At 38.1% G+C, this 102,595-nt stretch overlaps 1 protein-coding gene across 1 annotated transcript; it reads left to right on the top strand.

The window, feature by feature from the left end:
* The first annotated feature begins 26,900 nt into the window (after positions 1 to 26,900).
* C6 (complement C6) lies at positions 26,901 to 84,392 on the top strand. Its single transcript, XM_087443038.1, has 18 exons — positions 26,901 to 26,940; positions 31,003 to 31,165; positions 32,612 to 32,768; positions 34,042 to 34,186; positions 38,669 to 38,810; positions 44,169 to 44,307; positions 46,851 to 47,051; positions 51,549 to 51,789; positions 58,645 to 58,767; positions 62,767 to 62,933; positions 64,367 to 64,592; positions 65,482 to 65,653; positions 65,932 to 66,043; positions 69,285 to 69,417; positions 70,339 to 70,527; positions 75,347 to 75,437; positions 78,248 to 78,489; positions 84,217 to 84,392. Exons 1-18 carry the CDS (start codon positions 26,901 to 26,903, stop codon positions 84,390 to 84,392), a joined length of 2,859 nt encoding a protein of 952 aa, XP_087299164.1.
* Positions 84,393 to 102,595: the final 18,203 nt, after the last annotated feature.

Raw genomic sequence — 102,595 nt, 5'->3', positions numbered from 1 at the left:
TAGTATATTTTGAAATCAGGGAGTGTGATACCTCCAGCTTTGTTCTTTTTTCTCAGGATTCCTTTACCTATTCAGGGTCTTTTGTTGTTCCATATAAATTTTAGGATTCTTTTTTCTATTTCTGTGAAAAATGTTGTTGGAACTTTGATAGGGATTGCATTGAATCTATAGTTGGCTTTAGGAAGTATGGACATCTTAACTGTGTTAATTCTTCCAATCCAAGAGCAGGGAATATCTTTCCATTTCTTTGTGTCTTCTTCAATTTCTTTCAGAAATGTTTTATAGTTTTCCGTGTACAGCTCTTTCACCTCTTTGCTTAAGTTTATTCCTAGGTATTTTATTCTTTTTGTTGCCATTGTAAATGGGATTGTATTCTTAATTTCTCTTTCTGCTACTTAGTTGTTAGTGTATAGAAATACAACTGATTTTTGTATGTTGATTTTGTATCCTGCAACTTTACCATATTTGTTTATTACTTCTAAAAGTTTTCTGGTGGATTCTTTAGGGTTTTCTATATATAAAATCATGTCATCTGCAAATAGTGACAGTTTCACTTCTTCCTTTCCAATTTGGATCCCTTTTATTTCTTTCTCTTGCCTGATTGCTCTGGCTAGGACTTCCAGTACTATGTTAAATAGGAGTGGTGACAGTGGGCATCCTTGTCTGGTTCCTGTTCTTAGAGGGATAGCTTTCAGTTTTTCACCATTGAGGATGATAGTAGCTGTGGGTTTCTGATATATGGTCTTTATTATGTTGAGGTACTTTCCTTCTATACCCATTTTATTCACAGTTTTTATCATAAACAGATGCTGTATCTTGTCAAATGTTTTCTCTGCATCTATTGAGATGATCATGTGATTTTTATTCTTCATTTTATTAATGTGGTGTATCATGTTGATTGATTTGTGAATGTTAAACTATCCCTGCATACCTGGAATAAATCCCGCTTGATCACAGTGTATAATCTTTTTAATGTATTGTTGTATGCGATTTGCTAGTATTTTGTTGAGGATTTTTGCATCGATGTTCATCAGTGATATTGGCCTGTAATTTTCTTTTTTTGTGTTGTCCTTGTCTGGTTTTGGTATCAGGGTAATGTTGGCTTCGTAGAATGAGTTAGGGAGCTTCCCCCCTCTCCTCAATTTTTTGGAAGAGTTTGAGAAGGATAGGTATTAAGTCTTCTTTGAATGTTTGGTAGAATTCACCAGGGAAGCCGTCTGGTCCTGGATTTTTATTTTTTGGGAGGTTTTTGATTACTGTTTCAATCTCCTTACTGGTGATTGGTCTATTCAAATTCTCTACCTCTTCTTGATCCAGTTTTGGAAGGTTGTATGATTCTAAGAATTTATCCATTTCTTTCAGATTGTCGAATTGGTTGGCATATAGCTTTTCATAGTATTCTCTTATAATCTTTTGTATTTCTGAGGTGTCTGTTGTAACCTCTCCTCTTTCATTTCTGATTTTACTTATTTGTGCCTTGTCTCTTTTTTTCTTGGTGAGTCTAGCTAAAGGTTTGTCAATTTTGTTGATCTTTTCAAAGAACCAGCTCTTGGTTGTATTAATTTTTTCTATTGTTTTTTTGGTCTCTATTTCATTTATTTCTGCTCTGATTTTTATTATTTCCCTTCTTCTACTGATTTTGGGCTTTGTTTGTTCTTCTTTTTCCAGTTCCTTTAGGTGCATTGTTAGATTGTTTATTTGAGATTTTTCTTGTTTGTTGAGATAGGCCCGTATTGCTATAAACTTCCCTCTTAGAACCGCTTTTGCTGTATCCCATAAATTCTGGCATGTCATATTTTCATTTTCATTTGTCTCCAGGTATTTTTTTATTTCTTCTTTGATTTCTTTGGTGACCCAGTCGTTGTACAGTAGCATTTTGTTTAATCTCCATGTATTTGTGGCTTTTCTGATTTTCTTCCCATAGTTGATTTCTAGTTTCATGCCATTGTGGTCAGAAAAGATGCTTGGTATTATTTCAATCTTCTTAAATTTATGGAGACTTTTTTTGTGGCCTAATATGTGATCAATCCTAGAGAATGTTCCATGTGCATTTGAAAAGAACGTGTATTCTTCGGTTTTTGGATGGAATGCTCTGTATATATCTACTAGGTCCATCTGTTCTAGTGTGTCATTTTAGGCCAATGTTTCCTTATTGATTTTCTGTTTGGATGATCTATCCATTGGTGTAACTGGAGTGTTAAAGTCCCCTACTATTATTATGTTACTGTCTATTTCTGTTTTTATGTCTATTAATAATTGCTTTATATATTTAGGTACACCTACATTGGGTGCATAGATATTTCCAGGTGTTATATCCTCTTGTTGGATTGTTCCCTTGATCATTATGTAATGCCCTTCTTTGTCTCTTTTTACAGTTTTTGTTTTAAAGTCTGTTTTGTCTGATATGAGTACTGCTACCCCAGCTTTCTTTTCATTGCCATTTGCATGGAGTATCTTTTTCCATCCCTTCACTTTCAGTTTGTGAGTGTCTTTAGGTCTGAAGTGTGTCTCTTGTATGCAGTATATATATGGGTCTTGTTTTTTTATCCAATCAGCCACCCTATGCCTTTCAATTGGAGCATTTATTCCATTGACGTTTAAAGTAGCTATTGATAAGTATGTACTTAGTGCCATTTTTTAACATTTTTTTTTCTCAGTGTTTTAGTAGTCCTTCTCTGTTCCTTTCTTCTTCTATACAGAATGGATGGTCTCTTTAGTTTGACCTCTGTCTGAAAGCTCTACTCTTAAACTCCCCTCCTCCCTCCTTTTATGTTTTTGATATCATATCTAACCTCTTTTTTGTGCATTTGTATCCATTACCCTCTTATCATGGAAATAGATCATTTTTCCTATTTGTGGTCTTCTCTTTTCCCCTTAAATCAGTCCCTTTAACATTTCTTGTAGCACTGGTTTCTTGGTGACAAACTCCTTTAATTTTTGCTTGTCTGGGAAATTTTTGATCTCTCCTTCCATTTTGAATGATAACCTTGCTGGGTAGAGTATTCTTGGCTGTAAATTTTTTCCTTTTAGCACTTTAAATATATCATGCCATTCTCTTCTAGCCTGTAAGGTTTCTGCTGAGAAGTCAGCTGATAGCCTTCTGGGGTTTCCTTTGTATGTAACTTGACTTTCTCTTGCGGCTTTTAGGATTCTCTCTTTATCTTTAATTGTGGACATTTTGTTTATGATGTGTCTTGGTGTGGGCCTCTTTGGATTTATCTTGTTTGGGGCTCTCTGTGCTTCCTGTACCTGGATGTCTGTTTCCTTCCTTAGGTTAGGGAAGTTTTCATCTATTATTTCTTGAAATAGATTCTCTGCCCCTTTGTCTCGCTCTTCTCCTTCCAGGACACCTATCCCACGGACGTTAGTGCGCTTGATGTTGTCCCAAGGTCCCTTAGACTGTCCTCACTCTTTTTAATTCTTTTCTCTTTTACCTGTTCAGCTTGGGTAATTTCTTCTAGTGTTTCTTCCAGCTCACAGATCTGTTCTTCTGTATCCTCTACTCTGCTTTTGAGTCCCTCTAGTGAATTTTTCATTTCCAGTATTGTATTCTTCATTTCTGATTGGTTCTTTTTTATATCTTCCATTTCTTTGTTGACATTCTCACTGAGTTCATCTATTCTTCTCCCCAGATCAGTGAGCATCCTTAACACTCTTAGTTTGAACACTCTGTCAGGTAGGTTGCTCATTTCTGTTTCACTTAGTTCCTTTTCTAGGGTTTTGTCCTGTTCCTTTACTAGTGTATTCCTTTGCCTCCTCATTTTGCCTCTTTCCCTGTGCTTGTATCTACGTATTAGGTAGGTCAGCTACGTCTCCTGCTCTTGGATAGGTGACCTTATGTAAGTGATGGCTTAGGAGGCCTGCAGTGTGCTTCTCTCAGTTCTCAATGTTCCAGGGGTGACCCCTATGTGGGCTACATGTGTCCTTCTGTTGTGGCCTGTTTGCTCTCCCTGTAGGCGCCCAGGGAGGCCAAGTTATGCTCCTGGCCAGCTGTTGTAATGCTCAGCTGCTTGTAGTAGTTGTGGGCCCTTCAGTCTCTTTATCAGGTGTGGGGAGCCCCAGCACAGTTGGCTGCAAGTTCTAATACCACATTTGTGTTGCAGTATTTCTTTTAAGTGAGTAGGCCCCCAGCATGGCAGGTTGTTAGGCTCAGGGCCTTACAATTGCTGTAAGCCTCTAGCCTATTAGGTCTCTTGTCAGCTCTCTGAGGATTGCAGCTAGGTGGGGCTGGCCTTAGGCACGGGAGCACCCAATTGTTTCAGGCTTTGGAAGGTGGGGCAAACCCCCTATGTGGGTCTTTGAGAAGCACAAGTCTTCTGCAGCTGACAAGCCCTGCCGCCCTCAGGTCCACACACAGTCAACACAGTCCTGTCCCGTGTGCATGCCCTGACCTCCCGAAGCAGACCCAGTCTCTCCATGGCAGGAGCCCCACACACTCCACCACCGCCCCACACTCTCCACCCGCTCCTTGTGCACACCCTGCCCCGCTGACATCGGCTCAGTTGCCAGGCTGCAGAGAATCTGTTCACCAATCTATGCAAGCCCACAAATTGCCTGAGGGCTTGTTGTTGGGTGGGGCCAGTCTCTAGGGTGAGCTGCCTGCCCTGTCTGAGCTGAATTAAATCAGTGCTCTAGTGGGTGGGGCAGACCTGGGCTAGCAGGCCTCAAGGAGATCTCCAATGGCATCTGTGTCAGCACGCCCACACCAGGCCACAATAATGGCCGCCTCCAATGTCCCAGTCCCTGGAGAGGTCTCACCTCTCACCGAGATGCACACAGGGCCTATTAGATGAGTCTCTTTTCACCAAAGCACCGTGCACTTTTCTTTCTGGTGATTTTAGGATGCTTTCTGAAATGGGTGAGTTTGTGAGTGGGCCCTTTAAGAGTCGGTTTTAATTTCTTTGTGAGCCAGCTTTTCTGGGGGTACTCCCCAATGTTTTAGTAGCAGGCAAAGTCAGATATTATGCCACCCGTCTCGATTGTCCACAAAATGCCCCCAGTGGGGGCGCTCCCCGGCTCAGGGCCTCGCACCTCCAGGGAGGGCTGCGGACCTTTGGGCTGCTCCCGGGTGGCCGTGAGGTGCTGCGGCTGGTGAAGGCGGCATTTTTCTCTCCAGAAGGGAGTTTCTGCCTCTTCTACCTCAGTTAGGATTGTCCATTGTTGCAGGAGTTCCTGTTATCCAGTTTTCAGTTCTGTCTCAGGGGTAATTTTTCCACAAGTAGTTGTAAATTCGCTGTGTCTGCGGGAGGAGGTGAGTTCAGAGTCTGCGTACGCCGCCATCTTGACTTCCTCTCTGGGTCGGTAGTTTTATTTTCCTATGATAAAATGAAGCATATTGACTAAAATAGAATCACAAAAATAAACTACATAGTACTAACCCATAGCATATTATACTTTTAGGTTTTTTTTAAAAAAAGCCCATTTGCATGTAAACGTCTCAATTTAGACTGGTTTCACTTAATGAAATATCCTTAAAGGAATTAAAATTTTATTCCTTAAATGTATATTGCAACAAACCAAGGCAATAAGATTTACTTAATGAATATTACTTGATTATTGTAATTAGCTTTTCAAATAAATTTTTTAAAATATTGCTACATATGCCCAAGATTATGCTAAGTGTTACGGAGAATATAAAAGAAGGAAATCTAAAATTTGTTCTCAAGTACTTTACAATCTATTTTGAAATGTGAAAGAAATAATGGTCAGAACAAAAAATGTCTAACGTTGTAATGTTATAGATATTCTGAGCTGGAACTTCTTCCTGTGGGCTGGCGAAGTCAGGAAAGTTTAGGGGAGGAAGCAGACTTTAGCTGAGAGAATACAGGCTTTTCATGAGTGGAGATGAGGGAATTTTAGGAGAAGTGCAGGGAAGGAGAGAGAAATGAGCCAACAAGTGGGGAGTTAGCGAATAGAACAAAAAGGTTAAGTTGCTTGCCAATAAATACAGTTGGTAGTAGGAAAAACTTGCAATGCTCTGTTACAAACAACAAACTGGCTGACGGTGATTGCCAAGCTGAGCATTTAGACTCAATGATAGAGCTAATAGCGAGCCACTGTGGGTTAAGAGCAGAGTGTCCATATGATGAAAGAAGGCTACTAGGAAGATAACACCAACATCATTTTTAGAGCGATGAAAGAGGAGCAGAGAGATAGTAGCGAGGAGTAGAGAGATCAGCTCAGAGGCTACCCTAGTTATTTAAACATGAGATAAAAGGGACTAGGATTATCATTCAGATAGAAGGAATTAGAAGGAATAAAGAGATGTAAGAGACACCATGAAGACAGAATTGAAAGGGCTTGTTGACTGACTGGGAATACAGGTCTAGGGAAAGGAAGAAATAAACGGTTACACCAAAGTCATAAGTTAGGAGAACTGGAACGATTGTGGCACCACTATCAGATACAGAAGAGTTAGTTGTGGAATCAGTTGGTGGGGTAAAGGAGAATAAGAAGTTCAGATTTAGACACACTGCTCTGGAGGTGACTGAAAGCACAAACATGGGAGTTCTTAAGACTTTTGCAAATGTGAGACAGAAATTTAAAGGAAAATCTTGACCAGAAATCTATTTGGGAATGACACATAATTTACAAATTATTGTTTTAAATAAATAATAACTTATAGAGAGATTTTTGAAAAATTTCTTTTCTTAAGTAAGGAAACATTCTCCTTACAAGTGTGTGCTAACTATAGGGGAATTGAAATTCACCTGCTAGAACTCAGATGTACCCCAAAAATGTCACTTTATTTTCTGAGTTCTTCTTGCCTTCTTGCCCCTAACTCAATGATCGAAGAGAAACATCTTTAAATTTTCAATTAATATTATTGTTCAAGGTAAATATTCAGTCAGCTCAAAATTTAAAGTTTCTATCAAGATTTTTTTTGCCCTGTCCTAGGGTTTCTATTCTACCTTCTCCATTTCAGGATTCATCCAAATACTCATAGAGGTGGTGGGATGGGGCCACTGATCCACAGACTGTCATTTCACACCATGCTCGTCGTCATTGTGATGTGCTTTGTCCTACTTAGTTACTAAGCATCCACAACTGGTATTCATCTTGAACCAGTCTCTCCATCTGGTCTTTTAAGGTTTTATGCTAGCACCCACTATGAAACACGTGTTCCCTGTCATAGCATCTAATAAAGAAGAACAGCAGAGAACCTGAACTTTCAAAAATATTACCCTCAGTGCTTGACTACTAACTTGCTTTTCAAACCCCGTATTCATAATGAATAAAAGGACAAATCTCAGCCAAGACTCCACATCATCCCAAACTCCAATTAATAGGGTCCCATTAGTGAGGATTTATTATAGCCACAAGTAGCAATAAATGGTCTATCTTGAGTTCTGAATAATTCACAATTGCAAATGTGCCTCCATATTTTACCACCTTGGCATTCTTTGTTCCTCATAACTTTCTTAGTTTTCATGGTAATAAAGTTGATTTGATTTAACTAGTAATTAATGAACATGAGTAATTGTGCTCCCTTGACATCTTTAACAAATGGAATCACCTTAGTACAGCAATCTCAAAGTAGAGGATTCTCTGCACTTCTATTTCCACAAATGATATGGAGGAGGTAGGAGATTGCTTCATTAGTCACTAATAATCATTTTTAAAATTGGAGAAATGAATATTTTCAAGTATTCAGACTAATGAATATTTCAGCTTTTTCCAGCTCCTACACTCAGTCCTACTCCAATTAAGCTCTAGACTAAATCTCTATTTTCTCATCTGTTGATTGAATGGCCACTTTGCCAGATAGAATTGAAAAGAACAAGCATTGGGGAAATATACTTATTGCCAAATTCTCTGATAAAATGAGTCTAATTCCCTGAGTGATGCAACATTTTCCAAGCAAAAGAAACTTAGAATAACAAAGTTTCACTCATGGGAAAATGCTAGAATTTTTCCCTGAACATTATGGGAAAGTAGAATTTCTATGACTGAGACAAAGAATCTAATTACTCTGGAGGGTATCAATATGGATACCTTGCAGTTGCAGTGTTCTACTTTTATCCTTCAAAAGAAATAATGTGAAGTTCACCTGGGAAGAAAGATGCTTGTGGGAAAGCATCCCATAGGTGACACTGTTCACCTAGTTTCGCAAACTCTGGCTACCAAATCTTGACTCTAATGGTTAAGTGAAGTCTACTCATCTAGATATCAGGTATATATAGCAATACTTGAAGGTTTTAATTTAATCTCAGGGATTTATCAAGGAAGCAGAAATATTTGTGGAAATTACTGAAGTAATATTCAATAGTGATAATGCTGCCATGTGTGTATTATAACCAAAAGAGAATAAGAAATCAATTTAATGAAAGAATTAACTAAACTGTAAATGTGTACACAGATGAGGTTCTCATATCACCTGACGATAATCCAGCATAGTTAGAAAAAATGATCTGGTCTCATGTGGATTTTGTTGTTTGTCTCACAGTGCTCTTCTTTCAAATATTCTAAGATGGGAGAGCTGTTTTTCCTTCTCATCCCTTATTAATAACTGCAATTATTTCTTTTTGCTCATGCACTTACTTAGAAGCAACTGAATGTTTATTACATTTCTGCAGATGTGTTTGCCTCCCTCTAAAGTGCTCTACAAAAAGCTAATTGCCTACTTTTCTGTAATAGGAATAGCTGCATCTTGTTTTAGCTCTATGTTGTTTTCTTACCGAATTGCTCTATGACACTCATCCCTCAGCCATGATATAAATATTCTGTGTGTAAAGAGCTTCTCCATCTATGATGTCGATAGAAAGAATTACACCTTCCTTAGAGATCTGACGTGAACATGGATCTCTCACATCATATAGCCCAATTACACTTTTTCTAGACCATCCATCAAGCAACAATGGTAGCAACAGTTTAGGGCATCATCGTTGAACTATTTCATGTTCAATATCTTTTGTGCCACAATTTCCTTGCAGATCAGTGGTCTCATTTACTTTCAATGATTATCAGAATGAGTTGTTGGAGCAACTGTCATTTCCGTATTTTACAGATAAGGAAACTGAGCCCTAAAAATATTAATTAACATTCCCAAGGTCAAATAATTGGTGACTGAGCTGGTATTAGAAGAAAATCTTCATGTGGATAAATGTTTGTATGTTGTCAGATGAATTTTAAAAATACAGAAAGTATAGATAAAAAGTGCAGATAAAGATTATATGCATAACAGAATATTAATTAAAAATATACACATATACACATAGAAGAAATACTGGTAGAAGTGTACATTTTATAAATATAAAATATCAGCTATATTCTAGGCTGTGATAGATACTGTGTTTACAGAGAGGAACATACATGATTCTTGCCATACTAGAACTAATAATCTAATGAGAGAGACAAATGCTAATCAAGTAAATATAAAAATAAATATATAATAACAATTGTGAAAAGTGTAAACAAAAAAACAAGGTGCTATGAATAGCATCTAATTTAATATAAATGAGGGTTGATTAGACTCTCTGAAGAAATTAATTGAGGCTGAAAACAGAAAGATGACTAGGAATCAACGAAGTGAAGATGCTGGATGATTTTTTAGTTTTTCTTTTTACTTTTCTGACTTCCCATATTTCTATAAAACTTGGGTATTACTTTACCAATCCGAAACTATGCGTGTTTGACTTTTAATTCTCTCTCTGGCAGAGTTCTTCCTTTCAGACCAGAACCCCTAGAAAAGCAACTCTAAAAGCTAAAATTAAAAGGAGAATAACCAGGTGCCAGCCCGGTGGCATAGTGGTTAAGTTTACGTGCGCTGCTTCAGCTGCCAAGGGTTCGTGGGTTTGGATCCTGGGTGCAGACCTACGCACCACTTCTCAAGTCGTGCTGTGGCAGGAGTCCCCCATACAAAGTAGAGGAAGATGGGCACGGATGTTAGCCCAGGGCCAGTCTTCCTCAGCAAAAAGAGGAGGATTGGCAACAGATGTTAGCTCAGGGCTAATCTTCCTCACCAAAAAAAAAGAGAGAGAGAGAGAGAGAATAACCAAGGCAAGAACTACTTTAGCAACCAAGAAATCTGAGAAAAGGAAAATCCATTGCAGTAAGACAAATTCTCTGCCGCTTTTCCTTTTAAGGAATTTTCTGACATATGAGTGAAGTGAGCCAGAGTCCTAACAAAAGGCAGCACATTAGAGCTTTCTGCTGTCTCAGGCACAGTTTCATTCAACCATCTAGTCCTTCTAGAATAAAGAAATCATCACAGTTTTGTCACTAATTCTCTGCTGCTCTCTTTGTTTTCCTGCCGCCTCTGATATACAGCTCCCCAGTACCCAGCAGGGTAACAATATCTGTTAATCCCTAAATGTCAGCTATAGGAGAAACCATAAAAACCAAAGCATTGTTTATTACAATGGTACCCGACGTAAGTTCAGCTTCAGGCTGAATGCAAATATTTCCTTCACATTCTCATAAATTATATTCTTTATATCTGTGATCAAAACAGTTTGGAAAGCTTAATTGACAATAAAAATTCAAAAGAATTTATGTATGTTAGTTTCTTAAGATGGGGAGGGAGAATGGAGAAAGTATCTGGTTAAATGAATGTGGTTAACAGATTAAATTTATTCTCATTTAAAAGGCTACTCGAGTTTCTATTGAACATACAATTGACCATGTAGACTTATTTCATCAATCTCCCATTAGAATATGAAAGAAATAAAATGTTGTAAACCCAAGAGGACAAGGAGAATAGAGGCAATCTCAGTAGACATAATATTTCAACAACTTTTGGAAAGTAGAAAGCAGATGGAAGAATAGTACCTGGCTTGGGCAGAGAAAGCTATATGCTAAAAGGCACTCAGAGGGGACTATTAGAGAGAAGAGAGTCAGTTTTCACCTGCAAACAAAGCACTTGGAGGCACCAGGTTATCTCACTCAAGATAAACAACCACCTTCCCATCTTCCCCCAGCAGGAGACCCTAGGCTTGGAAAAACAGATCTTACAGGTGGAATGAAGAACATCAGAAAAGATAAATATGTGGATATACATAAAAATAAACTATTTTTTCCACTTAATTTCTTTAAAATACATATAATAGTTTAAATCAGTTTCCCAACCTTTTTTTCATTATCACTCCCTAGGAGCCTGTTTAGACGTTTTTTCCTAATTACTCACCAACACTCCAATAAAATTTTACTACCTAAGATATATTGTATACCTGTTTATATGTTATAGTTCTGTGCTTTATATATAAAAATAAAAAATATAAAGTTTATTCTTTTTGTTTAATGCAGTGTTCAGAATGACTAAATATTTTTAAATTATTTTATTGTGGTCATATAGGCTTATAATATTGTGTAAATTTCAGGTATACATTATTATATTTCTGTTTCTGTATAGACTGCATATGTTCACCACCAATAGTCTAGCTTTTATCTGTCACTATACGTATGTGCCCCTTTACCCCTTTCACCATCCCCCTGACCCTCTTCCCTTCTGGTAACCACTAATCTGTTCTCCTTATCTGGGTATTTGTTTATCTTCCACATACACATGGAAGGTCCATCCATGTTGTTCCAAATGGCACGATTTTGTCTTTTTTATGGCTGAGTAGTATTCCATTGTAGACATATACCACATCTTCTTCATCCATTCATCTGTTGATGGGCACTTGGGTTGCTTCCATGGCTTGGCTATTGCGAATAATGCTGCCATGAACATAGGGGAATTATTGACTTCAAGTTCTTTTGACAAATACCCAGTAGTAGAATAGCTAGATCATATGGTATTTCTATTTTTAATTTTTTGAGGAATCTCCATACTGTTTTCCATAGTGGCTGTACCAGTTCGTATTCCCACCAGCCCTGTATGAGTGTTCCCTTTTCTCCACATCCTATCTAACACTTGCTGTTTCTTGTCTTGTTAATTATAGCCATTCTGATGGGTATGATGTGATATCTCATTGCAGTTTTGATTTGCATTTCCCCAATAATTAGTGATGTTGAACATCTTTTCATGTGCCTGTTGGCCATCTGTATATCTTCTTTGGAAAAATGTCTGTTCAGATCTTCTGCCCATTTTTTGATCAGGTTGTTCATTTTTTTGTTATTGAGATATATGAGTTCTTTATATATTTTGGAAATTAACCCCTTGTCAGATATATGACTTGCAAATATTCTCTCCCATTTGGTGGGCTGTCTTTCTGTTTTGTTGATGATTTCCTTTGCCATGCAGAAGCTTTTTAGTCCAATGTAGTCCCGTTTGTTTGTTTTGTTTTCTTTCCCTTGCCTGAGTGGACATGGTATTCAAAAAATTACTGCTAAGACCGATGTGAAAGAGCATACTTCTTATGTTTTATTCTAGAAGTTTTATGGTTTCAGGTCTTACATTCAAGTCTTTAATCTATTTTGAGTTAATTTTTGTGTATGGTGTAGGATAATGGTCTACTTTCATTCCTTTGCACGACTGTCCAATTTTCCCAACACCGTTTATTGATGAGACTTTCCTTTCTCCATTATATGTTCTTGGCTCCTTTAATTTTTGTTTGATATGAGAAAATAATTTTTTTTTTTTTCTGAGGAAGATGCACCCTGAGCTAACATCTGTGCCAATCTTCCTCTATTTTGTATGTGGGTCACAGCCACAACATGGCCACTGACAAGTGGTGTAGGTCTGCACCCAGGAACCAAATCCAGGCCACCAAAGCAGAGCATGCCAAACTTAACCACTAGTCTATGGGGCCAGCCCCAAGAAAATAATTTTTAAATAACTGCTAGATATTCATTTGGATATCATCATTTTTTTCTTTTCAGCACTTGGCATGATGGGTTGAATAACTTTTACAGAACTGAATAATAAAATATGAACAATTTTTCTTTAACTCTGAAAGCCCAAGTCACACACAAAAACACTGAAAAGCCCAAGTCACACACACATAAACAACATCTAGAAAGCAATCAATGGCAGCCAATAGACATAAGAAGGCCACTCCTTGCAATATGCTCAAGATAGAGCAAACAATCGAAGAAAGGAAGCCATCTACTCACCGTAGTTTGTTTTTTAGCACTGATCTTGTATACATTTTGTGTATCTTCCATGAACTCAATGTTATGCTCATGTGATACCCAGGAAAACCCAAAACGAAAAATTAAATTCTAAGGAAAAAGATTCTGTTAGGTAGGGTTAAGCATTACAGTGCCACAGACTATTGTAATATCTAAGAATTTTTCACTGCCCCCACCAATTTTCATCCCCTTCAGGGCAATGTCATCTCTGTTGTGAAAGCATAATTTAAAGCAAAAATTATAACAGTGTATTATGGAGTTTACATGAAAACTACAGCATAAAGACCTGGGATCAGGATAAATGCAGTTATATAGAGTTTGACGTTTTTTAATAAACTCTTATGCTGTACTATATACTAGTACTAAGAAATATAGAGATTAAAAAATAAAAAATTTAAAAAAAAACAGCTCTAATTTGAAAGTGACTGGCACTGGAGAGAAGACTGAAGACGTGGGAAAGGGTGAAGTTTGGTTTGCTGCCTTAAGACTTTTGTTTCTATTTTTTTAACTATATGAATAGATTGCTTTAATAAAACAAAGAAAATGTTTTAATGAAATATTAAAATTAAACTGCCAAGAATGCTTATTAGATCCTTGCCCCTTTTTTCAAACTAGTTTATAAAAAGAACTTTTTTCTGATTACACTCAAAACACTAGTAAGTTTATTAAAGGAAAATAAGCATAACAGAATGATTGGGGATGGCCATGGGAGTACTGAAAGATAGTAAGGAACAAAGTGAAACAAGTTCCACTACAGAGCAGAAGACCCCTAATTCTCTTTTTACCATTTATTTGTTGCATTAACTTGGCTAATCACTAAAGTTACCCAGGGCCTTAGATTCTCCTTTACTAATAATACTTTACCTGCATAAAAATGGGAGTACAAATGGCCAACAGGTACATGAAAAGGTGCTTGACATCACCAATCATCAGGGAAATGCAAATCAAAACAACAATGAGATATCACCTCACACTGGTTAGAACGGCTAATGTCAAAAAGAGATAAATGTTGAGGATGATGTGGAGAAAAGGGCACCCTTGTGCACTGTTGGCAAAAATGTAAATTGGTGCAGCCATTATGGAAAAACAGTATAGAGTTTCCTCAAAAAATTAAAGATAGAACCACCATATGATCCAGCAATCCCACTTCTGGGTATATATCCAAAGGAAATGAAAACAGGATATCCAAGAGCTATCTGCATTCCCATTTTCACTGCAACATTATTCACAGTATTCCAAGATATGGAAACAACCTGTGTCCATCATGGATGAATAGATAAAGATGATGTGGCATATATATACATATATATACACACATACAATGGAATGTTGTTTAGCCATGAGAAAGAAGGAAATCTTGCCATTTGTGACAACATGGATGAACATTGAAGTCATTATGCAAGTGAAAGAAGCCGGATAGAGAAAGATAAATACTGCATAATATCACTTATATGTGGAACCTTAAAAAAAAAAAAAGTGAAACTCTTAGAAACAGAGAGTAGAAAGCAGTTGCCAGGAGTGCGGGGGTGCGAGAAATAGAGAGTTTGGTAAAAGGGTACAAACTTTCAGCTATAAGAAGAGTAAGATCTGAGTATTTAATGTAAAATATGGTGACCATAGTTGACAACACTGTATTATATACTTGAAATTTGCTAAGAGAGTAGAACTTGAATGTTCTCACCAAAATATATGAGGTGATGGATGTGTTAATTAACTAGATGGTGCAAATTGTTTTACAATGTAAACTTATATCAGCAAATAACCACAATGAACACTTAAAATATCTTATGATTTTATTTGTCAATTATACCACAATAAAGCTGAAAAAAAAATGAGGGCTGTCGCAGTGAAGCTTTCAATGTCCTTTCTAGATTGAAGAAAATAATTCTATAGCTCCTACTCTTTATCTGTCTCCCTCCACTCAACTTACTAAACTCTTTTTCATCTAATAAACTTCAGCTCAAATGTTTGTCTTCCATCCTTTCCAAATCTAAATTCCACATCCTTCATACTTTCTCACAGCACTCTATTATTTTATGGCACTTGTCATATCTTATTATATACCATTAAAATTACTTAAAAATATTATATACTTTAAGTTGTATATTGTATACTTTTTGTGTGCATTTGGTTAATATCGGTTTTACCCAGTGCACTATAAGTAAGCTCATGAGAACAAGGATTATATCTGTTTTATTCACAATTATATTTAGGGTGTAATCCATTTCCTAATATATAGGAGGCACTCTACGAATGTTTCCAAAATGAACCCGGAAAACAGGCTTTTTAAAATACTTCCAAATTGAGGGTGGGTTGGGAAATAGTTTGAGTTCATTATCAACTCTCTTAAGATTGAACTTTGATAAATTGGTAAGAAAAAGTGGCTTTTTATCAGATCATAGAAAGAATAAACAACACAGCTAAACCATTAGTCTCATTTTTGCAAGTGTTTGAAAAACATATCAAGAAATTAGGAAACTCTTTGTCTTTGCACACACACTATCCCATGTCAACAGAAGTGGAGGTTTTGTCACTGTAAGACTCTTGTCATCATTTATAGAAAATACAACTATTCATCAGAGTTTGTTATCTTAAAAAGCGACCTCCCTAAACACTTTTCAGTTTGTTCCATTGCTTTCATTTTCCTTGCTACTTTGGCTGCAGACCTAGTAATATGTAGCAGGGCAATTGGGAGCTGCTGTCTTCCACTGCTGGGCTAAATACACTGTACGTGTGCTGTTAATGGGCTTGTTAAACTTCCAAGCCCTTGATTGAAACAACTCCTCCGTTGGAGAACTTGAAAAAAATTGATATTTATTTGTGCGAGCCAACTCTCAAAGAGAGGATGTGTTCTATCTCTGCCTTTTATTCTTAGACTGTTGTTAAAACTTGGCTTTGTTTACAATACCCAACACAGCATTTCTTCCTTAGCCTCATAGCCACAAAACTAGCCGAGACCCCGGTGATCTCTGACTCGGACTTATTTCTTCCTTTGTTCATGCTTCAGGTGCTGCTCTATGCCCAGAGGGTGACATTGCTGCTATCGTTAACTTCTCAGTAGTTTTCCACAGCCGCAGAATTCAGAATAAAAATTTCCCGTCAAAGCCCTTTGTCAGAACTATCTCAAAGACCTCACATCTCCCTTCATTGCTTTTATTGCCTCATTTATTAGCTACTCACAACCCAGAGGATAAGCAGTGTCCAATACAGCCCGGTCCAAGCTCTCTCAACAGCCACATCTGAACTTCAGATGGTTTTTCTTTCTCAGCCCCTTCCCTTCCATGTTATAGATGGATCCTAGATGACCCTACCTCAAGGAAGCAGTCTTGATTTGAAAGCACAATTTCTAGCTTCCTCTTTCCACACTACCCTAAGAGGTAGAGTAAATCATTTTTAGTAAATATTTAACTAATTTCTACAATTGCTGGTGGCTGTATGACACTCACAGAAAGCAGGCAATATGCAACACTGACTTGACTGTGGACAGGGCTCAGGGCTGACATCAGCTGGGATACATGGCTTGGATGAACTGGACAGGGTTCATTCTGATTGAGCAGTGTCATATCATACAGTTGTGAAAGTCTTTCAATATCTCTCTTGAAACTGTTTGAAATTGCAGTTGTTTGAAAATTGCAAAATTTGTCTTAAACATCACTTGTTTGTAAGTAACAAAAATATATTCAAAGTTTCATAACCATAACATGTAATTTATTGAAAGGAAGAGGTGTACCTTACGAAATTCAAGGAAAGAGAGTGCAGCTGGGCACCATTAGGGACATCGTTTACACTCTCTGGGCACATTTCTTCAAGTTCCCACTTCATTCTTCCTTCTCTCTGCAGAAAGGCATTCTCTGCTTCTCCTTGCATATGACTTAAGTAAGCTTTCCATTATGTCTAAGGTTGGAACCTTAGCACATGGAATGAATTGACTTGTGCTCAATCCTGGCCCACGAGCCTTGTCCAAGAGGCGGAATCGTGAGACCTGCAGCCAACTCAGCAGGTCCTATAGGATGAGATTTTCCGAGACAAGACTGGATAGATTTTCTCTAAAAAAACACAGGGGCAGGAGAAAATAGAGGCACAAAGAATGACCTGCATTTTTAGAAATACAATATTTTAATAAATATTAAATAAATGCTTCTAAAAAGCTGTATAATTTGCATATTTATTTTGGTTTTTTCCTCTCTTCTCTGCCCAATAGATTGTAAATTCCATGAAGGCAGGATATTCTTTTTTGGTTTTGTTAACTGTTTCAGTGCAGTAAATCTTTACTGAATGAGTGAATAAAGACTTTGGATAATGATAATAATTATAGTGAATATGACCTAACAGACAAGAGAATAAACGACTGCATGCATGAGGGAGGTTGTAATTCCTGTGATTGATTTCTTATAATTTTTGGTACTTCTCACATTCATTTTTTCTATCCAACTATCATTATCTTTTAACTAAAGTTCTTGAAAGAACTAACCAAACTTAATCATTTTTTTATCTTCAAGTCTCAACATAATGTCTGGTGCATAATGGGTGCTCAGTGATTATTTATGGATTGATCAGAAAAGGTGAATAGATACTATTGGTTCCATGGCACTTTGAAAAGGACTTTGCAAGCCATAAAATGCTACCCAAGTATTCGATTATTTTCATCATAGTGGAGCTTTAGGAAAATGCTATAGATTGAATGTTTGTGTCCCCGTAAAATTCATATGTTGAAACCTAATCCCCAATGTGATGGCATTTGGAGGCAGAGCATTTGGGAAGTGACTAGCTTATGAGAGTGGAGCCCTCATGAATGGAATTAGCGCCTTTGCAAAAGAGACCTCAGAGAGCTCCCTCACCCTTTCCACTATGTGAGATTAGAGAGAGACGATGGCCACCTATGAACAAGGAAGTGGGCTCTCAACAGACACTGAATCTGCCAGCACCTTGATCTTGGACTTCTCAGCCTCCAGAACTGTAAGGAATAAAGTTTTGTTTTGATAAGCCACTCAGTCTATGGTATTTTTGTTTCAGTAGTCCAAACAAAATAAGACAGAAAATTACCTTGGTAACAGTGGTCGAGATGCATGGGGTAACTGGAGGTCAAGAAGCAAACTAGGAAGCTGACCCAAGAGGTTAGGCAAGACTTATTTGACCTCAATTGGCATTTTTTGTTGCCTTTTCCCAGAAGGCCCTGAATTAAAATCTAATCCAGGTTTCTCTATAATCCTAGAAGAGACAAGAATTTGCAGAAGTTTGCCTTTTTTAACCTTAATTTAGATTTCTATTACATAGATGTCTATGTTAAACTGGTTTAGGTTAGGAGCCTAAATAGCAGTTCACTTTCTTTTCATTCCAAAGAATCGCCAAAGGGCTTATTCAATTTCTTATGGTAATTATGCATCACTCAACAATTTAGCAAATACGTAAATAAAAACAATTCTTGGAGCATTTTGCTACAGGAAAAATCATTGCCTCTTATGCCAAATGAGTGAGAATTTACTTAGTGTAGTTTTAGCTAAGGGCATGTATATAAAGGTATAATGTAAAATTCAGCAATTTTCTTGCAAATTCATTGTGTGTAGACAACTCAACTCAATCAGCATTTATTTTACTTCTAAGTTAATTAATTATAAATATGAATACTGTTCAGGTCCTGTCATTAAGGAACTTAATGGAACATATATTAAATGGAGTAATAGAGAGTAGGTGATAATGCAGCATACAAATAATCATAATACCTGGCAATATCAGGTGAGTTCTACATAAGAGATAAAAAGAACTATGTAAGCTTAAAGGATGGAGGAATCATACAGGATCTGATCTTTTTTTTTTTTTTTTTTTTTTAAAGATTTTATTTATTTATTTTTCCCCCAAAGCCCCAGTACATAGTTGTCTGTCATAGCTGCACATCCTTCTAGTTGCTGTATGTGGGACGCGGCCTCAGCATGGCTGGAGGAGTGGTGCCTCAGTGCGCACCCGGGATCCGAACCCGGGCCGCTGGCAGCGGAGCGCACGCACTTAACCGCTAAGCCACGGGGCCGGCCCCCTACAGGATCTGATCTTAAGGGTCAAGGTGTTTACTGGAACAGACCTTGAAGAACAGATACACAATACACTAAGATTTCAGAATGTGGAATTGGGGAAGAAAAAGTTTCAAGAAATACAATGGCAGGAGAAACTGTAGCCCATTTTGAAGAACAGCAAGTTATCCAATTTGGCTGGATGATGGAGTATACTAAAGGAAAGAGAATAAATAAATCTACAGAGGTTATGTAGGATCAAATTGCTTGGGTTACAAATATTAGGTATTAGGGCTCTTTTCCTAATTCAGTGGTCTTCTGAAAAGAACAACATTAAGATTTTGAGTAGAATTATGCCGCTGGGAGGCGAGCTCTGGAATGACTAACCTGGCAGAGTCATTTCGAAGAATTACAGGAGGAGTCCTAAGGCTCAGAGACCAGTTAAGCCATGGATGCAATCTTCAAGGTGTGAGTTCATTGGGTCTGGAAGTGGAGTTGTAGCCATAGACATGGTGTAGAGGTAGAAAAGATGTGAAATTATCTTCAGAGATAACTGCTACAAGTTTAGCATCTAGTAGAATAGAGGAGGTGGGGGAGAGACGATGCTGGCACTGTGATATGGTGTTCTATTTGGATACTATTAGTGGACATTAGAATACAGAGATTGGTGGTCTAGGAAGCAATCAACACAAAGGTGATGAATAAAGCCAGGCAAGCAGACAAACTATCTGATGAAGGGTAAGAGGCTGAGGATAGAATTCCAGATGGGAGTAGGAAGAGAATCATAGAGGGAGGAAAGAGAGCAATTTCCTATGAAAAACGTGCATTGGACCATGTCCAGGAAGCCAATAGTGGATTGAGAAGTGGTCACTCAGTTTGGCAATTAGGAGATTACTAGTGGTCATTCAGAGAATAGTTCATGTAGGTTGGTAGTATGTATAACCCAGAGTGCAAAGAGTGAAGTTAATGAGAAGTAGATGGTAATAGATTAAATGTAGTCAATTTAGACTATCCTAATAATCTTAGTAACAAAGGAAAAGAGAAAAAGAACATGATAGCCTGAGGTCCAAAGCAAACTTCTGTTTCCTCCTTTTGAGAGTTTTAATCTATGATTGTCCAAGTGAAATAATTCAGTTTGCAATTTCACTTTATCTACTCTTACACTGACTGACAAAGTACACTCTAAAAGGTTTGTGAAATAGAATGGGGTCATTAGCCTTGGCTCTAATGAGAAATTATAGTATTTTTGCTGTAATGATAAGTTGGCGTGTGAATACTTAGCATATGAAAAAGCCTTTAGATAGTCAGCAGCCTCCACTGTTCATTATCTAATGTTTGGAGTTATTTTCTTAGCTGAAAATACCATTTGGCTGTGAATCTATCATCATTAGGAAGGGAATAAAGACTTTTCACAGAACATGTATTCTCCTTCTGGAAAAATGATAATTGCTCCATCTTAGCTTTTCACATCCTGGCTCTAACTTCCTCTTACACTCTTCTGTTCCTTTACAATTAAAGGTCTTTTCTACTGGTCAGTCCACATTTAAGGTCACTAGCAACTTTCTACATTATGAAAATATGGAGCATTTTGTGTGAAATAGTATTCCATGTCACCAGCCAACACTTTAGAAAGCCTGTGGTTGCTTAAATGGTTCAGCTGGCGAACTTCATAGTATGCTTTGTTTCTCAGCAGCACACATCCAAATATTGTTTAGAGAGCGCTCATATTCTTGCACAGAGGTTGACCTAAACATAATTGCACAGGAACATTCAATTCCTAGCTCTGGAACAATCACCCATTCATCAGTCTCTTGTAACACTACTTCTACTCCCCAAAACCAACTGGACACTGTGGTTGTATCAATCAGACCAGAAATCTCTCCCCCTGGGTTGCAGCGCTCAGAAAACTTTTTCTGTAAAGGACCAGATAGTTAGTATTTTAGCCTTTGCAGGCTACACAATCTCTGTTGCAGCTACTCAACTCTACTGTTGTAGTGCGAAAGCAGCCACAGCCAATGACTAATTGTGTGACTTGACTCTAATAAAACTTTATTTACAAAATAGGCATCAGGCTAGATTTGCCTCACTGGCTGTAGTTTGTCAATCCCTGCTCTAGAAAAGGACCCTGAGTGGGATATGTCATTTAACCATTCATGAGGACCAGGATGGGGAACTCAAATACATCACTGAAAAGATGCTAGATTCCCTGTTGATGCCCAGTTAGCTCTAGTATTTGGATCACAGACATTTGTTTGTACTCTATCTCAGAATTCCTCCATACCACATTCAACTCTCTCTATCTGTGTTTTTCTCGTGCCCTGGCACACAACCTTCTCACTCTCTGTCCTCCTCAGAGCCCACATTGCTTAACAACCCTACGTAGGCTCATTCTATTGGCTTCTGACTTTCATCTCTCTAGGTTATGTCTTCTAGCATTTGCTCTTAGCTGCAAGCACCATGACCTTAGGAAAAATGTATTTAATTTTACAGCCTCAAATAACTAACTAGAAAAAGAAGTGAACATACTTAAAGGAAATATTTTCTTGTCCAGTCACCAAGTATTTTCTCTCCTGTTTATCTTCTCAGATACTCAAGGGTGAAACTGCTACACCAGCCCCAAAGGGTCTTCAACACTGGTCTGCAGCACACCACTCTGCTTTCCTGCTTCACGTGAAATTCCAGTCTCTAAACTCTCAGTACAGTATAGGAGAAAGAAAACAGATTGTAGATCAGATACTGACTTACTCTGGTCGTGGGCAAGTAACTACCACACGTGTTAAAGCATGTTACCTTGGAGTAGTGGTTTCCCAGCTGTGCCTCAAAGAATCTTTAGACTTGCTGAGATAATCATTCCCCACCACATGGTGAAAATTTAAGTTGTCTGAGAAATTTTTTTTAGCTGTTTTCCATATTGAGAACATAATTAATATTTTGAAAAGAAGTTTTCTACTGTTTTGAGAAAAATGTGAAAGGCAGTTATTTTACCAACGAGGAAACAGTTTCACTGAAGTAAAGTGACTTGCTGAAGATTACACTGTTGTTGCAGAATCAAGAGTAACATATAGGTCTCCACATTCTCAATCCATTTAGTTCTTTTTTTTTTTTTTTTTGGTGAGGAAGATTGGCCCTGAGCTAACATCTGTTGCTAATCTCCCTCTTTTTGCTTGAGGAAGATCTGTGCCATTCTTCCTCTATTTTGTATGTGGGATGCCTCCACAGCGTGGCTTGATGAGCAGTGTGTAGGTCCACACCTGGGATCCAAAACTGCAAACCTGGGGCTGCGAAAGTGGAGCATGTGAACCCAACCACTACACCACCAGGCTGACCCCTCTATTTTTTTTCTGTTGCACTGTTTCGTTCTGCTTCACCTTAGCATGATATCTATACTAGCCAATCTCAAGCTATATTGTGAACCTTCCATAGAAGCATAATTGTCATTAGAAATAAAGAACCTGGGCTGGCCCCTTGGCTTAGCGGGTAAGTGCACGCGCTCCGCTGCTGGCGGCCCGGGTTCGGATCCCGGGCGTGCACCGACGCACCGCTTCTCCGGCCATGCTGAGGCCGCGTCCCACATACAGCAACTAGAAGGATGTGCAGCTATGACATACAACTATCTACTGGGGCTTTGGGGTAAAAAAGTAAATAAATAAAATTAAAAAATATATATATAAAAAAAAAAGAAATAAAGAACCTGCTTGACCCTTGCTACTTTAAATCTTTCCAGATTAAATATTCTATTTGGTTTTGCTGGTATATAGAAACATTTTTTTCTATAATAAACGTGTATCCAGCAATTTTACTAAATTCAATTATTAATTCTGATATGTGTCTGTAGATTATTTTGGGCTTTCTACATACACAATCATGTTGTCGACAAGTAATACCATTTTCTTTACTTTCTTTTCAATGTTATATCTTTTGTTTCTTTTCTTTCCTTATGGCACTGATAGGAGTTCCAGTACAGTGCTGAATAAAAGTGGTGATGACAGGCATCCTTATCTCTTTTCTGATCTTAGGAAGAAAAGGTTCAATATTTTCCTGATATTAGCTGCAAGTTTTTTGTAGATAACTCTTTGTCAGATTATGAAAGTTATTTTCTGTTCCTAATTTGATGAAAGTTTTTTATCATGAATAAGTGTTGAGTTTTACTAAATGCTTTTATGCATCTATTAAATGATAAGTTTTTTGGTTTTTGTTTTTTGGTTTTTGTTTCATTTACTTTATTCCACCTCACACCATTTATAAAAATACAGTGTAAATGCAGAGGATTAAAGAACTCCCTATGAAATATGAAACTATAATACTAACTGAAGAAAATTTAGGAATGTATCTGTGACTTCAGATTTTTTAAAGAAAGTGATTTCTTAAGCAAAAGAAAAACTATCCAAAGCAAAAACTATTGGGGGAAAATATACGAATTGGATTACATTACAATTAAGATTCTCTGTTCAATCAAAGACGTCTAACTAACACATAGACGATAGACTGAGAGAAGAGATAAGCAAAATCCAAAACTTACAAGGCATTAACATCTAGAATGTATGGGGCACACCTGAAAATCGGGCAACAAAAGTCAGTAAAGAAGCACAATAGAAAAATAAACAGAAAATATGAATTTCTATTTCACAGATAGGAAATCACAGTGTCTGGCGAGAATACAGAGATGCTAAAGTTCACTATTGATCAGTCATGCTCCTTAAACAACCACGAGATACCACTTTACATATATCAGACGTAACATCAGTAGATTGGCTAACAACAAATGCTAATAAGCACTCACTAGTGAGAAGCCCTCATAGGCTGCTGGTGAGAGTGTAAACGTGTATAGTTTTTCTAAAAGCAACCTGGAAGTCTTTAGGAATTTTCTCACAGGTTCACAAGGAAAGAGTACATTGTGTTTACAGCTGCAGGGAGTTAAAAGCAACAAAAGTGCACACTAAGAGTAAGTAAGTAAGGGTAAGTAAAACGTGGTTGATAGCACGGAATGTCTATGCTCCTGCAGATTTACACTGAATAAGGCTCAGAAGCATAATGTTAAATGAAGAAAGTAAGAAATCAAATAAAACTTCTAGCAAAATACAATTTGTGTAAATTACAAAAATACACATGGAAAATGAGACTTTGTATTTTTGAAGGATACACATATATCTAAATAATCATATGTAAGGACAAACATCAAATACATTAACACATGTAACTAATCTGGGAAAAGAAATGAAACAAGGTCTTGGAGTGAAATAGTGAAACAAAGTAAAAGAAGATCTTGCACAGACCAATGATAATATGGTTCTGTAAACTATGGAATGTGATCAGTTCTGTGCATTTAAATCTTTTTAAAAAATCTGTGAGGGGCTGGCCCTGTGGCATAGTGGTTTAGGTTCACGGGCTCTGCTTTGGTGGCCTGGGGTTTATGGGTTCAGATCCCAGGTGCAGACCTTACACTGCTCATCAAGCCATTCTGAGGCAGCATCCCACATTACAAAACAGAGGAAGACTGGCACAGATATTAGCTCAGGGATAATCTTCCTCAAGTAAAAAGAGGAAGATTGGCAAGAGATGTTAGCTCAGGGCCCAATATTCCTCACCAAAAAAAAATGCGTGATGTCACTTAAAAAATTATGTAAATATGTATGTGCACGTGTACTTACACAGAGAGACACATACACATACATATTATATGACTGGAAGTACTTGCTCCAAATGTTAATAGCAGTTCTGTCTGGTTATGAAAAACGATTTTAATTTTCCTTTTCACACTTTTCCGTATTTTCTAAATCTTCCTCAATAAATATTCTAGAATCAGAAAAAAAATAAAAATCTGTACAGATTTTAATTAAATGATCACATTCCTAAAGTGGAAGGCAATTTTAAGCAATTTATGCTAAAGTGTTTTTTAAAATAGAGTCAGAGATTTCTTTTCTCTGCAATAGCGATACCTACTACAATATCCCTTAAATGAGAACATCATTGAAAATTCAGGCCTCTGTGTAAAGTCTTACTCTTAGAGTTTCAGGATTACTGCTGATTAAAGAATCATTTGCAAAGTCCAGAGTTTCCACAGAATGTTTATTTTGACAAGACTCCAGGTGGTGTTAGGTCTCTGGGATATGATGGCATGATCTTGTGTTAGCTAGCAATAGGGAAAGAAAGCTTGTTTGGATTATCATATAAACTCTTTTCGTTGTGAGTACCTATTGTTTCTGCAGCCATTTGTAGATTACCTCCCTGGACACCACAAACTCTGTTTAAAGGTGGGTGGCATAATGATTTCATTTGTAATCTTAATATTTCAGAATTGTAGATCATGTTTCCAACAAACTTACTCTGTCATGCATGAAAATACATAACTCAGATTATAGCCATTTCTTTGTCTTTCTTTTAAAATAAAAAATAACTACTCTGCTTAAATCTCAAAAGAACCAAAGGTTCATGTTTCTTAAAGAAATGTCCTTCCAGAGAGCTACGCTGTTAAGTTTTCCTATGAGCTAAACTACAGTTAAAAGTAAAGCAAACATAACCTTTAGCCAAAAGGCCAGTCATGTGCCTGGGCTCCCCAGCCAGCCCTAACAATGGTAAATATCATTTCTTGAGCCTCTGGGGCATGCACAGAAGAAAACAATAAGAAATAAGATATTCAAGATATTTACAAGGAAATGAAAAGGAAGAACCTGCAGCTGGGGGCACACTAGCGCATCCTCTGAACCTGTCGGGTAAGATGTGCTGAACTGCTTTATGGATAGATCTTTCATGTGAGTCAAGTACATCAGAAGGTGACAGGTCAGAATAAGATGGACTTCACTCTACGCTCGAGTTCTCTAAATGCTCACAAAGCCGTCTTCAATGGGATCACTGATTTTTAGAGTTCAAGAGGGGATGGTAATTATGAAAAAGCTGCAGAATTGCTGTTCTCCTACCATGGCACTGCAGTGGAAGATTTTTCCTAACTCTTCCTCTATTCACTGAACATTCTTTTGTTCCATGTGTATATGAAAATTGTATAGTAATTGGTAAAATGCCCACATGTGATTTTAGATATCTCCAAAATGCCTAGAGATGTTGGAAATTAATAAATAATGAACCATTTGATATTATACGCTGGGCCATGGAAATAAAAAAATTAGAGAAATAATTATCTTTAGTTGAGTGAAAATTATCCTTTTAACATAAAACAATTTTTCCTCATAACAATAAATGCTATAAAAGGAGAAGCTACTAATTAGCTTTTATTAGCATCTCCTCAAATAAGAAGCTTTGACATTATCATCTTAATTTATAGCATTTTCCAAATTGCCTCAGAACAGTTTATAGCCAAAGAAAACATCAGAATATTTTACAAGAATTCTGTTCTGGAAGTTTTTGTTGATAATTGGAGTAAAGCCACATATACTTTTCAAGCTTTTGGAAGTTAAAACAGATAGTGTCTGCTGAGAACTGAGAACTAGTAATCTCTTATAATTCAACTTCTCCCAATCATTTACATGCTGATTCCACAAAATACTTTAAGAATCTATTTTGGCTAGAGTTCAAGGAATTATTCTAGAAGATAGCTATCTCTTCAAAATCTAATAAGAAAAAATAAATAAGCAACAACAACAAAGCCTCTTGGTAGGTCTCTTTGTTGAAGTGGTTTGTGTATAAGAAGATCTCAAGTTTCCTTGTTGAAGTGGTTTGTGTATAAGAAGATCTCAGTTTAGGGGTAGAGGGGATGGGGTGGTGGTCTGTCTAGGTGTTAATAGGAAAACTTCACCTTGTTTAGGAGTCTCAGCTCCCAAGGGCCCCAAAGTGAGTGAAAAACCACCCAATCCCGAGCTTGTGTCTGATGATTAGGGCTCACACTATTCTGTCTGATCGCAGCTTAAACTCTGTCTGGACACTCTAGTCTCAATGTCCCGTGGTTCTGTGCTGTTGAGGAAAAGCAGGAAAGGTAAGTTACTCACCAGTGACCTAAAATCAGCAGACAAGCTCAGCGACCTTTAAAAGAGCTTCTCGTGTTCATGATTGAAAGAGCCGAGAGCTGTAGCAGCTTATGTATGAGTGGAATAAAAAAGCTTGGAAGAAAAGCATGAGAAGCATCTTCAGTTTCTGTCCACCCTCTACAGACAGTGATAATGGATTCTATTTCTTTGTATCTCACTCAATGCCTAGCAGCACACAATGGATACTCAAATTTGTGTTTATTCCATTTTAAACTGAAGCACATATTCAGCCATATGTCAATGGATTGGGTCACTTTTTTTTTTATTGATGTTTTAATAGTTTTTAAAATTGTGAAATTTTGGGTTGTACATTTTTGTTTGTCCATGACCATATATATGACTCCCTTCACCCCTTGTGCCCACCCCCCACCCCCATTGCCCCTGGTAACCACAATACAGTTTTCTCTGTCCATGTGTTGGTTTATATTCCACATATGAGTGAGATCATACAGTGTTTGTCTTTCTCCTTCTGGCTTACTTCACTTAACATAATACGCTCCAGGCCCATCCATGTTGTTGCGAATGGGACGATTTTGTCTTTTTTATGGCTGAGTAGTATTCCACTGTATATATATATATATACCACATTTTCTTGATTGGATTGGGTCACTTTTGTTCCAGAATTTTTCTCTGAGCTTGTAGGAGAGTTCAAAAAGCTTACTGATCTATTAAGAAGAAATATACTAATTTCTAAGCATGTTGGAGAAACAATTCATATATCTGATCTCAAACTCTTGGCTTGAGTGAAGATTTATAAAATGATGAATCCCATTTTTTGTAACTAAATTATCCTTTCATCACAACTAAGAAACATAAAATGACCACATTAAAATATAATTAGAAACTCACCCTCTGAGACATTTGAGGAAGCCATATTTCAGTAGGGCAATTTGGCAATATCTATCAATATTTTAAATATCATATCATTTGACTGAGCCATTCTATTGCTAGGAATACATCATTGGTCCCATAAATATACTACAAAAGTATGCTAAGACATAACACAAAGATGTTTATTGTGGTGTGTGTGTATACTAAATGTCTACAAATAGGCTAATGGTTAAATCTAATATAATACATCCATATGGTATAAAATTATGCAGCCATTAAAAACAATAAAGTAGGGGCCGGCCCCCTGGCTTGGCGGTTGGGTGCAGGCGCTCTGCTACTGGCGGCCCGTGTTTGGATCCCGGGCGCGCACCAACGCGCCGCTTCTCTGGCCATGCTGAGGCCACGTCCCACATACAGCAACTAGAAGGATGTGCAACTATGACATACAACTACCTACTGGGGCTTTGGGGGAAAAAAGGAGGAGGATTGGCGATAGATGTTAACTCAGAGCAGGTCTTCCTCAGCAGAAAGAGGAGGATTAGCATGGATGTTAGCTCAGGGCTGACCTTCCTCACAAAAAAAAAGTAGATATGCATCTATTAGTATGGAAAGATCTTCAATGTATATTATGAAGTGAAAAAAGCGAAGTACAGAGTAGTATACATCATATGTCCTCTTTTTTGTGTATGTATTTAAAGCACATGCATAATGTATAGGTGTAAGGTGATGTATGGAAGAATTTTCCCTCCGTTGGTTACCTATAAAAAGAGAAAATAGTGACTATGTGTGGAGAGAGGCTCTGGTTACAGGTAGAAGAGAACTCAGGCCTTTTATTTTTCTTTCTGTTCTGTGTAAAATTTTCAAATATAGGCATATATTATTTGTATTTTTTGAATGTCAGTAGAAGTTTTCCCGTTGGTTATATTATAAACCATCTTAATTTTCTTCATACATTTCCTTAGAATATGATAAATGTTATCAAATAAATAAGAAGTGGACTGACTAAATAAATTATAAGTGTTTTAAAAATAGATCTGAATCGGGGCCAGCCCCATGGCATAGCGGTTAAGTGCATGGGCTCCGCTGCTGGTGGCCTGGGTTCAGATCCTGGGTGCCCACCCGACATACCGCTTGTCCGGCCATGCTGAGGTGGCGTCCCATATACAGCAACTAGAGAAATGTGCAACTATGACATACAACTATCTACTGGGGCTTTGGGCTAAAAAGGGGAAAACGGGAGGAGGATTGGCAATAGATGTTAGTTCAGGGCTGGTCTTCCTCAGCAAAAAGAGAAAGATTGGCATGGATGTTAGCTCAGGGCTGATCTTCCTCACCAAAAAAAAAAAAAATTCTGAATCTCAAGAGGTCTAGTTTTTTACTTCAATCAACTATCACAACAAAGTAGCGATAAACCAATTACAATACAAACTACCACTCTTGCTAAAATCATGGATGACAATTGAACAGATGAGTTCATTTCTAAAAAGTCTAGGAAATATCCTTAATCTGACAGAAATTTTAAGAATAGTATTATAGAAGTGGCTGTAGTTATGGACTCAAATTACATTATTCAGGTTTCATTAAAACCCGTTCCTAAACTGTTTCCTAGACTCAATCAATTCAACAATATTTATTCATTATATACTATGCTTTGCTCTCATTCTTTTAAATGCTGAAATGAATAAAACAGACAAAAAAGATTAACCACCATGGTGTTTACATTCTAGTGAAGAAGGAGAATGGAGAGAGGAGATATTTATTTAAACTTATGTATTAGGTGGGGATACATAGAGAAAAATAAAGCAGTGAAGGGAGATAGGAAACACTGGTGGCAACTGCAATTTCAAATAAGATGGTCAGAGATCCTACCTTATTTGTAAGATGAAAAGCCACTGAAGACATATTTCTAAATGATTTTGAATATGAATAGCCTTATTTAACATCAAAACATATTTTGTATCTTCACGTGATGCTTGCTATAATTTGAAGAGCCCCTAATTTTGAAAAATGTTTGTCCCACAGCTACAATTAAATTTGTAACACTTTTAAGTGTTATGACGAATTTGAAAAGCTAATATTTATTGAGGAACAATTTTACGCCAAGGACTATTCTAAGCACTTTACATGAATTTTCTTACCGAATCCTAACAAAAACCTTATGAAGAAGGTAAAAGTATTATTCCTATTTTATAGAGAATGACATAGAGAAATTAGATGAATGGCATTTTACTTCTTTAAATAAAATATATATATATTAATTATAGCAGCATTTTCTATATATATTTAGTCATGTTGCATATTTTGTTAGAGATATAAAGATGAAAATAACAATATTCCGAGGCAGAGATGGTTTTGCAAATTCCTTTCAATAATTCACAGATCCTCCAGGCCCCACAGCACAGTCGGGAACTATTGGTCAGTTTTCTCTGGCATTCAGCCACGTCAGGATAAACCCTCTTGTGGCCTGGGTGGTGGAGCTCCAGGCATCCAGAGGCACCAGTAACACAGTTATCGGTGTTATTAGAAATTCAATGAAGCAATGCACCTTATCCAAGAATGAGGAGTCTTGGGCTCTTACTTGTCATGTAGCCTCAATATTATTGCACCTCTGTAAGCCTCAGTTTCATCATCCATAAAATGAGGTAGTTTAACCTGGAAGTTTCAAAGATCCATTCCAGCTCTAATTTCTAGGACTTTTTATGTAGAGACAGTTGGACAGTGACCTCTTTCTTTAGCAAGTTTCCAGGATGCCAGGAAACTAAATAGAGCTTCCAGAGGAATGGTCCAAATTCTTTCCCCAGTCCCAGAAATGTATGAAAAATTAAGAGGTACTTGAGGGTACTACCCACAGAAAATGAGCACTTGTTTTGAAAAGTATAAGAATTTCCATTTTGGAATGAAATAGCATACAAATATGTACTACATATTTTGTCTTATAGTCTATCACTAACTTACTAGTAGTAGTACTAGGGCTTGTAACTATGGGAATATCCACCCTACAAATCTTTAGAAATGGGATTTGTACTCATGAGCATGTGAATTTATAGGTGTTAACTTGCCTTAAGGAAGGCAGGGAGATGCAGACGTTTTCTAAGATCATATTTGTTTGTAACTGAGAATGACTTGTAAAGTGTTACCCCCAACAAGTGTTTGATATGTATTATATCATTTCTTGGCAGGGCCTGGAGGCTCTCAAGGCATGGCCAGACGCTCCATCCTGTATTTCATCCTGCTGAGCACTCTGATTGACAAGAGCCAAGCCTGTTTCTGCGACCATTACCCGTGGACTCAGTGGTCTAGCTGCTCAAAAACCTGCAATTCCGGAACCCAGAGCAGACGGAGGTGGGTGTGAGGTCTGTAGCTTTTCTTTGTGCCCTGGGTAACCTGGAGGACAGAGTTAGCGATATCAAAAGTACAGCACTAAGCAATGGGAAAAAACAGTATATCTCAAAGTAAGAACTCGTGAATTTGGATGGAATTTGAGGTCTTTTCCACATGAGGTTAAAATGAAGTCTACTTTTGTTCTCTCCATAAAACCGAGGAGTTTCCAAAAAAATTTAATTAAGAATCTGTGCAATATTTTCAGTTGACTATTTGACTGACTTAGAATCACCACTCAAGCTTTTTTCAATCAGCATATAACTCTGCTTGCCTGCAGTTAGTGAGTTAATTATAGAGAATTTTCTACTCATTAAACTGAGTCTAACAGGACCTCAATTGAGCAGCACCGCTAGCTATTAGCTTGATTGTTGGCATGTACAAGAAGGCGAGAAAACTGTGTTTACTTGATAACATTTAATAATTCAGTCTTTTCACCAATTCAGACTACTCATCCCCCACAATTTCTTTAAATCGGTTTCTTTAAATCTGTTAGATGTTTATGGTCCATGGAGATGCTCACATGACTTGGGGGAGAAGGCATATACTTAAAGTGTTTTAACTATTATAACACTTTTTAGAAATCTGTTTTAGAAAATTGTTTTTGCATATGTAGTGTGAGTCTCATTAAAATCACCAATTGACTTGCCCAATAAACCATCCACTAAGTATGTAAAAACAGATTTGTTTATAATACTTCTCTACTCAAGAGGCCCTCAGTAGCTCTCTACTGCACACCAAATAAAGTACAACAATATATCCCATCCCTCTCAACCATGCACTTCTCAGGCCCATCCCACAAGCTCCTGCACGGACATGTCACGCTACTCCACCTCCAATCTTTGCATATGCTGTTCCCTCCACATGACCTTCCCTTTGTTGCCTGGAGAATTCATATAAATTTTTCAATATGTATCTCTCATGTCATTTTCTCTTTGAATCTTTGGCCCCAAAGCACTCTGACTCTATCTCAATCATTGTACTTATCACATTGTGTTAACATCTTTTAAGCAATTTGCAAGAACTTTCTTCTTTCTTTTCTTTCCCATTCAGTACCTTCCAGGAATCCCATCAGGGCCAGCTTTATGGATGTGTGACCCGTGCAGTAGCTCAGGACACCACACTTAGAAGGGCTGCATGCTCAGCTTAATGCTCTGCCATCACTGTCTTGAAATTCTTAATAATTTTTGAACAAGAGGCCCTCCATTTTCATTTTGCACTGGGCCCCACAAATTATGTACCTGGTTCCAATAAGTGGTAAGAACTGCACATATGCCAACTTGCCTGATTTTCTACAAAAACCTTCTTTCCTTTTATTCCCTGTAGTTAATGCTCAATGATATTTTTCTTATGGGGCTGGCGCCACAGTGAAGACACTCATTCTAAGCAGTTTTTTCCTCACTGTTACAGACAAATAGTAGAAAATCAGTACTATCTGGAGAACTTTTGTGACCAGCTTTGCACCAAGCAGGAGACCAGAGAATGTAACTGGCAAACTTGTCCCATCAACTGCCTCCTGGGAGATTATGGGCCATGGTCAGACTGTGATCCTTGTGTTGAAAAACAGGTAGGTGACACATGGGCATATTCAGGAAATCTGAATCAACATAAAATGGCTCAGGTTCCCTGACAGTCTCAATAATCACAGAAATGCTGCATTTCTTCAACTTTTGAAAATAAACTGTCCCAGATTCCATTGAGAGAAAATTCCATTTAGCAATTTTGGGGAGTTGGATGGAGGGGGTAAAACGTTTTACATGTTTTACTGTCCTATGACCAATGAAAGGAAATTCTGCCCCCATTGTTGGTATTGCACCTGCCCAGCTCTGAATTCCACTGCCTGTGCTCTCTGAGAGCTCAGAAAGCAAAAGCAAGTGCTAGAAAATGGAGATTTCAGTCCAAGGTTTAAACTCAGACAGAAATGAGGGACGTTAATCAAAAGCCTGACTCCTTGCTCTTCCTCTAATTTCCCTCTTGTCATGTGAAAGTCCTTCAATTTGTTTACTGTTCACAGCTGCAATATTTACCCACCTCCTGCTCCTCCCTGTAAGGGCGTTGTCCCACGTGAACCTCAGTCAGGGTGGGGGCTGAGCATTCACACATCAGGGAAGAAAAAGAAACTCATCTGTGGAGCACTCACTCTCTGAGGGAAACTGCTCTAGGCCCTTTACATACATCACCTTATTCAAACTTCGCATCACATTGTGTTTTTCTACCCATTTTACAAATGAGGATGTTATAGCGCATTAGGGACTAAGTAATTTGCCCAAGAACACACCACTAAGAGGAGCTACATTTTGAACTTGGATTCTTCTGACTTCAAAGTCAGCGCTTTTTAATCCCATCATATTTCTATCATTCCCTGACTGTTTTACTACTCATCGTTTTAAAGCGTGGAGAATGTGTCAACCTTGGTTTCCATGGTGACTTCCTTATGCAAAAGAACCCCCACATCCTTTTACGTTTATCACTTCACACTGTCTTTGAGATATAGAAGGGCTATTGTCATTATCTGGAAGAATTTACCGCACTAGGGAGACTCTCAGCAAATATTTCTGCATTTAATTTTGATTTTATTTATTTTCATATGATTTCAGAGTTAGAAGTCGTAGAAATCCTTTTGCTCCACTTCCTCATTTTACAGTTTGGAAAACAGAGGCCCAGAGAAGTGACAGCTTCCCTTAGCACACACAATGATGGAATTGGAAAAATCGTTACTTGATTTAGGAAATACCACTTAGGAAAAATCACTACTGTGATTGAGAAGCCCAGTTTTCTTAGATACATTTTGGCTTTGACCCTGCCTTAGAGTTACTCACCTTTCTCTCCTTTCCTTTCAGTTTAAGGTTAGATCCATCTTGCAGCCCAGTCAGTTTGGAGGACAACCATGTACCGAGCCCCTGACGACCTTTCAACCATGCATTCCATCTAAGCTCTGCAAAATTGAAGAGGTTGACTGCAAGAATAAATTCCGCTGTGACAGTGGTAATGTACTTATGGAAAACGTTCAATCTCCACTAAAAATTACTTGACTAAATAAAGTTATTCTAATTGACTACCAGTAAAATCTGTGACAGAGAAGTCCCACCATATTTTAAGCATGGGGAGACGGGGGTGTTATGCTACCAATTACCATGCTATTTATGTGTGAAATTATACGTTTCAAGCTATAATCATCTTGACCACTTACCTGATTCATTTGCTCATCAAGTACCTCTGCCCAAGTCCCTACACTGTTATGAAGCGGGGGGAAGAGTGGGGAGGAGGAGGAAAAGGAGGAGTAGGCACTTTTAGAAATTGGCTATTAATAAGCATAAACCTATAATCAGAATAAGCAATTGAAAAGGAGTGACAGATTAAAAAGATTTTCAATATAATTTATTAAAAAAATGTTAAGATACTGGGCCGGCCCCATGGCTTAGCAGTTAAGTGCACACGCTCCACTGCTGGCGGCCCGGGTTCGGATTCCGGGTTCCCACTGACGCACCACTTCTCCGGCCATGCTGAGGCCACGTCCCACATACAGCAACTAGAAGAATGTGCAACTATGACATACAACTATCAACTGGGGCTTTGGGGGAAATAAATAAATAAATTAATTAATTATTAAAAAAAAATGTTAAGATACTATGTCAGGGGGATGGCAAGATGACTAACACATTTTCTTGGGTGGTCCATCGAATGGTTCCAAAGGTAATTTCAAAAGAGAAGATTGAAAATGCTTTAAACAATGGCAACGTTCCCTTCAAGTTCAATACTCATTCAGATTTGTAAATTTTGATATTTAAGTTTAATTAGATTATGATCAAATCTTGAATATACTACTTAATCATCTGTATTCTTTTGCCTCTTAATAGCTCTTCAACGCTACCATTTTGAGCAGTCTAAATCAGATTTCTGTAAATCTTTTCAGTAAAGGTCCAGATGGTAAATATTTTAGGCTTTGTAGGTCATACGGTCTATGTTGCAACTACTCAACTCTGGCGTTGTAGCATCAAAGCTGCCAGAGACAGAGTATAAACAAAGGAGCATGGCTGTGTTCCAATGGAATTTTATTTACAAAAATAGGCAGCAGGTCATAGTTCACCGGCCCATCGGCCAAAGTTCACCAACCTCTTATCTAAATAGTCAATTTGAAGTTAAAATAAAATTAGAGTTCGGATGAATAAAATCCATGTCATTTCTATGCACTCCGGAATACACTGAAAAGTAAAGTATTTATAACTAGGTAGGAGATCTCAGATCCCATAAAAAACTGACCCCAGACCTTGGATCTAATGTTTTTCTCCTCTTACTCCTTCCTTCCTGCCTTCAGCTTCGCCAGTCTTTTCTGAATGCCAGACAGGAATGCTCACGTCAGGGTTTTCCCCTCTGTGCCCCTCCAAACCTGAGATATTAGTGTGGGACGTGGGTAGGGAGATATACATCATGCCTACATGAGTAATGTCATGTCACAAGTTGACAAAAGAGGGAATATGAGAAAAATCTTGAAGGCAATAGCTGAGGGGAATTACAGACCTAAGCAATACATCTAGAATGTTAATATAAAGATTTAGAACTGAAACGCAGCTATTTGAAGCTTGAAGGATAGTTTTTAGAACAAATTACCAGGAAGAACTCCTTTTTTCAATAAATAAATAATCTATAAAATTTATTACAAAAGAGCTTTGTTTAGGCCAAAAATATACTTAAGTTTGAGAAGGCTTTAGATACATCCATGGGCCACCAATTCATAATGAGTGATTTCAGGAAAGTTAGCGGAGTAAGCACAGCTGATCTCTAGTTCATCAGCAATATGTCCACAGCAAGTGATAAAAAAAACTGAACCACTGAAATGCATCAGTAATGGTTGGTAAGCAGTGGCTACCCTGAGCTCTCTTAGTGACCCCTACCCTGCTGTCCAGATGCCTTCACCAGGAATCCCTAGATCTTACCAGGATCCAGCCACTAACTAGTTAATCCCAGGCACAGTGGTTGGCATCCATTCTCTTGGGTGGTGGCCTATGGCCATGGCCTATTGATTGTTAAGTGTTCCAATGAAGATGATATACTACTGTGCTCTCCTAAAAACAACCACTAACGTCACTCTCAAAGGGAACAAAAGGTTGGATGGATCATTGTTTGTCTTACTTAGGATGATGTTTGGCCTTCAATTAACAAAAAGCTCTCTATCCTAAAGTGTTTCCCTCTTCCATTTCCTCCCTCATGATTGTTGTTCAGGGTCCCCCAAGATTAAATATATTATTTTAATGTATACACAGATCTTTGAGAATTACTCATGAGATTAATCCTCATGCACTATGCCAACTGCTCTCTCAAAGTCTTAATTTTAAGCATAAAGACTAGAGAATTTGCCTCTGGTAATAAAAATAATATACCATTGCAGTAACACAAATCAGTTCAAATAAATAGGAAAACTCTGTACAGTTTCTAAATGGTTACATAGCTCCAGGTGTAAGTGTACATACGCATGTGCTGGCTGAAGAATGCTGCCTTCTGCAAATCCTGTACTATCCAAACTGCCCTTCCACTTCCCCATTCTTTCTTTGGTATAGGATATAATTATGGCTTACAATCTCTCTCCCCTGTACTTCCTATTCCATTGAGTTTCCATTAGCGTGGAAGCATTCTCAACTGTGTCCCTTTAGACCTATATCACTCCTGCCACACATTCATAAACATCACTCAAGAGATGTCCTCTTGCTTTTATCCCCATCCTTGCTAACAGGTCCTCTCCAACACCCCTAGAAGTACCAAATGGATATAATTTCTTGTATTCTAACATATCTAGTACCCTGCTCACAAAGCTAGGCTATTGAGAACTGCACCCTGCATGTGTATTCCTACCTCTACTGAAAATGGGATTTTTTTTTTTATGTAACCATATCAAAAATTAGCTTTTGCTCAAATTTGTAAGTGCCAGGTTCAAAACTTTTTAAAAATGTAATATTTGTTCTTTTTTATTCTTTATGAAAAGCATCTCTATTTCAAACTAAGTTACCCGTTCTGTTCTGCCCCCAAAAAAGCAAGCAAACAAAAAACTAGGAATGTGCGTTTTAAAACAGAGCATCTTTCACGTTATATCTTGGGACTGACAGAAATTCAATTCCCTCTGTATTTTCAGTCTTGTATGATTATGGTGCTCATAACTATAATTATTTATAATAATGGTCTGGATACAATGCAAGGTTTTAAATAATCAAAGGAGGACTTAATTACTTTCATTACAGTCTACTTACTTAGTGAAGATTGTTAACTAAAAGATATGAAACTAAGTGCTTTCTGGGGAATTCTCTATTAATAAAAACATTTTAATTCAACAGAATACCCAATTTCCCCAAGCACTTCAGTTGGTCAAAACAGTCATGCATAGCTGTAGTGAGATGCTGATCACAACTTAGAATAGTTAACCAGATAATCTTGAATAAAATATTTAATCATTGTCAGTGAGACCTGTACAAAATGGTACAGATGCCAGCACCCCTGTTTATAGGCAAGAAGCTGAGGGACAGGAAAGGGGCTGTCACTGTACATAATACATAAGGCATTTCAATTTCTGTAATGTATAGGTTTGCACTGATTCCACGAATCCTTATGAAATTCAGCAAGCTTAAAAAGGATGGGAATTATCTGAGTACATGGAGTTTGTTCTATTTTCTAAATTCACTCACTTAACCTGCTACCTAATGCTGTAGTACCAAGGCATTTAACTTGTCCAAAAAAAAAATTAAATACAGTAAATTCTACGTAGTAAAACAATTATTAACAGTAATTATATATAGTGAATATATACAATAAAAGATGTAGGAACTACGTATATTATACACAGATAAGCATGCGGTTTGATTTTGACAAATGGATATACCCATGTAAACAACCCCAAATATAGAAAATTTCCATAAAGCCAAAAAGTTCCTTCTTTCCTCTTTCCAGTTAATCCCTCTTCTTGCTCTTGAACATCAGATAAACGAATCACATGGCATGATTCTTATGTGTCTGGCTTCTTTCACTCAACGTAAAATTTTAGAGTCAGCCGTGGTATTATGTGTACCAGTGGCTGTGTGTGTGTGTGTCAAATTATAGTTTTTTGAATAAAAACAGTGACCTTGAGTCTGCTATCCTGGATCAAAGCAAAATTCTAAACCTACTGTTAGTTTTCTCCCCCAAAACATGATTTCTGCAGCAGGCTCACTGTAATGGGAATGGGATTCTAGAATTACTTCTCTTATTTAAGACAATCAGCCCAATGGGGACTAAATAATTCAATGGTGACTCTTGTAATCCTAAAAAATAAGGGAAAATATCAGTTTATCAGTGCATTTCCATATTTCCTAAATCTTTATCATAAATAATGAAAACTTGCCCCCAAGTTTCCTTTGAAATTTAAAGCACTCATATTTCAAATCAATAAATACTTTCCTAAGTGATCATTTACTGTCAATGTTGTTGTTTGCTTTTCTTGACTAGGCCGCTGCATTGCCAGAAAATTAGAATGCAATGGAGAAAATGACTGTGGAGACAATTCAGATGAAAGGAATTGTGGGAGACCAAAAGCGGTGTGCTCACGGAAGTATAATCCCATCCCTAGTGTACAGTTGATGGGCACTGGGTACGTAACATCTTTTTATCGTTTTGGGGAGTAAAGGCATCTCAGAACTAATGAGTTGGAAGCAGCGATGAAGCAATGAGACACGTCTTTGTCCATCTTCCTCATTATCCTCTTACTACACCCTCCAGCCCTGTCTCTGACACATGGCTACCAGGCTCAGGCAGCACGTGGCCAGGATCCTCACTCCTAGGGAATAAAAGAACTCAGCGTTTTCACACTTAGTTCATACAAGCAATGTTATAGGCCCTTCATGAATAGTGTCTCTTTTAATTCTCATATATCCTTCTGACAGCTCTGGAGTGGATCAGGGTAAACTGGTGGGATGCCAGCCAAGCTGGGAGGTGCCAGGGTGGATTCTTGGGACTAGGTCTTGAATGGGTGAGTAACCACTCAGAAATGTGCAGTTTCTCAGTGATAATGGAGGAAGAGGGTGTCAGAAAAGTATGCTTGTGAGTGTATTAAAAGTCAAAACAGGGCCAGCCCCATGGCTCAGCGGTTAAGTGTGCGTGCTCCGCTACTGGCGGCCCGGGTTCGGATCCTGGGCGCGCACCAACACACCACTTCTCCGGCCACGCTGAGGCCGCGTCCCACATACAGCAACTAGAAGGATGTGCAACTATGACATACAACTGTCTACTGGGGCTTTGGGGAAAAAAGGAGGAGGATTGGCAATAGATGTTAGCTCAGAGCCAGTCTTCCTCAGCAAAAAGAGGAGGATTAGCATGCGTGCTAGCTCGGGGCTGATCTTCCTCACACACACACAAAAACAGTCAAAACGCTAAAGAAGCAGAACCAGTATTCAGGTGTGACAGGCAAGCTCTGAGTTAGTAAAGGGAGACAAAGCCAGAAGGAAAGGAGTTAGAAACAGAAAAAAGAGGGCAATAAAAACCAATGGTGTGAAAAGGTAAGAGGGTAAGAGGTGACATGAACATGGCTAGTGTGTCCAAGCTTCCTCTCACATGCCTGTGTGATGCATGGGTACATCAGTACAGTTTAAAGGCAGAAGGTCAGCCCTGCATTGCCATCTGGTTCTACTCACTCAACTTACAAACCAGGAAACTGAGCCTCAGATAGCTTAATTAACCTGTCCAAGTCTACCAACCAGTAAATGGTAGAACCAAGATTCAAATCCAGACGTCAAAACCCAGGTTATTTCCACCATTTCATTATGGTTCACAACTATATCCACTTTAGAAATGGGAATATACTGGAAGAAACCTCGGTAGACCATGCAACCCTCTCAATCTTCAAATAGTGCTCAAAAGTTCTAATGCTCCTATTTTAGGTCATGAGGATATTGGAGATTTGGCAAAGGATTCTAAATTCATTAGACTGAGCCAATGTCTTAGGAAATTTTAGGAAATATAAGAGAAGTCACTGAACACAGGAGAACTAAGCCTTAGTTGGAAGCATAAAAAAAACATCAGTAAAGATAATTTCCTGTACTCTCCTGTTCCTGTGATAAAGAATTCTCTCTTCAATTTTTGGCCAGAAAGCAAATTGTTTGCTATAGGCTTTTATTGCTTTGTATTGGACTTAAATTTTTAAGTCTTTGCTTATGCTGCCACACTTGCATAATATGAAACCTTGAGGCACCGGAGACAAACAGCAGCAGTTGCAAACACAACCTCGTTGGATTAAAATAAAAACCAGAAGCTATTGAACCAAACTCAAGGACAGCAGTAAAATGGAACAGCCATTAGTCTGGAAGGAAGGGGAGCCAGATTCTAGACCTAGTTCTACATTAACTCACTACATCATAACCACGTTATTGAACGTCTCCGGGCTACAGTTTCCTTATTTGTATGTTGGATAACTACGAACTGATTTTAAGTTCTGCCCTAAGAATTCCTAATTAGAGTTGATTTCAATGAGAATGTTTCAAAAGCATCTTCTTATCAATGTGCAGAAGTGGTTTCCTTCTTTTTCTTCCTCCGAAAGAAAACCTCAGCCAAAAACTCCCACTGATAATCACGTTTTCTAATGTTCTGATTGATGAGGGGTGACGTTACAAACTCACCTCTTGCTCAGTTGGTCTAGACTCTAGAGTCGCAGATGGGGAAGACCACATGCTATGTGTACTTTGGCAGAAGGACCGTGTGGCCCTCTGCCAACCAGAGCTGTTGTCCCAAAGATTCTCAGAAATGAGCAAAACCTGCTGGTTCGAGGACAGCCAGTCCTCTGCTTGCCTCCCCAAGGACTGAGAGTTTTGAGAGCTGCTTACTGGAATCTCTTTCTAATCTGCTGGCCTTAGAATCTCTACCCCCTCTCCTACACATGTCTACCCACAAAAGATAGCCTCCTCGGTGGCTGTACCTCTTTTTAAATGGCATTTCTCCAAGAAAGAATTTAACAAGACATACCAACATCCCTACATTGCCAACATCAGTCACCAGGTCTTAAACCCGAAGCAAGAATCAGGCAATAATAGCATGCTCTTTGTTTTTTCTCAGGCTCAGCTAAGGTGCAAATGCATACACACACACACACACACACACACACACACACACAGATGTATACCTACATGCACACAAACACATATTTAGAAACATAATTTTTTGTTAAATTTGGAAAGTTACAAAATATGAAACATAATGTCAAATTAGATAAAAGCACTTTAGATACCTAAAATATTAAAGGCCATGATGTACTTGAAACACCAAAATATTTAAAGTCAATTTAAATATCACAGAGAGGAGGATAAAGAATAGAGCTGAAAGTTGCTGCATAGTTTACTTAACATCTAAAAGATTCCTCAAGCGTGCTCTGATAGGGCCACTTCCACGAAAATCCCATCTTCAGGCTCTCTGCAAGCAGCTGCTACCTTCACAGATTCCTTATGACCTGGGAGCCATTTCTCTCAAGCCTTTTCTTGTTTGTGGCAGACTCATAAGTACACAGCATAAGGCAGCATAAGGTCAACAGTTCTTTTTTTCCTCATTTATCCCTCTTAACTCAGAAAACAAAAATGAATGAGTCTTAAACACTTATGTCTATCATGCTAACTTAAGCAGTTGAGAAAGTTCTTCCCAGACCAGCTTCTCATACTTTTTCTCTCAAATACCCATTGATACAAATTCAAATATGGATGACAACATGGGGGCAAGCCCGGTGGTGTAGCGATTAAGTTCGCACACTCCTCTTTGGCAGCACGGGGTTTACAGGCCCAGCTGCCGGGCGTGGACTGACGCACCACTCATCAAGCCATGCTGTGGCGGCGTCCCATATACAAAATAGAGGAAGATGGGCACAGATGTTAGCTCGGGGTGAATCTTCCTCAGCAGAAAGAGGAGGATTGGCATTGGATGTTAGCTCAGAGCCAGTCTGCCTCACAAAAAAACAAAGAACAAAAAAACAAACATGGATGAGAACAAACCTTGATTTGTGCTTGCAGCCATCTGAGTATGAGACACATCTTACAGAACCCACAGGAGTCACTTCCTTTTATTAACAGCTTCATGGAGATACAATTCACACACCAGTTCTCCTCCCAGGCACCTCTTTCGCTCTCACACTACTATCACACTCGTGACACTTCCGGTACCAGATGTGTGGGGGTTTCCCCCACCAAGTGATTCCCTGTGACACCAGCTGCAGGTCCTACAATTTAACTCCAGGTAGATAGTGCCAGCCAGATCCCACAGGTTAAGGGCCCAGTCCCACAAGACTTCAGATGCCACTGTCAAGTCCAGGTTGTCACCTGTGCTTCTGACACGCCAGAGGTTCCCACAAACCCCTCCTTGGGTTTAATTTGCTAGAGTGGCTCACAGAACTCATTAAAACAGTTTCCTTACTGTTCACGTGTTTATTATAAAAGGATATGATAAAAGATACAGATGAATATCCTGATAGAAGAGATGAGTGGGGCAAAATATGCGGGAAGGGGCACGAAGCTTCCATGCCCTCTCCCGGAGCACTACTCTCCCAGCGCCTCCATGTATTCACCAACCCAGAAGCTCTCTGAACCCAGTACATTTGGGGTTTTTATGGAGGCTTCATCATGTAGGCCTGATAGATACTTTACTCCATTAAACCCCCTTCTCTGGAGAAGGGAGGGTGGGGCTGAAAAATCTAAGCTTCAGGGCCTGACCTGGTGGCATAGTGGTTAAATTCATGTGTTCCACTTCTGTGGCCCGGGGTTCACGGGTTCAGATCCCAGGCATGGACCTACACAATGCTCCTCAAGCCATGCTGTGGTGGTGTCCCATACACAAAATAGACGAAAATTGGCACAGATTTTAGCTTAGGGCCAATCTTCCTCACCAAAAAAAAAAAAAAGTCCAAGCTTCAGTCAAGGCTTAGTCTTTCTGGTGACCCACCCCCATCCAGGGGCCCACCAAGAGTCACCTCATTAGAACAAAAGACGCTGCTTTCACCCAGGAAATTCCAAGGGATTTAGGTGCCCTGTGTCAGGAACCAGGGTCAAAGACCAAATATTACAACAGAAGATGCTCCTAGTGCTCTTCTCACTTAGGAAATCAAAAGAATTTTAGGAGCTCTGTGCCAGGAACTGGAGGCAAAAACCAATATATATATTTTCTATTATCTCATCATATGTAATCCAGTATTACCAAACTTTTTGACACAAAACTTCCTTTTTTCACAGAATAAAAGTTAATATCTATAAGAATTTGGAAAACTATTTGCACCCTGGATAAATTTTTCATCTACCACAAAACAATCTCTTAAATACTTGATTGGTGCTCAACTAATTAATCTCTACGTGCTTCAACTTCCTTATTTGTAAAAAGGTGTAATAATTATATCTATATCACAAGGATATAATGAATATTAAATAAATATAATATAAATATTAAATATAGGCCAAACAGTGCTTGACTTATAGTAACTAGTATATAAGCATCTGCTAAATAAATTTTAAATATTATTACAGTTACTAATGAAACAATAATAATATTATTACAATTCTATTAAAATATTGCTATTACTATTTCATTATTAGCTCTCTATAAGAATTCCTTTATTGTATCATACTGAAGGAAGTGGACTCGGAATGGCATTAATTATGTAATAATTTATTTCATAATCTGCTTCCAGAGTTTGCACTGGTTTTGTAAGTCATGAAATAATTATAAACCCAAATTTTATTTCATGTTGAAAGCCCACAACAATTTAGTCAGTGGCATAAGGAGAACCTAACAGAGCCAGAAGAGCTGAGTTTTGGCTTCCAGCCCTTTCTGGATGCTTCACTATAGCCTAGAAAAAAAATGAGCTTTCCTTCAAGTCATTTGTCATGAGTCAAAAATGTCTGAAAGAAGAATTTCTTTCATATAAGTAAGGTAAATTTTAAAGATTGCTCTACATCTATTGAATTCTTGAAAATTACTTTGTTTCTAGGTTTCATTTTCTGGCAGGAGAGCCCAGAGGAGAAGTCCTTGATAACTCTTTCACTGGAGGAATATGTAAAACTGTCAAAAGCAGTAAAGCAAGTAATCCATACCGAGTTCCGGCCAATCTGGAAAATGTCAACTTCGAGGTATGACAGCCTATCATGGCAGCACTCCAATGCCAATGGTGATTATAAGCTAAATTTCCAATGAAAACTTAGTGATAAATGAAGGGGCAGAAAAAAAACATAACGAAGATGTTCTATCACCTATTATGTGTTGGTGTTTAATCCTTCCACAACCCAATGAGGTGAGTGTTATTATCATCAATTTACAGATGAAAAAACTACAGTCACTAAATTGCCCAAAGTCAAATAGCTGGTGGTGAGTAGTGGATTAGAGATTCAAGTCCAGGTTTCCCAAACTCCAGAGTCCATGCCTTCTTCAGTGAACATACAGCTGTAACATATCCCCACAGATAAATGGTTTGATTTATTCAGAATTTTCTCCCACCATAGCTAGTTCTTTCAGGTAACCAGAAAATTTAGACAGAAAAGAGTGCGTGGCTTCTAAAAAAATCAAGATGAATCTAAGTATAATGGGGGTAGCTCTGCATAACTTCTTTCCCATTTTATTAGTTGGTTTGGTTTTCTGTTTGTTTGCATAAGTGGCAACGAGCAGCATCCCACCTACTCCCAGAATCTAGCCCAGTGCCTTACACATGATGAGTGCTCCATACTTGTTGAACTAAGTAAACAATCTATTTCATTTAATTTATGGTGAGAGAAACAGGCAAGACATGATTTTAATGATAACATACATGCATAAAAATCTGACATGCTGGAGAGGATTTCAGAATGTCTAATCATTTCTGAGACCATTTTTATGGATAGTATAGGTTCAGAAAAAGTCATTTAATATTTCGTTTAAAAAACTTTTATACATATAAACTACAGGCATTTTCCAATTTGATAAACTCAATCTAAAGCCATCTCACATGTATCTTAATGAGTGTGGGGAATGTCCTTGGGGTCCAACTGCCAAATTCAAACACCTTTTGGAAGACTTACCCTGAGAAATCCCATCTCAGCCTGGAGGTAGAATTGACAAGCGTCACAAGGGACTTCTGACCAGGTAAAGAAACTACCCTCTATCTCCCCACAGATCCAGAAGATTCTGACCCCAGGGGCCACCAACACCTAGAGAGGTGGAAGAGGTCTTGCTGGTGTCCTGAATAGGAACTCAGAAGATACTTTTATCCAAAGAAACAATAAAATCGGAAATTCTGTCAATGATGGAACTACTCTTAAGATGTATTGTATTGAATAGGCTTTGTGGACAGAGCTAAAACCCAAACATTTACATATAATATTGTAATGTTGGAGGATGCGTTCTAGCTCCTAAACAACCAATTGATAAGCTTACTTTCAAAATACAATAATTTCCAAAAAAATATGCTGCCTATCTTCTCAGCAAGCATCTACTTCTTACAGTTTTACAAGTAACAGATTTTCTCTGAATTTCTGCCCGGGATACTCAAGTCCCTTTCCTTACATGGTAATATGTTTTTCTTTAGACTGACATAGTTTCTCATGTAAGAGCTAATTTATAAAACAAAGTATTTGTAGTCTGACTTCTGTAGAGAAATGCCAGCGACTATATTTAAACACGATTGTATTGCTTCGTTGTCAACTGAAGAGCTTCGTTTGTGGACATTTTAAACACTAACTAGCATGCACTGCAATATCTGAAGGTAACATTGAACTTCGGGCCATATTTTACCGTTGAGCCACACTCTTTTGCAGCTGGGTTATTTTGTCTTTCCTTGACTGATTGTGCAAGCTATTTCATTGTGATGTGTGGTTTGCCTCACAGTGTATTTTAATACTGAATATTTTAAAACAAGAAGAGATTTTTCCATTGCAAACCAGACAAGTATCTTTAACATAAAGAAATACTCTTCGGTCAATCCACTTTGTGACTTAAAAATCATCCATTGTTCTCTTCTTTCCAATATAACCATAACAGGGATTTAACTTGTACTTGGAAAATACCCTGCTCCACTCACAGCTCAAGTCAAGTCCCACTGGCTTTTTCTCTTCTTCCCAGACCAAGTCAGTGAAGACTGATAACCCCCCACCAGGCAGAACCAATCTATTATTTGTCCTCTGCCTTGCAGACATGGCGAGTAGAGTGCTGATGCCCAACACTGAATAAGGCTAAGGGGATGGGGATAGAACCAGAGCAGGGTAGACATGATTTGCCCTCCCCTTTTCTAGGCCTCAATTTTCTGAAAGATACGTTAAGCTAAACTGCAAACTGCATTAAATTCATAGGCAGACTGAAAATAGTCCTCATTGCTTATCACCTCATTAACTCACAGTTTAGAAGTCATTTCCTTGAGCAAGCCTTTCCTGGTATTGCCTCTCTGGGTTTTATATATTTGTGGCAATCCCATTGGCAGCACAACACTGTCCACATTGAATTAAGTGTCTGTGATTGTTTTTCTTCCTAATTAAACTATTGACTCCCCGAAGTCAAGAACTAACATTATTCCTTGTTCTCTAGCAAGATGAGTCCTCAGCAAATATTTATTGAATGCATAAAAGAAAGAATGGTCATGGCATTAGATCTTCACAGTAGCTCTAGTATTCTCTAAGTTATGTTTTATTTCATATGGATTTTTCTCCAGGTACAAACTGAAGAAGATGATTTGGAAACAGATTTCTACAAGGATCTAATTCCTCCTGGAAAGAATGAAAATCAACAAGGCTTAGCTTTGGGCGTACAGGACAGCAATAGTTATGCACCAATTTTTTATTCCTCAAACAAAAGTCAAATCTCCACCCATAATTCTGCCTTCAAGCAAGCTATTCAAGCCTCCCACAAAAAGGTAACAAAATGGTTCTTGATCTTTTTATTCTTTCCTGGAAATTAATACCAATACCAGCAATCATGCAATGAGAAGAGGAGAGTTTTCATATCAACTCAGTAAGATTTCTAAAAACAGATTTAAATAGTATTACTTTTTTTTGTTGTTATATCCCACTTCAGAAGTTATAGAGGATACATGTATGATGATGCATCCTTTTTGCATGTGTTTCGCTCTGTTTATGATTGTGTTTTCTTTACAGTAACTTTTTGTTGTCTTATTCCTTTAACTGTATTTCTTATAAACTACATGTAACAGAATTTTGCTTTTTTAGTGTAACAGTCTCGGGCCTTTGCTGGGGAAATTCAGCCAACTTACATTTAGTATACTCACTGAAATACTTGATCGTATGTCTTCCACCTTTAATTTTTCTTACTCATTTCACTTTGTTGCTATTTCTTGTTTCTTTAGTTTTGCCACCTTTGTCACCTCCTTTTTATCTTTTTGGTCATTTTGGAAGTTTCTACTAAACTTTAAAATTCCGCTTGTAGTAACCTTTCTCTAGTTAACAAGCATAATTAAACTTACGTTTTTGTTCTGTCACATGAAGTTATACCTATAGCCCCTGAAAAGTTGTTTTACTTACCTATTCCCCACCTCCCATCCTCACTGTCTCCTTAAGAACACATTTACTTCTCTACTCCCTATCATCACAGGCCTCCAAAACCTCAGTTTTATTGAGATAGTTCAAAACCTTTGTGTTCCAAGCTATGTGTAGGGATTGTTTTGTATTTATATTTATGTTATATATGTTCATTTGTATTTTATTATGACTCTTGTCTTCATTTAAAGATTCTTCATATAACGTACAAATTTGACGTACATAACCTGTATTTTATATTTGTGCTATATTTTATATATATATTTATGTGTGTGTGCAGATATATGTATATCCCATTTACTCCTCACCATTTCCTCTTCTCTCATCTTCCCTTTTTTGATATCCTTGTTCTCATTCAATTGTCATATTTTTAGTATTTTCCTCAGGTAGGGTACATGCAACATATATTTCCTAAATCTTTATATATCTAAAAATGCCTACCTTTTCCCTGAGCAAGGAAGATAAAGAATATCTTGGTTGGATGTAGGAATCTTGGACCATAGTCTTCTTCTCTTGATAGTGGGTAGATGTTATTCCACTGTCTTCTAATTTCCATTGTTGCATAGGAAAAATCACATGCTGAGCTTATTTTCTTTATTTTGTTCTCTCTGTCTGGAAATTTATAATTTTTTATGCTTAGAATTTAGGTTATATCTAAGTATTGGACTTTTCCTATTAATCTTGCCAGGAACTTATGAAATGCTTTCAATATGTAAAGATACGTCTTCATCCATTAATCTTTCTTCATCTTTTCCTTTTTCTCCTATTCTTTGCATGTTAAACCTTCTGGATATGTCTTCCAACTCTTAAATGGTTTAGAGGATAGACTTCTATTTGACATTTTTAACCATTTACAAGTGTCTTTTAAAATAGTATCTGTTCCTCACTAGAAGCACCACTCTAAGTAGTATTTGTTAGTTCCAAAGAGACGAATGGGGAGAGTGAGCCACAAATCATAGAACCTGAGGAGGGAGGTGAAAAGAATAGACAGAGGTACCAACACTCACACCAATAGGACCAGCTCCTGGAGGCCACCAATTTATGCTCCTCCTGCCTTAACTATAGTGCCCCTCAGATCTTTATTAATCTATTCATACACTTATATGAATATAAGCCCTTATTGCACTTTATAGATAAATTTCCTGAGCATTTCATTTATCTTCAAAAGAACACTACAAGGTAATCAGAGTAGATATTTTTAACGCCATTTTGCAGATGAATAAATTGAAGTCCATATATTTGTTTTGATTCATTTATCAAATACCAAGCATGTGTCAGACACTACACTAAAGTTGAAGAAGCTAAGTGGCTTCCGTGATTTTACAGTGAGTAAATGCCAGAGTTGGGAATTGAAATCAGTATGTCTGATTTTTGTCCACTATTCTTATTTACATTTTATTCTATTTGCTTATTCATTCATACATTTATTCATAATTTCAACAAACTGTGGAAAGAGTACAGCTCTGGTGATAGGAACGTGTAAAAAAAAGAGAGAATAAAAGAAATTCCTTTTATAACATAGATTGTTAGTTCAGTTTTAAATGGGCCATATAGTGTACCTCAAATTTACCAAATTATATTCTTAAGACAAGTTAGTGTCAGAATTACTAGGAAGTAAAAATACACACCCCAGGCCCTTCCCTTACTTTACTGAATCAGAATATGTGGGGTTGGGCATGTGATTCTGGCTTTTATTTTTAAGTCCCCCAGCTCACTCTGATGTCATATCCAGGATTGGAAATAAATGCCTAAAAATATAGTCAAAGATGGGGAGGGAAATGGAGATGTTGAAAGAGACATATATATCAGTCTCGACATTAAGATTTGCTTCACAGAATTGGTTTATAAATGTTTCAAACATGTTAGAGAACATCTGTAAAACCTTTATCTGTAGGTAAACAGCTGTTATTTGATCCTCTAATGGTCTGCCCTAAGGTGGAAATATTTCGGGCTATTCACAGTATCAGGTTGGACCCTATGAAACTGCTGATAGTCAACAATTTTTGACTTACAAAATTGTCAACTTCATACGGTTCAACCCAAGATCTTTGATTAGATCTGAACAGAATAAGGAAATCTCAGGTTAAATAGAAAATGCTACTGCAACCTTAAGTCTTCAAATAGTGAAAACAAGGTACCACAAATTTGAAAATTAATCCAAGGCCTTCAGTGGAGCTTAATGCTTTATTTATTTATTTTGTCAGTCATAGATCTGATTAAACATTTGTTGGAGAAAATGCCAGTTATTGCAGTAAGATGCAGTGCCTTTCTGAATTACTTTCCAAAACTGAACCCACAAAAAGATGGTGAAAATAAAGCAAGATCTCAAAAAATGTTGAAATAGATCATACGTGGTTAATAATCTACTGTCACATAATTTTTTAGTCTAAAATAGCCACTTTCAGCCATCAGGCGCTGGCAAGTGGAACACTGTGGAGGGGTTATGCTAAGTTGAGTTACCCAAATTTCACTTGTATTTTTCCACAATTTAGTTTTTAAAGCAACCTGGAAATTTTGAACTGCCCGTTTTAACATCCATATCTGAACAGGTATTTCAGATACTCAGGGAGTGAGTGTGATTCTTACTAAAAGTACAACACCCCTCCAACTTTTGAAAGACATGGTTCTATAAAAAAAAATTGAAGTATTAAACTTAAAAATAGAATTAATGGACATTTACTAAAATGTAAGCTGGGCAAAGACACGAACTTTGCGTTGTTCACGTCTGCGTCCACAGCATCTGAGATAGCGGAGCAGTAAATGTATTGAAGGCAAGAAGGTAGGAAGGAGGGAAGGAGTGGGAGGAGGAAGAAAGAAAGGAAAAGAGAGAGGGCAGAGGATAAATTATGACTTTTTCAAATCTGTGATTATTTTTTTCTTTTGTGTTAGCAGTCATTTTGTGCCATCATTAAAACATACAGGAAGATGGCTGTTTAACAATTTACTGCTACAATAAAATTCTTTTGCTAAAATATGCTCCTCTCTCTGTTACTATTACTCAAACACTACAATTTGCAAAAATTGAGATATCAGATAAAGTATATAGAATTTAAAAAAAAGAATAGTATACATGAATGCACTCATAAAACTCAGTGGCTAGGTAGAAGGGCAATCAAGGGAATGAGATTTTCAGCATGATACCAACCACCTAATCCTAAATTAACCTGACATAACAAGAAACGATTAATAAAAAAAAAAATTTTAAACAAATATTTCTGCTTATGAGTGGAAGAGAGAATATAAATAATTTTGGTTAATTTTACCCCCTAAGTAATTTAGAATCATAACATTTTGGAATTGAAGGGGTTTGAAACATCACCTGGTGCACAGACCTCGTCTGTGCATCAGGAGACACTTCACAGACAACAGAGGCCTTGAGAATTTAAACGCTGTTTCCCAGTTAGTGACAAAGTTGTGACTTGAAACTCAGTTGCACAACTTCCCACTGAAAAATTACACAATTGTTTTTCAATTAATTGCATTAGCAAGGCCTTCTAAATAAAAATTCAGTAAGAATGCAGCCATGATTGACAATCAAGAGAGAAAGATGTACTTTTCTGACAATTGATCTCTTTCCCATAGAATAACCTATGCCTCAGTCACAGTTTACGTTGTCGACATAATCTTGTCTAACACTTTGAAAGAACATCTCAGGGAAAGGTACTGGAAAATAAAATGAAAATTATAATTTTGTATGCGAGAACATGCTATTGAGAGTTAACATTGTTGTAATACTGTAGTTGGAAGGAAGCTAATGATAAATAGATGACATTTAAACGCTTGATACCTCAAGCTTTCATTACCTTGAATCATCTTGTTTTTTTTTTTTTTTTACTGTTTTTTCCTTTTCCATTTAGGATTCTAATTTTATTAGGATCCATAAAGTGATGAAAGTCTCAAACTTCACAATGAAAACTAAAGATCTGCAGCTTTCTGATGTCTTTTTGAAAGCACTTAACCATCTGCCTCTAGAATACAACTCTGCTTTGTATGGCCGGGTATTTGATGACTTCGGGACTCACTATTTCACCTTTGGCTCCCTGGGGGGCGTGTATGACCTCCTCTATCAGTATAGCAGTGAGGAACTAAGGAACTCAGGTATGCTTTCTTCTGCCCTCATTGATTTTAACTGATATGATAGCATGCAATATGTTTTTCACTTACCCTATCATTTTAATTCTTCTTCTTTATTGGCTTTCTTTTGACTCTGCTTTATTTCCAGAATAATATGAAGAACAACCAAAAAGTACACACTCAAGTAAATAAAATAAAAATAGAAAATTAGGACCAAAAATAAGGGAAAATAAGTATGCTTAACCTCTTTGACTGGGCATCAGATTTGGTCTCTGAATTTCCTGACATCTAAGAACATCATAAGCTACACAGCAGTGGTAACTGAAAAAGAGAAATGCATGCCATTAGCTAAAGAAAAACAAAATCTGTCCTGGAACTGAATTCTAAAAGATAATTTACTTATAGTATTTTTATAAGAGATAATCATTTTCTAGAACAATAATTATAGCAAATTCACTAGCATTCTTTTTCTTTTAATGAGTTTAACTAAAAGCCAGGGGCATAAGATGAAAGAACAATTAAGGACTTGAGACTAAGTTAATGTCGGCCAGATATACACCTACGTTGATAAAACTTGAAACCAGATGAGAAGCACTTTTATTTGAGGAAAGGTTGCAACTTTATATCTTGGGATATAATCAGTGATATTTTTCTCCTTACATATAAAATAATATAAACCTTGGTTTATAAATAAATCTTGGTTTCTTAAGTATTATCTTAAATTGCCAATATTAATGGTTATTGCAGCTTAAGCAACTTTGGATAAATTTGTTTTCAGATTCTTGTGTGAAATGACACAGGGTCTTTGTGATGATTCTATTGTGTCTCTTGAGAACATGGTTAGGAAACCATATGGTAACCAGAAGTCAACTGGCCAATTCCCCCAAATAAATCAGATTTCTTGATCATGTAAGTTTCATACAAAAGAAACCAGGAATTTATTTAAAAAGACAACATTAGGCCAACCCTGGGGTCAGTGGAGTGTCAGTCCCTCTGCTCTTAAATCTCATTATGGCGATTAGTAATGCTTAATGTGGCTGCCCTGAGTCCATCCAAACATTAAGTGATCAGAAGTCCCTCATGATCTGCTTCCTAAGGGGGGAAATGGGATAAATGTCTTTGAGAAGGACTGCCAGTAAGAGGGTGACTATTAAAAAAATTTTACCTGAAAGAGTTACTGAAATCTGAAAGATTTGTGCTGTGGTAGGCTTTCCACGCTCCTGTTACTTATGTTTCATTTCAGTTGCCTTTTCCACTGGAGCAACATTTACCTGGTGAACTTGATGTCTTCTGCCACTGAGAGTAGCTTAACTATTAATGCTGAGCAAAAATGGTTGAGGGAAGTCTCTGGCCCTTGACTTGGTTTCATCTCACCCTTGGGATGAAATTATTTTGGTCACTGCTGCTATAGCCCAGAGAATAATTTCTCACTTGATGAGCTATACTCATCATGCATTCAAAGCAAAGCTTCTAAAGGCTTAGAAGTCAGGTCAGTTAAATAACTATGTGAATCTTTAATCAACCATCCAGCATTTTAATAGTTGAAGCCCCATAAGCAAAATGAAAAAGGATGAGCTATACTTTCCTACTGAAACATTCTTACCTTCCATCTCTTTCTCCATAAATAGAGGTAGACACTGACAAACAGATATTCATAAGAAGAGAAAGAAAGGGAGTTTGAGATGTGATAGGAAACTGGAAATATATAACCATGCATAGCTAGGTACACATGCATACACTCATGCACACACACTATATATAGTATTTGTAGTGCATATATATATATGTATATTCAATATATTCAATAAAACGTATTCTTACATTCAATATTCTTATATGTAATATATATTCTTATATATGTATGATCTAATATATATATATTCCTCTGAGTCACAATAATAATATTGGTACATAATTTTAGTTGTGGTTGAGATGAAGCATACTCACACAGAAACAAATCTTAATAAACTGGAATTCTCCAGTGGGTATGCTTACCTGTTTTTGCCCACTCTCTAGATGAAGACACATTCTGGCCTCCTCCCTTTTCTCTTTCTATTCCTTCTCCCTTTACCTAGCCATAACATGGAACTAGAGTACAGGTTTAGTTTTTGTTCACTTCATTCAATAAGAATTATTATCCCTTATCATTAATTTCAAAAAACAATGACTTGAATATTTCATAATACTTTTTCTCCCTCAAGAAGAATGAAACAAAATTAAATTGCATTTTATTTGCATCTCTTGATTTCGTCCTTTGTTGTTCAGTGTACCATAGTCAATTTAAAACATTGAATAAAAGTTGACATTGCTTCAGTGTGCAAGGTGAAAAGAATTTTGGGAATACAGGGAAAAGATTAAACAATTAAAATAGCATAATATGCAACATGATAATTTTCAACTCCTTTTGTTGGGAAGTCATTTTCTGCTCTGAATTGGAGAAGAAAAATTATTCACCCATTATTTATCAGTATGACATTTTTGACTCACGCTGTTGACCTTTGCACAGTCAGAGTAGCTGAGGAAATTTCCAAAATACTCATCCGTGTGCTGCATCAGAGGGACACTCAGGTTTGAGAGGCCAAGTGCTTCAGCATCAAGCAACTCCTTCATCAACATGGATAGAGGTCAGTCAGCAAGCTACAGGACATACAGTATTGCAGGGAATAACAGGCTTGTACAGAAATTCACTGACAAAGCCGTGACATTTTATTTATTTATTTATTTATTTATTTATTTATTTATTTATTTATTTTTAAAGAAAAAAATCAATGCTTTTTATTTTCATCAAAGTTGTTGATGGCTTGATCAAACAAGTAAACTAAAACATAATTTCAATTCATAATAGCATTTACTAAACAACTAGAAATATATGTCGTCATCATTCATCAACTGTATTGCATTTAGGATCCCATTATTGTTACTTAATTGGAAGTACTATAGGTCAACTTGCAGAAGAGAAATAAAAATAATATCAGCTCTTTCCCATGTGGCAACCTTCACAGTTCTTTGCCACTTGTTATGAATATTTAAAATCAAGTTCAATAGTTTATTAGATTATCCATGAAAAACAAAAGTGTGCCTTGAGGGGTGGTTCTAATTCTATTTTGCTAGCATTAGCTCTTCTCATCTCTTCCAATGAGCAGTTCCAATTTTATGCTTTCCAGGCATACTCATAGAGTCATCTAATCCAATATCTCTCCAACATAGGAATACCACCCACAATATCACAATATGTCTGATCTTGGCTTGAACAAACCCAGTGATAGAGAGCTAACTACTGCACAAGAAAGGCCACTCCATTTTTGGAAATTTATAATGTTTAGAAATATTATTGGATTATAAGACCACCTTTGTATTCTCAAGATTGAACTATCTATCTATCTATCTATCTATCTATCGATCTATCGATCTATCGATCTATAAAATAAATGAGTTGAAATCATAGGGAGGCAGATTTTGGTCTCATTCACTCACTCACTAAATTAATATATATATATAAAACACACATATATTATTATATATAGTCTAATTGATTGATTGATTAATAATTGTTAATTAATATTAATATACGTAATTATAATTTTGAAAGTGAATGAATGAATAGATGAATGAGACCAAAATCTGTCTCCCTATGATGTCAACCCGTTTAGTTTTTTTTTTTTCCCATTCTGGAGCTATATAACTAATTCTCTTTCTCCTATTTGACGATGATTTAAATATTTGAAGATAATTACAGTTAGTCCTAAGTCTTCTCTTCGCCAAGTAAAAGTTGACAGTTCCAATGGGGAAGAATGAATTATGTTCCTCTCCTCTCTGGGGTAGAGATAAAAGTGTAAAATAGTAATCAAATTATCAGCCATTGTTAATCTGTTAATGTATTGCTGTGGAGAATACAGCTTGGACCTGTGGCTAAAATGCTTTTTGACTTTTTTCCTCTCATATATAGGCCTTGGGATCCACATGTCAGACTGCTTGGATCTGCAGAGCATCCAGCTAGCCATATCTTGGCCTATATTCCAACAAACCTAATATTGATTTGGGCAGCCACATTAACACAGTGCCGTACATAAATGAGGCTAGTGAAAGCCATACGCTCCTTGTCTCACCAATGAAATAAGCTACTTCCCATCCCATGGAAAAGATCTAGTGAAAGGTGGCGGGATGGCAACAAAAGCCTCCTACTAAAAGTTTCTAATATGACATGTTTTTTAGATCTTTCGCTATCTGAATTACCTTCTCTAGAAATTCTACTTAGTTAACATCTTTTTTTAAATGTAGCTTCCAAATTTGAGCACAATTTTCCAGATATGATTCAATTGTTAAGAAATAGAGAGGTATTACTTCTTCTGGTGAAAAGACTATATTTCCCTTCATTCCATCTAAATTTGTATTAGCACTTTTGTTAGTTATTAAAAATCTTTTACTCATAAAGATTAAAGCCAATAAAGCCTATTCTCTATAAGAACAGGTCATAAACCAGTTCTCCAACATATTATTTCATCTTGTGGTAAAAAAACACAACATAAAATTTACCGTCTTAACCATTTTTAAGTGTACAATACAGTAGTGTTAATTATATGCACATTGTTGAGCAACAGACCTCTAGACCTTTTTCATCTTGCAAAACTGAAACCCTGAACCCACTGAACAACTCCTCCTTTCCTCCTCCCCCAGCCCCTGGCAACCACCATTCTACTTTCTTTTTTTTATTATTATTTATTTATTTTTTTTTTTGTTTGTTTATTGCAGTAACATTGGTTTATAACATTGTGTAAATTTCAGGTGTACATCCTTATACTTCTATTTCTGCCTAGATTACATCATGTTCACCACCCAAATACTAATTACAACCCATCACCACACACATGTGCCACGTTATCCCTTTCACCGTCCTCCCTCCCCCCTTCCCCTCTGGTAACCACCAATCCAATCTCTGTCTCTATGTGTTTGTTTATTGTTGTTATTATCTACTACTTAATGAAGGAAATCATACGGTATTTGACCTTCTCCCTCTGACTTATTTCACTTTGCATAATACCCTCAGTGTCCATCCATGTTGAGCCGTGACATTTTAATCACTGCATGACCAATGCCATGGCTCAAAAGAGGGATTCATCATTCAAATCATCAAGGAATTTTATACAACCCTCAGAAAATGAAATTAACTAAGTTTATAGTTAATTAATTATGTTATAGTTATTGGACAAATAAAATTTAATTTTCACTTATAAATAATAAAAGTCTAATAAAAGAATAAGAAAAGGATAGGAATTGTGCACTATAGATGCATTAAATTCCAAACATGGCCTAAACATTTGACTTATCCATTTATAAGAAGAATACTACCAGAAAAATAATGACTCATAGTTATTCAGCCTGATCAAGTTAAAGATGCAGAGTAAACATGAGGGCTTCAAATCAAGAATTTTTTACTCCCGACTTACAATGCATCTCTTCAAATGTGTCAAACTATTGGAAAAACTGAAGTAGGCAGACCCCGTCCCCATCTATTCAGTCTCATTTCTCAGTGATCTGTGCCTTTAAGTTTCAATTCAGCATCACACCTAAACTATGCCTCAAGCTCTAAAAACGCTCTTCCCTGCCTGCTGTAACCTGCAACCCTAAATATCAGTTTTTGATAAACAACTTTGCTTTAAGGTGCTTAAAAGCTGATATTAACAGCTCTGTCTCTCGTGTGCTTGTGTTTTGCAAGGCAGCTTTTAACTAAACACCAGAAAAACTGGATTCTAATTTTGGTGTTTAAGGTAGCAGGTCAGTTGGCTTGGGAAGCTGTTAAGAAAAAGGAAACACTGATTCTTCTCAAATTACCCCAAATAGACTGTCCCAACTCAGCCTGCAAAAAGCCAGACCTGTGTCCCTGCTCTGTCCTACTCAATCCCTGACATCCACATAGATTTTGAAGTCATTGAGAATAATGGCAAGCATTGAGGTGAGTGAGAGTGATTCAGATGTCAAAATCTTCAACAAATGATGCTTGCAAGTTTGGTAAAAGACGAGAACTAAAGACATTAGAACTGGATGGCCCAAGCCTTTTTACATGACTTATAAATCTGTGGAGAGTCATGCTATGGCAGCAGCAATGGAAAACTAGAAAGATATCAACCCCAGATTCTACACCTGAAGGAGCTGGTAATGAGGCAGTATCAACCTCCCTTGGAGACAACAGAGGAAACATATCAAGTACAGGCTTGAATTCAGATAAGGAAATAGAACAGCCAGTGAGGACGTTGAAAAGACGAGTTCATAGGTCAGGAAGTGAGAATTTCTGAGGGCAAAGCAAAAGAGTTTTGGAGGTAGAGATGGAGTGAGCAGCTGAGCCAAGGAGAGGAAGCGCAGAGAAGAATGAGAATGAGTGTTCAGGGAAGGGGAGATGACCAACAAGATTTACATTTTAGGTGATGCACAGGGAAAAATGTGAAGTGGACTCAGGTCTCACAGCATCGGCTGTGTCCCAGAAAGAAGGCCTGACAGTGGGGCACGAAACAGAGCATGTGTTCATCTCTTGATTCGCAGGGCTATGCAGTGGCAGTGGCCAGTAGGACAGGCAGGCTTGGAAGTGCGTTGTGTGTAGGCAACAGGGAGAGGCCAACATGATCCCCATGGGATGGGCCACAGTGACCCCATATGTGCTTCTAAAGGGCCAGCGTTGAAGGGGGAGATGGCAGAGACTCGCAGGTACCTCTTCTGTTCAGGATCATCTCAGGGCCTGTGAAGGACAGAATCTGTAGGTAAAAGCTGTCAATCACTCAAGCTTGCAGAGTACCTGTAACTCCCAAGGTGCCCAGAGCCTCATGCGCCTCTTCTCTGAATTTTCAATAGTGCATCCTTAGGGTTTTTTGTTTGTTCTCCACTTCCCAGGTTTAACAGAGGAAGAGGCCCAACATTGTATCCGGATTGAAACAAAGAAACGTTTTGGTTTTCTGAAGAAAACAAAAGTGGAACACCGGTGCACCACTAACAAGCTGTCAGAGAAATATGAAGGTAACAGTACTCTCTCTTAGCAGCCTACCCTGTGTGTCCTAAGGCTGGCAGTAATTTAAGTACGTATTGCACATGACTGTGCCTTTTTTAACTTTTCATTTATCTACCTCAGAGCCCTATGTGTGGTAGGCAGAGGGTGCAAATAAAATATCATTAGCACTACTTACAAGAGGAAATGGTTAAGGTTTTATTTATCTTATACTTAGGTTTAATTTAATGGACATTTATTGATTCTTTCCATGGGCTGAACTCAATATTAGGCATTGTGAAGTAAAGACGGGGGTGAACCAGGCCTTCCTATCAAGGATCTTACAAAGTAAGGATACATATAAACAACCATTATAAGTAGAGTGACAAGGGTCCAAGCGAGGTATGTAAAAAAGCCTCAGGCAACCAATCCAGAAACCTGAGTGCTATTTTTGATTTCTGCCTCTTTCTAGCCTCCACATCCAATAAGTAATCATTCTACCCTGTTAATACTTCTCGCAGTTTTATCCCCATCTCTTCATTTCCACAGGCATGCCCTCATTCATTATTTCCAATCTGGATGACCACAGACCTCCTAACTAATCCCTTTGCCTCTAGTCTTGCTTCTTCCAATCTGTTATACACACTTCTTATGAGAGGCATCTTCTCCAAGGCAAATTTTATCATGAAACTCTCATACCTTAAACATGTCATGGTTCCTTAAACATAGTGTGATTTCTCATGGCCTTAAAGATAAGTCCTGCCTCTCTCTCTCTGCCTAGCTAAACTTTATGTATTCTCTTAAATGTCATGCATGCTCTATCCTGTGCCTTGCTATTATAAGTAACTCCTTCCTCTGTGTAAAAATTCTCTTATTCACTTACTCTACCTGACCGACTGCTACTCATTCTGCTCACAACAAAGGGAAGCAGAATCACAGAAACTCACCACATAGGAAGCTTATATTCTCAGGGTGAGACAGATAAAGAACAAATAAAAATATAATATTAACTATAATAATAAATAGATAATTTTAAATATCAGAACATATTCTGTTCTGATGTTCTATATGTAGGTACCCATGTTAGCCATAATCAAAATGAGAAGAACTGGTTTGACAACTATACACATATTATAGCAGAAAAAGAGAAAGAAGGAAAAAGAGAACAGTATACAAAGCAGACAAATAGCCTAGTAATGTAAACCAAAGAATGGATACAGATTCTAAACCAGTTTTTCATGCAATAGAATAATTTAATAAGAATGTGAATTCAATAAATCAAGAGCTCAGAGACAAACATATTAAATATAAGAATTAATTGAAAAGGAAGATTTTAAAGCTAGGGTACAAAGACAAACAAATATTGAAAAATATCACCATTATAGTTAAAAATAAATTAGACACTGCAATAAAATATAATTGTCTAAAAATAAAATTAGGGGCCAGCCCAGTGGCACAAGCAGTTAAGTGCACATGCTCCGCTGCGGCGGCCCAGGGTTAGCCAGTTCGGATCCCAGGCATGCACAGACACACCGCTTGCTAAGCCATGCTGTGGCGGCATCCCATATAAAGTGGAGGAAGAGGGGCACGGATGTTAGCCCAGGGCCAATCTTCCTCAGCAAAAAAAAAGGAGGATTGGCAGATGTTAGCTCAGGGCCGATCAAAAAAAATAAATAAAAATAAAATTAATAAAGTTAATCATATATAGGAAAGATCTAAAGTAATTCATAATGAATACAGAGAAAAAATTCAAATATTAACAGCTATTAAAGAAAATCTAATGGACATTTCTAAAATTTAATGGAATGACAAATATAATTTAATATATGGGAAATGGTGTCCCTGAAATAGAGATCCCGAGAAATGAAACAGAAAAACTATTAAAAAAAAAACTATATAAGAACATGTCCCTGAAATGAAGGGAGAAATTTGTCTTGATTATATGTATCAGAAGTATTGTTCAAATATACAACTTCAAGACAAATTCTAATTCATTTGCTAAATACAAAGATTTTAAAAATGAATTCTTCAAGTATCTTGGTTGAAAGAACAAGTCTCCTACAGAGCAACAACAACAACAAAATCCAGCTGGCCTCAGACCTCTCTGTAACAAAATTTCATGCTACAAGGCGATAGAGGAATGTCCACAAATTTCTGAAAGAGAAAAAAAATGTAGTCATATGTAAATGTAACATAAAAATATTTCAAAACAGGAGAGAATTCTGGAAATATACCTTCTTGAGTACTTACTAAAAAAAAACTACTCAATTATAAAATCCATCCAACAATGAGATGAGAAAATGTCCAATGTAGACCCATAGTTTTTAGCCTGTAAGAATAAGAGGAGGACATTGCAAAATCAGAGACTATTGCAATAGTCTCCAAACTAGTATATCAACTCTCATTTGCTACCCAGTTGACACATTGCTAATATTCTTGAATTGTGTCAACTCCGCAACTCAAACCCTTCAATGTTTCTAGAGAATGCAGTTGTTTCTAAACCTAGAGAATGAAGTCCAGTTTTCTTGGCTTTACATCTAGATCCTCTTTATTCTGTTATTCTTCCCCACCTGAACCTTCAACTTCAACTCAAACTGATGCCCATATGCATTGTCTCCAGAACATGGCACATTGCCACTGGTTCCAGGTCTTCGCCCACTCTGGAATGGCAACATCTCCCTAATACATCTTACCTTGGCTTCAAGGTCCAAGTCAGTCCTTCTTTTACAGTCATCATCCCTCATTGCCAAAGATCGGAGAATTCTTGCACTTTCCTAACTCAGGAATCATTAATTGTTGTACCACTCAGTAACACGCAGCAAAAACTTTTTGTTTTATTGGTGTTTTTGTTTTCCTTTCTTTTCATTCTCCTTGCTCCCTCCCTCCCTTCCTTTTCATGCTTCCTTTTTATTTCTCCATAGCTTTGTTAGTATTTTTGTGTACCTATTCCGTCTCTTCATTGAGAGTCTAAGCCCTTCAAATACAAAAAGCATATTTTATATTTCTCTCAGTCTTCGGTGCCTGGCGTATAGCAGATTCTCAATAAATGTTTATTAATCATGATAGCCATTTGCCTAAAATCGAAGACACATTTAAGAGCAAAGCACACTCAGAAACATAGATTTGTCTATTTCTAACCCTGAGCTAGTTCAATTAAATCATTGGAGATGTATTTCACTCACTAGGGACATGGCTAATCCTTACTGGCATTGCAGAATAGACACCAAATTAATGCCGTTAACTATCACCCATATCACCAGCCTCCTTTTCATTTGATTTCATTTCTCACTACAACTTCCTGTTACTCAGTTCCTACCCATATTAGTTAAAGACACTTTAGTTAATAGGAATCGTTTTGAAAATTTGTATGAAATATCTGTACCGTGTACATTAAATGTCATTGCCTCTAAAGAAACATTGTGCCAACTTTTGTTTAATTTTTCTTTCCTTTGATTGGTTTTGTTTTTACTCCTGTCTTTAAGTTTAAAAGGATTCTATCAACTTTTTTTCTGTAATTGGAGTCTCCAGCATGGCAGTCAACCAATTGGATATCAGAACCATGTGGTTTATGTTATTCCGGGGACCAAAAACATATGCTGATATAAATCAAAAGTGGGAGGTTTGGCATCAAAGAGAAGGGAGCAGAGTAGTCAGGACCTGGGCTGCGTTTGCGTCACAGGCCCCCCTCTTAGTAACCACGTGTTCCAGGCCAAATTATTTCTAGCTTTAATGTCCATGTTCGTAATAATTCCTACTTCTCAGGATTCTTCTGAGAATTACATAAGATAATGTGTGCAGAGTGCTTGGCACATACAAGCTGCTCAATAAATGGTAGGTGTTTGCACTGTTACTAGCATTTCTATTATTAAACTCCCTGTAGGGACCAGGAGGAGCGTTCACTTGTTTTTCGTTTAGCTTACTTAGTGGAGCAACATGACTGTACCCTCTACTTCCCCCTCCTGTGCAAATAGGCTGTTCTTTGAAGTTTGAATTTGCAATAAAATGAGTAATTTTCTTGAAACACCTTGCAGGTTCGTTTATGCAGGGAGCAGAGAAATCCATATCTCTGGTTCGAGGTGGGAGGAGTGAGTATGTGGCAGCTTTGGTGTGGGAGAAAGGGAGCTCTGGTCCCGACGAGAAAGTGTTTTCTGAGTGGTTAGAATCAGTGAAGGAAAATCCTGCTGTGATTGACTTTAAGGTAAGATTAAAAAGTATTGTGGGGAAGAGAGCTAAAGTGGTTCTCTACCAGCTCAAATGGTACATCACACAATTTCTTTTCCATTTTCCTCTCAGATGATAAAGGAAATGTCTTTCTTTAGGGTGCACGCACAATGTACCTTTTTAAAAAATATTGAATTACACATCTGTTGCTTTTGCTACTCCAACAAGCATTCTCAAGTACAGTATTTAGAATTCCTTGTATCCATAAAATATCGGGAAAGGGAATTTAGTGAATAAAACTGCTCAAACTTGCCTTGAGTAGTACTCTTCATCTCCCCATGTAAACAATACATCTGATTTCTGTATTTTTCTTACAACTCTTTATTGGATGAGCCCTCCTAAATCTTCATTTATAGCTCTGTGGGATAAAGGGGATTTTTAGATCCATTTGGGTTTCTGTTTCTATCACCGTTGATTAAATTTTGCTAGTCTTATATTTCTTATAATTACATAAAAAGATGATTTTTATTATTTATGCAATACTTTGCCCACATATCAGTCATGTGCCATTTAGAACCAGTTTTTCCTAAAACATAAGCACATTTTAACAAGCCCCCAAAGAAGCGATTCTGCTCATTTCATTTAAATGAAGATAAAGGAGTTCAATCATTATGAAAGTAGAGTAATTTACATGCAGAATGAAGATAACATTGAGCTCTACAGGTTATGGTAGGAAAATGAGATCCAGCCGCCCATCTGGGTACTTGTGAGTCATACACTGTGCTAGATAGTCGTTCCTTTGGGGTTTTAAAATGTTAATAAAATGAGCCTTGATTTTGTGTTAGCTCCATTATTTGTTACCGTAATTCTTCCATTCATCCTACCGGCAAGTTCATGTCTCCATTTTCTCCCACCTCACATTTTCTCATCTGGTTCCACCAAAAGTCAAAGCGTTGTCTCTGGAAAAAACAAAGAACACAGAAAGCATCTCTGGGTTTTTCAGTGTGAGTCAAACTGAATGAGGTTTCAGCAGAGCATTCCTGAGCTGCCTACCTCTTTCTGGTCACCTGTCTCAGGACTTTGATGCACGCATTTGATGCTTAATAAGTAACATGATGTAAGTGCAAGTAAGTGACACCTCACGTGAGGCTTCCTTCATAGTAGAACTCCAGGGAAAGTGAGCTCCAGATACATCACAGCTGCCATACTTTAGGGACAACAGAAGCCAGGTAATCTTGCAGAGAGCTGCTCTACCCACATTATAGAAGGGAAAGAAACTGCCCTGCCCTCATGCAGAGGGCTTTTCTCCACTGGGTCAACAGGCAGATGTACTATATTCTACAATAATCCCTTTGAAGTGTGGGATTTTCCAGGCCTTGCCTCTCATCCCTTGAGAATTGAGCAGTGATGGCAACATATGCCAAAGGGATGGGACTGTGACTGGACCTCTTCTCTACCATCTGCTCTTAGCTTGCTCCCATCACAGAGTTGGTAAGAAACATCCCTTGTGCAGTGACAAGACGGAACAACCTCAGGAAAGCTTTTCGAGAATATGCAGCCAGGTTTGACCCTTGCCAGTGTGCTCCATGCTCTAACAACGGCCGCCCCACACTCTCGGGGACCGAATGTCTGTGTGTGTGCCAGAGCGGGACCTATGGCGAGAACTGTGAGAGACGCTCCCCGGATTATAAATCTAGTAAGTACCAGTAACTTACTGAGAAGTGGGTGCCTTTTCCCCTTCAAAAGATATTCTGTATTGGTCAATTAAAACAAAACAAAACTTCTATGAACAATTTCCACCTTATGCAAAGTCACAAGGAAAAGAAGCCTGTAAAAAGTTAGACTTTAAAGTCAACCAGCCCAGAGTGAGTCTCAGCTGTAACCTACCAGCTATGTGACCTTAGGAAGGTCGCCTAACTTCTCTCTGCCTCAATCTGTTCATCCATAATATGAGGCTAATACCAGTATGCACCCAAAGATTAATATATATATATATATATATATATATAAAGAAAACACATCACAATGCCTGTAATGTAAAATAAATATAATAAAACATACTATAAAATAAAATACGTGATGCTGTTGGTATAAGCCTCGTATGTATTGTAATGTAGAATGAGGAAGGCTTTGTAATAAAGGATAAATTAAGCCACAACCAAAGGTTTCGTACAGGACTGAGTAATATTCATGGTTACCTCCAATCCTTCTTAGAAAGGGAATATGTCATGGGAATGAAAATATATTCTACTTTAAAAATGTAATTTGATATATATTCTATTCAGAAGAAGTTCACATTTTTACATATCTGTGTGCATATACATATGTGTATACTATGTTGTAGATAATTGAAAATGATTCATAATTGTTGCCATTTCACTCAGGCTGTGGGAACAGAAAAGGGATATCAGGCAATGGGCCAAGTCCTTCCCACAGGTAATTTCTTTTAATCCTCACAATAACTCTATGATATTCCACCAAGGAAGTCACACAGCTATAAAGTGAGGAAACAAAGTTGGCCTGGCTTCAAGGCCCATGGTATCTTAGATGCACCGTGACCAGTGGGTGGTCTTCATGTGTTTCAGCTGCGGTGGATGGGCACTGGGGTTGTTGGTCTTCCTGGAGCACATGCGATGCTACTTATAAGAGATCAAGAACCCGACAGTGCAACAACCCTGCCCCGCAGCGAGGAGGGAAGCCCTGTAAGGGGGAGAGGCGGCAAGAGGAGCACTGCACATTTTCAATAATGGAGAACAAGTAAGGCTGGGTAACGGGAAAGAATGGGTCATTTTCCCCACTAACACAGAGAGTTAATATATTTATTATCCTACTGCTAAGTAAAGAAATAATTAGAATTTTACAGACTCCAACACAGCATATTAATGAGGTATTGGGTCTGCTGCTATTCCTTTCTCTCTAATGTTTTCTCTCATATCTACATATCTACATATATGTGTGCATGTGTATATATGTATATACAGACGTGCATATACGTATGCATGTAAAATACACACATATTTATTTTTCCCTTTTAGTGGACAACCATGTATCAGTGATGATGAAGACATGAAGGAAATAGATCTTCCTGAGATAGAATCAGATTCAGGGTGTCCTCAGCCAGTTCCTCCGGAAAATGGATTTATCTGGGTAAGCATCCTGACCCTCACTTTAGGTTTGGAGTTCAAAAAATAGAACTTAAAAAGTATGCATTTTCTTTTACTTAAAGTTATTGTTTTCCTAGATTAATAATCTTCTGTTGACTTAAAAAGTAAAAAGTATTTAGAAACACTCTGCCCCTCTTCTATCTTGAATTCCTTGGAAATGTCTTCATACCTGGTTGTTAGACGAAAGGGTTGCAGGTTCCTTGACATTACTAATTCATATTCTAATGGTACATTTATGTGAATGGAGAATGGAACTTGAGCATAATATAGGTTTGGATGACTTGTAAAAATCTGCAACTAAGATCTGATTGTTTATTTCTGAGTTTGAGCAAATCCCCTAACTAAGGCATGTCATCAGAGGCAAACTTGTTCATAATCATAGGAGGTGTTGAGACTATAATAGACTGTTCTAGTCTTATTAGATTAGAAACTTGTATAACTCTTAAGCAGTCAACACAGTTTTAATACCTTTTAATTTTATCTTTTTTTTCATTAAGCCACAATATGTTTCTATGATTAAAAACAAATATTTTTTGTCACATAGGTCTGTGGCTTTAGAGATAAATTTTCAGGAGACACATAATATTTAAAATAAAATTTTCAGGAGACACATAATATTTAAAATTGATCACAGAAGGCATGCTCCCTAATCAATTTTACCTTTCTTTTTGTTTTTCGTTTTACCTTAATCTCAGTAACGCCTTCAAATTAATCTTTTTCCAACTGTATCATATTTATGTTCAAAGATCAATAACCCTTGATTCGCCAAGGGCTGCAAATACATATCCCCCCAGCATAGACTGGACTAATGTATCTTCCCTGTTCATTTGCCTTCTGCCCATGTAAAAGGTACCATGCCTAGGGTTTTAAGGAGAGGATATATTTTAGAGTGAGGTAATGTCAATTGGTCTTTACTCTAGAACGCAGATTCTCAAACTCTATAATGCACTGGAGGGCTTGTTAAAACACAGATTCCTGGGTCTCACTCCCAGAGTTTCTGATTCAACAGGTCTTGGGCAGGGCCCAGAAACTTCCATATCTGACAAGTTCCCAGGTAATACTGATGCTGTTAGTTCAGGAGCCATACTTTGGGAACAAATCCTTCAGAACAGGGGTCAGCAAACAATGACCCACAGACCAAATATGGCCTGCCATCTGTTTTCTTTTCCATTTTTTTAATGATTTATTATTGGGACGCAACCACACACGTGTCTTTACATATTTTCTATGGCTGCTTCCTGCAACAATGGCAGAGGTGAGTAGTTGCGGCAGACACCATATGGCCTGCAATTGACTATCCGGGGCCCTTTATAGAAAAAATTTGTCAGCCTCTGACCTAGAACATGATCCTCAAAATCACATTGTGTCAGATCCAGATCCGTAAATAATTTATAATCTATTTATGCCAGCTGCTTACAAAAACGGTTAAAATTATCGACATTCTAATTTTAAAAACAAAGGGTTTAAACAGTGGTTCATTATTCTAATGACTCTTTTTACACAATTAGATTATATGTTTCCATTTTCATGAAGAAATTCACTCCTTGTTTTATTTTGCTCTTTTTTAAAGCCTGATCTCCATCTGACAATAGTTTTTACTCAAAAGGAATACAATTTTAATTTTCTTAATGAGCACCTACTAGAATTTCTAGTAGCAAAATGTCCCTTTTATGGAATCAATCAGAGGCAGTTATGCGTAATTCTAGGTTAGAACAATTGTGTTATTGCACATGAAGATATTTGTTCAATGACCAAGACAAAGTCCTACTCCTATAAGCAAGTGACCATGACTTTAGGTAAGGTTTCCTTGTTTAGTCAGTCTAGCAGAAGTGTTGGTCCAAGCTCAATGGTTGCAACATTCACTAATACGTTATAGCTTCATAAAAGAAATGGAAGCAGAAGCTTAGGGCAGTTATTTATTTCAAGAGGAATGCAAGAAACATGTGCAGCCTTTAACTAGAACATCCAAATCATTACTACTACTCATCTCTCCATTTCTCTTGGAAACAAAGCCACACTCATAACCAATAGTAGAATACTATTTTGTATTCAGGAAATTAAGAACTTTCTAGGAGACAGGTTGAATCATGCAGCCAAGTAATAACAGAAGTTGATGATTGAGCTTTCACCTCCCTCAAAATTCCCAGCTTCAGTTCTCAGAGAATAACTTCCTGGTTAATTCTTTGTACTTTTCTCTCACTCAGTGAGGAAAAAGAGTGTTAAATTACTGTCTCTCTAAGAAGGATAATTTTTTGCAATATTTCAGCAAAGAGTTATTAAGCCCTGCATAAAGATTAGTGAGACAGAGATCTGGCAGTGGAGTTCCCACTCAAGTGTCAGAGGTGGGGCTGATAAATGTGACAAACACTATAAAAACAGAGTATAAGTTGCCCCCAGGACTGAAAGGAGAGTGCCCCTCATGAGGCTGAGGAAATGAAGGAAGTTTTGACAGAAGTTCTTTTTGAGTTGAGTCTTGAGAGAAGGTATTGAGGAAAGAGGGAGCATCCAGGTAAAAACATGCAGGTGTGAAAGAGAATATGGTGTTCAAAGAATGGCAGATGGTTTTGTTTTGCTACTGCATAGGTTTTGTGGGAGGAAATGGCATGGGAATGGTAATGTTGGTTAAAGCTCATATTCCAAGCTAAGAATATAGGACCCATTTTGTCTTGAAATTTTAGTGAACCCCACATGACAGTAGTTATACTTTAATTACCCATTAATTGGGAAAATATATAATGACCAATGGGTTATTAGGAATTGAGTAACACTTTAAAATGATTTGTAGTCAATTTGTTACCTTAGCAACTGCATATGTTTGCTGCGTATGTAGGATACATTATTTATTCAATTTATAGCCACTACAGGGTACATATATGATGTTTTTTTATTCTTGCAATAGTAGGCCATCCCATATACAGTGGGGAGCAAGCTTTTAAGTAAAAAAACATTTTAATCAATTTCGAGCAGAAATATGAAAGGTGGATTAGAAGAAGGACCAGTTAGAAAGTTGTCCTGGTGAGAGACAATAAACGCTGTGAGCAAAGGCAGTCGTGATGGCAAAGGAAAGGAGAGAAATGAGAGGTATTTAGAAGTAGACATTGAGAGGAGTCTGTGACTGAGAAGATATAGGAGTGAGGGAACTGAAGGAATTCATGATGGCCCCAGGATGTTCAGAGATATTATTCATAGCATTAATAATTTACTGGTTTCTGTTTTAATTCTAGAATGAAAAGAAACTGTACTCAGTTGGGGAAGAAGTTGAAATTTCATGCTTCACTGGATTCCAAACTGTTGGATACCAGTACTTCAGATGCTTACCAGACAGGACCTGGAGGCAAGGAGATGTGGAATGCCAACGTGAGAACTGGGCAAACGTTTTGATGACTACTCTAAAGAATGAATGTGCCCAATATAAACAGAGCCAGATCACTCCCTTAGATCAGTACATTTTACTATTTTTTAGTAACTCTGGTGAAAAGGTTTAGTGAAGCAGAAAATAGGATTCATCTGCTAAAATTAGATTTCAAAACATCTTCATATTTTGGTTCTCCTGCCCCTGCATATTAGCCTCAGACACACAGGACTGCAAAGCATGTGCTTAAAAAGAAATCCAGGAAGTCTGCTAACTGCACCTAACCACAGACATCTGCTTTGCCTGATGTACAAACTGATGCAAATTGATGAGTCCTAGGAAGATGATACTTATACTCTATGTATCAGAAATGCGATTTTGTGTGAAATGCAGTTTTCTCCTTGGGGCACATTCACATCCTGTGCTGAGGAAGAGAGGACGAGTTTGTAGGCTCCACACATACCCGGGTTACAGTGAAGTCAAAAGAAGATTCAAACAAACCTCAAATGGGGACTCCAAAGAGTTCCTATGGGACACCACAGAGCAGAGTTGAGACCAGTGTCAATGAGAATGTCCTGCCTCTGTGTCACCCACAATGTGGTGATTTTCTTTTCGGGAAAACCCAGCAGGGAGAAAAGGGAACAAGATTATTTCTTCAAAAGGAAAGGTCCTAATAACGTAACGAAAGTTGAAGTGTCTAGAGCCAGTTCCTTAGCAAGGGAACCTCAGATGATGGGTCTAAAGGGAGTTTCTCAGTGGAAACCTAGGATCCTCAACCCCCAGGTTTTCTGATCAAAAGGTGGCATCAGAGCTGAACCAATGCAGTAAATTGTATTAAAATTGCTTCTTGGGTTGCATAAAATCTGCCTACATTGGTTGAGTATTCTGCTCCAGTAAGTACATCTGACATGTTTCTCTGCCTGCAGGGACAGAGTGCCTCAAGCCGGTTGTGCAGGAGGTCTTGAGGCTCTCCCCATTTAAGAGATTATATAAAATTGGTGAATCCATTGAGCTAACCTGCCCCAAAGGCTTTGTCATTGCTGGGCCCACGAGGTACACATGCAGTGGCGATTCCTGGACACCGCCCATTTCAGACTCACTCACCTGTGAAAAAGGTGAGTAGCAGCTCAGCATTCTGGGGTCTGCTAAGGTGGCGCCCCCCAAGATTGGTAGTATAGCATCTACAGTGGTGCTATTTCTTAAGTGGGGGGAGAAAACAGAAGATTCCACTGACGAGCTAGGTTGTATTTCCCACTGTGTAGACCATGAGATCAGGCAGCAAATAAGTTATCAGTCAACGGGATAGCTTCAAATTTTAGAGAGCAAGGTCAATTTTGTTTTCTAATATAATACTTCAGAATTTTGAGGGAGTGCAAGCTCTCTCATCTAACAAAATCAGAATTGACTAAAATCAGAATTAACTAAAAATTTGGTTAAAGTGGAGAACCATAAAAAAGTAGTACACACATAATTAAGCATTTTATTTTAACGTAGAACATAGAAATACACATTTGTTCACCAATTTTCTCAGGTAAGAACAAGGTCTTTTATTTCCTACAGGGTCTCTTGATTAGAGTTTCAAGATTTCTTCCTCAAACAAAACAAATACATATTTCATCCCATACCAGTTTCTCTAAAACAATGATTTTTTAACTCCAGGTCGGGCACTTTTTTAAAAAACACCTCTTCCCAGGTCCCATTCCCTGATTCTGATGTCATTCAGCTGGGGAAGGCCCACTATTTGGAGTTAGCTTAAAATCTCTCCGAGCTAATCCACATGTGTGCAGAGTTGAGAACTACTGTTTTGAAGAGAGGTGAAAACTTAAGGGCACTTTTGAAGCAAACTGACTAGAGAATGCTTTAAAATTCTTATATGTATTTTTCCTTACTCTTTTCCAGTAGTCTCATCCACAATTAATTCAAAACAAAATTTTTGCGAATTACTTTTAGTTGTTCAAAATTTTCAACTTAGTTTTTGTAAAAGGAACTCCCTTTTTCCTTCTTTATTTTATCAGCTGATAGTGTTTAATCAACTTACACTGTTACAATAACGACTGGTATAAATAGATTTGGAAACAAAACTGATTCTCGGGTGGTGAGAGCAGAAGTGTGAAGCTGTAAAGGAGAGGAGCCCATAAACCTTGCAGTTCAGGCCAGACAGGCAGCTGGCATAGAAGGACTGGAGAACATCGGTTACTCTGGCAAGTTAGTTACTTGGAGCACAGTTAAGGCAGCTTCCGCTAATTCATATCTTCCAAATTTCTCAACATGCTTGTTCAAATGATGTCTCATTTTTAATCAGAGAGCCCTTGAGGATGTATCTTGAGCTCAGATATGATTAGGCCTATTTTGCTTATGAAAAAAACCAAAGGCACAGAGAAGCTAAATTAGACCCAAGCTCAGACAGTTTGAGTTAACAGGAACTGTGCGATAGCTCTGCTGCTTTCCCAAGCTCTTTGCCATCTTGCCTCCTTTTTTCTTTTCTGGGCTTTTATAATGTGTGAAGGGAAGAGGGGAAGTTAACCTATTAAATAACCTTAAAACTATTGATAAAGAGACAAACGGAAATTTGTGAGAACTTTAGTTTAACATTGTGTCTTGGTTTCACTTGACTCCTGATCATCTGTCAGGGATGGATGTGTTTGGAAACCACAGGCTTCAGAAAATTAAGATCCTCTGGGCATGTTAGGTAGCATCCTCTTCTCTGTACCAATAGCAGCACATGTCCACACATACACACACACACAAATAAACACACACACGCACAAAACTCTGTGTTTGGAAAAGAAATTGAAATTATAATCCAAACTGAGAGATAATGAAATGTTCTACATCTAGATAAAGGAAATAAATATCCTATCTCAATATACTTTCTCTCCAACGACAGCAGAAGAAGGATTAACTAGGGGAGTCACAGAAAGAGAAAGAAAATCATCAATAAATCTGAACACTCTTTCCTCTCAGTTTGGGGGGAAATGTGATATTAGAGACTTTCAGGCCATTGGTTGGTCAGGGAAGGACTTTTAATTCTTTCAACATGAAAAAGGATTTTATTTCCTGAAGAAATGCTGCACTTCCTGAAGAGGATGCTGTACTCCTTCACAGTTACTGTTTTCCTTCCTCGGAGAAATCGGCGCCTCCAGAGGATCCCCTTGCCCCCGGCACTTCAAAGATCACAATGTTCTCATTTCCATGTTGCTCACAAACTGTGCAGGGCGAGCAACGTGGACAGCTAAGGGCCAGTTCCAGCTTCAACCTGACACTTAGTCGGGGAGCAGAGACTACTTGCACGTGATCATTGACATTTTCAAATCGGTAGTGACAGAGCAATGCTCTGTGCCTCTTGAAAGTTGATTCTCTTTGGAAACAATGTATAGCTTGGGGGTACCCCTTGACCTAAGTGTGGATTTATTTACAAAGGGCAAAGAGGCATAGTTATACAAGAAACCAAAGAAAAACAATCCCATGTCAGTGGAAATCTTAGTATCTGAAGCCTTACCAGCAACTATAGGTCTCCATGTTTGTGAAAGTTCTGAGCCAAATTTCACCAGATGCAATGAGATTCCTAACAGAGGATAATAGTAGGCAATGGAAATCGCAGCAAAAAACAAAACCTATCAATTTTTTAAATCTTTACTTTTGCCTCTAACATAAACCTCCTTCCCTTATCAAACTTTCTACCTGATAAAAGGAGAAACCATGAGCTGGGTGATCTGTTCTGGCATCTAGTGTGTCAGAATGTCTACATATAGCTGCCTGTTGCCTTCCTTTGACAATTACTTGCTTACAGAGGCCACTGTGGTTCTATGGATGCTCGATTAGTCAGATTCCAACCAGGGACGTTTCGTCCAACAGGCTCTGGAGGTCAGCTCCAGGTCTAATTCAGACAGTTTAAAGGTTCTCTGGATGGGCCTTAACGCAAGCAAAGATAACCAAGATTTCTCTTTTCCTATAATATGCCCAAGTATTATGCCATCTACTTTCATCTCCCGTCCTCACACGCACACTATTCAATTGTTCATCTTGGCTCAAGCATCATTTCCTTATGGATCTTTCCTTACATTTCTCAATTGGGGTCTTTTTGTTATATGGTCTCCTGGAACCATGTTCCCTTTATTCAAAGTACCTATCTGAGCCTTTAATTATAAACCCATTACTGTGATTATTTGATTAATGTCTGTTTTCCCACTATCCTTTAGATGCATGAAAAAAAGGACACCACTGTTTTTGTTCTTTCTTCTTTTTTTCACCATAATATTCTAATGCCTAGAACATCATGCAAGGATAAATAGCTACATTTGGGGTTGCATTTCTCCATTGCTTCTTCTTGTGAGAAAATCTGACTTTCAAGCCATTACCCACAAAAAAAACCATTTGCGTGATTGTTGTCACTGACATCCGCATTGCTAAATACAATGGACATAGTTTTGGTCCTCGTTTCCTTTTGACCTCTCAGCAACATTCAATAATGTTGACCTTCTGCTGCACTTTCTTTCCATGGCTTCCAATATGCAACATCATCTTGTTTAGCTTCTACCTCTCTGGCTATTACCCTCTATTTTTGGCAGGGTCCTGCCTGTGCTTGGACATTAAATATTGGAGTTCCTCAAGGCTCAGATCTGTCACCTCACCTGATGCTACACTCTCCTGCTGGGGAATCTCATCCACACCCATAGCTTCAACAATCCATCGTAGACTAATAACAAAGTTAAACCTTTAGCAGAGACTTCTCCACTGAGCTTAGACCTGAATATCCAATTCCTATATATCTGTTTTGTTTGGATGTCTTAAAGATATTATACATTCAACATATGCAGAGAGGAACTCCTGAGTCATCACTCTCCCCTCCCTAAAACTAAGCATCTTCTAGTATTTTCTATTTCAGTTAAGGAAGGCACCAATATCTATTCTCTTATGCAAACCAGAAACCTAAGAATCATACTTTACAACAGCTCTCATAACTTTGCCACAATATGCAATATCATCCATTTTTACCTGTTAAATATGTCTCAAGTTTATCCATTTTCTTTCCATTTTTACCTCTGGCACTTTGGTTCAAATTACCATCCTCTTTCACCTTAAGTATTATAATAACCTCATAGTTTGTCTACCCATAGCCCTCTTGACCACTATGCCTCTCCAAACTCATTCTCCATACAGAAGCCAGAATTAATTTCTTTTTCAAAATCCAAACCTGATTTTGTCACACCACCGACTGCTTAAAATCTATCAAAGACTTTCCACTGCTTACAAAATAAAGACAAAAATCATTCAAAAGCCCTTAAGACCCTGTGCAGCCTGCCACACACCCACCTCTCTGGCCAGAGTGCTTTTGTTTTCCTGTACTTCAACCACACTGGCTTTCTTTCAGCTCCAGAAAAGTTGCATGCTACCTCTCTTTAAGGACTATAATGCCTGATGTTTCTTTTGCTTCAAACACTCTCTCTTTTCTCTTCCCATTTTATCATTCCTAACCTTCCCGGCTACATCGTCTTGATTATATGCTTTCTCTTTAATAGCACTAAAAATGACAGCACTTCTCTTTGTATTAATATTGCAGACTATAAGTTCTGTGAGCACAAGATCTGGGTCAAATTTTGCTCAAGCCACTATCCCCAGAACTACTGAAGTGCTGGGAATATCATAGTTGTTCAATAAATATTTGAAAAACAAATAAAAATTTCATCAATTCCATTTTCTTTAGTTCTCTGAACTTAACCGCAATTTTACGTTGGAAAATGACAACTCATGAGACCTAGAAAGGACCTTTCAGATGGAATATTTCATGACAGCATATTTGGAAAAGCCAAACGAATGCACTAACTCCAGGAGATAAATGAGAACATTTCACCATTGCTTTTTCTCCTAAATTCAAGCTTATCACTTGGAATCTATACTATGCACTGTTCTTTACTCCCTTTTCTTTTGTTTCAGATATTCTGACAAAATTAAAGGGCCATTGTCAACCAGGACAAAAACAAATGGGATCTGAATGCGTTTGCATGTCTCCAGAAGAAGACTGTAGGTAAGAGATACTCTATGGACTTTATTTGGAAATTGGGAAAACCAGTCTAGTGTAACTAGCTTGATGGGGAAGCTGAGCTTCTTGAAGCACAAACACAAAACGTATTAATTTTTCACATAACTGATATGCCCTGTGCTCTGTAGAATTCCTCCTTCCCCACCGGGGAGCAAGCTTTCTTAATTATCTCTCATCCCAGTTCCTAAGTTTGCATGGCTTTTGTTTATTAAAACAGTCTCTGTTTGGTTATAAAGACTTGTTCTTGTTCATTTGAAAACTTCAGACAATTATCTTCCCCCTAAGTTTAGAGCAAGGTTGTGATTCCAAAAGCTTGGAGTAGAGAAAGGGGTGTGAGCATGGACTTCACATACACACACACACACACACACACCTTTGTCAGTTTATTCTTTCATGCTGGGGTAGAGAGCATGAAGGAGGAAAATGATATATCCTCATGTGACTGCTATGACTAGGTGGCTATCTCCTCTTTATTGTTATAACTGCCCCTTCTTTCCATAAATAAACCCAGGAGTGTCAAGGGTGCTTATTAATTTAAGGGCTACTTTCAGCTGAATTTAATCCAAATTAGCATTAGCTAAAGAAAAAATTTTGTTTCTCTATCTCACAAAATAAATGCAGAGGTAGGCAGCTAGGGTCAGTATGGCGATTCTCTCACTGCAGGTAGAACTGAGGCTCCTTCCTGCTCTCTATTCTGCCATCCTTGAAGTTATTTCATGGTCCAAGATTGCCCTGCTGGAGCAGGAAGGAAGGAAGACTAAAAATGGACATATTCTGTCTTTTTAAGAAGAGTTCTTGGAAGACCCATCACTTGCTTTCATCTTATTAACCTTCGCTTATTCACATGGCTACACGTACCTGCAAGGGAGGCTATGAAATGCAGTTCTTTGGCTGAATACACAGGCATTTTAAATAAAATTAGAGTTAAATTACTGAGGATGAGAAAGCATGAACGCTGGGTTAGGAAGCTGTAGAAGAGGAAAAGTTTTCTCTTCTTCCCTTTTAGGTTCTTTGGCTGGTCTAGTAATTAATTTGACATAAGACAGATTAACAGGAGAAAAAAAAATTTAATTTCATATGCACAGGAGCCTCAAAGATATGAGACTCAAAGAAGTGACCAAAGCAGGCAGCTTTTATACCTTGTAGACACAGAAACAATTATTTGTGAAGATTTGACAAAATAAAGGATTTGGGGCTTGGGGTAGCAAATTAATGAAGAAGTAACAAAGTTTGTTTATACAGCCGTCTTGGCCTTGAATTCTCTATCTCTGGCAATAAGGGTGCCTTCTACCCTTCTGGATACGTTCACATAGGAGATTTATTTCCTGCTTTTAGGGAAACGAAGGAGGGTCAGAGTGTCCTTCTGGCACTGGCTGTTCCTTAAGTAACTTTAATTCAAAATAATCAGTATGCCAAAGTGGCACATTTGGGGGTGCCTTATTCTGCCCTCCTTCAAAGCCAAAGGACTGTACCCAGTAGTTATATATCACTTTTAACACTGATTAGCTATCGTGTTCCTCTGTGCTACAGGTGAACAATTGCTTGTAGGCATGCATTTATTTATTTTGGAGAACACCACAGGGTGTTTTTCTGCATAATTCCATTGACATAATTCAGCCTAAAGGTGGTTCTATCTTCCCTCCTCAGTATCCAACACAGGTGGTCCACCACGTAGCTTCTTGCTGCTGGAGTCTCTTCATTCAACAGTTGGCCTTCTGAGGAGTACTTACAACATTCACATTGTCCATTTAACCAAGAGGAAACTTCTTTCTTTATCTTTACAATACCAAGTCATGAGAACATGGACTGTTCTCTGGAACTGTCTGAATTTCAGCTCTTCCCTACCTCTCTAGCCTCTTTCTGTAGTCCTCAATTCTCCTTTATACAGCGTTGAAGGTGTTTGTGGGAGTGGCTGGCCCTGTAGCTGAAGTTCTCTGAATTTAGAGAGTAGCTTTTTCTTCTCAGCTATGGGCTCTAGTTCCTGGAAATAATTTTACACACTGGTGCACTGATTGTGATAAATTTAGAGTGACTAAAATCGACATCAGACAAGAAACTCAAATTTGGAGCAATCAAGGAGCTCTTGTCCTCTCAGCAAGAGAAGGGCTGTGGCCACTGGTTACCTCTTGGTAGCAAGACCCGTCATCTACTTAGAGAGATTAAGCAAGTTACTCAGGGAATGACTTAAAAGCTCATGCTCTTAATCACAATACAAACACATTTGCAAAGCTATATAATGATATAAGGCCCTCATGTTGCAATTAATGAGTGTGACGGAGTTCAGAGGAGGTACATCCTCCCATGGGCCAGGTTGATCAGGGTTAGCTTCAAGGTGTCACCAAGAATTGAGCTGGACACAGATAGGCAGAGAGGAGAGAGAATGCAATGCTGATTGAGCAGGGCATGGGATGGCAGCAAAGGAAGAATAATCTTACCAGTTTAGAAAATGATCAATACCATCGTCAGGTGATAAAGAGGGATTAAGGAAGATGGGAAAATAACTCTAGAAAAGAAAGTTGATTGAAGTCAAATTATGGAAGATCTTGATTATACCAGAATTTAAGAATTCAGACTAATTTGAAGGCAATTAGGAATAATCTAAGATTAAGAGAAATTTTAGGAAGATGAATCCCAGAGCGTGCAAGATGAAACGAGGAACTAAAAGAAGAGAAATCAAGAGGGAAAGAAGCACGGGGAAGAAAACTGGGCGCTAAGTTAACATATGAAATTGGCTACACGTCATCTCTTTTTTTCTAGCCCTCATATATAAACACTTGCTTTCCTCTCTTGGGCAGCCATTCTTCAGAAGATCTCTGTGTGTTTGATACAGACTCCGATGATTACTTTACTTCACCCGCTTGTAAGTTTTTGGCCGAGAAATGTTTAAATAATCAGCAACTCCATTTTCTACATATTGGTTCCTGTCAAGATGGTCCACAGTTAGAATGGGGTCTTGAAAGGAAACAACTTTCATCCAATAGCACAAAGAAAGAATCCTGTGGCTATGACAACTGTTACGACTGGGAAAAATGTTCAGGTAAGCTCCAGTGGGGAAACGTACTAGAAATGCTCTCACTTAACCTTCGTCTCAGCTGATACGTCTCACTTGCATTTATACACTCTTTACTAAAAATAACTTTTCCTTAATCAAAAATAATCCCTTTTTATTGTAAAAAATTTTATTAAATGATTTGAACAGAAAGGAAAAATATAACCTTCCCACAATTAGAAATAACTGACAATTTTGGTGTAAATCTTCCTAATCACTTTTCCATGCATATATAATCAGTACCACCCTTAGACCCCAGTAAGAAGAGTACCTGTCCCAATCTCATGCTTCAGCCACCCTTCCCTACTCCCACCTTTGGAGGGCCTTCACCAAAACGGTCTAAGTTTTTCTCTGGCAGTTGTGACCCACTGGGGTCAGCAAAGATAGAGTGCTCTGAGCCTGGAGTGGGTTCCTCATGGACACCAATGGCTAAAAGCATCTTCCTCAATTTTTTTGAAGTGCTCTTGCAGTGCCTGGGACCAGCTAGGGCTGGCAGCGTTATTCAGGCAGGATGCCCTGAACCCGGACAGGGTCCCTCTTGGGCTCAGTTCCCTTGAGGAACATTCAGTTCCCTTGTGGAACATTCTCTGACTGCTTCTCTCCCCAACCATGCACGAGGGCAACTAGATGATCCAAGGAGCTCTGGGACTCTATGTATAGAGTCATCCCTGGCTCAGATTTAGACCCGCATGACCAGAGAGCAGCCTGTGAGCCACCAGCCAGCAGGGTATTCTTTTCTCAAGATTGCTTCAGATTGGACTGCTAGTATGGTGCTGACACTCTAATTCGGAGTGACTTTAACTGTTTATATAGAGAGGTAACCCATAAAAAGAATTTTTCCTGGGACATCACACACCTCAGGGGTGGCCCTGATTATATTACAAATTTAAAAAAAATAAAATAAGATCATGCTCTACATTCTATTTTATGTATTGCTGCTTTTTGCTTAATACATCATGAAACTATTTCCACGTCATCATATATTATTCTGCCACATAATTTTCCATGTCTGCAAAAGCCTATGTGGACATTCTGTGATTTATTTAACCAATCTTCTGTTAGGCATTTAGATTTTTCCCAATATTTTGCTATTATAAACAGTACTGTGATAGACAAATTTATCACAGAATAAGCTATAGTCTAAGATTATTTCCTTAGGATATACCTCACAAAATGGAATTTCTAGTTAAATATTATTTTGAAATATAGTCTTTGTTGATACAATGTATCAATCTGCTTTCCAGAAATATTTTTACCATATTGTATTTCTATCTACAACATATAATAAAGACTGCCCTCCCACACCCTCACCAAAGCTTGGAGTTATCACTCCTTTATATCTCAGCCAATTTGATATTTAAGAAGTCGCATTACATTTCCATTTTCCACAAGTGTATTGGCTATTGGCATTTCATTTGTAAATTGCTTGGAAGCAGAAACTTCACTGCAGCACATTTGCTCTAAGGTGCAGTTTGACCCTGAAATAACCCAGCTAAGCTTCATATAATACATAAATATGAGTTGAAGATTAGGATTTAACAGAACTCAAACAGGCAGTTAGATTTCCCTTGTGACACATTTTCAAAAAACTATCTTAAATCAAGGCATAAAGTATGCAATGGAAACTTGTTTAATTGTTACATCTAACCTTTGTTACAACCACCTTACTTTTGCAAAAGCAAAGACAAAAACTTTATTGTTGTTCTCCTCGGCTCCTCTTTCACTTTCCAGCCCAATGATCTTCAGTTCAGTCCTGGAAAACGGGAGATGCCTTATTACCCAAATCCAGTTGCTTCCTGATCCCCTTGAAGCTGATTGTCAAGATCCCACTCCCTTGACAAGTGGCAGGATTGAACTCATGACAGAGGGTAGACACAGGTGGCATGATCAGCAGGCCATCTGATGTGGCAATTCAGGAGATCAATGTATGGGGCTTCCAACCTTCATGCCATATCTGAACAAGACAATTCCACATAAGAGACAGCAAACCAGGGCCCGATATGTACATTGCCCAATTCTAACCAGTCTTAAACCATCTCGTAGAGAAACACTACTATTCATTTTTTGGCTACCTGACTGACACCATTACCCAACTGACATCTCTCTCAGAAATAATAATTTGTGGTTGAAAAGAGCTGAAAGTATTATGCAACATCATTTTGTATTTAAAATATAAACTTTTTCTCCGAAAACTGTAGTATAAGGACATTATTGTCAAAAATACATACAGAAAATAAAGGAACGTGGTAAAGAGAGAGGATGAAAACAGTCCCTGTCTATACTGCAATAGGTATGTAGTATAAGTATAGGGGATGTGTTTATTGTTAGCTTCCATTCTTCCTTATTTATCATGGAGAAAATGTCTTCACAGCACTCTTCTATTGCAAAGACTTTCTTTCTTTTCTTTTTTTTTTTTTTGATATTTTCCCACAAATTATTCTTTTCAAATCTACGAGTGAAAAATCATCTGCAGCTTACAATTTCATCAAAATATCTATCTTTACTATTACCCCTATGCTGTACATCTAACTAAATCCCACAGTCTCCAGGAGTCTAAGTTTGTCTAAAAAAAGAACACTAAAGGGCCGGCCCCATGGCTTAGCGGTTAAGTGCAGGCGCTCCACTGCTGGCAGCCCGGGTTTGGGTCCCGAGCGCGCACCGAGGCACCGCTTGTCCAGCCATGCTGAGGCTGCGTCCCACATACAGCAACTAGAAGGATGTGCAGCTATGACATACAACTATCTACTGGGGCTTTGGGAGGAAAAAATAAATAATAAATAAATAAATAAATAAATAAATAAATAAACGAACACTAAAAAGTTTGATACTTAACCAATCTTGCTCGAGTTAGCAGAATGTCTTAGGATAACCAAACTAAAATGTGAACATTTCTTAAGAAGAGATTTAAGTTATTTAAAATATTCTTTGATCCTGCACACAATCAGAAAACAGAAAGCATTTTTACTCCTAAAGATATAGTTGGCTTCTGCCAGCCTCCTTTAATTGGAGAGCAAAAGTCAAGGTCACAGAGAATTCTGTTTGGAGAGCACTAGAGAACAGCATCAGTGTACAAACCACAGCATTTATGAAGAAAGAGAAAGCTAGAAAATGTATTTTATACCCAACCCACCCATGGCAAGTTGGGATATTATTAATTTTGAGTTGAATGTCACTTTGATTAAATTGTGTTCTTGATTACATTGTGTACTTTGCTACTCATTTCCTTCTCTATCTAAAATGAAATAAGAAAGAGTTTAAAATGAAACTTCAAAGTAACATGAGGTTCACTTTTCAAATGTTAGAACACAAATGGCTTCCCAAGGAGCCTATTTTTATGACTATTAAATGTTTTGTCTGAATTTCAAAAATATCCACCATCAACCAACAGGAGAGGAAGATTTATTCAGCAAACATTCTCTTGGTATCCAAATGTGGAAGTCACCATACATGTTTGGTGAGAAGTCTGAAGATAAAGGACATTTGTACTCTCAAATTGTTCACAGTAGTTGGAGGAATAACTTTACACAATAATTGCATGAATAACTTTAATGCAAGGCAGTATGTGATAAGACCTGTAAGAGAGATACATATCTTCTGGCCTGGAAGGGTTTCATAAGGATGGAAGCATGAGAACTGAGTGTTGGAGGATGAATTAGTGGAGGTGGTGGGAAAGACCTTTTGGTTCTGGTAGTCCAAAAATAACCTTGCTAAGAGCATTAAAGCCATAACCATAGTAAAAGAGTGATGGCCATGGTCTTTCCAGAAGCTAAGGGAACTGACTTCCTCTCCAGAGGTCACCAAACCCTATTCTTTCTAACAATGGACAGGACTTTCCACAACTAGAATCTTCTCTAGCTGGTTGACAGAGGGCATAGAAGGGAAATGCATGCTTTTTCATGAAATGTTTCCTACCAAGCGCAGGAAGCCTATGCATATGAGTATCTACCCACTTCCTTTCCCTCTTTTCTCCCATCAGTTGAGACACATGGGAAAGAACTGATATCTGCCTAAAAGAAGCTACTCATTAATGACATCACAGCTGATTTTTACGCTGACTCAGATGCTTTGGCAACGTGAATTATCCCAGGTGCATCAGATACACTTCTTTTTGAATACTTATACCTGCACCCTAAATTCAGAATTTGAAATCACTTGATGAAACAGAATTAATTGAGCACCCTGTTAAGAGCTGAGTGGGACATACAGACGGATGAGCCTTAGCTCTCAAACAAAACACTTATAATTGTCTTGGGAGAAAGACATATGACAAGCTGGCTAACAAGAAAGTATAAAAATGTCAGATATAGGGGCTGGCCTGGTGGCGTAGGGGTTAGGTTCATGTGCTCTGCTTCAGTGGCCCGGGGTTCGTAATTTCAGATGCGGGTGTGCAGTGATGCCCTGCTTGTCAGGCCATGCTGTGGTGGCGTTTCATATAAAGTAGAGAAAGATGGGCACGGATGTTAGCTCAGGGCCAATCTTCCTCAGCAAAAAGAGGAGGATTGGCATCAGATGTTAGCTCAGGGCTAATCTTCCTCACCAAAAAAAAAAAAAAAAGTCAGATATGGTACTGACAAATTTACACCATTAAAGTTCAATTAAAGAAAAGATCAGTATGGGGGTAAGTGGCTATGGAGGAGGCTTCATGGAGGAGGTGAGACTTGTAGAAACTGGACATTTGGGGAAAAGTAGGAAAGAGCACATAAGTCTGGCAGAAAACAAAAAAGGGATGGCATGGGCGAAAGGAAAAAAATGACCACCTGTGTGGTCTTTTTTGGGAAACAGAGAGGGAATTGATCTACCTGGAATGGAGAGAGCAGAAAAGATAATGTTGCAAAGGGATGTTGAAGCCAAACTGTGGAGGACCTTGCACTTTGATTAAAACATGCCCGTGTATAAATGAACCTATATCCTTTTACTCAAAATTGATTTAATATACTTGGATTCAGTAACTTTACCCCTAAATGATCATTTTAAAACTATTTCATTAACACAATATTTATGTGACTTATGAAGTGATTGAGTGGTTCTGAAACCAAGTTTCATAAGAAAATCACCCAATTTAACTGCTTATTAAAAATGCAGATTCCCAAGCATAACCCAGGAATATTCTAGAAAGAAATCAACAAATGCAGTATAAGTTACGTTAAGGAGTTCAGGCCTATGAGTCATTTATGACTTAAAACCTGCTTCCACCACTTGTGGGACCATGGGCAAATCACTTAATCTCTCTGAGTTCGGTTTCCTCATCTGTAGAATTAGTATGATAACATATAGTTCATATATTTGCTGTAAGGATTAAATGAAATAAAGCATGTAAAGTGCTTGGCATATTGTGTGGTTTCCTAGTACATGCTCAATAAATGGTAACTATAAATGTACTCCGTCAATGCCAGTGAGAAAAGAACAGAAAGGACAGACTGAAGACATTGTGGAAATGGATTGACAGGACGTGAGGATGATTGGAATTGGGCAGTGAATGAGAGGGAGGCATCAAAGATAGCCCCACTCCTGAATCTTACTGGCTTACTAGTGCACTCTGCTCTCTTACATCCAGATCACTCTGTTCAACCACAGTTGGGTCTTTTAGGTCATTGCCTGTGTTCCAGCTTTCTCATTCACCACCAAGGCGCTCAACACTCTGGGGACGAGTTAGGTAAAATCAAATTCTAAAGCACTGTGGTGAGTCACCCTGTCTCTCTCTCTCCCTCATTGCAGCCTCCACTTCCAAATGTGTCTGCCTGCTGCCCTCTCAGTGCTTCAAGGGTGGAAACCAACTCTACTGCGTCAAAATGGGATCATCAATGAGTAAGAAAACAGTGAACATCTGTGAAATAGGCGCTGTAAGATGTGCCAACAGGAAAGTGGAAATACTGCATCCTGGGAGGTGTTAGATCTAATACAATTACTGATAAACAGCTTTACTGTCCAAAAATAATCCCTACAAAAGGGCATTCTTGTACAAACAGCAGACCGGCAGGCCCAGAAGTTACTGAAAAATTCTCTTGTGTTAGTTTCATGTAATTATTCTCCCCTTCCTCTCCTGTCTCAGCCTCCTGTATCTAGTTCCAGCCTATGACACCCTGTAGCACACTCCTAGTAATAACTTTCACATCAATCTATTAAATTCCTCTCTTCACGTTGCACTAAAATGATGGAACTTCTGAGGACTTGACGAAGCCTGCAGTATTAAGCATCCTCACAAGTAGAAATAAGAACAAAAACCATAATTTTCTTCAATGAATCAATAAACATGGAAATCTACAACAACCTGTAAAACACATTCTTGAAAGCGAACCTTCATGCATTCACTCAGCAAATGATTCTGAATGTCTACAAGAGGCCGAGTACTGTTTAAGGTGCTGGTGAATCAGCAGTGAAGAAAACAGACAAAAGCCCTTGCCTCCATGAAGCTTACACTCGTGTGGAAGAAGACCTACAAAAAATAAAACAAGCATGTAAAATATATAGTATGTTTGATGGTGATAATTGGTAGGGAGAAAATAATGTAGGGAAGGGTGAATCTCATCCTTAAGCCTTATCTTATGTAAGGAAATATTCCATAGTAATAAACATCACATTAAGGATGATTGAACTCAAGTGGAAATTACCTTGTTTAAAGTAGTTAAAAATAAACTTCTGGAATTCCATTTTCTTAATGAGGAGAAAAAAGATTCAGCTTTTATGCTGAAGTGTGTAATGGATGTAAAATCATCAGAGAATTTTGAAGGAGTAATTTTTAAAGTAAGTCATATCTCTCGTATTATGCCATCTCAAGTAGACACCCATTTGTTAGAGAGGCTAAGGTGTCATTTTGAATTGGAGGAGAGAAGATTCTTTGAAAGAGCAGTTCTCACATATTAGTGTGCATCAGAATCGCCTGGAGCAGTTGTTAATACAGATGCCTGTGACCAACCCCCAGTTCCTGGTTCAGGAGGTCTGGGGTGGAGCCTGGGAATTTGTATTTCTAACAACTTTCCAGGCAGTACTGCTGATGATCATCAGGGGATCACATTCGGAGAATACTTAGTTTTGAAATGGAGTCATCAACCAGCTAATCCTGATTTAGTAATTGATCTCAAAACCTTAGCCAGCCAATCTCTAAGCAGATGAGTGGAAACAGATTCCCTTTCTCTAAAACTTATTGGGATTCCCACCTAGTGGAAGGGGGCTATGAGCTACAGCCACCTGGCAGCACCCTCACTAGACCCTTTACAGTAAACACAGCTCCTCTTCCATCTCATTAGTCATTGGATATTGGCAAAATCTAAAACATCTTTTAATATCAAAGGAAAAGAATGAGGAAGGAAAAAACCTAGAAACAGAAAACATTTTCCTCGTATAACAGCAATTGAGAGGGATTTTTCTTTTTCCAGGGGTCAGTAACCCATCTTTTTCCCAGTCAAGCTACTCCATTCCCTTCTCACTACAACAGTGGCACAGGCCATACTTGTAAGCCTAGAGCCTTCAGCACTCCCAAGATCACAAACTGAGGGCAAAGAGGAACTAAACACTCCCACATCCTGAGGAAAGCCACTAATAATTGAATAAAGAAACTTTCCTCAGAGCTGAATAGACTCTGTTCTACCCAACTCTCACACCAGCCCCACATCTCTCCAGGCTCAAGAGTAGGACCATGGACAGAGGGAGGCAAGCCATGGGAATCTGCAGCCCCATGAATGCAGTGCTCATAGTGAGAGTCCTCCTCCCCTGAGTCCTTTTCCTCCCCTTGGTGAAGAGGAGGATGATGCTGAAAGTATCCACTGAAGCCAAGCAACCAAAGCCCCGAGTGGATCGTTTGTAGGGTATGGGGTCACCTACAGCAAGGATGTACAGTGCTGCCCTCGCTGGATGGATGCTGTGGAATCTCAGAGCTGCCGTTGGTGAGCAGGATGCTGGAGGAGTTCTCGGGAGGTGTAGATCCATACTGCTGGTGGAGTTCTCCCTTACATGAGCACAAGACTGCTTCCTGCCTAGAGAGTGCTGAGGGCAGGATGCTTACAAGAGTGGCCTGCATCATTTTCATAGTGAGAAGGGAGTGGTGTGGCATGACTGGGAAAAAGAGAGGTGCAGCCCTTTCTCCATCTGAGTCCCAAGGCGTAGGGAAGGAATGAAGAACTTTGGTAGTTCTCCTGGCTTAGCAGGAAGGAGCACAGAAAAGAGGAAAGGTAGGAGCTCTGAGGACCTCCTGAGTCTTGGACATGAACCTATGGAAAGTACCAAAAGGAGCCACTCTCACAGGAGTACCAAACGCTGCCTCTCTCACAGGAAGTTCTAGGGGACAGAGAGGGTAGGGGTAAAGCAAAATGCCACCCCAAAGAAACACAGGACCACCAATAACATAGAACCAGATTTAGTAAGAACAAGTCCAGAGGTGATGCCCCATCACTGTCTATTACATAAAACAACTCCTGCCATCTCTCCTGGTCCACTTCCTTGCTTCCAATACCAGAGAACCAGACCCAGCAGGTGGAAGGGAGAGAGGTGTCCTAGAACGAGGCATGCTCCTCCACATCACTTCTATGATGCCAGAGGGGTTAGAAACTGACAAGAGCAACCCTGGTACCTTCCCGACCCTGAGTCTTCTGACCCACAAGCCCGGCTGACCCTGGAGGCAGGGAAGGAGATGAGATGTAAATTGGACATGAGAATAGAGACTTACACTGAACCAACTTTTAAAAACAAAACTGACCAGAAATCTATGTGATCTGTCCCAGACTTATCTGAGGCAAGAGAAAACTGGAATTTGGCAGAACATACTGAAAGCTGTGTGTATTAGTTTGCTAGGGCTGCCATAACAAAGTACCACAAACCGGGTGACTTAAAACAATGAAATATATTGTCTCACAGTTCCAGAAGCTAGAAATCTGAAATCAACGTGTCAGTAGTGCCATGTTCTCTCTGAAACCTGTAGGATAGAATTCTTCCTTGCCTTTTCTGGTTTTTGTATTTGTCAGAAATCCTTAGCATTCCTTGGCTTGAAGATGCATCTCTCCAGTGTCTGCCTCCATAATCACACAGCTGGCTCAATTGTCTTCCTTCTGTGCATGTCTCTCTGTCCAAACCTGCATTGTCCTATGAGGATAGCAGTCATGTTGGCTCAGGCCCACTCTAACGACCTCATCTTAATTGGATTACATCTGCAAAAACCCTATTTCTAAATAGGGTCCATTCACAGGTACCAGGGGTTTAGCCCTCCACATATATTTTTTTGCAGACACAATTTTAACCCATAGCACTGTGACTGGAAAAAAAAAATGTTTTCTGTTTGTGCCCTATGACATAATCAAAGGTTTATACCAGCTATTGCATTCATATTGTTTGATTAAAATCAGTTGTGCTTGCTTTAAGTATACTTTATTTTATTCTTTTACTTGTAGCAATCTTCTTTTTTAATGGTGATTTGTTGGTCTTTTTACCACTTTAGTTACCTTTGTTTCAAAGGATTTTTTGAGCGCACTAATCCATTAAAGTTTGCATTAGGCTAATTTGCATACCATTTACCAGTTGAATTTTTCACACTCTGATATTAATATTAATATAGCAATTTAGTACAAGTGTTAAGAGCCAGTGATAAAATTGTCATCATGAAGCAAAGAGCAAAACTGAAACATATTAAATACCTAGAATTTGCACGTAGAATTTCCAATGCTGTCCTAGAAGATTAAATAAATTCTAGATCAAAGGTAAAATCTTTATCCTCTTAGGCTATTAGAGATGAATACTAAGCATTCATACTCGGAGGTTAAGTAATTGGGAACCAATTCAGGTCCTTTTTTTTAATGTGGATTTAATTTTTGTTGATTCTGCAAGATATTGAGAAAATAAACAAGACCCCAGCTTAAAGAACTTTATAAATAGATATGCTATTTATCTCAGACATCCTGGAAGCAGGGTTCTAAGACTAAGATTTTAAAATTCCAGTCCTCTGGTGAGGTGACATTCAAGCCTAACTGAAGATTTCTTCTTTTTGGCAGTCTTCAGTAAAGCTCACTAAATTTTAGAATATGTTACTGTTTTTTCTCTTTCTACAAAAGCCTGCCACTCCCACAATCAACATTCCTTAATTTTAAAGATTGAGCTCTTCTATAACAGATAGCTCTGTTATATCCTAAAGAGCACCCACAAGCTAAACCTAATCCACATCCCTTCCTAAATTCAACTTCTGAGTAATGAGAATCTGACAGATCGTGATGTCTCTGGTTGGTGTTGGGCATCAAATACCCTGAAGCTTGATTAATTGGATTCTAAATGGCTGGCTCTCTATAAGGTCACCTTCATTCTTTTGGAATACGTTGTGTGTGGAATCAATGAGGCATCAATCTTCTAACCAAACAAATGGCCTGCAAAATTATACTTGTATCCATTTTATTTTATGAGCATGAGAGAGGCCACTGCTATCCTATTTGTCTTCTTGACAAGTTCTGGCTGCATGGTTTCAGTTCCACGTGTCAAATGTCAGTTGGTAGAGGTATGTGTCACCAACCAAGAGACTCCAAGGAACAGATGGTGCCTTGAAAGTCATGCTCACAAAGATTTATATAGAAAGATGTTCATCACGACATTATTTTTAATAGCCTAAAATAACAGAGCCTAAATGTCCAATAATAAATTATGGCCCCTCCATATGATGGAACAGTATGAGACCACTGACAAGCATCTTTTTAAAAAGATATGAAAGGACGTGATTGTATATATAGAAAACCCTAAAGAATCTGTTGGAAAACTATTAGAAACAATCAACAACTACAGCAAAGTTGCAGGGTACAAAATCAATCTACAAAAATCAGTTGCATTTCTATATGCTAATAATGAACTAACAGAAAGAGAGCTCAAAAAGATAATACCATTTACAATTGCATCAAAAAGAATAAAATACCTAGGAATAAATCTTACCAAGGAGGTGAAGGACCTATACAATGAGAACTACAAGACATTATTGAGGGAAATCCATGATGACATAAAGAAACGGAAAGATATCCCATGCACATGGATTGGAAGAATAAACATAGTTAAAATGTCTATATTGCCTAAAGCAATCTACAGATTCAATGCAATCCCAATCAGAATCCCAATGACATTCTTCACAGAAATAGAAAAAAGAATACTAAAATTTATATGGGGCAAAAAAAGACCCCGAATAGCTAAAGAAATCCTAAAGAAAAAGAACAAAGCAGGAGGCATCACAATTCCTGACTTCAAAACATACTACAAAGCAATAGTAATCAAAACAGCATGGTACTGGTACAAAAACAGACACACAGATCAATGGAACAGAATTGAAAGCCCAGAAATAAAACCACACATATACGGACAGCTAATTTTCGACAAAGGTGCTAAGAACATGCAATGGAGAAAGGAAAGTCTCTTCAATAAATGGTGTTGGGAAAACTGGACAGCCACATGCAAAAGAATGAAAGTGGACCATGTGCTATCGCCATTCACAAAAATTAACTCAAAATGGATCAAAGACCTGAAGGTGAGACCTGAAACTATAAAACTCATAGAAGAAAATATAGGCAACACACTATTTGACATTGGTTTTAAAGGAATCTTTTCGGATGACATGCCTACCCAGACTAGGGAAACTAAAGAAAAAATAAACAAGTGGGACTTTATCAGATTAAAGAGCTTTTATATGACAAATGAAACCAGAATCAAGATGAACAAACAACCAACCAGCTGGGAGAGAATATTTGCAAAACATACATCTGACAAGGGGTTGATCTCCATAATATATAAAGAACTCACACAATTGAACAACAAAAAAACAAACAACCCGATCAAAAAATGGGCAGAGGAAATGAACAGACACTTCTCCAAGGAAGATATACAGATGGCCAATAGGCACATGAAAAGATCCTCAACATCACTAATCATCAGGGAAATGCAAATCAAAACAACACTAAGATACCACCTCACGCCTGTTAGAATGGCTATAATCACCAAGACAAAAAACAACAAATGTTGGAGAGGATGTGGAGAAACAGGAACCCTCATACACAGCTGGTGGGAACGCAAATTGGTACAGCCTCTATGGAAAATGGTATGGAGATTCCTCAAAGAATTAAAAATAGAGATGCCCTATGATCCAGCCATCCCACTACTGGGAATCTATCCAACGCACCTGAAATCAACAATCCAAAGAGGCTTATGCACCCCTATGTTCATTGCAGCATTATTCACCATAGCCAAGAAGTGGAAGCAACCTAAGTGTCCCTCGACTGACGATTGGATTAAGAAAATGTGGTATATATATACAATGGAATACTACTGAGCCATAAAAAAAGACAAAATCGTCCCATTTGCAACAACATGGATGGGCCTGGAGCGTATTATGTTAAGTGAAATAAGCCAGAAAGAGAAAGACAAATACTGTATGATCTCACTCATATGTGGAATATAAACCAACACATGGACAAAGAAAACTGGACTGTGGTTGCCAGGGCAGTGGGGGTGGGGAGTGGGCACAAGGGGTGAAGGGAGTCATATATGTGGTGATGGACAAACAAAAATGTACAACCCAAAATTTCACAATGTTAGAAACCATTAAAACATCAATAAAAAAAAAAAAAAAGAAAAACCAGGCTACAATACTATATACAATTACAGCTATGTAAATAGTGTGTGTATAAATGACTTTAAAAACAAGGATCAGGAGAAGAAATCTCTGGAATTGAGAGTTATTTTTATTTTCTTATTTATATTTTTATGCATTTGCTAGAATTTCTACAATCTGCATGCATTTTTTTTTTTATAATTGGGCATGAAAACTCATTCTAAAATTTTTCTATTTAGGTGAAAGAACAGATAGTTAATTCTGCTTGTATAGACACACTGATGGCAAATTGGCCGTGGAGTTCAAGCCAGCCTCACTGGTCTAGACTTGCCCACATGAGGCAGGTAGTAGCTTTCAGGAAGACATGTAAGCCTCACATGGATTCATTCATTCATTCATTCACAAGCATTTTCTGAATACCTGCTAAGTCACAGGGGTTAGGTCTATAATCATGCAGAGATTTTGAAGGTCTTATGGTATACTGGGGAGATTTTTAAGGTACACTTAAAATGGGGACAATACCAGCCAGCTCACTCTATTTGTTCTGAGGATTGGCTGGTATATATATAAACATACATATATATATATTGCAACTACTAAAGAGCCTAGAATGAAATGCACATTCAACTACTTGGGTATTATTATTTAATACCAATGGAAAAGAGTGGCTGTACTTCACCCTTCATTTCCTACCATATGAGACACTTCTTCTATTGCCAATCTTGTCATTGAAGGCTGATTTATTAAGGAGCCCATGGGCTTACTTAGAGTCTTCAGGGGAGAGAAACGGCTGGAGTATTCAGACTCCATATCTAACTAAGCTGATAAAATGTGCTTGTTCACTGTGCTCATGCAGGCATGACCACAATGATCAACATCAACAATAAAGGTTTTAAGTTCTCTTTGGAATAAATCACCCTTCAGGGCGCATAAAGGGAGATGGCCCAATGTTTGCAATCAAAAACCTAACAATCTATGATATCAAAGCAACGTGGACAGAAGACCTGTGGATAGAAAGTGAAGACGAAATTAGACCCGGTAGCTGGAAATACACTCCAAGGATTACTTGTTTGGTACCACTTTCCCAGTATGGAACAACATAATAGATTTGGAAAAGATTGCATTTTACCTAAAACATGACCCTTAACGTGAGGGTAAAGCCATATCACAGCTCAAAGCCACGAGACCAGAATTTGTTTCCTCCATGAAGCTGTATTTGTAATAATACCAGGATCTAAAGCACCACTCTAACTGAAGTGTTTCCATTTTGTTTCTAACAACTGAAAACTAATTGTTGCTTTGGGACATTTCTCCTCTTCTATTGAAAGGCAGTGATTCATGCTAGTACGTCTTTGCAGTTGTCAAAAGTACTGCTCACCAGTGTTGCTGGTTCTCCATCTCTCAGGGACCTGGTAGGATCATACTTCCTGGCCCACATGGGTTGGGATGCCCTGTCCTTGGTTCTGACTAATGAAATACGAGCAGAAGTACATGTTTAGCTTCTGTACAAAACATGTAATTGCTGGCATGAAGATTTCCCCAGAGCTTCCCTTTCCCTGTGGCACATTTCAAATGGCGACTGTTCCATCAGCCTAAGTCTCTGAGACACTAAAATGAGCAGTGTCCTCTATACTCTGTTGAACTTCTGTGGGTATGTGGCCTGAGCAAAAAAATAAACCTTTCTGAGATTTGGGAGTGGTTTATTTGTTACACCATTACCTAGCCTACCTGTCTGACATTAACTGTAACAAATGACATAATGACATTAGAAGCTGATCTCTTTCACTTCCCCAAATCGCATTTCAGAACACTTTCAGTTTTCTTTGGACATTACTGAGTAAATGGGAATTGCTATTGCTAAGAACATGGCCTATAATCATTAGTATTCTTCAGGAAAACATAGAGAAACAAATTAAAATTAGAGAAGGGGAGTAATTACATTTAGTTATTAAAAACATTCTTAATAGCATCCATCATTTTAGAGAGAAATTGATTAGTGGAAAATTAAAGTTACAAAGACAAAATAAATTCTTATATATAGAGTTTACCTGCTAGGACTAAAAAGAAACATAAATGCAAAAATGGTGAACATTCTTTTAAGAAACTCCTTATTGTATTCGAGTAGTTTCATAGAATGTTAGAAACGTTTACTATTTTAAAAAGCATTTCACAGTTAATTAAATCTGCTTCATATTTCTGGATTACCAAATTATTCCTGTTATATTTCACACAAATTGCTTATCAAAACTGCCTTCTAAAGAACTTCAGGCATTTACTAATGATGTAGATGTACAAAAATGGATTCTTTATTCTAATTTCTAATGTTTGGATATAACTTAAAATCTAACTAGTATATTGCAGAAGGTACTGTTTGTTGCCCCTCCCACTCCCCCCAAAATCTGTTCATCCCCTTGTCAATGGCCAGTATTTCAGGAGAGGCTGGTCCCAGTTCCAACACCAGACCCCTAAAGTAAATCACAATTGCTTTAAGTCAGTCAGTGGGGTGCCATTTCCCTTCCCCAGGTGGTTTAGACATGTGCAGGTGATGCAAGTCTGATGAATGAGAGGTAAGGAGCATCTTTTGGAGGGCTTCTTCAGAAGACTTTCTCACTCTTCAAGAGTTCACATGAAGAGATGATCTCTTCTAAATGTTGCTATGGTTGAATGTGATGCTTGAAATTGCTGCAGCCCACTTCCCACCATGAGGGGATTTCCATGTGTGGTCTAGGCCAACACGTGGAAAAGGCTCCAGCAGAGACATAGAATCTGGACCCTTTATGACATCATTGAGCCACTGAATAAACCAACTCTGGAGTGCCCATGCTTCTGGTCTTCTTATTATAAAATAATTAATTTTCTCTATTTTTAAGCATTTTTGAGTTGGATTTTCTGCTACTCATAGGCAAAGATATTCTGATTCAGAAATTAGTCATGTTCTTGAGGTTTGTATTTTCATGATGTTAATAGATTGATAGTATAAGTTTTTCTTTTAAAATAACTATACCTTGTTTAAAAAAATGGAGAATTCCCTCTCTTGGTTGAAGATACTTATCTTTCATCTGACAAAGGGAAGATGAACCTTCAGAAATGGAACCTAGTAGGGCAACAATTTAACTTTATAATGAATTTCTTCATTATTTCGTAGAAAGCCAAAGTCACCTCTAAAGCTTCCCAATGAACCAGTAATAAGTGTAGGCCTGTTTAGCACTCAGTGCCATGTTTAATTCTCTGAGGTGGAAGGGAGACCTAAAGCTTACTAAGCCCTGTTAGGTGTGAGACTCACCATATAACTATTTTATTTAGCCTCACAGCAACCCTAAGAGACATAGGTATTATTGGCCTCATGTAGAGATGAAGAAACTAAAGATCAGAGACCAGAGGCCAAATGTCATACACCTCGTAAAAAGCAGAAACAGAATTCAAACCTGGCAAGTCTAACTCAAGAACTCAAGGGCTGAATGTACAGTATCAACGTTAAATTTATTGATTTTATAATTATACTGTGGTTATTGTAGTGGTTATAAAGGTAGCTGCAAATTATTTGACACTCTTCCATTGAGATGTGGGTTCTAATTCCCATCTGCTTGAATCTTGGGAGGCTTCTGACTGCTTCCACTAATGAAGTAGAGCAAAAGTGATATTATGTGACTTCTGAGGCTGTCAAAAAAGGCCTTGAAGGGTCTGGCCTGGTGATGTAGTGGTTAAGTGCATGTGTTCTGCTTTAGCAGCCCGGGGTTCACAAGTTCGGACCCCAGGCATGGACCCATGCACTGCTCATTAAGCCATGCTGTGGCGGCGTCTCGTATAAAGGAAGATGGGCACAGATGTTAGCCCAGGGCCAATCTTCGTTGGCAAAAAGAGGAGGATTGGCATTGGATGTTAGCTCAGGGCTGATCTTCCTCACAAAAAAAAAAAAAAAAAGGCCTTGAAGCTTTCACTTTGTTCACAGAAACACTTGGTCTGAGTGCTCTGTGCCCAGTGCTTAGTACTCAGCTGTCATGGCAGAAGTCCGACAACCCTGAGGCCACCACACTGTGCGGAAACGCAAGACACATAAAGAGGCCATGTGTAAGGGCCCTGGTCAACAGTCACAACTTAGCCCAGATTTTGCAATATCCTGGTCCAGACACCAGACTTGTGAGTGAAGAAGACTCCAAGTGGTTCCAGATTCCAGATATTTGAGATACCTCCAAAGGTTTAAGTCTTCCCAGTTGAGGCTCCAGACAGCATGAAGCAGAGACAAGCCATCTCCACTGCTCTTGCTCTGAATTGCTGACCCACAGAATCCATAAGCAACACCAAATAGCTGTTGTTTTACACCATTAAGTTGGGACTGGTTTGTTATAAAGCAATAGATAACCAAAATAGTTACGTAAGAGAATGTCTCTATTCTTAGGAAATATATGATGAAATATATAGGAATAAAAGATATGATGTCCACATCTTTCAAATGCCTCAGGGAAAAAAATATATATTTTATATATATTTATATATATTATATATTTATATATTATTTTTATATATTTTATATGTAGTATATATTTTATTTTATATATACACACACAGAGAATAAGACATGGCAAAATGCTAACAATTGGTGAATCTGGGTGAAGTATATATGGTGTTCCTTGTATTATTCTTGAGGCTTTTCTGTAAGTTTGAAACATTTAAAAATAAATTTAAAAAGAGAGAACCCATAGAATGGCTATAATCACCAAGACAAAAAACAACCAATGTTGGAAAGGATGTGGAGAAACAGGAACCCTCATACACAGCTGGTGGGAATGTAAACTGGTGCAGCCTCTATGGAAAATGGTATGGAGATTCCTCAAAGAATTAAAAATAGAGATGCCCTATGATCCAGCCATCCCACTACTGGAAATCTATCCAATGAACCTGAAATCAACAATCCAAAGAGGCTTATGCACCCCTATGTTCATTGTAGCATTATTCACCATAGCCAAGAAGTGGAAGCAACCTAAGTGTCCCTCGACTGACAATTGGATCAAGAAAATGTGGTGTATATATACAATGGAATACTACTCAGCCATAAAAAAAAAGACAAAATCGTCCCATTTGCAACAACATGGATGGGCCTGGAGGATATTATGTTAAGTGAAGTAAGCCAGAAAGAGAAAGACAAACACTGTATGATCTCACTCATATGTGGAATATAAACCAACGCATGGACAGAGAGAACTGTATTGTGGTTGCCAGGGGCAATGGGGGTGGGGGTGGGCACAAGCGGTGAAGGGAGTCGTATATATGGTGATGGACAAACAAAAATGTACAACCCAAAATTTCACAATTTTAAAAACTATCAAAACATCAATTAAAAAAAAAAAAAGATAGAACCCATGGGCTTTTCACCATAACATGGGTGAGACGTCATACCCGTGTAAAATCACAGCTAACAACCCAAAGCAGTATCTAATTTTCTGTTAAGTCATACAATACAGACCACCTCACTCCATTTCTATGCATCAATATTTGAAATATTTGGCAGTAAGACAGAGTTTCTTCCCACATTGGAGTAAGAAACAACAATCTAAGCAGAAGGCGGCGCTGTGATCCTACCTGGAACAAAGGGCATATTTTAACATGTACCCATTTTCTATCAAAAATATGGCTTTGAAGCTGCAAGACACAATTATGGTGTGCACTCCAAAATGTCTATTTGTATAATTATTTAAAAGATGAGAGGCACCCAAGAAACTGAGCAGAGTGTCCCACTCTTCAAGGAGAGTCATCAGTTGAACAAGTTGTGCGCTCTTGCAGAGCTAAAAACCTAGCTTAGAGAAGACTGAAAAACATACTAAAAAAAAAAGTCCCTTAGAAACTAGAGTCCATTAAACTATAAACAAGAATTGTCCTATGGTCTTTGCCTGGCTGCACTGAAGGGGTGACAGCAGCTGATCATGTAACACTGAACATCAGTGATCACAGCCTGATTGTTCACAGGCCTCTAGTTATGGAACCTGAGCACACAGAGGTTAACAGTAGAGCTATGAGGTCGAATTTCCCTTTGCAGGTGGCTGTCTTCTTCACCTGATCAATATGCCCATTTTACTCAAGATGCCAAAGCTCATTTTTCAAACTGTTGTGACTTGGTGCTTTTAGTTTTAAATAATGCCTTTAGTCTTTGGAGGAGTTTATTGCTTGCTTCCCTTCTCAAACAGAGTGACTGAGCAGGAATAATGAAGGAGAGCCAAGTCGGAGCCCGAGATCCTCCACCTGTCAATGCAAGGGCACAGAATCAATGACCATAGGACGTGCTTTCAAGGAACTATAGGCAACTGAGCCGAGGGTAATTCAAGAGTCTGGCTTCTGGGTCCTCAGCCACTGGAAACCATGCCCTTAGAACCACGGGATTGGCCAACACTAAAAATTCCCAATTATGCTTTGTTTTCACTTGCTGCATTAGTTTCCCATTGCTGCTATAACAAATTAGCATAAACTTACTGGCTTAAAATAGCAAACATTTATTATCTTATGGTTCTGGAAATCAGAAGTCCAGGTGGATCTCATCTTAAAGCAAGGTACCAGCAGGATTGCATTCCTTCTGTAGACTCTAGGAGACAATCCTTTTCCTTGCCGTTTCCAGCTTCTAGAGGCCACCTGCATTCCTTGGCACGTGGCCCCGTTCCTCCATCTTTGAAGCCAGCAATTACATCACTCCAACTCTGCCTCTGTCATCACATTTACCGCCTTCTCTCACTCTCTTTCCTCTTCTCACCTTCTCTTATAAGTACCCTTGTGATTACATTGAGCCTACCCATATAATCTAGGATAATCTCCCTATTTCAAAATCCTTAACTAAATTACATCTGCAAAGCACCTTTGGTCATGGAAGGTAATATATGCACAGGTTCTGGAGATCAGGACATGGACATCTTTGAGGAGCCATTATCCTGTCTGCCACATCTGGTATATTTCAGTTATCATTAGCCATGATAGATTTAGAGTTCTTCATGAACTTGGAAGTTTTTTTTTTTTTATTAAAGAGAAATCATTTTACAAAGCAGAAGATCAATACTACCCCTACTAATACTAAGGATATCCTGACCTCTTTGCTCCTGACTCCATAAGATGGGACCAGAGCTGCTAGGACCTTCCAAAATACTTGGACTTGAAGATTGTCAGGATTATCTCCCTATCTCTTATTTAAGTTTCCTTATGCATTCTGCTTTATTCTCTGTCTCCACAGATGAGCTTTCTCTCATATTAGAAAAAATGTATCCAGGGCCGGCTCCGTGGCTTAGCGGTTAAGTGCGTGCGCTCTGATGCTGGCAGCCCGGGTTCGGATCCCGGGCGCGCCCCAGGGCACCACTTCTCCGTCCAACGCGAGGCTGAGTCCCACGTACAGCAACTAGAAGGATGTGAACCTACGACATACAACTATCTACTGCGGCTTTGGGGGGAAAAACATGAATAAATAAAATCTTTAAAAAAAAAAAAAAGAAAAAATGTATCCAGATTTTAAGGAAAGAATAAGTGGATAAACATTGGCTCTCTGAGTCTCAAGTTAAAACCCCAGGAAAGACTCGTATTATTCCTGCTTCAGTAAGGTGGTTACCTCTAGACCAATCAACTGTGACCAAGCGCAAGGTCATTTAGAGCAAAGCAGCAGCTCTGACATTAACCCTCTGGAAGAGTGTGTGTGTGTGTGTGTGTGTGTGTGTGTGTGTGTGTGTGTGTGTAGGGGGGTATGCAATTCCCTTGAGATTGGTTACCATAACTAACATAGCAAAGCAATGCCACAACCAAGCTTCAAACTTTCTGTTGACCTACCAGACAATGCAGGGTGTCACAGCAGGGTAACGATACCTCCTTCAGAAAGTCAAGACATTGTTACAACAATAAGAGATATCCTGGTAGTGGTTCCCGAACCTGGTAATCCTCAAAATCATTTGGAGAGCTTTTTAAAAATATTGATTCCCATGTCCCACCCAGACCTACTAAAATAGAATCTTCAGAACTTAGGTGATAATACATATACAATGAAAACCCAATCGAGAAAACTGTTTCAGATCTGGACTGAGGCAGGCATTTGTGTCAGGAATTAGACTATCAACCTGCTCTTAATCCTTAAACAGGGTCCCTAGTCCAAACTCTATCTCTCACCCACTTACATCCACTTGAAGGCCTCCACACCTTTCCCAGGCTTGTACTACTGCAACAAGATCACATGGCTACCTGAGGCTTTTACTGAAAGTTTGTTCCATTAAACATCATGCCCAAGTCCTCCAGCTTGGCTGACTCCAGCTTTAAGCTCAGGAATCGCAGAAATCCACACCTACTTGTTAAGGAGACTGTTCCATTCCTACTCTTTATCTCTAGACTGCTTACTGCTCTAAAATAGTGAGGAATATAGGAAAAATAAGGAAAGAAAATGATAGAGAGTAAAAGGAGAGTACTATGACAGACTGAGGTGAAAGAGAACAGAATGTGCCATGGTAAAGGCTATGCAATTGATCCTATAACTCAAAAGATCGCCTGTGCCAAAATCACCTCAGGTCATGCAACTCAAAGTGCTTGTCTGTGAATTATTTATTCTGGTCTCCAACAAGACAATGAGCCAGCACCAGAATGTAAATCAACAAACTGCTTCCTTCATCCACAAAGTCTTGCTACAACAAAAAAAAGTAGGCTAAAACTAAGCAACGTAATTAGTGGTAAAGTTCATAGACATTCTGTCATAGGCTCCTTGTCCCCTGAAAACCAGCAAAAATCAGTTCTCAGCAGGGGCTTTAAGTATCCTTGACAAAGGGGACTTGTTTAAATAACAACAACAAGCACAATAATAATAATATACTTACCATTTACTATATGCTTAAGTGTCATGTATAAAAATGTATTGCAAGCTTTACCAATTGTGTCTACTAAAATTGATAGCAATATACATGAGGACAGGAGCTATGTTAAAAATCTTCTTGGTATACCTCAAAATAACTGGCACAGAGCTATTTACACAGCAAGGGATCAAAATATATTTAATTGATTAAAATAAAAGCATAAGAGAAATAAAGAAAATATTGGATTAGAAATACAAATTTGGAAGTCATCTACTAGTGACACAAAAAGCTGTATAAGTAAATAATTTCCCTAAGAGAATAAAGCCCAATTTTCTTTTTTGAATTATTCATCCACTAATTCATTTCAGTATTTATTTATTCATTCAATTGAGAGCTTACTAAAAGCACTATTAGGGACAAACATAATTCTTATTCTCATGGAGCATAAATTATTATGGAGAAGACAAAAATAAATTATGAATTACTAGTAAATAAGTTATTACAAACTGCGATGAAAACTGAAGAGTTGGAAGAAGGCAGATGACACGTGAAGTCTTAGGGAGAAAGTAGCAGACAATGTGAACAGCCCGTGACAAACCCTGAGGTGAGAAAGAGTCTGGGGCTTGTCCAAGAAGTGAGACTCATTTGACTTCAACTTTTAAGCAGGTTGGAGGCCAACACGCTGCTGAAAACAAAAAGAGAAGCCAGACAAATTTAAAAATCTTAGTACTTATGCATGAGAGGGCTACAGAAGAAAAAGGACTAAAGAGGATAGCATTTCAGAGAAGTAACCTATGAGAGGTGAGCTGAGGATCTGCCTCTGTCCCGGGGTGGGGGGGGGGGCACATGCTGATCCTGGACATTGGCTAGAGGCCAAAAGTCAAGGCTAAGCACAGGCAGTGGCCACTGCTGGGGGACAAAGAAACCAGGGGGATCTTTGGGTTGTGTGGGACTGAAGCGATAAAGCTGGAGAAGTGAATGGCCACTTTCTCCCTCAAAACATTAACAGTCCAAAGATGCATAGGAAGAGGCTAAAACACTAAACTGAGGCCTCAGAAAAGCAGAGCAGAATTTCCTGCAGTATCCCAGGCTGTGGAGCAAAGGGCCTGGGAAGAAAAGAACAGCAAGTAAGGGCTGAGAGCTCCCGAGGGAGCGGTGAAATGATCCTGGCACCGTCCAGCCACTTTTTACATATTTACCAATATGGGGACATCAGCACATCTAGAGACTGAAAATCCAGGCTGGGTTCCCATCAAAGAGCCACTGATGGGGGATAGAAAAGTCTGCAGAACATTTGGTAGTTCTATCAGCTAATAACAAAAATGGAAACTTATGGGCATCAGCACAGAGTAAGTCTCTTCCTCAAGACATCTGCCCATCCTGAAGCTACATGGGGTAGGAGGCTTAAGAGCTAAGTCAAAACCTCTCAAAATGTCCTAAAATTAGATTGTGGTGATGGCTGCACAACTCTGTAAATATGCTAAACATCATCGGACACTTAAAATAGGTGAATTTTATAGTATATAAATTATTTCTCAATAAAGCTGTTCTAAAAAAAAAACTCAAAATCAGAGTAGAAATAATCACCATGCCTCACCACTGAGGAGATGAAGTTCCACAAGACTTTCAATGAAAAGCCCCAGAAGACCACACCCTAAGAACAGGGTTGACGTGGAGTTGAACTACAACCTAACCTCAACCCAACTCAGACAATGAGCGGATTAAGGTGATCAGTTCCGTACGCTATCTGCCTAGCTAAGGAAAGAGTCAAAGTTCCCTGGCAGGTAATAACATCAATTGGGGCCTCTACTCTTTTTTTTAATATACATGATATTTGATATTTAACCAAAAATTAGTAGGCATGTGAAGAGACACAACCATATAATGGTTATAAAACCCATAATCAAGAGAAAAAAATTAGGCAATAAACGCAGATCGTCATGTGCCCTAGATATTAGGATTAGGAGATAAGACATTAAAGTAAGTATGATTATTATGTTCAAAAATATATTTAAAACAAAAGAAATAAGGCCAATGTGGCTGGGCCATACAAGCGAGTAAGATGTGAGAATGAAGATGTAGGCAAGAGCTGATCACACAGGGCCTTCTAGGCTATGGTAAAAAGTTTTAATTTTATTCTAAGTCATGGCTTTAAGGAAGAAAGTAAAAATAATCCAATTTTCACCTGAAAAAGCAGAATAAAGGAAACCATTTAAAAAGTGATAGCTCTAATCCAGGTTAGAGATGACAGTAGTTCGGGCTGGGATTGTTGTAGAAGATATGGAGAGAAGTAGCTAGATTCAAGATATATTTTGGAGGTAGAATCAACAGAACTTGCTGATGGTTTGAATATAATTGATTGGAGAGGGAAAGATACCAAAGACAACTCTCAGGGTTCTGATTTGAGCAAAATTGGGTAGAATGATAGCAGAATAAGTTAGGGAGCTGAGGGAAGTCCCACAGAAGTTGGGAGGTTTTCCTGAGATTACCAACTAGTTAGCAGCAAAACAAGGACTAGAATCCAAGCTCCTGATTCTTGTTCCAGTGCTGTCTACTATACTAAATTAACTATCCTTTAGGAATTATTTTCAGTAGTATTATGTCTGTATTACACAGACACTGCACAGAAAAATCTTAAGAGTCTGGTTTCCAGGAGCAGTCAAATATTAATTTTGAGGCTTTAAATAAGGGTGGCAAACTCAAGTGCCTTTGGAGACAAGAAACGTAAGGTAGGTAAACCTCA

Source organism: Ceratotherium simum, chromosome 18 (genome assembly GCF_057802395.1).
Source record: "Ceratotherium simum simum isolate JZ-2026a chromosome 18, ASM5780239v1, whole genome shotgun sequence".
Taxonomy (NCBI): Eukaryota; Metazoa; Chordata; class Mammalia; order Perissodactyla; family Rhinocerotidae; genus Ceratotherium; species Ceratotherium simum.
This window is presented reverse-complemented; position numbering and strand designations above follow the sequence as displayed.

Coding starts and splice junctions, on each gene's coding strand:
- C6 (XM_087443038.1), top strand. CDS start 26,901: ATGTCCCGTGGTTCTGTGCTGTTGAGGAAAAGCAGGAAAG. Junction 31,166..32,611: donor GGAACCCAGAGCAGACGGAG/GTGGGTGTGAGG, acceptor TCACTGTTACAG/ACAAATAGTAGAAAATCAGT. Junction 38,811..44,168: donor GTACAGTTGATGGGCACTGG/GTACGTAACATC, acceptor CTTTGTTTCTAG/GTTTCATTTTCTGGCAGGAG.